The following is a 113,873-nucleotide window of genomic DNA, read 5'->3' as shown; positions in this document are numbered from 1 at the left end:
TTTCCTTCACTTGTCTTTAGTCTAGCAGCTTTACGTAGAGACAATTTCAAGGTGTGTTAGCCTAGAGTGCTATATATTACAAATACTTCAATTGTCAGTTGTACTTTCCGATCCACAGAACAGTCTCAGGGAAAATCATGTCAAGACTGCCAAGGTGATGTAACCAGTTTCTGATGCCAACGGGAACGGTGTGTCTTTCTGTGTAATGACCTTTATCCAGGCATCTTTTTTAGATGTTGATAGAGATCTGAGCTGTTAAAATGATGTACAACAATCTGGTACACACGAATGTGGTAGGACAGTGATGTCAATGGAACATGATGCTTAATGATTGAAACTAGAACACTGCTTTCTTTTCAATGAGTCACATAAAAAGACAGAAATTTGCTATGACTTTACTCCTGTCTGAAATGATGTTGGTGAGAAGCTGTAGAATTTAAGGCAAGGATAAACATTTACATTATTCCTTTTGTTTATCACAGTTTAATCAGGCACAGTATCAGTCACATTGTAACTGATACTGGGAATACAGTCTTTGAGATCTTACCTAACCATAGACCTCAACATAATGGATCTGATAGATGTGGAGCTTTTCTTGATTCAGTGAAAACTGCCCCAAACACTTGTGGCAACTGCCTCCAAACAGTGTGGTAACAGAAGCAGCTGCATTTAAACAGTGTGTCATCAAAGGCATCTGCATTTAAACAGTGTGGCATCATTGGCAGCTGCCTCCAAACAGTGTGGCACCGGAAATGCCTCTACGAGCTACCACTGCCACGATTTGGGCTTGCCCTTACTGGATTTCTGGCAGCATCTCACTTAAAAGATCCACCTTTAAACAAACTCCGAACCAGCCTGTGCACTAGCCCGGCACTGGCACAAAATGTATGCAGGCTTGTGTCTCCCTTACCTGTACTGATTCGGCTTGTGAAGTTAGAGTGAAGTTATTGAATAAGCTGGATGTGTGGCGTGATTTTGGCGAGAATACACAGTATTAGAGTGAAGTTATAGAACTTTTATCCTAAAAAAGAATTCCTGAAAATTATGCAATGAATGTCAAATCATCATGGAGAGCACTCACCACTGTCATAGACTTACTGTTGTAGTCAGATTTTTGAATTGAAACCCTATAAAAAGTGTGAAAGCGATGAAATTACAGCACACTTGTAATAACAGTAACCGTCTATAATACATTTTAAAGCACTTTCTAAATAAAAAGATAGTTCATATTTGAATGATTTTATCAAATAATATTAAAAACTTCCTGTTGCCAGTTGGTGGTGCTATCACTAGAGACAGACTAAGCAAAAAAAAAAGAGACCTGTGTGAACTGTTGATTTTTTAACAATTGTGTGAGTGAAGGTAATAAAATACATTTTGAAGTGAGTCAAAGATGTTGTACTTCATTCACCTTTTTGTTTTAAAACATTTTTTTACATAAATAATTGTGAGAAGTGCCCTTTATCTCACTTGAGCCACTGCCCCCCAAAATGTCTGTGCAGATCCCTGATGGAGAGTATTCTATTGGATGGGTTATGTACAGTTGACGTTGATTGTCTGAGGGGATGGGGGGATGTGGTAGTCCTAAAGGGAAGAGAGATAATCAGTGACGTCCTGCCAGTATTATTTAGATGGTGTGCAGTACCATGTGGTATTCTGTGCAGTCTGAATCGACATCAGACTTTATATAACCCATTGTGAACATTCTTTCCCCCATGTAATGTGTTCCCTGAATAGTTTTGTCATTTACGTGAGATGATGGGTCATTTAGAAATGATTGTGTCATATTTTGTCTCTGATGGAAAAGATTACGTCATGTCCGATTCCTCCTTCTGTCTGAAGGCTTCAACTAAAGAGAAGGAGAAAGTCTGTGTTACTGGAAGAAAACCTGCCAGCATCACGGAGCAGGTCCAGATAGTAACTGACTCAGAGTTTCCATCAAGTCTCAGTCAACTAACTCGGAGTTTTCGCTAAACTTCCTGCTTTCTGAGACCCAGATAGTTTAGTTGGCCAAACTGTCAGTCTACATATGTGTATAGGGACATGATACAAATTATACAGAAGACAAAAAATGACTTATTCATCAATTATTAAATGACTAAAAGGCATAAAACTATATATAAAGAAATGAATATTAAAACCAAAATGAATGCAATTATAAACATATAAATGTATGCTGAAATAAAAGACTAATTATATTTTACCTGGAAATTATTAGATATAAACACTGAATTAAAAATGTAGTATTAGTAGAAATTCCTTTTTTTCTAAACTTATTTCTCAATTAACCACATTTATTAGATTCATCAAAATATTATTTAACATTTGTTTACCTTATTTGCTAAATGTGTTATCTTCTGTAGATTTAAACTCAAAGTGAATGGACAACAACAAAAAATCATGGATCAACTTTCTCAGACTGTCCAGTGACGCCACCTGCTGGTTGATCAGGCTGAAGGCTTATGTGTACGTGGTTTTGTAAAATGTTGTGCAGTTGTTGACTTGATAACGTTTCCTTATAGCACTATATGTTTATAGTGAATACAGTATATTACAGGGGGAAATGTGTACAAGAAAGAAAGCGCATACTGTATACTTTAACAAAACAAAAGGAGAAAAAGTCACAGTTTTCACTTTTGAGATTTATCATCCCTCCTTCAAGAAGATACAGTACAGATTTGAGAGAATATTTATTTTGACCTGCCTGTTTTCTCTAAATTATGAGCCAGGATTCATGGCTCTGAAGGAGCACATCGAGCTGTCAAATATTATAGAGCCATTTATCACACAGATGGAGAGTCCCTAATAACTCCACATGTCATACAAGCAGTTTGACTGATGTATGCTTTTTATTTGAATGACAGACTATTTACCTCTCTGTAAAGTCTGAAATCGGTCTATGACGTCATGAGCTCAAACAACTATTTGGTCTGAAACAGCATGGCTCCTTCCGATGACATGATTCTGTGAGGTGAAAACACAAATACCATAGAGACCTCCCGTACTGTCAGTGTTCCTCTAAGCTAACGATACATTTTGTTCCTATGCGAAGGCCTCAGACTATGATGAAAGATGAGCTGTGAGCTCCCTGAACATGAATCACAAGTAACTGCTAGGCATGTCAACTTCTCGCTCACACCAATACAAAGTATACACACACTCGCACAGAGTGCAGCAAATATAAAATACATGGAAAACAAAACAAAAAGTAATCAAAGTAAAAAGTCATATGAATGGACATAAACTTGCTATGGTGTACTTGCAGTTGATAAAAAGAAAACCAAAAAGGTAAGTGAATGTTGGCAGTTGGGAAGATTCAATCCTCTTTGTCTAGGATGGCTTTCACATCAGCGAACACCTGCAAGAGAAAAACAAGGGGCAGGTCACAAACATGGAACGATATTTCAGCTTCAATTGTTTTCTCAGTTAGTCTGAGAAGTAAACTTTGTAGCAGCCGAATCTGATACAATTGAAATCATCATCGTTTGGTGTCATCCAAGTGTCCGCAATCGTACTGGATGTGGCTAAGCTAGCGGACGTAGTGTGTCCGAGGGTCCATGAATGCACCTCGTTGGATGATATCAGTGGACATTTAGGCTTAAATCTTGGTTTAAATGACCTCGTTTCCAGTCGAATGTGGTTGTCGGGGCTTGCAGACACTTGGGTGACACCACAGGAGCAGTACGGAGGCATTTTATCTTTTTTCTGTTGTTTTATTACATCTGAAGAAGGACTCACCATTGACTTCAATTGTATTGGATTCTGCTGCAACAAAGTTTACCCCTGAGACTCCAGAAGTGTTTTGTGGAATCAAACACTTCACCCACCCCTTCATCAGCATAGTAGTGAGTAGATGATGAGTGCATTTTCATTTGTCAGTGAAATATCCTATCTAAGTATCTTATCTGTAAAGATGCTAAAGATTGTTTCTTTTTTGATAAATTGAATAATTGTTACTCACAATTATGTCTCTCACAATTTCCCAGAGCTCATGGTCATGTTTAAGCAATAGTCAAAGACACAAATGTTTGCAACTACAGGCACTTTTCCATTTTATTTGTAATAAATGTAAATGGGATTTGTTTAAATGCTCCGCCCATAGACACAAAATATTATTTCTCTGATTTGTTTTTTTCCCCTCATTACAAAAGGTTCTTAAAATAATTCTACTCATTTGTCGCTTTTTAACTCGTGGACACAAAATGTTTCTTACTTCACTTTTATGTCCTGTCTCAGTGTATGTTACCATCACACTGGTGTAAGATATACACAGGACCATGACTGGGTTCCAGTTGTAATGTCACGAAATGTGGACAACTTCAATTCACATTCAAACTGAGCACAGAATAACAGACTTCTCGTGTCTCATATGATGAGGTTTAAAAGTCGAAGACAACTTTCCACCACTTCCAGGATTTAATCCTTGTGCCTGAAGTGACGTGTACTGTATGTTGATTATTATCTGTCAGATCATGAAGTCAGAAAATAATCATTTTGAGGTGAAATTGGACCTTAGCTGGAGTCTTTTTCCAGTGAGAATCTACTTTATTTCCAGAGATAGGTTTTTCAGTTGGAGTAAGAGCCTCTAGTGGCCACCGGATGAACTATCTTTCCACTTAGGCTGCATCATGCTGCTAGAGCAGTTTTCTCTTCTGTCACATTTCTCTACTCCTGTTCGCTTTTAAAATCAGACTTCCAAAATTTTGTTCCCTCAGAAATGTTAAAGTTTAAGGAGAGGCATGTTTAAGTTTTGTTGCCCTGACTGACAGATTTATCCTGCAAATACACTCAGCTGTAGTGGAAGTCATTTACTTATTTCCCTCCTTTCATCCACGTCTTTTCAGGAATCCAATGTTGCGGTTCATAGATGCTACAGCCACATTATTTACTCACCTCATCCACGGAACGAGAGGCGTCTACTTTGTGCACCTTGCCTTGTTTCTCATACAGTTCAATGATTGGTCGTGTGGACTGTAGGTAGGTTTGGATTCTGCATCAAAGAAAAATGTTCCTGGTTATTGGGGTCAGATGACACAGGGGACTTTAAGGAGACACAAATTAGGTCAAAAACACACGTGCAGGTAGCGACAGTCAGTTAAGTGGGTCGGAGAAATCCATACTGATCAGATATGCTTGTTGTATTTGATACAGACAAAAATAAATGAGTACATGAGATTGATTCTTGAAAGTAGCAGGAAATTAGTCGTTAAAACCAAAGTATTTATACTCATGTAGGTATTTGTAACTTAAATCTGGGATTCAACAGTGATCAGGTCTTCAGTCATGTGCTTTGCTTGTGTCTCAGGACTGCACCTTTTCTCCAGACTTTCTCTGTTGTCATCTGTGCGTCCACTGTTCTTCCCTCTTTCTAGACATCTGTTGATGCAGACCTGTGCACAAACCAGATCATGTCCTCAGTGTAAATTAGGGATATCAGCTCAACACTTTGTATGCAACTGAAAACAGATGGAGGCGTTTCAGCTTTCCAGTTTTCCACGACCTACCTCGTTACCGCAGTCGAAGAAAAGCACAAATTTGACGTCTGCTTTGCCATCCATGACAGTGTTCCACCCCTGGAGGTTGTCCTCATTGCGGGGGAAACCATCGATGAGGAATCGGAACTTTTTCGAATCTTTCTGCATAGTCTCTTCCATCGCCTTAACAAACAGGGACAAAACGAATTTTAGTCCTAATGTAAAATTCAACCTAGTGTGTGTTGGACAATTTTGCACTAGAAACGGACAGTATCACGGTGCGGACAAATTTTACTAAAACTATGGTTGCGAGCAGCATTGTGCGGGCCCGAGCACTTGCGAACTCGGGACCTGATGTGGCCGCGGGAGAGAGCGGTCGGGGACCGGGTGAGAACGGCTCTGCGTTGCGTGTGTTCTGCGCACCGCGGGAAGGATAAACACTTCACTTCCTGTGTCCGTCACGCAACGGCAAACCACGCCCACTAACCACGCATTACGGTCCACACGGTGACAATTTTTTGTAAATCTAATTTAAGTTGTAAAACGAGGCTTACTTCCTGTTGCCAGTTGGTGGTGCTATCACTAGATACAGGCTAAGATATGTTCAGGTCAAAAACACTATTGTTTCTCTTCAAATCGTATAAATCTTTCACCTTTGCAACATTTAAGACATAAAAGGAATCTATGACCACTGACATTATTTAGATACAACAACCAGGTGTTTTGATGGCGTGTAATCAAACTTTGAAGCCACGCCACGGTCACATCGTGTGACGAAAACTCAAAAATCGATGTAGTTTTAATCTCCATGTTGTTGAGATGACCCTCATCGAATTTGATCTGATGAAAGCTCTAGGAGGAGTTCGTTAAATACACGTGTAAAATGGCCACTAAATCCAAAATTGCCAACTTCCTGTTGCTGTTTTCATGATGCTCCTTGATACTTTTTTGTGCGTCTGGTCATGATACACTTGTTTACCGAATTTCGTGAAGATTGGTGAAAGGGAAGTAAGGGGTCTGTTGAGCCATTTTGCCACGCCCATTTCAAAGTAGTCCAGAATACATACATTTTCACCACTTTTGAATTTTCTGCAAACTTTGGTGATTTTTCGAGTGTGTTAAAGTCCTCTAAAAGGCAATTCATTTGCCTGAAAAATTATAATAATCATAGTCGGGGCTCAGGCCTTAATTAAAAGCTTTTTCAATCAAAGTGGAGTTGCATTTGGTTCTGAGTAAATAGTTGGGCCCCCAGTGGTCTGGTCTGGATTTATCTTGAGTTAAACAAACACAAACTGGATCTGCAGCCAGTATCTGATGCATACCTTCCTGAGTAAATTGATGGTGATCTCCACAGGGACGATTTTACCGTCCTTGATGTAGTTGGCAATGAGCTGTCCAAACTCTGAGCCCTCTCTGGCTCGCTCTGCTCTCAGCAAGTCCCCAGCTGACAAATGAGTGTAGCTGTAGTTCTAAGAGACAATTTTCACATGTTAAAAGTTGATCGCATGTGAAACAAAAGCACATTGACATTATTCATCAAGTGAAAGTAACAGTCATGCTTTTTTTATTCATGTTTGCACAATGTCCATTTCTATTAAGACTAAAACTCCACAGGGAAGAGGAAAGCTTTTTACAACCAGGCTAAATCCTTCCCATTTACAAGCCAGGAAAAGTCCCTCCTTGTGTACAGAATGAAAAGAGCCTGTACCGGAAGCACAGCAGCCAACACCCTTGGACCTACGTGGATCTACGTGCACTGGTAGTCTCTTATAGGAGCTATGACTCACACATACACACACACTTTCAGACAAATATCAGAGCAGGATTCTTACGTGTAACCTTTTTGGATGGCTTAATACAAATATTCTCTCTAAAACATGCTGCTTCTTTAGTATGGTGTGTGATACAGTGGAACAAATGAATGAATGTGAGCAAATTACATCATATTTATACGGTAACACACTGTACACGGACACTTTTTAAACTCTGATCTTGACTTATGTCTCATCATCGGTGAAAACACAGGAGAATAGTGATCAGATCACAATCGCTGATGCTGTGGGTGCACCGCTGCAGAAACTACAACACACACAGCTGAAGTGTTAATCTGAGGTGTATCCTGCTGACGTGTGTTTGGGCTTTTACACCTACAATAAACGTCATATGTAGTGGGGCTGGTGCACTCCACGCTTCCACTGACCATTTTATAATCTCCACAGCGAAGATAAGTCAGTGATAAGGTTACAACGCGAGGCAAATGTCAACAGATCATCTCCTGTTTGCTGTTTGTAGTGGGTGTAGCTAATAGGCACATTTTCATTCAGGCTATTTACACAGTCCCACTGAGCTAACCGGTTTTATTTGTTAGTATTTAATGAATTCAGCTGATGGACATGAACACAGAGAGAGTCTCGATAAGATACATATTTAACATTGCTCTTTTAAAAAAAGGTAACAGCAGCACATAAACTGTCCAGCCTGTGCGGCTAACTAGCTAGCAGGGTAACACTTGTTCATTTTAGAGGACAACCGGAAGTCGGTGAAATTCAGACATTGCCTCGTAAAAGAGCCGCAAAAAACATCAATAACTACCTAGATGTTAACTATATACGACTTCCATCGTGCCTCACTCATTCCTAACAACAACAATCCACTGTTCACGTTGTCCTTTTATCGGCATCTCTCGTACCTCCACGATGTTGGAGCACTGGGTCCCTTTGCCGGCGCCAGGCCCGCCCAGCACGAACACAACCTTCGGCTTCATCACCAGCGACACCAGCGACACCCGGGACAACAAGCTCGGCAGCCTCTGAGACACAGCACCGAACAGACGGCCGATCATACACCAGCGACCACCGGCAGCAGCTGAGGACTCGAACCGGCGGTGCGGGGCTTTGGTAGCTGAGGAGGGGGTGGAGGGAGGGCAGAGACAATAAGGCTGAGCTGACCGGTGAGTGCGTGTCGGGAGGAGGAGGCAGCGGAGCCACATGACACCACTTCCGCTGTTGACTCCGGTGACCAATGGGGATCTCACAGAGGTGTGACGCATCGTGACCACGCCCACACAGGCGCGTTGTGGTTTTTCTTTTTTTTTACGCAGCGGCCGGGTGACGCCCCTCCCCTGCCTCCCTCCAGCATCAGCACCTCCACAGCGAACAGGGCGACCCGCGGCCGGAGGAGGATGCTCTCCGGACTGTGATGCTCACATCTTCCAGGGGGACGACTCACCCGACACACGGCCGGGTGCACGTCAAGGATCGCTGCACGTTTTTGCCGCCTCGCTGCCTCCATTCATCACGCACCATTCATGCTTCCCCAAGAATGGGAGCACACCGCGCGGGCAACATTAAAAGCGGCAGCCTTTTGTATCGCCCCTCCGTCTCTGCTGTAAGAGACCGGCCGCAGCGCGTCTGATGCAGCGACTCTGCTGGAGCGTCTCCTCATGTAGGTCAAAGTGATGGAGAGCCCGCTTTTTGTGTTTTGAGGGCGCCGCGCGGATGTCTGGCTGAGACCACACGAGGAGGAGAGCCGAGCAAACAAAAGGCATCCAGCGGCCCCCACCATCCCCACCCCCCACCCCGCCTCTGACGCACCTGGCTGCCCTGTCGCCACCTGACATGACAGCGCGGAGCCGGGAGCAGAGCAGCAGGATCGAGGGGCACCGACGTGCAGCCGGACGCGTGGACTCGACACGGAGCCGTGGAGCCTCCGGACGCCCCGCGGAGGAGCAGCAGCAGCAGCAGCAGCAGCAGCAGCAGCAGCAGCCCCGGGGAGGCCGGATTGCAGTTTCTGGGGACGAGCGCCAAGGGCAGTGCGGCAGTCAGCAGGCAGACCGGGGGGAGGAGGCTGCGGAGATCTGTGATACTTCCCCCCCAGTCCCCCACTGCGCTCCCACTTCCATACCATCACATCCTGACAATATGATGGTGGATGCCTCTATGTTTGATCAATGGTGACTGTGATACCCCTCCCCATCAGTGTCTCTCCCTCACCCCCCCCACCTCTCCCAACTATCAGTGATGATGGGTATTTAAAATATTAGATCTGCTCTTCAGGCAAGGGTGGAATCCGGAGGGGACTGATGTGCATACTGGCCAGGTACCATTTGCTCCCTTCTCTGGTTTTGCTCATCCTGCTTGTCGCCTGCACCATGGGCTGTATTCAGAGCATTGCATGCAAGCCCCGCATCAGGCGGGAGAACATTGTGGTGTATGAGGTGTCAGCCTCCATAGACCAGTGTCCCACCATCATTGAGGAGAACTCCCCCATTGTGCTCCGTTACAAGACGCCTTACTTCAGGGCCTCAGCGGGAGTTGTGATGCCACCAGTGCCCCGCAATGAAACCTGGGTGGTGGGCTGGATCCAAGCCTGCACCCAGATGGAGTTCTACAACACCTATGGCGATATTGGGATGTAAGTGTTAAAGAAAACACTGACACACTTTAACTTCTCATATGTTCAGTGTGCATGGGTCTAAAGTGTGTTTGGATGAGCTCACCTCTGTTTGTGAGGGTTTGGGTAACATCTTGTCCACAACTCACCCTCTGTCCCCCTCCATCCACTGCCGCAGGTCCAGTTGGGAGTTACCTGAGCTGCGAGAGGGTCGAGTCAAGGCCATCAGCGACTCAGATGGCGTCAGCTACCCCTGGTACGGCAACACCACCGAGACGGTCACCCTCACCGGCCCCACGTCCAAACCGTCCCGTCTGACCGTCGGCATGAATGACAACTTCTACCCGAGTGTGACCTGGGCAGTCCCCATCAGCAACAGCAACACGCCCATGCTGACCCACATCACGAGGGACCAGAGTTTCATCACCTGGCTGGTAGCCATGAACTCCGTCACCAAGGTGGGACAGACACACATCTAAGAGAAAAATAAGAGAAAAAAAAGTTTGTTTTCACATGCATCAAACCAGTATCCTGATCATTTCAGAAATCTCAGTGTCACTTATACATTTTGTCCAGTTTGAATGAAGAACTCTGACTGTAGACTACATCAGAAACAGCTTTCACAGCACTCACAGACCGACTGTGATGTGATCAGCTCCTTCTGCACTTTTCCTTTCTGGTGTCACGTAATACGGCCCTGAATTTGTCCCTCAAAACTCAGTCAAGGATAAAATGTGTATCAAAAGGCTTTTAGTGATTTTTGTACTGTCAAGTGTTATATTCTTTTCAGGCTATGCAGGTAAATTGTGTTTTCTTTGTTGATGCTTAATAAGATAGGAACAGGAAAAGAGCACACTGGTCTTTTTTTGTGTTGGATGAGAAAAATTGCATGAGTTCTTCCTTGAGCTTGATATCATCCTTCCACCAAGTTTTGTGGTAATGCGTTTCAGAGTTTTTGCGTAAACTTGTCTACAAACAAACCAACCAACACACAAACCGACAGGGGTGAAAACAACAAAACACTCTTACCCCTGCTGTGTACTTAGACGAGACTGCATCATGCAAACACATATACGCAACACAGGCCATATCTGTGAAGAGTCTCAGTCATCCAGGTCAAGGAGTTCTGCAAGTGTACACATAAACGCAGGAAACACAGGCCATATTAATCCATTCATTTGACCATTTGTTATCGCTCTTCTCCTCCAGGAGCGTATTGTGTTGCAGACGGTGCGGTGGCGGATGCGTGTGGACATAGCTGTAGATCCAGACATGCCTCTGGGCTCCCGGGCCTCACTGATGGGTCGTTCCTTCCAGGAGCAGCCACACATCCTCAACTACCAGGAGCCCATCCCTCCCAACGCGCTGGGGAGGCCCAACGCCAACGACGCCCAAGTGCTAATGTGGAGGCCACGGAGAGGGGCTCCACTTGTAGTAATACCGCCAAAATAAGAGGGTCAAGAAGCTGCACAGACAAAATAAAGTCTAATTGTTCCCTTTTGCTGAAAAATGAGGGTCGTGAAGTTTGATTAAGTCTGTCAAAGAGGAGAGAACTGATGGTTTCAGTGTGCTCAAGATGCCAGCGGATCATTATACCTGAGAGATTTTAGTGGAACATTGAAGCAAGCTGGAGTGGATATTACTGTTTGGATCTGACACAGAATGGTGTCAGGGGAAAATGGGTCAGCAGTGAACTAGTGTCAGGGGCCTGGAGTTGCGCTGGGGCTTGTTTGGCCCCTGGCAAGTTTTGGACTGCTTTGAGAAGACTGTTTTTAGACGTACCGCGGAGGTAATAGTCCACAACCAGAACTGCATCCTGCATCCTTATGTAGATCTTATTGCATGAGAGATTGAGAGACAAAAAAAACCTGTCGTTGAGAAGTTTAAGAATAGCATTTGTTTTTTTACAACTTGGTACGTGAAGACATTTTGATTGAAAAGTCAGCCAAAAAACCCTGCGGCTGGTTAAACCTCGTCCAATCAAGGCCTTCAGAACTCTCCAGAGTTACAGGATGTATTCAGAAAATTTAAGAGACAAAAGTATTATATTATTATATATGGATCTTTTTAGGTTAAGATTTCAGTCATACATCAATCAGATTGTATTAAGAACACCCACCCCAGGTGATCAAATGTGCTGTAGTTGTCACTGGAGTTTTGCTAACACACCAAACTTATGCACAGACATGTTCCAGCCTCTGTAGTGCAGCTGATTCTGTTGTATTCAGGCGGGTGACAAAGCATCAGAGAGATGAGCTGGACCTGTTACCACTTTAAATAAATAATGTCAGCTATGCTCTAAATAAGTGTGGTGTAAATGACTTGGAATAGTGCCATACAGCAGATTTAAAACAGGACGGTGGCGGCTGCCGCGGCCACATCGTATATATGTCACAGCTGGAACGGGGCCGAGCTGAACTCAGACCAAGGGCAGATTTGATGTGGCGATCGGGTCATGTTGCACTACAAAGTTACACCAATCTTCCTACAATCAGGGAAACTAAATGTACTCTTCAAGTTGATAGCTTCCTTGATGTGGAATTAAACATGACTGAATTTATTAATTTGGATAAGTGCCATTTTCTTTTGCTTGCTACGAGGTCGTCTCACAATATCACCCCGCATCGCTGACGTCACTTATTTTTCAGGTTTGTACAGATAATCATTGCATAATCTGTGACACTGTCCGTCCACTGGCTCATTCCAAGCGTCCACCTGCAACTCCACACACAAATCACATGACCCATCCTCCATCTGTGCCTCTCTCCAGGTTCACGCCTCACCTTCCCATCTGCCCGCTCTTCTCCTCCTCTTCCTGAAATCTGCAACCCTAGAAAGATGACAAAAACTGTATTCTTCTGTCTAAAATCTGTTTTTATCTGTCTGTTACTGCCACGTTAAAATACACAGAGGTTAAAATAGGTGATATTAATTCAGTGGGTCCACATTTATCGCTGCACCGCCGCTCATTCAGCCATCTGTTGCTATAGAGACTGCTTTGGTTTTTCTGAGAGCACTGCAACTGGAAAAAAAACTGTTCAAAATATTCATGGGTGTGACTATGTCTGTGTGTGTACGCATGTGAGCGCACACACACACACACACACACACACACACACACACACACACACACACACACACACACACACACACACACACACACACACACACACACACACACACACACACACACACACACACACACACACACACACACACACACACACACACACACAATCCATCCATTAATTTCACTTTGATGTAAGAAGAAAGGCAGAGCTCATTGTTTCAGCATAAAAGAGACCTTGTAATTTATGCAGTTGTTCTTGCATAAAGACTTTTATTTTTGCATTTAAATAAGGAGTGCGTTTGATATAAATACACAGGCTGTGAGCAGCAAGGTCAAAGCAGTCATATCCCATCTCATCTCATCTCATATAAAAAAGGACATTCAGCATCTTTGAACAGAGGTAACCCCTCCTCTTTGCAGCAAGTTTGCGCTTCACTCCACCACTAGATGGAAGCTCTGTCAAGATTTGTCCCTTTTTCATGGCTGCATCATCAACACCCTTCCCCTTTTGTAAATACATGATCATTTAACTCACATTATGCAACTGAAATATTTCACTAAAACATTCCCAAACATTCATGTGGCCAAGGTTTCATCAGTTTTTTCCTGCTGGTCCCTTCACCCTGCATGGATAACATGTTTTCTGAAATCAGAAAAATACATCTACAAAGCAAATGTATTTGACATCATTGACTAAGAGGTGTGATGGGGCCCATCTATTCGCAACAGTCTCCAGTTGTAGTTGTTGGGAAGTAACAGGTTTGATCACCTCCATGTTTTTACCGCATCCTTCATTTCCAAATACTCTTGGATGTCACATGTCATAGAGTTCCACTCCTTCTATGCTTGGTGGTGATTTTCTTTCAGGTGGCACAGTTCATTCAGGTCTCTATCTTGATGATGCTAACACAGGCAGGTTTGCACTTGTAGCTGTAAAGAATGGTGGAGGCCATAACCAACATGGTCCCCAAGAAAAAGAGTCTAAGAGGACAAAGAACAAAAAGGAGAGAAAAATAAAGACGCATTAAAAATTAATTCAACAAACAAACAAACAGCTGTGCACGCAGTCTACAGCCATGAATGCTAGTGAGGTGGCACCATAGACTGTATGTAAAGATGGACGACATGAATGCTTCCTAAAAGTGAAGCCAAAGGTTGTTGATTGCCACCTGGTGGCTAGCTGCCGGTAGTGCACGGTAGTTCTTATCACACTGGTGTTTGTTTCAGTGTTAAGTTTCCCTTTAAGTCTGGTTTTACTCAGCTATGTCATGTGATAAAAACTGACACGGACATGCGATTGGTCGAGTGTATCTGCAGCACTATCCCCTCATCGCTACTGTGCAGATTTTGGCTCCAAATGCACAAGATGACAGCGTTTGTTTCAAGGATATTTTGGCTTCATTTCTAGATAATGAGAGGAAGTGGAGATTTGTCGTCCAAAATGAAGATGCGCATCTTTCGGTCTGTCGATAACAATCAAAGCCTCGTTGGAACAAATGAGTGGATTCAGAAGGTGAAACTCTGGAGTGCTTTTACTTTGAAACGGGTTCGGAAAGTGTTGTAAATACAATTGTGTCATAGAGATAAACATTGTGGTTCACAGCAGAATAAACAGAGAAAATTATCTTTCACCTGAGCTTTAATGTTTATCTGATGAATTTATGTCACAAACAAATGGTTGCAACACTTTCTGTATGCCATTTCAAAATAAAAGCACTCCAGCGTTTCTGTTGTTGGAATCGATTTCCTTGTTTAAAAAGGTTTTTTTTATTGTTAAATATTTGCAGGGCTTCATACTGTGTAGTACTGGTATTTATTTGAGTACAAGGGACTTCTTTCATACAGGGCAATAATCATATTTGTGGCCATATTCAAATCAAAGCCTGAATGTAAAAACATTGTGCTGCAGTAGCAGTTCCTCTGCAGAACATGATGTGGAACTGAGAAGCTACCTATTGTGCATTGTAAATATGAATGGATATTAATTTGAATATTGTGCATTGAACAGAAAAAGTTGCACAACTGCCCTTCTTTATGTAGATTTATTTCTTGTTCATTCAGCCTTCAACAGAAATTGCAAAAAATAATAAGTGTGACCCTCCTAAGTGTTTTTTTTTAAAGATATCAGGGTGGTAGATCTCAGCTTACGTTTGGAATTAAAAAGTGATCTTGGGCTCGAAAAGGCTGGTGACCACTGGTCTATGGGTTACACTCAGGCAAAACTGTGCTTAGCTAATTGCCAATATTAGCATGCTTACATGCTCATAATGACAATGCTTGCATATATTTAATTGTGTTTAGCAGTTATAACGTTCTAATTAGCTCAAAGCATTAAAGTATAGCTAAGACTCAAGGGAATATCATTATTTTTGAATGTATTTATAGTGAACTAGAATATTGGGCAATTGAAATTTGGACACGAAGATGGTGCTAAAGGAGTCAGTCAGTTACTTATTACAACATATCCTGAAGAAAAACTCAATGTCTGAGCAAAATTAATGGAAATTCTTGGTCAAAATATTTCATTCAAAATCCCACATGTAAACCATGGTGCTGGGGGGAAAGTCAGTAGGATTTATCCTCTGGGCGTCATGAATGTCTGTTGTAAATTTCTAGAGACATTTCAGTCAGGACCAAAGTGGTGGGTTGACCAAATAACCCACTGACAGACATATCTATCCTTAGAGCCGATTAGTAAGTCTGACTAAAAACAGACCAAGAAATTGAACCTGAGCCTTGTGGGAGTTTATGAGAGCATGCTTGTGTTTACCCAGTGGGATTGAAGTCCGTCAACAGGAAATATGAAATGAGAGCGGACACGATGATGGACAGAGATGTGGCGAATCCTTTGAGGATGTTGTCTGCATATTTAATGACCACAGCTACGACCAGCCCGCCCAGAGCCTGCAGACGGAGGATACATTTTTATGCCACATCAGGGAAACGCACTCAACATTAAGACAAACCTGTAAGAGAAGTGTGTGTAAAATTTCAGCAGCAGCTTCTCAAACATGAAAATGTAACAGAAATGATAATGTGAGATTGAGTAGACTCAATGACTGAACCTGTAAGACGACGACGGTGCAGGTTATCGAGTTGTAGCCCTGAAATATTCCTGACTGTCTCACCCTCTGGCCGTCGTATATCATCATTCCTATGAGCCCAAACACAAAGCTGAACAAACCTGGAGGAGACAAGAAGCAGGATAAGTTACATTTCTGTTGCTGAAAAATCTAGCCATCCACTTACCAACCTACTCATTTACCTATCTAAAAACCCACCCATCCATCCATCCATCCACCCACTTACCTACCTAAAAACTCATCCATCCATTCATCTATGAAATCTTAATTTAACTTATCAAACAGGACACAACCAGAGATGACTGCTGTCACTATAAGATGATTGTATTTGATTTGTGAGCAACTCAATAGCAGCCATGCCAAAGCCGTCTCTTCTCTCTTTGTTTTTCAGTGTAAGAGGAAACCCAGTTACATTGACTGACCTCTCCGCCACTTTCAAATCTGTGAAGAATTTGATAAGTCCAGCAGGACTAAAAGCAGCATCTCTTAAAGAAATCTAATTGAGGTCATCTCTGTAACATGGCTCCTCTTATCTCCGCCCGCTAGAGCAAGGGCAGAGTTTTCCTGACCAGAAAACCTGTCAATCTATTATTTAATAAATCATTCCTGTGATTACTGACATGGCTGTTCCATGCAGAATTGGATCCTATTAATTTATCAAGTTATCTGAGTGTTAAAGTACATGTCCCCTTCCTAACCGACCTCTGGAAAATATACTTTGAATAATGTGATAATGTGAATCTATAATAGTTTTTCATGCCTCCAACGATTTCTATTATTGGTGATTTATGAAGGGCTGCCAAGTGTGTGTGTGTGTGTGTGTGTGTTGTGTGTGTGTGTGTGTGTGTGTGTGTCAATATACAAAAGAAATCGCATATTGTCAAATGTCTCAAGAGCTAAACCCTCAGTAATGTGAAAAGTCTCTGTAGTTGTCTTATCCTCTTCTGATATGTTTGAAACATTTATAAATTATGCAGCTTTATCATTATGAAATCTAAATTATCTACTTGGTTTCTGAATGATGTTTATCGAAGAGGATAAAACGGACTCTTACAGATAATGTGTTATACAAAAATTAATGGGAAAACAACGTTATCAAAGCCAAACTGAATGTTTGATTTTTTATAATTCAACAAAAGAGGAAATGCAATACGCTTTCAGCTACAGATAAAAAAGGTTTCTTGAGATCGCTATGGAAATTAGTTAGAATAACACGATTAATTTCTCTCCTCTCACATTTCACATACCTTCACCCACATTAGGTGGGTGATCCATTAGAAACAGAGGGTCCAACTATTGGATGCCACTGTATACAGAAGACACTAGTGTATGCAGAAAGTATTTTTACCATTACTTCAATCATGTTGAAGGCTAGTTAGTTGTTATGAGTTAACTACCAAGCATTAATTCCATCCTTCCAATGACATCCAGATACATTTTCAACAAGTGAAATTATTTTAAATACACTTTGGCAGGAGAGAAGGAGGAGTAACGGATGAATAGAGAAATGAAAGAATGCAATGTTGAAGACAAAGAGAAAAGAGGGGATGAGCGAGGGGGAGGGAGCAGGTTGTGGAAAGTGAAGAGATGCAGAAAAGTAGCTGTCAAAAATAGAACAGGAGACACAAAGGGAAAAGACTCAGAGAAGCTGCTCGACAAATAATTTATGCTTCTGTCCACCGACATGATGTTCTTCAAATGCCCCGTACACACTCCCCAAAGAAATCAAGGTAATCCTCACTCACCCAGCTGTATGTTACGGAGCCACACGCTCTGTTTAGTCTCCTTGAGGATTTTTTCAAAGTAAACTCCAGCAAAGCCACTGGACACACAGGCCGCCAGCACGGCCATCAGTCCCACAAACTGGGATCCTGCCGTCAGGATCTTCTGCTCCGGGTCACCTCCAGACTCTGTGGGCCACTGTGGTGGTTAAAACATCAGGTCAAAACTAATGTGCAGGGACTTTGAATCTGTCTGCTCAGAAGTGTAACTAATGGCCAAAACATCTGATGAGTGAATACAGTCACCTTCACACTACAACACTAGAAAAATCCTACACCTGTGTATTTGTTAGCTGCTCAGGGACTTCAGGTTTTTCAGTGTCTAATCGTACCTGCACTAGAACAATGCCAGCCATGAGTAGGAGCAGCGAGAGCCACTGGTGGAGGCCCAAACTCCTCCCCAGCATGGAGACACAGAACAGTGCCGTGGTGAGGATCTTCAACTGGTACGTCACCTTGGTGTTGCACAAAAACCAATGGTAAGGTAACAAAGTACAAATGATCAGGGAATACCATTTACATCAAATGGGATCTTAAGTTACCATATAAATATACAGATGACTTGATTCTAAAGGAGGGTTTCTTAGTTTCTAAAAAGCGGAAACATGATGCAGGGGTTTTCCATCCAAATACATTGGTTTTATTTACTATCAATCTTAGCTACTGTCAACACAGGGCGCTTCGGCAGTTGAGTATCAAATACAATGTTATTATTTTCCTCACTCCTATCCTATTCAGAAGCAGAAACTAATTTCATTAATAATATGTATAGATAACCTCAGTATATCTACAAAGCCGACTCCACTTTCCCCCACCATCCAAAAATGAAGCCACAATATTCCTGATATGAACTGTGCAGTCTGAGCAGTAGCGATTGAGGGGATGGAGCCACAGTAGCGAGGTCCCTCCAATACACACACTCAACCTATCGTGAGTCAGTCTCAGCTGTCAATTATGTTTTTCCCTAATTTTATAGCATGTAATAACTAATTAAAACCAAAATTGCTGGAAGTTAAACTAACTCAGTGGGATAAGAACGACCTAAATTGACAGGAACCATCTATGTCACCAGTAGTAGCTAGTAGCAGTTTGTTAGCTCAAACTGGACAAGCTGAAAGCTCAAACTGAATTTTCAAGTTTGGAAACCTGATAGGTGGCTCCGTCCAGGTTGGATAAGGCAACATAGAGCAGATTGTTCTGCAGCGTGTAGATTCCTGCAGGAATGGCCAACTTCATGGTCTCCATGGGCTTGTTCACAATCTCCTCCTTCAGCAGCTGGTTCATAGACTGCACATTGAAACCTGGCAGAGACAGAGAGCGTGTTGTCTGTAACGTAACCTGAGGACCACCCATGGAGTGATGAGAAACACACTCACTGCAATCCTTGAAGACAAACAGGGTGCAGGTGAGGACCTTGAGCACCTCGGCCAACACCACAGCGGAGGAGGCCAGGTAGCGGGGGCCATCTTCCTTCAGGGTGCGGGAGTGGCGCATGGTGAGCACCAGCGACGTGGTCTGCAACACCAGGACCCCCAGAGACACATACTTCAGCCTCAAGGAGTGTAACGAGGAAAGGACCATTTCGGGCGACTCTGTTGTACACGTTTGCAGACGACAATGGATCCTATAGGAGAGACAGACAGGGTGAGGTCAGAGAAAGGAAACACACCTGGATTCACTCGATGCATCTCGATCAGGCACAGGAAGAGAAATGCTGCTCGAGTGTGATTGAGCAAGGAACCAACTTCTGCTTTGGCAAGTCTGTGTAGAGACGCAGAAGGACAGCAATAAAGATTCAAAAACGAACTGGGAGGTGAAAGTTCAGAGAGAGGGAGGATAAGGACTCCACTCTGTAATTAAAGGGTTGCAGGTCCAGCCTGAGACAGTACAGAGCATTCCTGTGACCAGCCTGCAGCCCTGGAGCAACACGCACACAGACAAGTTATTTTAGTAATGGGGTGAAAACTGGGATACGGTTAAACCAGGTATTTTACAGATCAACTCAAAGGTCTACCAAGAAGTCGAGCTGTAGGTTTGAGTAGCCTTTGTGCCCATATTTTGATTGCATTCGTCATTGAATACAATGGCTAAACTGCTGTGAAATAGAATGAGCAAGAAATTTGAAACTTGGATCAATGACAACAAATTAAAAGCAAATTCTGCCAAAGAAACAAATAAATAAGTTGCATGTTTAAAGGCCCTTTAATCATTGTTTTTAAACAAATGCTTCCAAAGAAACATGAGCCCAGTGGGACACATGGTGGCGCTGTGATTAAGGCCCAAAGAATCAATTTTGCAACCGACAAAATTTGATACACAAGTCCAGTTCTATATGCTCTAAAAATAATACTGGACCATGAAAGTTCATCATAATGGTTTTTTGGCTAATTTACATATTGTGTCAACACATGAAGTAAACATGCAGAACTGAGTTACAATAAAATACTAGAAATCGATAAGATCAGTGTGATTCAATGTAATGTTCACTTTGATATTAAATCTAACAAAGAGGATCTTGGTGACTGACTAAAGGTCGAGAGGAGTTTTCCTCCATCATCGAGTGAACCAAAGCTACAATATTGAGGTTATACTATATTCATAAAAACAATATGCCTTAGGGATACTCGGGGGTTTAATGATTAAACATTGTGTATTTTACACGCAATACACAATCACTGTTTATGATTGAAAATTTGACAAATTAATAATTAAGTAATGGCATCCCACTGCCCTGTGTTGTAATCTGAGTTTCTGTGTTACTTGTTTCAATAGTTGGTCCAGTCCTACGTTCATGTTAGTGTACGTGTCCTCCGCGCATATATAAAGCTACAGTATACAAATACGCCACCCGGATGAAGATATGAATCACAGAGGCCAACTCAGAACACAAACATTGTGATCACACCAGACAATGGCTCACCACAGTGTTGTAAAACCAGATATAATGCGGCTGCACCCTAGTTGATATTGCAATGAACAGTCTTTTCATAACTTTCTTAATTCAAGTTTTTCTTGACCCCCTGGCCTTTGAATGGTAAATGGTCTACAGCGTTTTTCTAGTCTTGATGAACACTCAAAGCACTTAACAGTACATTTGAATGTAAATTCACTTATTCATTGATACAGAGCATCTATGTGCAGCGCTTTCTCTATGAGAAGGGGCAATTTGGGGTTTCTTGCCCAAGGACACTTCGGCACCCACAGATGACTCCATATTTGGTATCCTCTTGTTCATGTCAGAGAGGATTTCAAATTTATATTTAACTTCCATCTTTATTTATAACCCCAAAGACAGTCAAATGTTGTGAACCTTTTGATGCTTGTATGCAACTACAAAAATACAGTTTGACAAAGATATGTTTTACAGATAATAATACAATTTTACTCATAACCAAGTACATTTAACTTGTGTAGTGACCTTCGCTTATAAAGACGTATTTGCTCATTGTTGTATTAAGCTTTAGCTTCGATAAAGGATTTACGTAAACACTTCTTTGTTACTGCTGTGACAGAGTGCAAAAGATAGAATACAGCAATAGCACACAAGTCTAATGTTTTTAGACCAGACCTTGATCTGTCATTTTCCAGTTTGTAATTACCCTACAGAAACTCTTCTTATTGTCTTATTTTATGGTTAAAATAACAGTGAATATCTGTTTTCACTTCTACCTGCACGTTTAGAGATAAAGTCATAGCAGTGTCACGATAAAAAGTGTTCAATGTACAATTCCTACTATGTTAAGTATCACACTTTGGTAAATAGACGATGTTAAACAAACCACGAAGGCCAAAGGTGTGGTGCGTTCAACACACTGGTCTCCTTATGTAGCTGCACAATCCCTCTCTGTGTATATGCGTGTGTATGTGTGTCCTTGTACACACCCAACACTCTTCCTCTCCCTCTCTCTCTCCTTACATTTGAGCCAGCTATGCACTTGTTTATGAAATCATCTGGTAAAACCTACGGCTGTAGAAGTATTGAGAGTTAAAATTCTTAATAAACTACAGCGTGCTGGAGGTGCAGTCATTACAAACTCAACCTGTGAAACCAAACATTGTTCAAACGTACAGAATGTTAAGTTCTGGTGGAGTAAAGAAAGTTTCCCAAGACACTAAATATGTGAGAGTTCATTTGGTAGATAATCATGTATAAATGATGCACATTACATTTCAGATATTTCCACACAATGCAAAGGGACAGCAGATACACACAATACTGTCAAGGTTGTGGAACCTTCCTATCCAGGGCCATTTCAATTTCTATAACATTCTTTGTGTCCCAAGTTAAATTACTGAACACATATATCACACTTACTTCCTTAATGTGATGACTGACACCGCAACTCTTTGGCACCGTGTTTGATGTCAGATGGTAGTGATGATGATGAAGGTGATGAAGCTGGTCCTCCAGGTTTGGGTCTTGAGCAGAACTCTACTCTCCAGACTTTTGGAGGCTTTGCAAGACTCTATATTAAAGCTAACTGCAGCAGGTTGTCTTAAACAGGGATACAAACATCAGAGGATGTCTCCTCAGAATGGGTAAGTCCTCAAGGCGTACTTACAGTTTTACGATGAGGTCGTTGTGCTGAGCTTTGAGCTCCTCATTGAATTAGTGAATCTTGAATCTTGAGTCTTTATCCATGAGAATTGTCCTTGTAACTTGTCCAGTTCAGGTGTTTCCAGCTGTAGTAAGATCGGCCTTTATCTTCACTGCAAAATGGGCACTGGCTTTTCTTTTATTTCGATAAGAATAATTTTGATCATTTCTATTAGAAAGTGCAACATCTTTTCTTTCTTTGCCAGTGGCCATGATGCTTGTCAGTAATGACACTGACTATAACCTGATCCCAAAAAATGTGGTTGGAACCCAACCTAGATGGCATCTCAGTAACATCTTGTCATTGTGGCTTAGCAACATGACAAAATCCAGCTTATCAAACAGCAAACTACATCAGGGGGCTTTTCAAAACTACCTTATATTTCAGAACCCCAAGGACATATCACAGATTCTACCTGTTTTTGGTTTTTCCAGAGCTAAGGTTATTGGCAACAGCTATTTGCAGGATCTCTGCCCATCACACAAAAAAAGGATTCAAATTATCAACATCCAGGCCATGTTGTCAATAAACAGTGTGCTACTTCTTGCACTACTAAGTATGGACAGACAGTGCAATATAATGAGTAACGAACTACAATAAGTAGGAAATTTGCAACGTGACAGCAGCAAGGGCAGTCAAACATTGACACCAGTAAAAGTAATGATAAGAAATATGAAATTAAAATGTGAAGAAATAAAAAGAAATATGGAAAAATATAAGTGGAATAAAATAACTGAAATACATACAGTGTAAGAATATGTACAAGGAGAAGGACTGCACACAAACCGTTGAATTGCAATGACAGAAAATGAGTATTGCGTTAATTAATGTTAAATTTGAAAGATGTAAAAATGCATGATGTTCCCTCTGCCTGCAAGTGTAAATATAAACATGTCCTAAATGTTGAGCTGTACAGGACAACTCACATCTGCTTCTTGTTCACTCATTCAAACTGTAACTCCCCCCTGTCCACGTTGACAGTCTCACAGAAACTCACCTGTAGGAGTGGATCTGAGCTGCGGACGCGGATGAGGACACTCAGTCGCCGGATCGTCCTCTCTCCGCTGCTCCTCTCTCCATGTACCATCCAACCTCATGGCGTCAGGACACAGAGGAGCAGAAAAGTGGCTTAAATATAAACTACAGAATGAGGCGTCACCCCCCTCTCACTCTCCTACCACACACCCCCCTTGTCCTGACATGTGGACCACGCACTCTAGAGGTCTGGCGCCACCTGCTGGTGGACGAAGGAAGGTGGCTAATTAAAAGAGATAATCCAGAAACTAACTCTTCCTAGTGACCCCGTTGCCAATCAATAGAAGCCACCACGAAGTGTCCAGTTTCCAAAACAAAGGCGGTTTATTGCTTTCAATCGGCAGGGTTTCCACAATAAAAAGAGCAGAGCCACTTTCTCTGTGATAAGTCTATTTCGCCCAAAACATAGACAAAACAAATCAAACATTCCTTTCACAGCCATTACCACACGGTCAAAAACTGTTTGCTTCTTACCCGCAACACCTGTGTCAAGTACCCCCCCTTAAATATCAACCTCTCGCCTCATTGACAGCGGCACGACTCCCCCAAGTGGTGGGAGGTTTAACAAAACAAAAAAATAACAAAATGGCTCTTACACTCTTCATTTTATTTTTCACCTTAATTCATATAATGATTAACTAGATCATGTTAAAACAACCGTTGTCTGTCAATTAGAAACTTGAATGTCACTCGGTAGAGCACACTCCTCCACCGAGGCCCAGTAGTCCCCCAATGAAACCACATTTTATTGACCTGGATCCAAATTTATGTTTGGATCCGCATCAAATTTCACACACTCATATCATGAATATCATTATCAGTAATATCATTACCATACATGTGCCTGATGTTTTTAAAATCAAGAACCATGAATTATTCTCTGAGAAATCTATTAAAATGTAGAACAATGTCCTAACTAGCAGTGTTACAGAAAGTGAATTACTGAATAAATTCCTGCATCTGCCCCCTGATCCATATCTGCACTATAATTGAATGGATCCTTCCTTGGGTCATGTCCCACCTCTACACAAAATTTCATGGATATCTGTACAGTAGTTTATGGGAAATCCTGCTGACATTTAAAAATGACTGAGATCCAAGAATATATTGGGCCTACTTTGTGCCTCTATATGTATTTAATGTGATAATATGTGATGGTGTTCTTTTTATTATTATACTTTATTATATTTTATGTCATATAATTCAGCTGGTGTTTTAATTTAGGGTAAATTTAAAACCCATATAATGTCAAAATAAACGGATCCTGACCCAAAAAACTTTAAGATTATACAATTTTTATATTTTATATTTGGGTTAAATCAACTCACAGTAATTAAACGTATATCCCCTGATTCTCCTTACACTGATTTATGTTAATATACTTTATAATGTTCTCGTATTTTTTTGATATAAAGCTGAGGAGTACTGGAAGTTTGGTTTGTGTGACACGAGATGTTTAACGTTGAAGAGCGCTAGATGGCGCTGTTGCCCGCTTTGACTTGACGTTCGTTCCTCATTTCTAGCCGAAGAAGAAGAACACGTGTTTCCGGTGTTCCTCCAGTGAGCCGCAGAAGAAGTCAGTCCTGTAAATAAATCCTGTTTATCCCGCACAGGAAGTGAAAATGGTTCGTAAGTTAAAGTATCATGAACAGAAGCTGCTGAAGAAAGTTGACTTCATCAACTGGGAGGTGGACAACAACCTGCACGAGGTCAAAGTGCTGCGGAAGTACCACATCGAGAAGAGGGAGGACTACACCAAGTGAGTGTGTGTGTGGGGGGGCAGGGCAGTGTGTGTATGTGAGTGAGTGAGAGTGACCAGAGGAAATTGAACAATTCTTTGTTTAAAGATGAAGAGATTGTGTCTTTGATACAAGAGAAAATAACTGAGTAGTATATAGGGGTTGATTTAAATTCTGCATTTAAATCAACCTGCAGAGACTGGATTATTGGTTATTCCACAGCCAAAATGAAGAATGATGAGGAAGAAAATCAGTGGAAATTTAGAATATTATGAGTAGTAGGAGTATAGTGGCACAGGAGGATTGCATGGTAAGTACTGTTATGCACGGATTTAACTGATATTTATATAGACTGATCTAAAGATATAGGCATGTATAGTATACAATATTATTTGAATGCCAAAATAGTTTTTTACACATAGGTATAATTTCACAGTAATTTTGGTACATATGGAATAATATGTGTGGTAAAAGTTATAAAGATAGCATATACACAGAATAGAGAGAGAGTAACTGACCGTATTTTTTCCCTCTCTCCGTGGTCTAAGGTACAACAAGCTGAGTCGTAACATAAGAGATCTGGCACAGAAGATCAGAGACCTGGACGAGAAGGACGGCTTCAGAGCTCAGAGCACCCATCGACTGCTGGAGAAAATGTGAGGGCGATGAGCCTGTTCGACAAATTGTCAGACTCTTAACAGTTCATTCTAATATCCATCACTTTGGATTGTGCTGCCCGTCTCTCTCTTCAACGCCAGCCTTCACATAGTTTGGAGGTTTATGTCGTGTGCGTTGTGATTTCATGGAGATGGCCCGACCTTGAATATCTTTGGTTGGCGATCTCTGTTCATTCTGACAGAAAGAGCCAAATAACAAAACCCTCTGCTCAGTTGTGTACATAATTTGATCCCCTCTTCTATGAAGAGCAACAGCACAGTGACGTGGGAGACACCTTGTTATAAAGAGGGGTCCTTAAAGGGTACAGAAACTTTCTCAAACGTTCCACATGTTGACCATGTAGTTCTATACATGTTGGGTAATAACTAATTACACAGATGTTGTCTAATTATAACATTACATTTTGCAAATGTACATTGGACTCCTTAACACGTATTACTGCTGTATAATTGCCATTGTAACCCTCAGGTACACTCTTAAAATCACAAGGTTTTGACACAGATTATTGTTTCTTCCCACTAGTTACAGTATCGGCCTCATCCCCACCAAACAGAACCTCTCCCTCACAGAGAAGGTCACCGCTTCCTCATTCTGCAGGTAAATAATCCTGTACTGTTGTGTGTACGACTGTCACAATGTTACTCTCACTCAGTCCACAACACTTTGCCACTTGTCTGTTTCCTTGTCATTCCAATCACGTGTGCGCCCCCTGCAGGAGGAGGCTGCCTAGCATCATGTTGAACCTTCGTATGGCTCAGAATCTGAAGAACGCCGTCACCTTCATCGAACAAGGACGTATCCTTCTTTACTGCAGCTGCTTATACCCATTATATTGTCATGCACTCTCTTTCTTAGGTTGTTTTAGCTTTATTGTTTTTATGTTGAGCTTTTTTTCTTAGAGAGAAATTGCATTTGTCTACATCCAAAGGAAGAATTAGTTTTTTAGTGCAGTAGTGGACCTTGACACAGTCTCAGATGTGCGTGTTGGCCCAGACATCGTCACAGACCCTGCATTTCTGGTCTCAAGGTTGGTGTCCACATTTTGTTAACTACATTTCTTTAGAATTTTTTTTTAAAAACTGTATATTGTCACCAGCGAAAAAATTACAATCAGAATGTTTTTATCTCAAATGACCAAATCTTGAAACATACATTTTTCAGAAATATGGAAGATTTCGTCACTTGGGTCGACTCGTCCAAGATCAAGCAGCACGTCATGAACTATAACGATGAGGTGAGTTCAGTCTTCAGAATCTACTATTGAAAAAATACTACTTTTCAGTTGCTGAAGGAAAAAATCTGCAGTTGTATGTTTTGAAGCAACATACGTAATATTTAATCTGACTAACCAAACACACTTGGTGATAGATTTTATGTGGCCTCAGCATAATTATAATATTATGAAAATGACCTTTGTGGTTCTTTTGCAGAGAGATGACTTTGACCTGGTGGCATAAGTCAGTTTGCTAATTTGTTGCTCTGGAGGAGAAGACCGGGACAAAAACTCTGTGACATGAACACATCTACAACCCAGTATGAATCTCCTATCGGCCGGGATTGTGGAGATAAAACAAGGGCTTGTGTGTCCTCAGGAGTCCTGACTTATTCAAACAAAGACTGAAGGAGTTCACTTCCAGACTCCAAAGTTTTCCAATGAGCATTTTTCTTTTGACGTCACAATTTGCAGCTGAAATCTGATATGATCTATGTTTATACAGGGCGGCTTCTAGAGTTGTGTATCCGGGTTGCTCCCTCTCCTGTAACATGTTGTTTGCTCTGTATTATGTGTTCTTTATGTGAACACGACCAGCCTGAGTTTGTGAGGACCGTCCCCGGCCATCATGTTAACAACCTGTGTCGTACATACAGATGTAAAGTAGAAACTGGTTCTTTGATAAATATTTAATCTTTTCAACAAGACTTTGTTACAATGTAAACTTTATGAACAATAAACTTTCTTCTATCAAAATATTAAGACTTTTCATGAAACCTCTGCAAAATCATGTTTATGGTTTTTCTTTAATTCTGAATCCTACACCAACGTGTAAACATCTATTTGTCATCACCCTCTCTTAATATTCCAGTCAACAGTTGCATGAACTCCCCATGAAGCATTTGCTTACAAACACACACACAGACAGAAAGGTCCCATCACAGACCAATGGCTCAGTTTACACTATATGTGACGACATTCAACTCAGAGCTGAATAAAGCAAAGAGCATTAACCGACCTTTAAGGCACCTGCTACTTATCAAATGTAACAGGATCTGTTTTAATGCTAAGTTTTCTCAGAGAGACACCTCCTTCCTAACATCAGAGTCCTTGTCCGAGTCCCTCAGAGCCACCAGAAACGCACGTAGATGATGAGTGTGAAGAGGAACACTGTCACAGCAGCCACCTTGGCATACGCAGAGCGGGTGTTGAGGTATTTGGCATCGCTGCGGTACTTCTTCGACAGGGTGGTAAGATTGCTGGCCTTTGTGTCCAGAGCTGAGGGAAAATACAAACAGATGAATGAGACAGTGCTTTATCAATAAATGTACACTCAACAAGACAATAAAATCCAAAACATTGACACATTTACTGTAAAGCAGAATCAGAGCCTACTTGACACATGTAGCACAAACATTTTAAATAGCAATTTTCATAAAAGTAAAAGTTATCACAGCAGGGTAAACAAAAAATAGTTTCAAAAAAGAAAAGCTAAAATGTCCAAAGATTTCTCTGCAAATAACAGAGAGACCATAAGAAGGTTATATTTATCAGAAAATGATTCCCCATCGTATGATGCTATAAGTGGCATCATGAAGAAAGAAATCTGAAAATAACCTAATGTATAGTTCAATAATACATTTCCGAGGTATCTCTGCATCCTACAGGACTTAAGACACAAGTTAAAGCTTATATAGAAACTATTTTATGAATATATGGTTGGAATGATGTCAACTTAAGTCAGAAAATTATGTCATATATAGTATAGTATAACGTCGTAAACATTTTTCTGTACTCACCAGACAGAGCTTCTCCTCTTTGCAGAACCTCCTCAATATTGGCCACCATGATTCTCTGCACATCCTGCAGCTCTGTGTTGATGCTGCCCAGGTTCCTCCTGGCTCTGCTGTCAGCGTACATCTTCTTTGTTTTCTGGATGTATGTGTCTGGAACAGCGTATGTATGGGCAGAGTCAAGGTTTATGTTCACCCCGCAGAGACAACGCATTACAACGAGATCGCAAAACCATCTTACCAAACTCGATGAAAGAGTATGGCCTTGTCACTTTGGGCACCTTTTTTCCATACTGGTCATGGAACTCGTTGTTGAGGTCCTCGAGGTAGGCGAAAGCTATCTTTTTGGGGAATGAAGCCTCACAGAGGGTCAAGAAGCACACTCCCTGTGCTATTAAGTAGCTTAGAACAAGAAACAACAAATTTCAGCCACAGTTAGTCGTTATCTATAAGGACTTAAGTACATTAAACTAAACCACACTGAAATAAATAACACAATATATTACAGCAGGAGTACATGGCTTCTGTTTCAAGGTTGATGAATACAAGATGACTTGTATTTTCTTACTGAAAGTTCATATCTCCGGCCTCCAGGGTACAGCGGTCGGGACTCTGGGCATTCAGTTTACGGCACAGCTGCTTGGCCTGGCCCTGGTAATGCTGCAGGTCTCTGCCGGACTGACAAACACACAAACAAACAAACACAACAAACACAAACACAAACAAACACAACAAAAACAAACACAGGACGTAGTTAGACTCAGAGCTGACACTGACATGCAGGACCTTCAGTTGTGGAAGATCATTAACCCTCTGGGTTATGTAACATTGTGTAATAGATAAAAAAGCGCTGTGTGTAGAAGTGCGGTATGAAGGTGTGTGTGAATGGGTGAATATGACCTATACTATAAAGCCCTTTGAATGGAAGCAAAGACTGGAAAAGTGCTCTGTACAAATATTCCATTTACCACTTGATAAGTAATGAAATGAAAACATTTGACAAGCTGATCAATCAGACCTCGAAGAGGTTAAGTTTTCGCCTGCTGCGTTGGTTTGTTAGATAGTTAGCAGGATTACACAAACACTATGCAACCAATTTTCATGACGAGGGGCGGGGCATGACCCAAGACAGAACCAATTCAATTTTGGTGCAGATCTCGGGATTTTTGTATCCACTTTCTTTAACGCTGCGAGATGGGGCATTTTTCAACATATTCATTGATTTTTGTAAATTTTTCTAATTTTAATCAGACATGTTTAGGGGGCTGACGTTTATGATTGTGTGCACTTTGGTGTAGATCCAAATACAAGTACAGACCTAGTGAATTTAAATGTGGTTTCATTAGGGGACTGTTGGGCCTGGGGTTGCACTTTAATGAGTGCCATTGGAGTTTGTTTAGGACTTTTTGAACACAAAGTGCTTGACAGAATAAAAGATATCGATAAAAAACTATGAACAATAAAAACAATACTCCCCAGTCCCATCGGGCACACAAACAAAGGTTAAATGACTGAGTATTAAATGTCTCTATCAATCTTAAACATTTTATAACTGATCTAATTTGCAGTAACAGTACAATAATAAACTGTTCTATAGATTTATTTAAACTTAAATTGTATACCCACAACTCGTAGATGTACACGTAGAGATGGACAACATAACAACATTAAGCCACGTTCTAGTTAACTGACAAGTATATATCTTGTATTTTTATTTGACACATTGCAATTATTCGTATGCCGAACTTGTCAATGTAATTCCACTGATCTGAAACAGTGGATCCGCTTCGTTTTGAGCAGGTCTACTTCACACTCTGAGGATGAGCTAGCCGCCTCGGTGTTTGCGAACGGGGTTCTGCACAGAGACAGTGGCTATGAGGGGAAGCTAACTCTCATTCATACCTGTTCATCCTCCTGCACGGACGCAGACAGCGGGAGTCCGTCCGCCACACGCGCGATGATCGTGAGCACAATCATACCGACGGGGGTCAGCGTTCGGCGGCGTCGCCTGTGGCTTAATGTCCGAGTCAAGTGAACTTCAACAACTTTTCCCCTGTGTTTTTTAACTGTCAACTCTGACGAGCAGGAAGGAATGAGCTGGACGGAAGTGCGCGGTGCGTCGCCGAACTGGGTCCGGGTGGCAACTGATGGGGGGGGAAAAAACGCACATCGCAGTCAAATTTTCCCGTCGCATAAAGAGGAAGGATCTGTTTGTCAAATCCCACAGGGAACAATGTAGAGTATTTCGTGCTTTTCGACTAACAGCGAGGAAAACACAATGTGTTGAGTTGGTGGCGAGCAGATGTCAGAGTTGTGTGTGTTTTGCAGGCAGCGGGCGCAGTTTGGCGGCGGGAGCAGGACAGTGAAGAGGCCATGAGCTCCAGCAGTGAGAGCCGGAGCAGACAGCTGGCAGACGGACTGACTGCGGCTCCTCTGCGGCTGCAGCTGCGGGCTGAGCGCCTCCTCCACCTGGACTGAAACCTCCCTGAAGTCTAACCACAGGAAGGAGATCTCAAATTATGGACAAACCCAAAAGGTAAATGCAGGATTTATTGTTTGCGTTTGATTTAGTTCCCGGCCTATTGTTTGTTTATGTGACTGGTTGTGTCTGAGCGTTAATCGGTCCCCTTGTGTTTCCTGCCGGCGGAGGAATGGCTGCTCTCTTATCGCATCTTTTGTTATTGTTTGTATATGAACCCGCATCGTTGTTATCCTCTCACTGCCCTACTACTAACACAGCAGAGGGTTGATGTTTTGCAGCTTCCAAGTGACGCGTTCCCCTTCTTTCTCATGCTTATTGTTATTATGTATGATGCAGCTGCAGCTTTGCATCTTGATGTGAATGCGCACGTACGAGGTGAGGACAGCGAGGAGCGGAGGGATGTGCGAGCAGCAGATGACTCTGCAGCTGGACTCAGCTGTGCGCCAATGACCAACCACACCATGTGGGGATCGATCCCTCTGCCTCTGCAACATGCAGCACACTCGCGTCTGCAGTCACATCACGTACGTGTGGTGTAACGTGATCCATGTGGGTCATACACCGGTGGAGACGGGAGCAGTTTGCTTCTCACTGAAACCCTCCCATTCACTGGTGAATTAAAACAAGCCCTGGCTCCGCAGCCCAGCAGCGCGTTGAAAGGCCTTATTGTTGCGGTGCAGCTGGCACCGCCGTGCGCACGTTCAGACCGGCCGGTGCATGCGTGACTCACGGCCCGGCAACACCGTCTATTTTATTGTCTTTTCAGGAATCGACGGAGATGCCCGCGCGTTTTAATGCCAGGGTGGGGCAACTCATGACTAATTGATTATGAAAATTAGTGCTTCGCATGCTGCAGTCCAGGGGATTTCTCCCTTCGACTGGTTCACCTCCTCCACATGCGAGAGGCTCGTCCTGTTGTAATGATCACTGGGGCCACGCTCTCTCCACAGATGCTCCTCACATGATTTCCCCAGAGGCCACCAGTCAGTAGGCCTGTCTGATATCTGAGGGGGGGGGTTCAGAATAACTTTGGTGAAGTCCTGGATCTAACCGTGCGCCTCCTCCCTCACCTGTCCCCAGGTGTGCCTGTGATGCTCAGGGCTGAGGAGGAGAGCAGCTGAAGAGGAGGAGATGGGCTGCACCTCAGCCAAGCAGGTGTCAGCCGTGCCCAACGGGGAGGAGAGCCAGAATAAAGCCTACAGCAACGGAGACCTCCTCTCAGGTCAGTGTGTCAACTGGGCGCATCATAGTCTAACACTGCTGGCATGGGCATTTATAACCGTCTGCAAAACATGGACTCTTGTAAATAAGGTCACATGGATAAGATAAAATCAAATAAATCCATCCGCTGTTTAGTTTTATAAATTTCTTCAAGAATTTTGATGCGTCACCAGTGCTGATGTTAAGCTGATGCTGTCAGACAGTGACGGACTTCTTAATGAGTGCTGTCAAACCGTTAGAGCTCAATAAGAGGCAGCCATCAATCTGAGGAGCGTTTTCTCAATTAACTGAGTAATTGTTTGGTCATATTTCAAATTTCCATCACAAATTTCCCCAGAGCCTTTCATTGTTTTGTCTGACCAACAGTCTAAACCCCAGAGGTGTTCCATTTTTTAATTAAAAGAGAGAAAAACAACTAATCATCATTTCAAATGTTAAGCATTTTATCCTTGAAATGTGACTTAAATTGTTGCTGATTCGTTTTTTTATGGATTAGTGCATTATAGGGCTAGGCGAGTTGATTCTGATAATTGTCATGATAAATGTCACGATATTATTTTTTGTTAGTTTAAAGCGTTAGTGAAGGTTGTGGTTTTAAACTCTTCTTTACGGACAATGATGTGTTACACCTCCTCACAGTGCTTTCACAATATCAAAGTACGTCATAAATATGTATTACCCTTTTGTTATATTTCTGTGGAAGAAAATTATACTGCAATAATTACTGTTATTGTCTTATTGCCCACGCCTTGGGGATAATTTACTTCAGCTCTTGTTAGTTTATGTGTATGAATGTATTATATACAAATACTAAAACATAAAGTGAAATAAACATCTATCTCACTAACCCTTGTGAGCAGGTGTACTGTGCTAAAAGCAAAAAAGAGAAACTAAATTCCAAACTCTGTAGAAATCTAAAAACAATATATTTTCACAAGCTGTGAATGAAGAAGTCTGAATGCAATCTTTTTTTATAACATTATTAAGAGCTTAGTAGTAATGAACAAGCCCTGGATTAACTTTGGTCATTGTCCAGTTCTCTGGGTCAGATTGACCCCTTATTAGAGCTTTATTAAAGGTGCTGTATGTACGTTTTTGCTCTTGCTACATAGCCAACATTAGCATTAATAACTGTTTACTTGCCATCTAGCGGGGCCATCATGAGTCAAACCTAATTTCTTTACTGGCCAACAGCTGTCTCTAGGTTTTCTATAGCTTTTGTGCCTCTACTTAAGTTAGCATGCTAAACAGAGAAACTCAGTTCCCTCAATACCTTCACAGACGGCTGTGCTTACAGTTTGTGATTCTATTATCTATAAGACAAGTTTTGCCCATTACACTGGCTTAACAAATGTGGGTCAAACGTTTATGAGTATTATTTTCATAAGAAAAAGTAGTTTTAAATATTAACTGCAATAATCGTAAGCCACCACTGCATTAATGTGATGTGTCCATCAGGCCATCAGCATCATATCTGTATTTTCATTTCCTCTCTAAGTGCGTGGGAGTGGGGGGGGGGGAGGAGGAGGGGGCTGGGCACGGATCAGACGGACAGCTCATGTGCTCGCCGCTTGCCAGCCATTGTTAAGAGGGGCTTTAGTCTGGAGCGTGAGAATTCGAGCACATAATTACTTTGCCAAGTAGTGAACTGTGAGAACTGTTAACTCAGAGGGTTGCGGCAGAGAGTGGGTCGTCCTCTGCCTGCCCGCCGCTCGCCTCTGTGGTCGTGTATTAATAAGAGGAGACGTGCTCCTCTTTGACTCTCTGTCTCCCACTCTGTCACAGATGAGTACAAGATGAGAGGAGTGGAGAAAGTCAAGTACATCAGCGGAGAAGAGGGAGGAGTGGACGGCCAGGACAGCACAGTCTGTGATTCTATTCTACTCTACTCTACTCTAATATAATCTATTCTATTCTTCTCTATTCTATTCTTCTCTATTCTTCTCTACTCTTTTTTTTTTGTCTTCAAAATGACATTTATGGTCCTGAATGATGTCTTCTGTTTTAGGTTCCTGTTTATAGAAAAGTGCATTTGTAAATAAACTAAGTCATGACAAACATATCATAGACTGTATATAAAGAAGGATGACATGACTTCTTCCCAAAAGTGAAGCACAAGTGTCTCGACCGCCCCCTGGTGGATGGCTGCAGTATAGGTCATAAACTAAGCTTCTTCCACGTTAGTTCATGGGACATGGACCTGACTAAAGACAGCGTCTGGGCTTTTATGTCGTTCTTATGACAGTGATGTTTGTTCAAGTGCTCATTTCTCCTGGTTTGATGCTATTAAAACAGGGTGCAATGTCGACACCATGAGAGTGACTCGCAAACGGTGGAGCACGTGTATCGGTGGGACCTCGCCACCACGGCTCCATCCCCTGATCACTACGGCACAGACTTTAGCTTCAAATGTGCAACATGGCGGCGTCCGCATGCAGGATATTTTGGCTTCATTTCTTGATAGTGGGAGGAAGTGTAGTCGTCCATCTTTACATACTGTCTATCATTCATATTCCCCCTTAATCTGATTAGATCGTAGAGCAGTGTGTGTCACACATTTGCATATAAAGAAAACAAGACACAATTATGCTTTAATATAATGGAGTTTCTATTGACATTTGTAAAGTTCAGCACTTTTAAATATATTTTCAAATAACAGGTGTAATTAGTTGATATGGGAAAAACGTTATGCTTTCCATTCTGCTGTATAATGCAATTCAATAAGCCAGTTTGTGTTCTTGTGTGGATTTGTGTGTTGTCCCACAGGAGAAAAGCGCTCTCCTGGGTAAAGGCCAACAAATGGATGAAACAGGATCGAATGGAAATGAAAAGATACTGTAAGTGTCGCCGGCTGATGGAGGAGCTGTTTTTGACCAATTTAAATGTCATTACCATACATTTACATACATATTGTGTATTGACAGAGTGTTTGTCTGTTTGGCTCTAACCTGCTGCCCCGTGTTTCCCTGCAGGAGCTTCCACTCCTCCGAGAGTCAGCAGGAGTTCTTCAGGATGTTGGATGAGAAAATTGAAAAGGTGAATGACAGGAACGACAGAATCTGTCATTGGAGGGCCACTGTTTGATTTTGTGTTTTTGCAGAAAGCCGCGGCTAGAGGACATAATGGAGGTTAATCCTTTCACTGCAGCAAATCTGTAGCAAGTGAGGACACAACAGATGACATAATGATATCACAAAAGAGCCTCAATCTGTCACGTCCCGTGCATTTCGCTAGTGTGCTGGTTTAAAGTGGTGTTGTTGAAAACAAAAACAAAATCTTTACTGGCAGCGCTGCACTGCGACAGGATCTGGTCACAGAGAGGAGTGGTTTAGGTAACTTATGACCTGAGACTCTGCAGAAAGCTACAGCCACTCTCATAGATCTCACAGCCGACAGTGCATATCCCAGCAAAACCCAAACCATCAGGTCGAAGGAGTGGACTGCAGAGCTCAGAGAACAGGGGAAGGCTACAACAAAATAAATCTGCTGCATTTATGGTTCCCAAAAGTAGCGTCCATAACTCTTACATGTAAGAAGTGTGGAACAGCCAGGACTCTGACTAGAGCGGGAGAAGAGATCTGATGTGTGTGTGAGCACAGAGAGGAGGAGAGAAGCCGTATGTAAGGTTTCAACCAGCTTTGTTAATATAGATGTTGAAATGACTAAAGCCCGACAGATTTTTTGGGGTCGACATTTTAACAAAGTAAAAGTACAAATAAATACACACAAATATGCTGCAGTAAAAGCATCACATTTACCTTTCTACTAAAAGTAAGTAAGAACTCGCTTTTAAAATATATAATATATTAAAAGTAAAAGTACTTACAGAGAACATATAACGCTTGTAAAATGTAGTGGAGTACATATTTGCAGATATATGAAGTGGAGTAAAACTGAAAAGTACCTGAAAATAAATCAACTTACGCACAGTAATGAAGTAAATGTACTTAGTTATTTTTCCCACTTTATCTTTTATGTGCCCTGTGTCCTTTTAGTCAACTGCCTTGTCTGGTTTAAAAGTTTTGGTTTTACTTCTTGTCGTTAAGCACTTTATAACATGACTATCCGCTATGTAAATAAGGTGGATTATCAAGAAAGAGACAAGAACACTAACGTTTCTCTGCTGTGTATCCAGGGCCGGGACTACTGCTCAGAGGAGGAGGACATGACATAGCACTGTGGCCGTTCCTCCGTCAGTCCGCAGAATGAAAGGAACTGTCTTTCCAGTGTTAGGGATGGAGCCCACCATGTGACACCACGTCCAGGGCGAATCTGTCCCGTCTCCACTGTCCCTTGTGTGTATGCGCCTGAGAAGAACGGATCACTGACTCGAATCAAGCACCTTTTTGCCGTCCTGCTCGCGACCAGCTCTGTTGATTAACCCTGAAAGAGACTGAAATCCAACATCCGAGACGGTTCAGTATTTGTACGTCTGCAGAGGGAGAGAAGACTGCGCTTTACTCTCCCGATGAAGCCATGGAAATGTTGGGATCCTCAGTAGGAAGCTTCTTTTTCCGCTTTTTTGGAAAACTCTTGAAAGATCAATATACACGGCTGTCATGGAGATATCATGTAGACATTAGAAACACAGACTGTTTTATTTAATTATCCAACAGTGGGAATGATCAGCGCTGTTGTGGACGCTGAGTCAAAGTGAAAATAATGTCTCTGTCTGCATTATTTTAAATATTTCATCCTCCTGAAAAGTGGACAGGTTGGAAACTTACATTCCGAGACACAGTATGTACCTCTTTTCTACAGCTTGTTGGCCAGTGCGGTGTGTTCGTCTGTCCCTGTCTGTTTCTGTATAACGAGTATTTATGTTGAATAAGGCTCAGGGCTGAAGTGTTGTAATATTTGTCCCATATAGTCGAGTCCTTCCTCTCATCGAGACACTGCTGCACCATTCAAATATAAAGAGACACACACACACACATGCACTCTCACGGCGGGGTCACTGACGAGCCCCGCTTCAGTATCTGCTCCATGTTAACCCTGCAGGGCGGTGGACACTGCGACATCACAGATTAGCCTCATTATGTGTTTTAATCACCAGTGTTACATTTTTTTTGTTCTGTTTGTATGTTGAACTTTTGTTTTTCTAGAAAAAATTAAAAGCGTTTTCAGTAACTTCTCCACACAGCTGAGGTGTTGTGTTGTTCTAATAAACAGAGCTGGGAGTGTAAGTAGAGCTGCAGCCGACACAAACAACCTGCAGGGGGAATCGGTTTGTCAACAATATATTCAGTGAAGCTAATATCAGTCAGACTAGGATTGGCTACAATACAAAGCTATAGCAGCAGGTTGGTCAAATCAAAACATAAAAAAAGCACAAAATCCTTACAAAGATATGAATTGACTGACCATCTCTTGTTGCCACTTGTTTAAATTAAACTCAAATCCTACTCTCCCTCTTAGCTGATCTAAAACTAGAATGGCGCTCTGCAAAGGCGCAGCAGTCTCTTAGATCCAATCAAACTAATCAATTTTAGTTCCTGATTGTTTTTCATTAAGATCCATGAATTATTCCCTTGGATTGTTGAAAAACACCCTCATCTCAATGTGAAAGTGGGTTAAGAAAAGAAATCCTGGATCCGATCCACACCAAATTGAATGGGTTCTTCCCTGACCACCCACACTGCATCCTTTCACCAAGTTGTGTGGTAATCCATTTGGTCATTGTTGTGTTATCTTGCTTACAAACAATCACACAGTGGGGAAAAATACACACACATAACCCTCTTTGTATGGGTAACTCCTCCCTGTTTACATAGCCTTTACCTTATGTCATATCTGACAATGATCCTCTCGAAACAGGGTACTTTTGTCTTTAAAGGAAGTAAAATATGATCAAGCAAACTAGAGACAAACTAATCATGTCTGGTAGTTATTAAGACTCAGAAATCCTTCATAACCTCATCCAAATGACTTATTTACTTAATGTGTTGCATCTCTTGATTATCATTTGATATAACTTGCAGATATCAATATGTGCATCAGCCTCAGTTCACCAACAGTTGGACGATGTTGTAATGCAGCCAACTCATGCAGTGAACTCCAGAGATCCTCCGGAGACGTGAATGTGTGAATGCAAATTTCCAAGTGGGAGGCTCCAGAGTTCCTGTGGACCTTCTCTGCCTGGCCCTCTAGTATGAAGTCTGCAGACAGTACGTAAGGACACGATGTGAGAACACAGCAGGAGATACTCTGCTGGATTCACTGCGAGTGAATGGGGGGTTGCGCGACAGACGCAAAAATATAAAACACAAAAAGAAAAGAAAAAACTCATGGTGAAAAAGTGGAGGCATAAACGTAGAAGACCCAGACGATCATGTGATCTCCGCAGGGGAATACGCGACATCCTGCCTGTGCCTGCTGCTCCAGCCATCACCTGAATCCTGCGAAGAATTGGTTGCTGTTGTGAACACGTGTGAGCAGAGAACCTCCTGCTGTGTTGTGCATATGTTTAAGGCAAAGAGTGGAGAAAGTCCAGACCCAGTTTTCTGGGAGATCATCTGCAGGACATGTCTTAGAAAAGGGCTTTATTAAGAGAGAATCACAGGCTGTCGCCTCATATGTCCCATGGAAGAGTCCAGTTGCACCTGTCTTACACAGACTGAGAATGTCTTTCTGTCCTTTCTTTAGTTCATCACCTCCTCCCTCCAGCTTCTCCGTGCGGCTGGCGTCTCTTCCGGTGCTGCCGGCGCCCGGCGTCCTGAAAGGGCCCCACAGGAGGGTCGGGTGTCACCAAACCATCGGTCATCTTCTGGTAGACTAGTGTGGAGTCCGATGCCACCGCACACAGCACCACGGGAAAGCCTCTGTCCAGCACGTGTCGTATGCTGCACAGCAGAGAGGAGGATTACAGTTAGCACATGGGAAGAAGATGAGCTGTGGTGGTAAAAGAAAAAAAAAAGCCTCTTCACCTTCTGTGGCACAGAGATCGGTGAGCAGGTAGAGGAAGGACGGTCTGGATGGGGGCTCCATCCTTCACTCTCCCTTCTAACAACACCAACTGCAGCTCAGGACTCTTGAGGCTAGACACGTCCTTCCACCGACGCACTGAGGAGAACACGACACGAGTGTGAGAGTGTGTGAGAGACAGTGAGAGACAGTGTGAGAGGGGTCTATAGACTGAGCAAAGGTCCTGCAGTGTCAGTAACTTTTATGCTTCATCCCCACACACTCACTTATATCGATTTTGTTATTTCTTATGTCGTTATATTAAAGGGGACATAGCATGCCCATTTTACCACAAGTTGATATGGTTCCTTGGGGTCTTAATGAAATGTCTGTAACATACTTTGGTCAAAATACCACAAGGATCATTTAAAACAGCACCCTTTTTACCCTGTATAAAACAGCCCTCCACAGAGCGACCTGTTTTGACTGCCTGTTCCTTTAAATGCTAATGAGCCAGCTCCCCCCTCCCCCCTCTCCCCCCATGATTTTAAACGATATAAATTACATATTTTATATGATATAAATTATCAAATATGCATCCCATACTTTGTATTCCCCTTGTTGTCCTGGAGTTTTAATTTTCCCAATCACATAATTAAATGTCCCCCTCTGCCCATCCACTACAAGCACACAAGCAGACAGACAGAGAGAGAAAGAGAGGTGGGGGGCTATGAAGACCATCATTTACCCCCGAACCCCGACATTCAACGGGTACAACAACAAGCGGAGAAAGCAGAATCGCGGGCTGACCTTATATGTACAGTCTATGGGGCTGACCAGCCCCATAGACATAGACCAACGGCGCTGCGCTGCCTCGCAGCGGCACTTCCGCGTCCGGTGTACCCCGGAGGAACTACTGTAACCCGGCGGAACTACTGTAACCCGGCATACAGTAGAGCTGAACACTGCGGAAGTCTTCCACACAGCTGGCAGTGTGGAAGACCGCTGCGAGCGCAGCGCTGCTTCAGCGCGCAGCCGCCTGGCTGTTCACACGGACGAGCATTTCTCCGCGCTGGTCAGCCCCATAGACTGTACATATAAGGTCAGCCCGCGATTCTGCTTTCTCCGCTTGTTGTTGTACCCGTTGAATGTCGGGGTTCGGGGTTACAGTAGCGCTGAACACTGCGGAAGTCCTCCACACTGTTGGCTGTGTGGCGCTGACACAAATTCCAGCTCACGCACGGAGAGCGGCTCGGCCCCGAGCAGCTGCTGCAGCCTCCCAGTCCCAACGATCCAGACAAATGCCACATGTGAGTGAATCGCGGGCTGACCAGCGGAGAAATGCTCGTCCCGTGTGAACAGCCCGGCTGCGTGCTTGGGAACGGCGCTGCGCTGCCTCGCAGCCTCTGGTGTAAACCCGAAGTAACGAGTGTGGGGGACGGGGGTGGGCCAAGACCATGTAGGAGACTTCCAGTGTATTGTTACGACACAATACCCAGGAAGCGCAATCGAGTCGCTCAAGCATGACGTTTCTGACTTAGAGGAACTATAACAAAACGCGCGAGTGTTTTTTCCCCAGAGTTTTTGGGTTGGTAGACATGCCAGATACCCACATTAACCTGTAGAAGCACTAACAAAGTGGAATTTGCATGCTATGTCCCCTTTAAGTGAAAGATGCAAGACGTCACTTTTAATCCTCAAACATGAAACTTTATCTCCTGTGAATGTGACATTGACAATATTGTACACAGTTGTAGATTCTATTATGGACCCCATGTTTGTGTCTTCAGTCCACACATTCACATGAACTACACTGGAATAAAAAGGATTATTTTACTAAGTTTGCTATTGTCTTTAGAAATAATCTAAATAAACATTTACTCAGTAGAATTATGTTTTACAAGTTAAAACAGGAGTTAGACCACAGTGTTTGGTGGTAAAAGTATTATTCTTATATTGATTTATTCACCTCAACACCATACATAAATCCATAGAATAAAGAACAGGATTGGCTGGTTGTTAAATGAAACCTCAGGCTCTGACCCAATGAAACAGAGTGACACAGACACTCACCCTCCGTTAGATCCATGTAGACGAGGAAAGCTGCGTGCAGCTGAGCGCTGTCCTCAACCTCCAGGTCCTTCATCTGCTGATACTGAGGACACAGACAGACACTGGTAAGTGCGGGTTTTACCAGCGGGCACCTGAACGCAGCACAGATCTGAACCTCTAACACCTGGACTCACCGCTGGATGCAGCAGGATCCAGTTCTGACGAGGAGGAGCTTCGTCTGACGCCTCAGACATTTGAACTGCTCAGGAGTCCAGTTTACTGGCAGGACACACAACTAATACTACAAATACTACTACTACTACTACTAATACTACTGCTGCTGTACCGACATGTGTGTGCTGTGTTTACTGGTTATACCGGCGTGTTACTCTGAAAGCCGTCCGGGCGGAATGCCTCTATTCTTGTGTTCCGCGTAGCCTGTCAGACAAAAAAGCCCAAAAAACGAATACATAAACTATTTATAGCCTAAATATAATAAATACATTTACTATATTTTAAATTTACCGTATTTGACTATATTTACTTTATTTTACTTTATTTATCATATTTATTTTTCACTTTCATTTACTGTATTTACTATATATATATACATATATATATATATATACATGTAAATTTCAATATACAATATATAACATATATCGTTTTTTGTCGTTTTGAAAAATAAAAATCAAGTCAACTCATTTTACATTTCCACACTCGAAATTTATATGAAATGTTGCAAAGACTTTGAAACAAGATATAGATCACTGGTGAAGCCTGTCAAAAGTTATATTCTATTATTTATGAATTCACTTCAACAGCGTAAGTAAATAGAAGAAAAAACGAAATAATAGAAAAACAGGTTCACCATGTATATCTCTGTTTGATATATACAAGGTTTACATTTTTTGGAGCCAACATGGGAAAGAAGTCCATGAATAGTTTGAAAATCGTCATGACAACTGTGCAAATTGTGGTCACGAAAGATATGAAGATCATGTTAATAAATAGACTTTGAGGTCTGATTAATGAGTCGACACTATAGACATCACTTTCCATTCATCTATGTGAGTCACAGAATGTTACCATGATGTGAAATATTCACTAAATCAAACAGACTGTTTCTCATCATCTGGACACCCACTCTCTCTCTCTCTCTCTCTCTCTCTCTCTCTCTCTCTCTCTCTCTCGTTGACTGTGTGTGTTTGTGTTTTACCATGTGTGTGAGAGTCTCTCCACTCTCAGTTGCACCAGTCTGACTCTACAGGGACATGAAGGTGTCCTGCTTGCTGGAAATATGCCTCCTGAATTAGTGGGATTCCGATTATTGATTGTCCTTCTCTTGCTGCTCACTGGCACAGAGGAGACCCCAGCTGATCACCTCCCTGAGTCCTCCCTACTGAAACCCACAGTGCTGATCACCATCCTCGCTCGCAACACACAGCACAGCCTCCCTCACTTCCTGGGATGCATCGACAGACTGGACTATCCGAAGGAGCGAATCGCCATCTGGTACTGTTAACTTTATTTGGTGCATTTATCACTTCTTTCAAATATGGGGAATGGAATTCAGGAAAAGTGATATTACCACAGATTTTAGGCATTATGTGAATGTCATTGTTGATATTTGATATATATAAGAAAAAAGAAAGTGAGAAAGGAAGAAGGAAGGAAAGACAGGCAGACAGAAAGAAAGAAAGGAAGAAGGGATGGAAGGAAAGACAGGTGGACGTAAGGAAGGAAAGAAAGAAAGAAAGAAAGAAAGAAAGAAAGAAAGAAGGATGGAAGGAAAGACAGGCAGATGGAAAGAATAAAAGAAAGAAAGAAAGACAGGCAAATGAAAAGAAGAAAGAAGGATGGAAGGAAAGAAAGAAAGATGGAAGTAAGGAAAGATGTAAGGAAAGACAGGCAGGTGGAAAAAGAAAAGAAGGAAGGAAGGAAGGAAAGAAAGAAAGACCGAAATAAGGAAGGATAGAAGGAAGGACAGGCAGATAGAAAGAAGAAAAAAAGGAAGGAAAGAAGGAAAGAAGGATGGAAGGAAAGAAAGAAAGAAAGCTGGAAAGAAGGAAAGATGGAAGGAAAGACAGGCATGTGGAAAGAAGAAAAAGAAGGAAGGAAAGAAAGAAACAAAGACAGAAATAAGGAAGGATAGGAGGAAAGACTGGAGGTGGAAAGAACAAACAAGGGAATGAAAGAAAGTTATAAAAAAAGAAAGAGAAAAAGAAGGAAATAATGAAGGATGGAGAGTAATACTGTGGTACTGTGTGTTGTCAGGGCGGCGTGTGACCACAGTGTGGACAACAGCACAGCCATCCTGCAAGAATGGATCAGACGAGTCCAGCACATGTACCACTCAGTGGACTGGAGACCAGCAGGACAACCAAGGTGATTCAATCATCCTACATCCTGATACTGTTTCATCAGGGATCTAATGAAGTGGTAGTGAGGCAGACCTCCTCTGATCGTCTCATGCTGACAGATTCATTTCATTATTCTCTTTCTCCTCTCAGCTCTTATGCAGACGAGCAGGGTCCAAAACACTGGAGCGACTCTCGCTTCATCCATGTAATGAAGCTAAAGCAGGCAGCGCTCGGAGCTGCCAGACGACTGTGGACTGACTACATACTGGTGAGACATTAGAGACCCCAAGACATGAACTCCAGAAAATGTGCAGAAAATTGTCCCTGCACATTTTCCGGACTGGGCCTTTCACATATGAGGAACACAGCAGGAGATTGTGTGGGTCAGACGTGCTCAGCGAAATATGCCGAACAATAGGTGAGGGGTGATGTCTGAGTAGGACACGATGTATAAACTCAGCTTCGAAAATCTCAGTGTTTATCACAAGCGTTGGGCCTTATATCCAAAAGCTCTCGAATCTCGTCTTTCCAAGTTGGCATCTTCGTCTGTTTCTTCTCAGACACCAGAGATATTTGTATTCCTTTTGTTTTTCATTTCAGTTTTGCCTCTGTCGCGTGTTAGAAACTTATTCAACATGCCCATTCTGATATTTAAGTTGGCAGGAAATGTTCGGGAAAATGTCCGGAGCAGCTGATTCACTTTCTACCAAACAGCCCCTCCGGTAAATTTCAGGAAAATGTCCGGAGTTCAGTGCATGTGTGAAAGCAGCTAAAGAAAAATGTATTAGCTTGTTCAGAGAATTGATCCACTGTCACAGGGTCTGGTGTTTCAGGCGTCTACAGTGTGTTATGTCTTTGTCCCTCAGTTTGTGGACAGTGACAACTTGCTGACAAACCGCCACGTGCTGTCTGACATGATGGCGGAGAATCAAACTATTGTTGCTCCCATGTTGGAATCAAGAAGTCTTTACTCCAACTTCTGGTGTGGCATGACTCCTCAGGTACAGTTTGTTAGAGACCTACACACACACACAACATGGCAGATTCCACAACACTCAAAGCAATGACCAAAACTTTAAAACTATAAAAACTATAAAATTCTCGATATACCCACATAGGGATACTACAGGCGAACCCCTGAGTACATTCCCATCTGTAAAGGGGAGCGGCGGGGCTGCTTTGCAGTTCCCATGGTGCACTCCACCTACCTGCTGGACTTGAGGCGCAGAGCCAGTCGAGCACTGACCTTCCACCCTCCTCACCCGGAGTACCACTATCATCTAGACGACATCATGGCCTTCGCTTTCTCTGCCAAGCAAGCAGGTCAGACCTTTGTCTAAATGGTTTTTAATTACCCCCTACCGAGGAGGTTATGTTTTCTTCTATGATTGTTTGGCAGATATTTGGCAGGATTACGAAAAAATCTTCTCAATTTCCATGACATTTTGTGGAGAGGGACATATAATAGGCCCCGCTGTGTAAACTTGGGCCTATTATATGGCCCCCGATATAGAAATCCTAGATCCACCTCTGCTGCCACTGCTTTAGAAATGATAAAGAAGATCTTTTACACTGAGTCCTGATGATGTCTGTTTCTGTCGCAGGCGTCCAGATGCACGTGTGCAACAGGGACCATTATGGATATTTACCAGTGCCCCTCACACAAGATCAGACCCTGGAGGAGGAAGAGGAGAGTTTTACCCACACGCTGACAGAGGCACTGAGTACGTTCTCTCTAACTGAGAATTTGAGGGATCTCAGTCTTTGCTCATCGTTTCTCTGGTCTGTGTGAGCATATTTGGTCTTTTTCGCTCTCACAGTCCTGACACATGTCTCACTCCTCTGTTAAAGGCCACCGCCTCTCATTTCACTCTCTCCTCCTCTTCTTTGAGTTTCACATTAGCTAGGTGTTGAACTCAGAAACTCCCTGAGAAATCCCCTGACAAAGAAATCCCCCCTGAAACAAAATGTAGATAATCATGTAAAGTGGAGATTAAATGTGTGTGTGTGTGTCTTTCCAGTTGACTACACCATGGAGCCTTCCCAGTACGTTCACATCGCACCTAAAGAACCGGGAAAGATGGGGTTTGATGAGGTGCAGATTCAGTTTCAGTTGAGCAGATGTGTCAGAGTTGTTGCTGTGTGAGTGAACGGTCTCTTCACTCTGCTCCTCCACCTCCAGATCTTTCTGATCAATTTGAAACGTCGCTCAGACCGACGGGACAGGATGTGGAGTTCTCTGGCCGTCCTCGGCATCAATGCCACACTGACAGAGGCCGTGGATGGCAAGTATGACCAAACAGTAACTGCTCTCTGTACGCAGTGTGGTGGAAGTGGGATTCACCAATAAGAGTTAAGACCGTGTAGAAATACTCAATGTAACAGTCGCAGGGAGTAAAGAATCGTCATTAAAAAGTATCAAATATAAAAGTTGTACTACTACTTAGAACGGTCTCTCAGAGTGTTACATGTATATGTAACATCTGATTATATTATTATTAATATATATATATATATAATCGATATTGTAGCTTGTTTGGGTGTAGTTTATTGTATAAAAATGCAGCATAGTCTATTTTCTATGCATATTTTTAATCTTCAAAGTAACTAGTGATCAGTGGCAAGCTCTATAATGATGTACAAGTTTGTAGTACTTGCACTTGTACTTTTTATGCATGCTATTTTATGCATCTGTCCACATTCAACAGGGAAATATTTACGGCAATGCATTGAATACACAGTCAGTTACTTTTCACAAGACTCTAAAATCTGATGTTTTCTATGAACAAATTCTCAACAGTATAGAAATTAAATAAAAATACATGTTCCACCTTGACCATCTTCAAAAGTAACATGGTGTTTATACATATGTGATATATATTCAAATAAAAACTACTAATACTTTGGTACTTGACTAAAGTTTCAAATCCAGGGCTGTTGTAATAGATTAAATATATACTGTGGTCTATCAGTATAATTACTCAGAATGGAAAGGAATGGGATGCCTCTCTCGCCACTTAGTAGAAATGTGACTTATAATGTGAGAATTTAATCATAATTTCTGTTTGTAAAGATGCAAGTATCTTTAATAGTGGGATTTTGTGTCTTTAGCATTAAATAAACAAGGCTCCACTGGTCAGGAATCTTTTCCCTGTCTTACACTGATGACATCTATTTGTATATACATATATGTTTTCCACACACAGAGCCTTGAACTCCTCTCAGCTGCAGGCCATGGGCATCGACATGCTGCCTGGGTACAAGGACCCGTACTCAGAGCGTGTGCTGACCAGAGGAGAGATCGGCTGCTTCCTCAGTCACTACAACATCTGGAAGCAGGTACGAATACACACTGTGCACGACACACTCCTCAGCGCAGCTCAGTTCACAGACAATGCCGAGGAGTTGGTACTAATGAGGCAGTATGGACATAATAAGCTGTTGATGATGATGGCTGCTATGTGTCGCCCCCTAGGTGGTGCAGCAGAAACTGCAGCATGTGCTTCTGCTGGAGGATGATGTGAGATTTGAGGCCAGATTTCGAAGCAGGCTGGAGGCCATTATGGACAATGTGATGACAGTGGGACTGGACTGGGACCTGATGTAAGTGAATTCGTATTCTGCATGTTACTATTACAGATAATTGTGCAGATAAGGACTTTTGGAATATCTTTTTATCACTCACTGACCTGTCTCCCTGAAGTTATGTGGGTCGTAAACGGCTACAAGTGAAGGAGCCAGAGAGCTGGGTGAAGGGAGTGAGTAACCTCGTGCACCCTGGTTACTCCTACTGGACTCTGGGTTACGTCCTGTCCCTGCAGGGGGCCCAAAAGCTCCTGCAGGCCAAACCCCTGCACAAAATGCTTCCTGTGGATGAGTTCCTACCCATCATGTTCAACAAACACCCCAAGTGAGTCTCATGTACTGTTTGTACGATCAAATGTTAAACTTTGAATGACAGTAAGAGCCTCTTGTAGTCGAGTCTACAGTGAAGTGAAACGGCCTCGTTCATCATTTTCAAACATGCCCACTTCCTTCTCTCCTCAGAGATGAGTACAAGCAGCATTTTGAGCAGAGGGAGCTGAGAGCGTTTTCCGTGGAGCCTCTCTTGCTCTTCCCCACACACTACACAGGGGAGCCCGGCTACCTCAGCGACACCGAGACGTCCACCATCTGGGACGACGAGGAAGTGGAGACAGACTGGGACAGGGACGGGGCCAAACACAGGCGTGAGCAGGAAGCTGCGGGGCCTGGGTTTCCACATGTGGTTTCTCAACCTGCACGTGGTGGCGGGCCTCCCCTCTCTGATAGTGGAAACAGAGATGAACTCTGAGGGAGACACATGTCATGGCACAAAGCCAGGCCAGTTGAACAACAAGAGGGAACAGGGGGCTGCTGATCTCATCTACCCACCCTCTCTGTGCAAGTGGTTTGTTTAAAGATAAAATACCATCTGGTCCCAATTGGGTCATTTGATAAAACTCAATCCCCCCCAAAAAGTCTAAACATTTCCATTTTAGCTCAAGTATCTTCTTGAGGACTCAACTTGAAGTCGTGATCATTTCAGGTGATATCGGACTAAATTGGTGCAGATTTACAAACTAACCCACAGTCAGGTTTTTCAGCCTAAGGTAGTTGCCTTATACTCACCAAGACAAGCTGTAAAGACCGTGGCAAACATTTCAATAGATTTGGAATATTAAGTCCAGGAATACACCCGTTCATAATATCTACAGGCAGGTACGTCATCATAATGCTACCATCATTGAAAAAAAGATTCACATTTTGACAGGGTATTTGAAATATCGATTAATCCGTCCATCCATCCGGTGAGAGGCAGCGTAGATTCTGGACAAGTCACCAATCAATCACAATTTAGTGCTGCCAAATAACCTGACCTGCATGTATTCGGACTGTGAGAAGAAGTCAGAGAACCGCACCAGTGAAAGCTGCATTAATGTAAAAATGTCTTGTTCCCCTATAAAAAGGATCTTGTTAAAATAGAAACCTTTCACATTATTATAAGAAACCGAGCAATATGCAATTCTAAGGAAAAAGAGCAGAACCAGCATCTTTCAGAGACGAGCCTTAGATAGAGACATAAATCCAAAACTACAGCTCAGCCACTTCTCACTAGTTACAAAGCCTGAGGTGCATCAATGGGTCAGAATGTAATTTTCTGTAACAGTAATGACATTATGCTTCTCAAAAAAACATGTTTTGGACAAGTGAAATCAGCTGAGCTATTATTCCTCAAATATATATTCCTGTCCATATGTTGTTATGGCTGACACGTTTGATGTACCTTCAATGACCAGAGGAAACACAGCAGTCAACTTAAGGATTTTTATTTAAAAAAAAAAAAAAAAAGCACTGGAATTTTCATGTCAAGCAAACAATGGAACCATTTCATATTAGTATTGTTCCATATCACAAAGTGAGTAATGAAAAGAATAATTAAACCACACAAATGATACTTTTTTTGTAATAAATTAATCAGCATAACAAAAGATATAAAACATGCTTGTACTTCGGTGTTGCAAAGGATATTTTTGAAAGTCCAATGCTCAAAATTTTAGACACCTGAGAATATAAATATCAAAACAGCTTGTTGCAGCAATTATTTAGTTCCACAGCTCCTCCTATTCACCTTAACTAAAGCTTTGATAAGAGGATTTCTTTTAAAAATTACATTAATGTAAAAATTAGGCATCAATTTAAAAAAACATCAGTTTCTGTACAATGTGCATATCTGAATTAGTGTGGTGACGAGAGAAATCATCGTGGGTTTTTTTTCTCAGCAAGGCAGCGCAGCAAAAAGTAAAATCCAAAGTGGATAATGCTCGTCTGTCATCAAGCCACTTTCAGTGATATGAACAAATAGATTTGGACTGAGCTCGTTCAATTGATATCTGCAGTGAAGTGACGGTCTACTTTTTACATTTTCAGCCTCTGTCCTGCAGCCAGCAGCGAGTCTTTCCCTTGGCAAACCAAGCAGCTGCTGAGCTTTACAGACAGAGGCTGCGGTGCAGGATTTATCCAGCAGATTCATTTACCACTGTCAACTAACAACAGAATGTCACTGAGGCAGGGAGAAGGAAATTCTGCTGCTACACAGGTAGTAGTAATGTTGCATATACAGACAACAGGAAAGACATGGGCACATTACAGACCATCTAGCTGATAAAAACTCATTTCTGAAACCCAAGGCTCGATGGCTTTATATGAATTTCTGAAAAACAAGTTGGATGGATGCTGCACAGATACCGCAAAGAAAAGAAAAAAGGAAAAATCCGTGAGGTATGTTGTTCTTGTGATATTGTAGCTTTGAGATCTGGACAGAGTCTGAGTGTAGAGACACTTCCATCAATGAGGAGAGATGGAAGGATAGATTTCGTAGAAAACAAGTAGGTATTAGGTGTGTGATTCTTTGTTAAACAGTCCATGTGTTCAAGGTCACTGCCAGCAGCGACCAAAAACCGTCAACAGATTAAACCTCAGAGGAAATGTGCACACAATGTCAAAGCCTTGTATTCACTTGGATGAGTACAGTTTGTATTAAAATGAACAGATCAACAGTGAAATGGTGATATGAGGATGGTTCGAAGTATGAATGAGGAAGACACCTGAAGTTGTTCTTTTTAAGTGTGGAGGAAACAAAGTCAACAGATCTGGGAGTGATGATGAAGTCTGTAGAAACAAAAATAATTTAAAAAAACCTAATCAAAACAAATTCAACATAAGATGGCCTGGATGACTACGCAAACACCAAAAACAAAAAAAACAACAACTCAGTTCTTTTATCACGCTTTCTAAAGCACTTGGACAAGAAGGCAGTTTTACAAACCATTAGTTATTAGAGACATCAGCAAAGTTCCACAGTGCTTGCTTGTAGAAGCATAGTAACAGTGCAAGCCATTACACTATTCAACCGAATACACCTGTAAGGAAAAAGTGCCATATTGCATAATGAGTATCTGATGAGCCCGCAGGAGGGCATATATATACCTATACAATGATCCAACTGTAAACATGGTGCAAAGTAGTTATGACATAGTTTAAGGCTTTCAGAGTTTTCCTGAAGAATTGTTGTTCACTGAGATAAAGGAATACGTCCACGAGTTGGACAAACAGTGTGGAAACATTAAAAAAGAAAATAAAAAAAGATTCAACGTCTCTAGACTCGGACCTGGACAATGCATGTGCTCAAATGGGTTTAAACGTCTACTTTACTTGATGTTTACTTGATTCAGTCAAATGTTACTCCACAAGGAATATTTAATTTAGGTGCCAAGTTTTGTTGGACCCAGTATAGAACTAAACCTTTATTACAGTGGCCATTTTAATGTATCAAACACAAATGCAATAGCCACAGACTGTATATAAAGATGAACGAAACATTTCCACTTCCTCTCACTATCCAGAAATGAAGCCAAAATGCCCAAGATGTGAACGCTGCAGTCTTGCGCACCAGAATCTGCGCAGTAAGGCGGTCAGGGGATGGAGCCGTGCTGGCGAAATATCGTAAACACGCAAAATATCGTAAACACGCGTGCTCGACCAATCATGAGTCAGGCTCAGCTATCCATCGAGATGTTTCACCTCATTTCGATTGCATAAAATAACTAATTAAAACCAAATTAAATGGGAAAACTTGCATGTGAAAACACATCAATGTAATAAGAACTATCTAAAATGTCAGAAACAAACTTTGAGAATGTTTTTTTTGTTTGTTTGTTTGGTCCATGTCTCACTAAGATGGAGGTGGCGTGCTTAATGACCAATACTGCAGCCAGCCACCAGGTGGGGATCGAGGCGCTTTGGCTTCACTTTTGGGGCGCAATCATGTCGTCCATCTTTCTGTGCAGTCTATGGTAATAACATTAACGGCTGCATTCCATTTAGAAGTATTGTACAAGTCTTGTTAACGCTGGTTCAATGGTTCACTGCACAGAGCCATTGTTTAAGTTAGTTACACCTGAGCGACAAGTTAAAATGCCCTTCACAATAAAGCTCTAGTGGTATCATCTTTCCCCGACTTTGTTTAAATTACTTTAATAATTCTAATACCAGATTTGATTCCCGCACACACAGGGTTAGAATGGGAATTATTTTTCCAGCACTTGAAGTTATAAACTTTGTTTTAACTGCTGCTGAAACTTACACTGTGTGAATAAAACCCGGCACACCTGATCCTGAAATGTGCTCCCCGCGCCCCTGTTGAGCACGGGGGTGAACGCCTTTACTTGGAAAGTCGAATATCAAGCTCACCTAATGTCATGTTTTTGTCCCTAAATATTTTCATACAATTGCATACACACATTCTCCAGTTCAGCCACTAACAAAAAATATCTACTAAAAAAAATACACACCAACACTCACAAGCAATCTCATCCTATCAAGCGTATACTGTTACCCCTAATATAAGGACTACAATTCATCACATGTATTAAATCTGCTGCTAGTAGCATTACCATGTCTCTACATTAAAAGCTTAAAGCTTATATACATTTGCATCAGTATTAGAGATAATACTACTGTGTATTATGTGTCAGCGTTTCATGAATAACTCATCTAAACTTGAGGATGGCGTGCATACAGCTTTTCTAGAGTGAAGTCTGACCCACTTTCTGGAAAAAAGTCATATTTGATCTATTAAACTCAATATACACGAGAAAAAAATATATAGACAAATATCACCTCAATGATGGTTATGCGATAAAAAAATTAAGGAATGTGTCACCACTAAAACTCAAAGCTACAAAAAAAGCTAAAAAGCTCCTAGTCACTGCCTCGCTAGCTAACATCACAATATTGTGCTACTCATGGTAAAGAAATGGTACTTAAAAGCACAACAACCAGGAAATAAACCATGAGAAAACAGAAGTTTTGGCTTTTGATGAATGTGTAGATTTGTACAGAAAACGTGAAAAATCCCTGCAATTTGTGAAAGTGTTTGTTTGAGAAATGAGGTTGTATTTAGGGTCGGTGCTTAATGATTCCAAATCTTATCGAATCCTGATTGAGAAGGAAAACCGAAGTATGTTGAAAATAAGGTTTGAACTGCCATAAACCTGTCATGAATGAAGTTATTTTTTTGATTTGTTCTTAGTTAAAAGAAAAAATAATTCTGTTGCACAATGTTAATGGTTTTTATGGCTGCAATTTTCACTTTGAGGCTTTAAAGTCGGGCATTACGAGTCAATGAGCACGACAGCTGGGTGGCACAACTGGTTTTACTGATTTTTTGCATCAATGTGATGAAGTACCTTGACTTTACTGGTGTATAATTCAGGGGATAAACCAAAAACGGACTCTCTCATCTAGTTCTTTTCATATAAAAGGTTTTCACCGTTTAATTTCACTATGTCACAATACAGCATTAGAAACACCCTGCATTTTTACACCTTTCTGTAGTAAATGTGTCATCATATTGGATTAACTTCCCTCCCCTGCATGTATTTATTACTGTGTAGTTTCATGTCACTTCATTTCATTCTTTTGTGATGAGTAGCTACACTTGAAAAACTCGCTCCAGTCTGCCATATTGTAAACATTATACACGTGGTTTGATCCATGTGTAAGCAGCCATGTAAATGAAGTGCAGAAAGTCCAAACTTTGCTCTCAGGAAACGATAAGCGGAATCAAAAAACACATTTCTTAAACAAATCCTTGGTTCTCATAAATTTGGAACATTCGTGAAAACCAACCCTGGTTAAGTTGAGCAGGTGGATAGTGGTCACATGACTCATCTGGGTGGATGGAGAGATGAGGCTACGTGCTCCTCACTTCCAGCTCTGTGTGTTCACTCGTGTACAATGTGTGTATGTGTGCATTTTGGAGTACAACACCGTATTTCTAAATCCTTATCGGTGGATCTGATTGTAGCTGGTTAAGTTGAAACCACCGCAAGCTTCCGTGCTGCTGCTGATCCCAGTGCACAGGAAACCCAGACACGCACCATCCTAATGGTGCAGGGCCGGACTGGAAGCAGAGGATGTACCCTTGTTGCGTCCCAACATGGAGGGCTGGAAGTCGGGATGGCGACGGGCGTGCTTGATCAGATGGTCGCTGCGCATGAAGCGCTTGTCGCACAGTGGGCACAGGAAGCGCTTTTCTCCTGTGTGGGTGCGGGTGTGGCGGGCGAGCTCATCGGAACGGGCAAACTTTTTCTCACAGTCGGGCCAGGTGCAGGGGAAGGGCCTCTCACCTGCAGCACAGAGAAGGAAAAGAGCAGGGACAACCATTTACTGCCATGTCAGTGACAAATAACAATCCACCAAGTCACCATGACTACAAGCATGCAACAGATGTGTTTGACTGAAAGCAGGCCAGTATCAGTTGGGAGAATGCTTGGCAACCCAGTGTAGCACCTATACAGTGCAGAGTTTCATCAATACACAAAAATGTGCAAATATTTTCATTAATGAATTAATATGTCTTTTCTAGGTTGCTTTTATCATTCAGTGCAAGAATAAATGTTACCTAAAAATGTCTGCAGTCTTCAAAACCGTAAAAGACACAACACAACAAAACAAAACTTATCTTCACAACTACAAGTCTGAAACTGGGGAGTGTTTGGCATTTGAGCTTGAAAAATTAAGTTTCCATTTGCCAATTTATCAATTAATCAGCAAAAATACAAGTTCTAAGAAATCCAATTCATGCCTATGTAATAGGTGGGTTGCCCATTTTATTATTTCATCCTTCCTATACGTTAAATATTAGCAGGGCATAGTATTTAACTGTTACTACAAAGCAAGATATGTTTTGTTATATTAATGTGTAAGGCAACATGCAAACAGTTTATAGTCTGTTTTAAGTTGTTCTTCATAGATAATAATAACATTATACTTCATAGGACAGAGTGAGGATTGTTTTTGGTCACTATGAATATTTTAATGAATTAAGTTTAACTGACTACATTTAAGATAGTGACGAGTCTACTGCCTGCATTTCCTTTATGGGGGGAAAAAAAAGTAATCTTGTCATAGTTAAATACGTGTCAAAACATATCTAGGATTTAGATCCTGCAGATTAGTCTTCCTAAACCACTCCTAGCCTTAATCTCTGCCAGGCAACATGAGTCAAGCCACGATGAGCGAGTGGGATGCTGCTCGGTGCCATTTTCAAGATCACAAAGCCGGGGCCACGTTGTTTGTTGCAGGGACACTTTGTGGGCGTTCCCACCACAGTTTCTTTCCTGCCCTTAATCCGTCTGCGCCTGCTCAGTGATCCTGAACACACCGATTCCCCTCGTTTTACAGCAGGGGAGAAAGAAAACCACCCGCACGTTTTACTCAGGGCTGGAGCTTTGATAGCAGTCTGATTTGGTTCCAGCTGAAACCAGGCTTTACAATGGGGGCTATGAGACAAGTTTTCAGTGACACCTCCACAGCTAAACACCAAAAACTGATGAAAAGTAGATGAGCATCTTTTGTACAAGATCCCTTTAAAGAGGTTTGACAACACATACAGTCAGTTGCAGCTCATCGGCAGAGATCATGAAGTTAATGTGCTACACAGCCACACATCGAGCACTTGCTACCGCCATCAACAGGACAGGCTGTGTCCGACAATGAACTCTGTGCCACCGACGTTAAGGTTTCGTCTTACGTTCATTTCATATGCAAATGCGGCCGGGAGGAAGACCTTCGTCACCGGTTTTAACGTCCAGCCCAGTTCTTTTGTTAGTTTACTTCTTTGTCACAGTCTCTGAAGGGGAGTTTTTCTGTCGTTCCCTCTTTGTTTGGCCACGTTACTGAACCAAGTCGACGGTTAATGGGGATTGGGGGAACTGCCGCCGCCGCCACGCTGCTGTTAGCTAATCCCGGGAAGTACAAAAGAGCTTCCACCCATGATCTGATTTAATGGTTAATAACGATGTGGGTGACAAAGCAGAGGCTGGGGACAAAGTTTAGAATCAAGGGTCAGATGTGTGTGTGCGTGTGCGACATGTGGACTGAGCGTGTTGTTGTGGCCGTACCTGTGTGTGTCCGGATGTGCGCCTTCAGGTGGGACGATTTCCCGTAAACTCTGTCGCATCCGTCAAAAGTGCACTGGTGTCGCTTCACCGGGGACCGGGGGGGGCCCACGCCTCCTCCTCCCCTCATCTGCTGCCCGGGCACCGGGGTGGCGGAGGGGGTCATGGTAGGGGTGGTGGGGTCGGACAACGTGGTGTAACCGCTCTCCCCACCACATGACGAGTTGCTGCTCTCCGAGTAGGCCGACATGGGCCGGAACTTGCCGTGCAGGTCGGTGAGGATGCCGGCCACCGCCATCATGTTCGCCCCCTCCAGCCGCAGCGTCTCCCGCACCTCCCTGTCCTCGCTCGTCCCGTCGGTCTCCCCGGGGAGAAGGCCCGCCGTGGTGGGCAGGCTGGCGGGGGCGACCGGGGTGGGTCGGTGCAGGACGGGACCGCTGGATATCGACACCAGACACTCGGCGGCGAAATAATCAGACGAGGCAGTCAGCGACATGGTTCCCTGCCTGGTTTTGTTGACTTTAAGCGGTAAAACAGAACAAAAAAACCAGAAAGATCCACCAGGAGGGGCTAACGGTTGACTGATCCCGACCTCGTTTTTATCAAACTCGACGATCCAACCGTGTCCAGCGGAGCCCTGTTACCGCCATGCAGCGCCTCGGTAGTTAGGAAATGACTCAGTAAGTCAAAGAAAAGGCGCGGATGTAAACGATAACGGGCTAAAACCGGGTCAGTTCCTCCGGGCCAACGCGTGTGCGCCTCGCCGCCTGACGGTTCATTGTGTCTGATGCTCGGAGAAGCCGCTGCCGGTCAAACCTACGCCCCCTGGTCCCGACTGACGATGCGTTCACACGCAGTCAGTAACAAATGAGCAGGAGGTGCTTATGTGTTTACATTTCTGAAACCACCACACCAGTGCGCTTATTCTGTCGATGCAATTACCTCAATGTCGTTTTATTATTCATGAGTTTAACTTAAAGTCCAAAAGAAAGTCACAACTAAAACAGACGTAGAAAAAGAAACTATAAAATAGCTGTCGAACTACTTTCATACGTTGATGCAAAATTCACAAGTATAATCGCCCAGCATTCTTGTACACTGAGCATAGTTTTGCGTAAATGAAACAAGAAGCTACACAACAAATACAATGTGGTGACCTTAAAGTTGGGTTGAAGGCACGCAGCGTTCTTAAATCCGACTTTTCTCTGTCCGTGAACGCACCGTGAGCCGGCAGCGCGCAGTGGCTGACGTCGGCAGCTCGGGCGTGGACCGCGGCGGAGAGTGCGTGGTGGAAAGTAGGTGGCGAGCAACTCGAGTAATGATGGGGGAAGGAGAGGAGCCTGAGATGAAATGAAAGGCGTGTTGGATGATTTCGATGGAGCTGCAGTCAGAGGCTGCACAACATGGCTGTGTTCTGGAGGGAGTTTGTCGTTTCACCCTTCAGACCAACAGAGTCCCACGATAACCCCTCAAATATCCACTTTTTCATTAGAGACACAGACGCTAGATGTCTCTCTTCTCTGAGATGATTCCTTCCTTCAACTGTGGTTGTTTGTTGTCCAAGAAAGTGTGTGAATGAGCTTGGAAGAGAACAGAACCCTCATTGTCTTTCATAGATTATGTTCATATTAACTCTCTGCTTATGTGGGAATTGTCATATAATCTCCAAACAAATGCCAGATTAGCATGAACATAGCATAATCATTTATTACTGCATTTATTCTGTTGTGCTTTTTTGTTTTAAACTAGGCCTGTATTGAAATGTACTGAAATTAAAATCCTCCTCTCTGTCTATCTACCTTTGTATTATTTGTATCTCTCTCTCATTCTATCTGTGTCTCTCTCTGATCTGTATCTGATCGGCATCACTACCTCTAACTTAATATATATTTTTTTCCAGGACTGACATTTTAATATATTTGCTATGAATTGATTTTATTTTTGTTTGTATTTATCTATGTCACCTGAAATTAAAGTTTCCCAAGACCTAGAGCTGTGTTAGCTGTGCTGCTTCAGGGTTTACATTGGAGTTTACATTGGTCTCTCTCTCTCTCTCTCTCTCTCTCTCTCCCTCTCCCTCTATATCTCTCGAATTTAACATATTTTTTATATATATATATAAAATATGTTAAATTATATGTATTATATGTTCAGATCTATTAGCTATGTGACAATCAACAAACAACATCCCTCTCATGCTACTGTAGCAGGAGGCTACTCCCCCTTGTTACACTCATACCTGTCCTACGTAAAACAAAGGCAGGAGGGAACCAGTTACCTCCTTGGCGAGGGAATATACAGCAGCCACTTAAATGTTACACATGAAAATATTAAAATGCAACACTCATTAAAATGCTCTAAATGAAAATGAAACAATTGTGTATTTATTATTTGTTAATTTCTGCAAGTGCACAATAATGCTGTGGAATTGTTCCTATTGAAATATATAATTTCCATTGTAAACTACACAGCTCAATAAGAAACATAAACTTTGCATAATAGCTTTAGTGATTAAAATAACCCAAAACACAATGTGTACAATAAGTTACATGTGTGATTGGACAGATGTCCCTCATAGTGACAAACAAACATTGTTTTGGTTTAAACACTAGATGACGAGATGGTGAACAAAGTGGAGCAACTTGTTCTGAGGCTCTGTGAACTAATACAATCAAAGGTCAAAGGAAATGTGGCTTTAAAGTTGCTATAATGTAACTTCAAAGCCATAAGCCTTTATGAGATCACTTAATCAGTTGTCCTCCCAAAATCAACAGAGCTAAACACACGTTTCGATTATCCAAACATATTAAACATTGCGTTTGGATATTTTTCAACCTACATCTCTGTTGATCTGGATTATTGTACAACATGGAAGATACAACCTTGTCCAATTATCTGAAGAATTGTTCAGGTGGGTTACAGCTACTTCTCCAGATGTGTCAAGTCTTTTTGTGTGGAGCTCAGTGCAAGGCATGCATAATATTTCACCCTATTTCCAACACAAATCATTTTATTAGGGCCAGAGCACTGACGGTGCTGTTTTGCATGTCTTACACTAGTACTTCTCCTCCTCCATTGACCACAACCATGTAAAACTTTGTGAAAAGGGCCTCAAGACATTGATGATGAAGTCTTTTGAAAACTGTGAGCTTTCTTCTAACACCTTGTTCGTTCAACAGACTTGATCACCTGGATTTCATTTGCAGGCTCTTGATAATATGTCTTTACATGAACACTGTGCAGGATAGTAGTCAGAGTCATTGTGAATAAAAAACAGTACTTTCACTAACCTTAACCAAACAGTAGTTGCCATGTTCACATAATGTAATAAAACCTGATGTCGTTTAAAATTACAAAACAATGTTGAATGTGATACAGAACTTTGCGGAGCCATCCAATGTCATCATCCTTATGTGGTCATAGGATTCAGAAGTCACTCATGCAGTCAACAGGTTGATGCTCACTGGTTTTTTTTCTCTTTTGTAGAGATGGTTGGCCGCCCCATCTCACCCATCGCCATCTTGGCGAGTAATTGCTCTGTGAGTAAGGCCACCAAGAGGAAGGCCACCACTGAAGATGAGCCCCCACTGAAGAGGCAGAGGGGTGTTATGTCTGATGCCAACACCAACCCTGCTCAATCAACCCTGGAGTCAGTGATCGTGGTCCACAGCTCCAGTGACGAGAGCACGGTGTTGTCAGGCCACACCAGCAGAGGTGACTTACTTTTAAAGAAAATGTGCTGCTGTTTGCATGGAAGCAATATGATCATGTTAAAATGGGGATTGGTGTTGACTCCAGTTGGGAGGTATTTCAGTTTTCTTTTTGTGATGTTGTTCACTGTGTTTGAAAAACTGGCTTGTCCAACTTAAAGGAAGAATTCTAATTTTGAGAAACATAATTATTTACTTTCTTCCTGAGGATTAGATACAAATATTGACACCACCACTAGACTTGAAATGCAAATACAACATGGTGTTGGGTTTTATTGGCACTTGCGTACCAGACTAATTCTTGACTTCAGCGTATTATTCCTTCAACAAGTTTGAGGCCTGTAAGTCGTTCATAATATTTCAACCTACTTCCAACACAAATCATTTTATTTCAAGTATTTCTTTAAAATGTTGATTATTTTAGTGCATTGACGTGCCTCATTCATTCTTGTGCCATGATACAGACACTTGTTTCAGGACAAATCTTGATACACAGTCAGTTTTATAGAAAAAAGTTGATATTATTCGTGCTTCACTGTCAGTTTATTTTCACTTGCATTAATAAAACATGATATCAAGATTTTAAAAGATCAACAGACTTGATCTCCTGGATTTCATTTGCAGGCTCTTGATAATATTTATTTACTCATACACTGTGCAGGAAAGTAGCCAGAGTCATTGTGAATAATAAAAAGTACTTTCACTAACCTTAACCAAACAGTATTTGCCATGTTCACATAATGCAAGAACTTAGTTTTAAAATGTTGTTGTTCAAAATTACAAAACAATGTTGAATGTGATACAGAACTTTGCAGAGTCATCCAATGTCATCATCCTTATGTGGTCATAGGATTCAGAAGTCACTACATGCAGTCAACAGGTTGATGCTCACTGGTTTTTTTTCTCTTTTGTAGAGATGGTTGGCCGCCCCATCTCACCCATCGCCATCTTGGAGAGTAATTGCTCTGTGAGTAAGGCCACCAAGAGGAAGGCCACCACTGAAGATGAGCCCCCACTGAAGAGGCAGAGGGGTGTTATGTCTGATGCCAACACCAACCCTGCTCAATCAACCCTGGAGTCAGTGATCGTGGTCCACAGCTCCAGTGACGAGAGCACAGTGTTGTCAGGCCACACCAGCAGAGGTGACTTACTTTTAAAGAAAATGTGCTGCTGTTTGCATGGAAGCAATATGATCATGTTAAAATGGGGATTGGTGTTGACTCCAGTTGGGAGGTATTTCAGTTTTCTTTTTGTGATGTTGTTCACTGTGTTTGAAAAACTGGCTTGTCCAACTTAAAGGACGAATTATAATTTTGAGAAACATAATTATTTACTTTCTTCCTGAGGATTAGATACAAATATTGACACCACCACTAGACTTGAAATGCAAATACAACATGGTGTTGGGTTTTATTGGCACTTGCGTACCAGACTAATTCTTGACTTCAGCGTATTATTCCTTCAACAAGTTTGAGGCCTGTAAGGCGTTCATAATATTTCAACCTACTTCCAACACAAATCATTTTATTTCAAGTATTTCTTTAAAATTTGGATTATTTTAGTGCATTGATGTGCCTCATTCATTCTTGTGCCATGATACAGACACTTGTTTCAGGACAAATCTTGATACACAGTCAGTTTTATAGAAAAAAGTTGATATTATTCGTGCTTCACTGTCAGTTTATTTTCACTTGCATTAATAAAACATGATATCAAGATTTTAAAAGATCAACAGACTTGATCTCCTGGATTTCATTTGCAGGCTCTTGATAATATTTATTTACTCATACACTGTGCAGGAAAGTAGCCAGAGTCATTATGAATAATAAACAGTACTTTCACTAACCTGAACCAAACAGTATTTGCCATGTTCACATAATGCAAGAACTTAGTTTTAAAATGTTGTTGTTTAAAATTACAAAACAATGTTGAATGTGGTACAGAACCTTGCAGAGTCATCCAATGTCATCATCCTTATGTGGTCATAGGATTCAGAAGTCACTACATGCAGTCAACAGGTTGATGCTCACTGTTTTTTTTCCTCTTTTGTAGAGATGGTTGGCCGCCCCATCTCACCCATCGCCATCTTGGCAAGTAATTGCTCTGTGAGTAAGGCCACCAAGAGGAAGGCCACCACTGAAGATGAGCCCCCACTGAAGAGGCAGAGGGGTGTTATGTCTGATGCCAACACCAACCCTGCTCAATCAACCCTGGAGTCAGTGATCGTGGTCCACAGCTCCAGTGACGAGAGCACGGTGTTGTCAGGCCACACCAGCAGAGGTGACTTACTTTTAAAGAAAATGTGCTGCTGTTTGCATGGAAGCAATATGATCATGTTAAAATGGGGATTGGTGTTGACTCCAGTTGGGAGGTATTTCAGTTTTCTTTTTGTGATGTTGTTCACGGTGTTTGAAAAACTGGCTTGTCCAACTTAAAGGAATAATTCTACATTTTGAGAAATATAATTATTTACTTTCTTCCTGAGGATTAGATGTAAATATTGACACAGATTAAACAAACCAGATATGATATGTAAATGAAATGATTCAAACAAATACTTATCTTTCAGAGCTTTCAGCCGACTGTCAGGCAGATTGATTTTACTTAGTTGTCATGAAGCTATCTGATGGTTTCGCTCCACTGAGCTATTTCCACAACATCTGAAAAGACTCCATATGTTGAAATGTGGTGGTTGAAAGCCTTAGAAATATGAAAAAGTGGATCATGAGTTAATATATCAAAATGTCAGTCCTGGAAAAAAAATATTAAGTTAGAGGTAGTGATGCCATCTTTTTTTCACAACTATATTAAACCATGTGTCTGTGTCTGTGTTCATTGGTGCAGCTGACTTGAGGCCAAGTACTTGGAGCGTAAAAAACTTGGTCAAGGAGGCTTTGGCTCAGTTTATGCCGGCCACAGAAGGTCTGATGATTTACCAGTAAGTACATAATATGATGTGATTAAATAATTGAATGTAATATTCTCACATCAAACATAAATACTGTGACTTCATCCCTTGGAATAACCAAAGTGCTCATGATCTGTCCTGTAGGTGGCGATAAAACACATCCCCATCTGTGACGTGCCCTGTCAAAAAGTGGTGAGTGATCTGTTGTCTCAGCACCAACTGTTGAAATCATTCTTTAACTTTTATGTTTTTGTTGTTTCCTTGTTGTTGATGAGATACACACACATATTTTTCCTTTAGATGTTAAATGGGAGGGCATGCAGGATTCCAAAGGAGGTGCTGCTCATGCACAAAGCCGCAGGTGAACCAGTGACTGTGGGAAAATCTGCGGCCGTGTCGATACTGGACTGGTACGATCTGGACCAAGAGGTTATTCTGGTCATGGAGAGGCCAGTCCCCTCTATGGATCTGCTGCGCTTCATGGATGAGAACTATGGTCCGATGGCCGAGGACGTTGCAAAGGTACTGGAGCTTTATTCTTTTTGTGAGCTGTTTCCCAGACTACTACTGAAAAGGTCATTCATTTGAATATCATCAGTTTCAGTGGAGAGTGTTTGGCTGCTATCACACCCATATTTCATTTGGGTCCAATCACAACTAACATTTTAAATTTCAAAATTAAATTATTTGAGATTCAGTCTTTAGAAACCTTCCCTTTATCGAGGGCTCTTGAGTTTTAATTAATGGGTATATTATTGGCTGAAACATTGAGAAAACTATTTCAGCACAAATTCCTTTTTGAAGTTGTCAGCAGATCACATACTACGATTAAAAGCTACACAACAGCCATTAAATAGACCTTGTGTTAGGTCGTTTTTACAATTGCTTGTCCCAGAAATAAGAAAGGCCTTTGGACCTCAGCTTAGTCCTCAAACTGCTCAGGAGAACAACATAGACTGTGTTTTTCAGTCCCATCCAGAGTCCCTTCTTCACCACTCTAACTCATTTGTGACTCTTTATCTCTTTCTCAGATCATCATGAAGCAGCTGGTGGATGCTGCCATCGATTTGCAAGCCAAAGGCGTCTTCCACAGAGATATAAAAGCAGAGAACATCCTCATCGAGTTCAGCTCCGATGGCCATCGAGTTCGGCTCATTGATTTTGGATGTGGCTGCATTTGCAAGAAAAAACGCATTTACATCCAGTTCTCTGGTACGGCCAACCTGTCTTGTTATCCTGCTTTTCATTCATCTGACTGTAAAATCTCTGCCTGTAAATCATCCATTGCTTTTTTTTCTGTCTCCTTCTATTTTACATATTGTAGGAACACTAGCATACGCTCCTCCAGAGTTTCACATCAACTGGCAATACATGGCCGGCCCCACGACAGTCTGGCAGTTGGCAGCATTGCTCTTTGAAATGCTGGATGGATTCAGCCGGTTCCGCACCACAGGGTTCCTCAGGAATGAACTCCGAATCAGCTCTGTGTGGTCCAAAGGTGAGACAACGCTGGTTTCAATGTGCAGTTATTATGTTCCTTCCATGTTACAGTTGATCACTGTAGATTCAAGCTTCATCATTTCTTTGTCGTCTGTCCTCTCTCTTCACAGACTGCCAAGACTTCTTGGCAAAGTGTTTGGCTTTAGAGCCTGAGGACCGTGCCACTCTGGAGGAAAGCAGCACTCCTGGTTTAAGTTCCTCTGTTGAGGAACTTAAACCTGTGTATATATGTATGTACATCATGTTATTGTTTTTTCATTAAATATTTAAATCTCCTCCTTGTCTCCACTTCCTGGTTTCATATGGTATCCTCTGTCTGAGGCTGTATCCTCCAAAGGAGGTAAGTTCACCGTGAATCAGAGAATTTGCATCAGGATCCAAGTCTCTCAAAAAGTTTAGGTTAAACACAGATGTCATAAATTCAGAGTGTTGCTGACCTGCTCCTGACAGAGTCCCTGGCTGGGCTCGGAGCAGAAGGAGCACGGACACTGTTTGGGTCTTCACAAACCCTGCCGCCCTGGACCATGTTGCGATGGAAATAGCTTCTGTACAGTTAAACTCCTCCATCACTGTAGATCCATGGCGCTGAGCACAGTGCAGTTCTGACTGCACTGACTGGTGAAAAATGAAATCCAATATTTTTGTTTTTAAAGTGAGTCTTGACACAAATTATTCATGTTGGTGTAAAAAATAACCACTTATTCAGTGGTACAGTTGTCAAACTGCATCATCACCCTTTGTCAAATTCCACTTTTCTTGACCTCAGATAGCAACAGGAGAAAAGAACATCTACAGGCAAACTCTATAAGGGGAAAACTAGAATTCTTGAATTGATGAGGTTATGGGTCAAAGCTCTGCAAACTTTCAATTTTTCTTTCCAAAAGTAAAGACTATATGTATGTTTCTGTTTTGAATCATCGATACATTTATTTATTTAAATATGCAGTGTCTAAAAACACTGCAGAGAACAAAATCCAGGGTTTCTGCAGGTTTCAACAAGTTAAATATAAAACTTGTCAGGACCATAATGAATGAAATTTAACACGAATGTCAAGTACAACAGATAAGCAGGAATATCAGAGTCCCACAATCACTTTCATTTCCCCATAATTGAAGATAGGGTGAAGTGGCCGAGTAGAGAATAACCATGGAAACACCACGCTATCTCTCAAACTACAGGCAGAGATTGTATGTATTCATAGCTGTTCCCACAGCCAAGCTGAGTGTACTGACCAGGGTGTTTGTACTTATCAGGTATTAGTTCCACATTGGTCTTGTTTGTAGTTTTACTACAGTGTACTGCCATTGAGAAAGAACTATAACTATGATTGAAAATGTATTTAAAGAACTGAAGCTTGATGTCAGTAGCATTAAATTAGCATTAACATAATTTGTACCCACTTGAACATATTTAAGACTTTTAAAGACCTGGAATTCAAATGATTGTATTTTAGACACCAACCCTATCAGCACCATGTGTGTGTTTTAACTGTTAAATTGCTGCTAATACTATGGGGCCATTATTGTGCAAAAGTATTCTCAATCCGTCTGTGTTGTGTGAATGTGTATACAAATCTACATGGCGATTAATGGCCTAAAAGTATTTGGCTTCAAGAGCTGAAAAAACAGACAAGTCATCAGTTTCTGGTCAGAACAGAAAAGAAACATAACAAGCCTCCATCCGGCTCCTGTGGTGTCGTCCAAGTGTAGAGCCCCGACATTCGAACTCAACTCGAAACTGCGTCATTTACACCATGTTGTAGCATGCTAGCTACCGAGACATCGGCAGGTGTAACAATGGGCGTGGACCGAGGCGGCGGGTGCGTGGTGGAAAGTATGTGGAATAAGTTTCATTATCAGAAAGTCATATCAAGCAGTATAACAACGTTTTGAGGGCCTGTAGTCTGTATTATTCACATTCTGATATTTTAGTATTTTCAAGCAGTATATGTGACTGTCATCAGGGTTCAGAGTCACTTCCAGCTGATCTAGCATTTTGTGTTTTATGTGTAAAAAGTCAGACTAAGACTAACACCACTATGAGTTGTAGTTACCAGAGTGTGCCAGCAGAGGGAGTAGAGTGTTGCTGTAGGGCAGGGGTTCCCAAACTTTTCAGACCACACACCAATACAGCTTTCCGAAGATAGTCCCTCTTCTATGAGCATGAACATAGCATAATCATTTATTACTGCATTTATTCTGTTGTGCTTTTTTGTTTTAAACTAGGCCTGTATTGAAATGTACTGAAATTAAAATCCTCCTCTCTGTCTATCTACCTTTGTATTATTTGTATCTCTCTCTCATTCTATCTGTGTCTCTCTCTGATCTGTTGCTTTCAGGGACCTGATAGAGACCAACATGGAGTTCCTTGGTTAGATCATCATGCAGAACTAAATAAAGCAACAGACTGCCAGGGTTTTATGTGAATCACGACAAGCCAATATCTGCACCTTGATGGTCTGTGGAAGTAAATCAGTCTCATTAGATTTTGAAATTGAAATTATTCATTTGTATTTTTGCTGCTGAAATTCAGTCTGAAAATGTTCAAAGTATAATATTCAACTGCTAAAATTCAGTTGCAAGAATTCAGATGCAAAAACTCAGATATATATATATATACAATATGTTAAATTATATGTATTATATGTTCAGATCTATTAGCTATGTGACAATCTATACATACAACATCCCTCAAATGCTACTGTAGCAGGAGGCTACTCCCCCTTGTTACATTCATACCTGTCCTACGTAAAACAAAGGCAGGAGGGAACCAGTTACCTCCTTGGCGAGGGAATATACAGCAGCCACTTAAATGTTACACATGAAAATATTAAAATGCAACACTCATTAAAATGCTCTAAATGAAAATGAAACAATTGTGTATTTATTATTTGTTAATTTCTGCAAGTGCACAATAATGCTGTGGAATTGTTCCTATTGAAATATATAATTTCCATTGTAAACGACACAGCTCAATAAGAAACTGAAGTGATTAAAATAACCCAAAACACAATGTGTACAATAAGTTACATGTGTGATTGGACAGATGTCCCTCATAGTGACAAACAAACATTGTTTTGGTTTAAACACTAGATGACGAGATGGTGAACAAAGTGGAGCAACTTGTTCTGAGGCTCTGTGAACTAATACAATCAAAGGTCAAAGGAAATGTGGCTTTAAATTTGCTATAATGTAACTTCAAAGCCATAAGCCTTTATGAGATCACTTAATCAGTTGTCCTCCTAATATCAACAGAGCTAAACACACGTTTCGATTATTCAAACACATTAAATATTGCGTTTGGATATTTTTCAACCTACATCTCTGTTGATCTGGATTATTGTACGACATGGAAGATACAACCTTGTCCAATTATCTGAAGAATTGTTCAGGTGGGTTACAGCTACTTCTCCAGATGTGTCAAGTCTTTTTGTGTGGAGCTCAGTGCAAGGCATGCATAATATTTCACCCTATTTCCAATACAAATCATTTTATTAGGGCCCGAGCACTGACGGTGCTGTTTTGCATGTCTTACACTAGTACTTCTCCTCCTCCATTGACCACAACCATGTAAAACTTTGCAGGCTCTTGATAATATGTCTTTACATGAACACCCGTGCAGGATAGTAGCCAGAGTCATTGTGAATAAAAAACAGTACTTTCACTAACCTTAACCAAACAGTAGTTGCCATGTTCACATAATGTAATAAAACCTGATGTCGTTTAAAATTACAAAACAATGTTGAATGTGATACAGAACTTTGCAGAGCCATCCAATGTCATCATCCTTATGTGGTCATAGGATTCAGAAGTCACTACATGCAGTCAACAGGTTGATGCTCACTGGTTTTTTTCCTCTTTTGTAGAGATGGTTGGCCGCCCCATCTCACCCATCGCCATCTTGGCGAGTAATTGCTCTGTGAGTAAGGCCACCAAGAGGAAGGCCACCACTGGAGATGAGCCCCCACTGAAGAGGCAGAGGGGTGTTATGTCTGATGCCAACACCAAACCTGCTCAATCAACCCTGGAGTCAGTGATCGTGGTCAACAGCTCCAGTGACGAGAGCACAGTGTTGTCAGGCCACACCAGCAGAGGTGACTTACTTTTAAAGAAAATGTGCTGCTGTTTGCATGGAAGCAATATGATCATGTTAAAATGGGGATTGGTGTTGACTCCAGTTGGGAGGTATTTCAGTTTTCTTTTTGTGATGTTATTCACTGTTTGAAAAACTGGCTTGTCCAATTTAAAGGAAGAATTATAATTTTGAGAAACATAATTATTTACTTTCTTCCTGAGGATTAGATACAAATATTGACACCACCACTAGACTTGAAATGCAAATACAACATGGTGTTGGGTTTTATTGGCACTTGCGTACCAGACTAATTCTTGACTTCAGCGTATTATTCCTTCAACAAGTTTGAGGCCTCGCAAGGCGTTCATAATATTTCAACCTACTTCCAACACAAATCATTTTATTTCAAGTATTTCTTTAAAATGTTGATTATTTTAGTGCATTGATGTGCCTCATTCATTCTTGTGCCATGATACAGACACTTGTTTCAGGACAAATCTTGATACACAGTCAGTTTTATAGAAAAAAGTTGATATTATTCATGCTTCACTGTCAGTTTATTTTCACTTGCATTAATAAAACATGATATCAAGATTTTAAAAGATCAACAGACTTGATCTCCTGGATTTCATTTGCAGGCTCTTGATAATATTTATTTACTCATACACTGTGCAGGAAAGTAGCCAGAGTCATTGTGAATAATAAACAGTACTTTCACTAACCTGAACCAAACAGTATTTGCCATGTTCACATAATGCAAGAACTTAGTTTTAAAATGTTGTTGTTCAAAATTACAAAACAATGTTGAATGTGAACAGAACTTTGCAGAGCCATCCAATGTCATCATCCTTATGTGGTCATAGGATTCAGAACTCACTACATGCAGTCAACAGGTTGATGCTCACTGGTTTTTTTCCTCTTTTGTAGAGATGGTTGGCCGCCCCATCTCACCCATCGCCATCTTGGAGAGTAATTGCTCTGTGAGTAAGGCCACCAAGAGGAAGGCCACCAAGAGGAAGGCCACCACTGGAGATGAGCCCCCACTGAAGAGGCAGAGGGGTGTTATGTCTGATGCCAACACCAACCCTGCTCAATCAACCCTGGAGTCAGTGATCGTGGTCCACAGCTCCAGTGAAGAGAGCACGGTGTTGTCAGGCCACACCAGCAGAGGTGACTTACTTTTAAAGAAAATGTGCTGCTGTTTGCATGGAAGCAATATGATCATGTTAAAATGGGGATTGGTGTTGACTCCAGTTGGGAGGTATTTCAGTTTTCTTTTGTGATGTTGTTCACTGTGTTTGAAAAACTGGCTTGTCCAACTTAAAGGAAGAATTCTAATTTTGAGAAACATAATTATTTACTTTCTTCCTGAGGATTAGATACAAATATTGACACCACCACTAGACTTGAAATGCAAATACAACATGGTGTTGGGTTTTATTGGCACTTGCGTACCAGACTAATTCTTGACTTCAGCGTATTATTCCTTCAACAAGTTTGAGGCCTCGCAAGGCGTTCATAATATTTCAACCTACTTCCAACACAAATCATTTTATTTCAAGTATTTCTTTAAAATTTGGATTATTTTAGTGCATTGACGTGCCTCATTCATTCTTGTGCCATGATACAGACACTTGTTTCAGGACAAATCTTGATACACAGTCAGTTTTATAGAAAAAAGTTGATATTATTCGTGCTTCACTGTCAGTTTATTTTCACTTGCATTAATAAAACATGATATCAAGATTTTAAAAGATCAACAGACTTGATCTCCTGGATTTCATTTGCAGGCTCTTGATAATATTTATTTACTCATACACTGTGCAGGAAAGTAGCCAGAGTCATTGTGAATAATAAACAGTACTTTCACTAACCTTAACCAAACAGTATTTGCCATGTTCACATAATGCAAGAACTTAGTTTTAAAATGTTGTTGTTTAAAATTACAAAACAATGTTGAATGTGGTACAGAACTTTGCAGAGTCATCCAATGTCATCATCCTTATGTGGTCATAGGATTCAGAAGTCACTACATGCAGTCAACAGGTTGATGCTCACTGTTTTTTTTCCTCTTTTGTAGAGATGGTTGGCCGCCCCATCTCGCCCATCGCCATCTTGGCAAGTAATTGCTCTGTGAGTAAGGCCACCAAGAGGAAGGCCACCACTGAAGATGAGCCCCACTGAAGAGGCAGAGGGGTGTTATGTCTGATGCCAACACCAAACCTGCTCAATCAACCCTGGAGTCAGTGATCGTGGTCCACAGCTCCAGTGACGAGCACAGTGTTGTCAGGCCACACCAGCAGAGGTGACTTACTTTTAAAGAAAATGTGCTGCTGTTTGCATGGAAGCAATATGATCATGTTAAAATGGGGATTGGTGTTGACTCCAGTTGGGAGGTATTTCAGTTTTCTTTTTGTGATGTTGTTCACGGTGTTTGAAAAACTGGCTTGTCCAACTTAAAGGAATAATTCTACATTTTGAGAAATATAATTATTTACTTTTTTCCTGAGGATTAGATGTAAATATTGACACAGATTAAACAAACCAGATATGATATGTAAATGAAATGATTCAAACAAATACTTATCTTTCAGAGCTTTCAGCCGACTGTCAGGCAGATTGATTTTACTTAGTTGTCATGAAGCTATCTGATGGTTTCGCTCCACTGAGCTATTTCCACAACATCTGAAAAGACTCCATATGTTGAAATGTGGTGGTTGAAAGCCTTAGAAATATGAAAAAGTGGATCATGAGTTAATATATCAAAATGTCAGTCCTGGAAAAAAAATATTAAGTTAGAGGTAGTGATGCCATCTTTTTTTCACAACTATATTAAACCATGTGTCTGTGTCTGTGTTCATTGGTGCAGCTGACTTCGAGGCCAAGTACTTGGAGCGTAAAAAACTTGGTCAAGGAGGCTTTGGCTCAGTTTATGCCGGCCACAGAAGGTCTGATGATTTACCAGTAAGTACATAATATGATGTGATTAAATAATTTAATGTAATATTCTCACATCAAACATAAATACTGTGACTTCATCCCTTGGAATAACCAAAGTGCTCATGATCTGTCCTGTAGGTGGCGATAAAACACATCCCCATCTGTGACGTGCCCTGTCAAAAAGTGGTGAGTGATCTGTTGTCTCAGCACCAACTGTTGAAATCATTCTTTAACTTTTATGTTTTTGTTGTTTCCTTGTTGTTGATGAGATACACACACATATTTTTCCTTTAGATGTTAAATGGGAGGGCATGCAGGATTCCAAAGGAGGTGCTGCTCATGCACAAAGCCGCAGGTGAACCAGTGACTGTGGGAAAATCTGCGGCCGTGTCGATACTGGACTGGTACGATCTGGACCAAGAGGTTATTCTGGTCATGGAGAGGCCAGTCCCCTCTATGGATCTGCTGCGCTTCATGGATGAGAACTATGGTCCGATGGCCGAGGACGTTGCAAAGGTACTGGAGCTTTATTCTTTTTGTGAGCTGTTTCCCAGACTACTACTGAAAAGGTCATTCATTTGAATATCATCAGTTTCACTGGAGAGTGTTTGGCTGCTATCACACCCATATTTCATTTGGGTCCAATCACAACTAACATTTTAAATTTCAAAATTAAATTATTTGAGATTCAGTCTTTAGAAACCTTCCCTTTATCAAGGGCTCTTGAGTTTTAATTAATGGGTATATTATTGGCTGAAACATTGAGAAAACTATTTCAGCACAAATTCCTTTTTGAAGTTGTCAGCAGATCACATACTACGATTAAAAGCTACACAACAGCCATTAAATAGCCCTTGTGTTCGGTCGTTTTTACAATTGCTCGTCCCAGAAATAAGAAAGGCCATTGCACCTCAGCTTAGTCCTCAAACTGCTCAGGAGAACAACATAGACTGTGTTTTTCAGTCCCATCCAGAGTCCCTTCTTCACCACTCTAACTCATTTGTGACTCTTTATCTCTTTCTCAGATCATCATGAAGCAGCTGGTGGATGCTGCCATCGATTTGAAAGCCAAAGGCGTCTTCCACAGAGATATAAAAGCAGAGAACATCCTCATCGAGTTCAGCTCCGATGGCCATCGAGTTCGGCTCATTGATTTTGGATGTGGCTGCATTTGCAAGAAAAACCGCATTTACATCCAGTTCTCTGGTACGGCCAACCTGTCTTGTTATCCTGCTTTTCATTCATCTGACTGTAAAATCTCTGCCTGTAAATCATCCATTGCTTTTTTTTCTGTCTCCTTCTATTTTACATATTGTAGGAACACTAGCATACGCTCCTCCAGAGTTTCACATCAACTGGCAATACATGGCCGGCCCCACGACAGTCTGGCAGTTGGCAGCATTGCTCTTTGAAATGCTGGATGGATTCAGCCGGTTCCGCACCACAGGGTTCCTCAGGAATGAACTCCGAATCAGCTCTGTGTGGTCCAAAGGTGAGACAACGCTGGTTTCAATGTGCAGTTATTATGTTCCTTCCATGTTACAGTTGATCACTGTAGATTCAAGCTTCATCATTTCTTTGTCGTCTGTCCTCTCTCTTCACAGACTGCCAAGACTTCTTGGCAAAGTGTTTGGCTTTAGAGCCTGAGGACCGTGCCACTCTGGAGGAAATGCAGCAGCACCCCTGGTTTAAGTTCCTCTGTTGAGGAACTTAAACCTGTGTATATATGTATGTACATCATGTTATTGTTTTTTTTCATTAAATATTTAAATCTCCTCCTTGTCTCCACTTCCTGGTTTCATATGGTATCCTCTGTCTGAGGCTGTATCCTCCAAAGGAGGTAAGTTCACCGTGAATCAGAGAATTTGCATCAGGATCCAAGTCTCTCAAAAAGTTTAGGTTAAACACAGATGTCATAAATTCAGAGTGTTGCTGACCTGCTCCTGACAGAGTCCCTGGCTGGGCTCGGAGCAGAAGGAGCACGGACACTGTTTGGGTCTTCACAAACCCTGCCGCCCTGGACCATGTTGCGATGGAAATAGCTTCTGTACAGTTAAACTCCTCCATCACTGTAGATCCATGGCGCTGAGCACAGTGCAGTTCTGACTGCACTGACTGGTGAAAAAATGAAATCCAATATTTTTGTTTTTAAAGTGAGTCTTGAAACAAATTATTCATGTTGGTGTAAAAAAATAACCACTTATTCAGTGGTACAGTTGTCAAACTGCATCATCACCCTTTGTCAAATTCCACTTTTCTTGACCTCAGATAGCAACAGGAGAAAAGAACATCTACAGGCAAACTCTATAAGGGGGAAAACTAGAATTCTTGAATTGATGAGGTTATGGGTCAAAGCTCTGCAAACTTTCAATTTTTCTCTTTCCAAAAAGGAAAGACTATATGTATGTTTCTGTTTTGAATCATCGATACATTTATTTATTTAAATATGCAGTGTCTAAAAACACTGCAGAGAACAAAATCCAGGGTTTCTGCAGGTTTCAACAAGTTAAATATAAAACTTGTCAGGACCATAATGAATGAAATTTAACACGAATGTCAAATACAACAGATAAGCAGGAATATCAGAGTCCCACAATCACTTTCATTTCCCCATAATTGAAGATAGGGTGAAGTGGCCGAGTAGAGAATAACCATGGAAACACCACGCTATCTCTCAAACTACAGGCAGAGATTGTATGTATTCATAGCTGTTCCCACAGCCAAGCTGAGTGTACTGACCAGGGTGTTTGTACTTATCAGGTATTAGTTCCACATTGGTCTTGTTTGTAGTTTTACTACAGTGTGCCATTGAGAAAGAACTATAACTATGGTTGAAAATGTATTTAAAGAACTGAAGCTTGATGTCAGTAGCATTAAATTAGCATTAACATAATTTGTACCCACTTGAACATATTTAAGACTTTTAAAGACCTGGAATTCAAATGATTGTATTTTAGACACCAACCCTATCAGCACCATGTGTGTGTTTTAACTGTTAAATTGCTGCTAATACTATGGCGGGTGCGTGGTGGAAAGTATGTGGAATAAGTTTCATTATCAGAAAGTCATATCAAGCAGTAGAACAACGTTTTGAGGGCCTGTAGTCTGTATTATTCACATTCTGATATTTGAGTATTTTCAAGCAGTATATGTGACTGTCATCAGGGTTCAGAGTCACTTCCAGCTGATCTAGCATTTTGTGTTTTATGTGTAAAAAGTCAGACTAAGACTAACACCACTATGAGTTGTAGTTACCAGAGTGTGCCAGCAGAGGGAGTAGAGTGTTGCTGTAGGGCAGGGGTTCCCAAACTTTTCAGCCCGCGACCCCCAAAATAACGGTTCCAGAGACTGGCGACCCCCACCGACCCTGGATGTGGTATATAATGTTGCGCACAGCCACGCACACGCACGATTAGGCCTATGCAAACACGGGCATTAATACAACACAAGAACAACAGGTTTACAGCCATGATATTATTTTATAGCAATTTAAGAAATACAATATAACCAGAATACAGGGAAACTCCCTGTATAAACAGCAGGGCTGAGTGAGCATATACTGTAAGTATAAAAAAGTGCGCAGGTGATGTCTGTGCGCGTCTGTATGCATAACGAGGGTTATTTATTTTAGCCTAAACATTACTTTCATTTCTTAAACTCACTAATGAGATAGGTGGGCAATATGCATGGAGCAGAGCAAGTCCATTCTCGGCTTTATTTTGGAGACGGCGACTCGGAGATCATTCTCCACGTTTAGCTGCGCTCTGTATTCATTCTTTATGTATGTCAGGGCTGAGAAAGTCTTTTCGCACAAGTACGCCAGCCTTGTTAACCAGTCAGGGTCAGTGAGGTGGTCAGCGAGCTGGGATCCATGCTCCTTCAGAGATATGCGCACCTCGTCCCGCAGCTCATGCAGGCGGCTCAGCACATCTCCCCGCAAGAGCAAGTCTGATATTGAGTGGACGTGTTTTTATGTAGTTGACCATTTTTATCGCAATGTCAAGAATATGTTTAAGCTTTGGTTCAAGTGTTTTGCTTGCAAGAGATTCTCTGTGAATAATACAGTGTGTGGAATTTACATGTGACTGTCCCTTGTAAGACCCTCGCTTTCAGTCCTGCCTTTCCCCCAGCATCGCTCCAGCCCTGTCCCGACACACACCAATACAGCTTTCAGAAGATAGTCCCTCTTCTTTAAGTTTTGTAAAAATGTCCACACCTGTGCACGTCCACTCCAGCGCGGAGCAAAACAGCATTACGTTTTCCGTCAAAACTGTATCTGATGAAAACAAGCAGCTGGGCAGAGTTTAATATATCTGTGGATTCATCTAACTGTAAAGCATATTTCCCTTTCTCAACTCTATCCACTAGCTGCCCTCTCTCTCTCTTTCGTTCTCTCAGTGTCTCTCTCTGATCTGTTGCTTTCAGGGACCTGATACACTCTAAAAAGTGGGACTGGGGTTAATTCATATTTAATAAATAAATAATAGTAACCTTTATATAATAAAAAAGACTTTGTGCAGTTTTGAATAAAAGTGAGCTGAATTCAACAAATTAGATGTTTTTATTAATTGCATTTTACTAATTTGTGTGAGAATAAAATCAGCTCTGAATCACTTAGTAGAATTTAATTGTAATTTTTAGGAAAGTCAAAAGTTCAAGAAAATGTATACATTTTACTCATTGGGAGGCCTTAGGTTTTAATAATGTTACACTTCCGCCAAAGGCGGGAAGACAGGATGGATCTGATTCGACACCTTCGACAGGAGAACTCTGATTGGCTGTTGTCTTTTTGACTGTGCATGAAATACTCGGCTTCAACTCTGCTCCGCCTCTCTGACCTTCATCTGAGGTAAGTGATGTATCCTCTATGGAAGTTTAGCCAGCATGCTAACTTATACACTGCAGGCTCATAATTTAAGTGTAAAATTAAAATACTGTAACATGATAAGTTACCTGCTGTTACTAAATGTTGATTATGTGCTGGTTTGTGTGCTGTTTGTGTGACGTTGATTTCATGACAAATGTGGGAATACTGTTGCTGGCTTGTCTTGTGTTTTCTGCTGCTTATCTTTGATCCCGGTGGTATTCTTGTCATTATATATTGGCATTTGAATGAATGAGTGAGAAGCTAGCGTGATGCTAAGTAGCGTTAGCTCGCCTCGGTCGGCCGGCCAGTGTGGAAAAAACGCCTTTAGCCAAAGACTCTTTTCACATCTAAGTCGGTGAATTAAGGGTTTATGTCGACCCGACGTCAGTGTGAGTGGTTTATGAAACAGTACGGGCGGGTTTGGTGAGTTTTATTTAGTTTCTGTGGAGTTTGAGGAATAGTTGATGGGTAAGCTAAGCTAAGCTAACGCTAGGTGCGCAGGTGTTACATTTGCCGCGTTCACAGATTATGTTGCCAGTCGTGGTTTACCATTATATTGCTCTTTGTTCCCCTGTGCATTACAAAGGAACAAAACCACAGAAAGCATTGTTTCCAATGCAAACGACATTTACCCCATACGTTTCGTTGTTTGGTGCTGCCTTCAGGGGCTTTCGAAAAACCGAAACACTTAAAAGAGTAAAACGAAGCTGAAATCTCCCTGTGTACACAGTTTGACTAGACTTTGACTTTCTAAATTATAATTTGTTTATTGATTACACCTGTATAATTAATAATAATCGTCCGCGTTTATCTGATTTTATTCTGTGAGAGCTATTTATGCACTGTGACGGTATCTGATTAACTCCCCAAGTAATATTAACTTATAGTTCTGTGTGTGCACAAGTCTGTGGGAAGTGAATTCATTTTTTTGGCTAACTATTTGTTGCAATGTGTGTTACTGAGAGCATCTTGTAGAGAGTATTTTGTTGGTTTCTGCCGTGTGTTTGGATTCATGTTGTAAAAATGTGTGTGCGTGGAAAGTGGGACCTTGATGCTGGCTGGTTGCTAAAAAAAAAAGTAGTTTTTCCTTACTCTCGAGGGTTATGGACAGGATGTGTAAACTTTTAGTTTACACTTGCTTGTCTTTCCACACCATTCTTACCATTTATGTGAATTTGATTGCGTTGACAGTTATCAATCTAACTTTCTTCTTGTAATATTGTAACAGTGAAAAAGTTTAGTTTGAAAATTATTTTGATGTCAGAAATGTCTAGAGATAAAATTTGAACTTAATTTGGACAACATCAAAAACAAAAAAAATGTGCCAAATCTCAGACAAAGTCAACAGCCCTCATACTATCCCTCAGAGCTACATTAAACGCAGAACTATAGGTGGAAATGCCCATGAAAATTGGGCCCTAATAAGGTTGCTGCCACTCGTTGTTGGTTCGCGGGTACCTGAGGGTGATTCTGCCTGGCAGGTTCTTATGACATTAAAAGACATAGTTGAATTGGTGGTTGCACCTGTTCACACAGTTGAATCTATTGCGTACCTTGACTTTAAAATATCTGAACATCGTGACAGATTCTTTACAGTTTTTCCTGAAGGAACGTTGACACCCAAACACCATTTTTTGGAACATTATCCTGCATTGATTGAAGAATATGGGCCTCTGGTTGGTGTATGGACAATGCGCTTTGAAGCTAAACACAGCTTTTTTTAAGCAAGTTGTGAGGCACTCTAAGATGATTTACAATAATATAAGCCACCTATTGTTAAAAATAGCAGCTTTAACAAGTTTTAGGTCAGTGGATGATTTTTACACCATGAACTTGAATGTTTATTTTTGTCATTTCAGGCTCCAAGCAATCCTAGCATCAACATGACCAGAGATGTTGTCATTCGTTGTTTGATGGTTTACCTTGGGGAATCGACAGATCAACTCTTAAAAGAGTATGATGTAAGTTCAAAATACAATCACAAGTAACTCCCAGTAATTCTTGGCAAGCTACTAAGGTTTGTGAAGTCATGTAAGTAATCATTGTACATTTGTTTTCCATTAGGGAATTTTAAAGTACTAAATCCTCCCCATCTCAATCTGATTCACCAACTGGCAGAATTCAAAAGTTATCAGTAGTTTACTTATTGTCTTTATAATGTAGCCCTAAAAGTTCCTAGCTAAGAGTTTCTTCCTAAGAACTATTCACAAAGCAGTTGAGAGAGACCTTTTATTGAGATACTGAGGCAACTTCTAAAATAAGCGAAGGAGCAGAGTTGATTCAGTTGCTGTGGTCGACTTCAAGAATCAATAATGAGCTAACAGTGCTTTATAAAGATTGGTTGACAGGTGACCAAGCTTTGTAAGTCAATGTAAAATAAGATATGTATCAATACATACGTGTCAGGAAGAAAATAATTTATGTAGGAATCCATTGATTTCATTTTAAAATTTAATTTACAAATATCTACAACAGTCAGTTCAGACCATCATCTCTGGTGTCATTGAATCGTTATCATTTGTTGGTGAGCTGGTTTGATCCTTTTTAAGTTATCTGGGATGGCAATATGCTTTTGCAATTACATGATCTCAGATTTTTTTTAATAGTTATAAATGGTGAAATGGGCTGTCACAGCCCATTTCAATAGATTTTATTGTCCAAAGGGTTTGAAGCTCTTAGGGAGATGTTCAATTAGGACATTCACATTTGGCTGTACAGTCTGAGAAACGCAATGTTTTTGCTCTTTCAGGATGCTGATGAAGACAGTGTGTCGCAGGAGCTTGCTGAACAAAAGATGAACATCTTCAAGATTAATACGTCAGAGGGTCCCGACAACATTGGTATTGTGGTGGAAAGTGTAAAAGTTCTGACTGCACTGACTAACTTTCCAAGGGCTTGCTCCATGCTCGTTGGGTTGAGGTATGCAGTGAATCTTGCCTATCCTAAGGAGCTCAGGTATACATTCGAAGCCTTCAGAAACTCTTCCTGGAACTGGATTGTTCAAAGCTGTCCCCAAATGTGAACAAGCTACTAGCGTAAGAAGAGGGACCCTTTCAAAATTAAAGGAAATTTGTTAAGTCAATGTCAAAACATTGTTAAGTCAATGTCAAAACTGTTATGTTAACTGTTAAGGCTTTGTTAAATCCTAGAGTTTCAGTGTTGAGGGATTGTCCTTACTCAACCATACTCATTTGAGGGGAGTGGCAAGTTTTTTACTATGCAGCTGTTCTTAAACTTTGTCCACTGTGAACACTAGTGATGCAAATTTGAAATTTTTTACCGCGGAATTTTAAGTGAGTCCAATTTTAGCAGTGAAAAAGTAATCCAAGACCTTATCCCAGACTGTCTATCAACATGTGATATTTATTTTCTCTAAATTTTAGCTGTTTAAAAAAGATATTGGCCATGAATGACAAATAGATTAGCAGTATAAATTGTATCCCTATTGTACACGTTTTTTTATTTATTATTTTTATAACTCTAGTTTGTATTGTATTGCATTTGCATTCAAAAATGTTGAATAAACATGTTTAAGCAAAGTTGCACAAATAAATGTTTACCTGCTGTTCTTGTTATGCATGGTGATCTGTTGATCCTACTGAAGTAAATTGTGCCACCAAAAGTCATGGTATTGAATGGATTAGACATAGCAAAATTATGGCAACAAAGTGACATCCAATATTATTGAATAGATTTAAAGTATTGTGAAGCAATTTAATATTTGAATTAAAACATTTAATTTAGGTAGAGATAAATAAGAATAGCAGTGTAATTGTGTAGAATTAAGCAACAATATGCTAAAATATGAGTTGATATAATTTATATTAAGTGAATCCAAATCATTTATATCCAGATATTTAGTAAGCTTATATCAATTTAACCCAGATAATCAGTAAATATAAATACATTTTTCACCAAATATTCAGTAAATATAAATCAATTTACACCGAATATTCAGTAAATATAAATAAATTTACACCGAATATTTAGTAAAAATAAATCAATTTCCACTATATATTCAACCAATATAAATCAATTTCCACTGGATATTCAGTAAATATAAATAATTTTTGCTCAGATACTTAGTAAATATAAATCTTTTTTTATGTTTAAATGTAGTTAAATTATTCAATACTTTTTAATCAAAGTTGTAGTAATTAAAATCTACTCAATTATATCACGTGTCACTTTGTTGCCATAATTTTTTTGAGTAACCATTGGTCACATTTTTTAGGGTGTAGAGACCAACATGGAGTTCCTTTGTTAGATCATCATGCAGAACAAAATAAAGCAACAGACTGCCAGGGCTTTATGCGATTCATGACAAGCCAACATCCGCACCTTGATGGTCACAGGTAACCCAGCTCAGTGAATGTGTTGACTTATCTGTGGCTGAAATCATGAGCATCCATGTCACTATGGTCTCGTTTTCCCTCTCCCTCTGGTATCACCTGTAAGGTGACAACATGCTGACAGCCTGACGGTGGCTGGAGACTGAGGGATGGTCTGTGCACATGAGAAAGTCATGATAGCAGATGCTGTGCCTCCTAACGATATCCAGCCTGCTAGTACCACATGGCATTATCCTGAAAACCCTGCTCAGGACAACCAGGTAAGACTGAAGCTGCTCTCAGACATGCACTGAACTCCAGGTAATCTCCTGACATTCTCTTGAGTGGCTGTATGTGAGAACGCAGACGCCCAAGTCAGAGGTCAGCCCATGTGTAAATACAGCAGGAGATCACAATGATGTCAGTTATATATCTGCATCAATCAACACTCTGGCCATTTAAATGAACGCAAAAGCCCAGAGTTTCACACAGTGTGGTGGGATGAAGATGTGATAGAAGTCATTTTTTTTTAAAAAGAAAAAAGATGAATGCGCTGTTTGACTGCAAGTATTCCAGTGTGTATGAAAGTGAATGAAAACAAACTGATCACTCAGGAGAGTCCAAATGATCCTCCATCAGTATCAGTGTCCCTTGAGTCAAAGTAAGTGTGTAAAGGAGTTATGGCTGTGTCTCAATTCATGGGCCAAATCCTTTGGAGGATACAGCCTCAGACAGAGGATACCATATGAAACCAGGAAGTGGAGACAAGGAGGAGATTACAAAATGTAATGAAAATAAATAGATAACATGATTTATATACATACACAGGTTTAAGTTCCTCAACAGAGGAAAGCATTATCAGAGGCACGAAGGCAGGGAACAAAAGTCCAACGGGATGGTGGTGGGAGGAGATGGGGGGTTATGGGGCTAAGTACAGCCTCAGACAGAGGTCACCTAAGAAACCTGGAAGTGGAGACATTGAGGAGATTTAAATACTTAATGAAAATAAAATGGGTAATATGATGTGGAATAACATGGTGTATAAACATAGACAGGTTCCTCAACATAGGAAAGCATTAACAGAGGCTGGAAGGCAGGGACCCAAACAATTTGGGAGGGTGGTGGGTGGGGATGTAGGAATTGGGGATGTGGGGTTTTGGTTGGGATAACAGTGGGTGCTTGGGTATGGGGGGGTTGGGGATGGAGGAATTGGGTATGGCGGGCTTGGGTTGGGATTGCGCTTATTCTGTCGATGCAATTACCTCAATGTCGTTTTATTAGTCATGAGTTTAACTTAAAGTCCAAAAGAAAGTCACAACTAAAACAGACGTAAAAAAAACCTATAAGATAGATGTCGAACTACTTTCATACGTTGATGCAAAATTCACAAGTATAATCGCCCAGCATTCTTGTACACTGAGCATAGTTTTGCATAAATGAAACAAGAAGCTACACAACAAATACAATGTGGTGACCTTAAAGTTGGGTTTAAGGCACGCAGCGTTCTTAAATCCGACTTTTCTCCGTGCGTGAACGCACCGTGAGCCGGCAGCTCGGGCGTGGACCGCGGCGGAGGGTGCGTGGTGGAAAGTAGGTGGCGAGCAACTCGAGTAATGATGGGGGAAGGAGAGGAGCCTGAGATGAAATGAAGCTATGTGACAATCTATACATACAACATCCCTCAAATGCTACTGTAGCAGGAGGCTACTCCCCCTTGTTACACTCATACCTGTCCTACGTAAAACAAAGGCAGGAGGGAACCAGTTACCTCCTTGGCGAGGGAATATACAGCAGCCACTTAAATGTTACACATGAAAATATTAAAATGCTCTAAATGAAAATGAAACAATTGTGTATTTATTATTTGTTAATTTCTGCAAGTGCACAATAATGCTGTGGAATTGTTCCTATTGAAATATATAATTTCCATTGTAAACGACACAGCTCATTAAGAAACTGAAGTGATTAAAATAACCCAAAACACAATGTGTACAATAAGTTACATGTGTGATTGGACAGATGTCCCTCATAGTGACAAACAAACATTGTTTTGGTTTAAACACTAGATGACGAGATGGTGAACAAAGTGGAGCAACTTGTTCTGAGGCTCTGTGAACTAATACAATCAAAGGTCAAAGGAAATGTGGCTTTAAAGTTGCTATAATGTAACTTCAAAGCCATAAGCCTTTATGAGATCACTTAATCAGTTGTCCTCCCAATATCAACAGAGCTAAACACACGTTTCGATTATTCAAACACATTAAATATTGCGTTTGGATATTTTTCAACCTACATCTCTTGATCTGGATTATTGTACGACATGGAAGATACAACCTTGTCCAATTATCTGAAGAATTGTTCAGGTGGGTTACAGCTACTTCTCCAGATGTGTCAAGTCTTTTTGTGTGGAGCTCAGTGCAAGGCATGCATAATATTTCACCCTATTTCCAACACAAATCATTTTATTAGGGCCCGAGCACTGACGGTGCTGTTTTGCATGTCTTACACTAGTACTTCTCCTCCTCCATTGACCACAACCATGTAAAACTTTGTGAAAAGGGCCTCAAGACATTGATGATGAAGTCTTTTGAAAACTGTGAGCTTTCTTCTAACACCTTGTTCGTTCAACAGACTTGATCACCTGGATTTCATTTGCAGGCTCTTGATAATATGTCTTTACATGAACACTGTGCAGGATAGTAGCCAGAGTCATTGTGAATAAAAAACAGTACTTTCACTAACCTTAACCAAACAGTAGTTGCCATGTTCACATAATGTAATAAAACCTGATGTCGTTTAAAATTACAAAACAATGTTGAATGTGATACAGAACTTTGCAGAGCCATCCAATGTCATCATCCTTATGTGGTCATAGGATTCAGAACTCACTACATGCAGTCAACAGGTTGATGCTCACTGTTTTTTTTTCTCTTTTGTAGAGATGGTTGGCCGCCCCATCTCGCCCATCGCCCTCTTGGCGAGTAATTGGTCTGTGACTAAGGCCACCAAGAGGAAGGCCACCACTGAAGATGAGCCCCCACTGAAGAGGCAGAGGGGTGTTATGTCTGATGCCAACACCAACCCTGCTCAATCAACCCTGGAGTCAGTGATCGTGGTCAACAGCTCCAGTGACGAGAGCACGGTGTTGTCAGGCCACACCAGCAGAGGTGACTTACTTTTAAAGAAAATGTGCTGCTGTTTGCATGGAAGCAATATGATCATGTTAAAATGGGGATTGGTGTTGACTCCAGTTGGGAGGTATTTCAGTTTTCTTTTTGTGATGTTGTTCACTGTGTTTGAAAAACTGGCTTGTCCAACTTAAAGGAAGAATTCTAATTTTGAGAAACATAATTATTTACTTTCTTCCTGAGGATTAGATACAAATATTGACACCACCACTAGACTTGAAATGCAAATACAACATGGTGTTGGGTTTTATTGGCACTTGCGTACCAGACTAATTCTTGACTTCAGCGTATTATTCCTTCAACAAGTTTGAGGCCTCGCAAGGCGTTCATAATATTTCAACCTACTTCCAACACAAATCATTTTATTTCAAGTATTTCTTTAAAATTTGGATTATTTTAGTGCATTGACGTGCCTCATTCATTCTTGTGCCATGATACAGACACTTGTTTCAGGACAAATCTTGATACACAGTCAGTTTTATAGAAAAAAGTTGATATTATTCGTGCTTCACTGTCAGTTTATTTTCACTTGCATTAATAAAACATGATATCAAGATTTTAAAAGATCAACAGACTTGATCTCCTGGATTTCATTTGCAGGCTCTTGATAATATTTCTTTACTCATACACTGTGCAGGAAAGTAGCCAGAGTCATTGTGAATAATAAACAGTACTTTCACTAACCTGAACAAACAGTTTTGCCATGTTCACATAATGCAAAAACTTAGTTTTAAAATGTTGTTGTTTAAAATTACAAAACAATGTTGAATGTGATACAGAACTTTGCAGAGTCATCCAATGTCATCATCCTTATGTGGTCATAGGATTCAGAAGTCACTACATGCAGTCAACAGGTTGATGCTCACTTTTTTTTTCCTCTTTGTAGAGATGGTTGGCCGCCCATCTCGCCCCATCTTGGCGAGTAATTGGTCTGTGACTAAGGCCACCAAGAGGAAGGCCACCACTGGAGATGAGCCCCACTGAAGAGGCAGAGGGGTGTTATGTCTGATGCCAACACCAACCCTCCTAATCAACCCTGGAGTCAGTGATCGTGGTCCACAGCTCCAGTGACGAGAGCACAGTGGTGTCGGGCCACACCAGCAGAGGTGACTTACTTTTAAAGAAAATGTGCTGCTGTTTGCATGGAAGCAATATGATCATGTTAAAATGGGGATTGGTGTTGACTCCAGTTGGGAGGTATTTCAGTTTTCTTTTGTGATGTTGTTCACTGTGTTTGAAAAATGGCTTGTCCAACTTAAAGGAAGAATTCTAATTTTGAGAAACATAATTATTTACTTTCTTCCTGAGGATTAGATACAAATATTGACACCACCACTAGACTTGAAATGCAAATACAACATGGTGTTGGGTTTTATTGGCACTTGCGTACCAGACTAATTCTTGACTTCAGCGTATTATTCCTTCAACAAGTTTGAGGCCTCGCAAGGCGTTCATAATATTTCAACCTACTTCCAACACAAATCATTTTATTTCAAGTATTTCTTTAAAATTAGGATTATTTTAGTGCATTGACGTGCCTCACTCATTCTTGTGTCATGATACAGACACTTGTTTCAGGACAAATCTTGATACACAGTCAGTTTTACAGAAAAAAGTTGATATTATTCGTGCTTCACTGTCAGTTTATTTTCACTTGCATTAATAAAACATGATATCAAGATTTTAAAAGATCAACAGACTTGATCTCCTGGATTTCATTTGCAGGCTCTTGATAATATTTCTTTACTCATACACTGTGCAGGAAAGTAACCAGAGTCATTGTGAATAATAAACAGTACTTTCACTAACCTGAACCAAACAGTATTTGCCATGTTCACATAATGCAAGAACTTAGTTTTAAAATGTTGTTTAAAATTACAAAACAATGTTGAATGTGGTACAGAACTTTGCAGAGTCATCCAATTTCATCATCCTTATGTGGTCATAGGATTCAGAAGTCACTACATGCAGTCAACAGGTTGATGCTCACTGTTTTTTTTCCTCTTTTGTAGAGATGGTTGGCCGCCCCATCTCACCCATCGCCATCTTGGAGAGTAATTGGTCTGTGACTAAGGCCACCAAGAGGAAGGCCACCACTGAAGATGAGCCCCCACTGAAGAGGCAGAGGGGTGTTATGTCTGATGCCAACACCAACCCTGCTCAATCAACCCTGGAGTCAGTGATCGTGGTCCACAGCTCCAGTGACGAGAGCACAGTGTTGTCAGGCCACACCAGCAGAGGTGACTTACTTTAAAGAAAATGTGCTGCTGTTTGCATGGAAGCAATATGATCATGTTAAAATGGGGATTGGTGTTGACTGTGGGAGGTATTTCAATTTTCTTTTGTGATGTTGTTCACGGTGTTTGAAAAACTGGCTTGTCCAACTTAAAGGAATAATTCTACATTTTGAGAAATATAATTATTTACTTTCTTCCTGAGGATTAGATGTAAATATTGACACAGATTAAACAAACCAGATATGATATGTAAATGAAATGATTCAAACAAATACTTATCTTTCAGAGCTTTCAGCCGACTGTCAGGCAGATTGATTTTACTTAGTTGTCATGAAGCTATCTGATGGTTTCGCTCCACTGAGCTATTTCCACAACATCTGAAAAGACTCCATATGTTGAAATGTGGTGGTTGAAAGCCTTAGAAATATGAAAAGTGGATCATGAGTTAATATATCAAAATGTCAGTCCTGGAAAAAAAATATTAAGTTAGAGGTAGTGATGCCATCTTTTTTTCACAACTATATTAAACCATGTGTCTGTGTCTGTGTTCATTGGTGCAGCTGACTTCGAGGCCAAGTACTTGGAGCGTAAAAAACTTGGTCAAGGAGGCTTTGGCTCAGTTTATGCCGGCCACAGAAGGTCTGATGATTTACCAGTAAGTACATAATATGATGTGATTAAATAATTTAATGTAATATTCTCACATCAAACATAAATACTGTGACTTCATCCCTTGGAATAACCAAAGTGCTCATGATCTGTCCTGTAGGTGGCGATAAAACACATCCCCATCTGTGATGTGCCCTGTCAAAAAGTGGTGAGTGATCTGTTGTCTCAGCACCAACTGTTGAAATCATTCTTTAACTTGTATGTTTTTGTTGTTTCCTTGTTGTTGATGAGATACACACACATATTTTCCCTTTAGATGTTAAATGGGAGGGCATGCAGGATTCCAAAGGAGGTGCTGCTCATGCACAAAGCCGCAGGTGAACCAGTGACTGTGGGAAAATCTGCGGCTGTGTCGATACTGGACTGGTACGATCTGGACCAAGAGGTTATTCTGGTCATGGAGAGGCCAGTCCCCTCTATGGATCTGCTGCGCTTCATGGATGAGAACTATGGTCCGATGGCCGAGGACGTTGCAAAGGTACTGGAGCTTTATTCTTTTTGTGAGCTGTTTCCCAGACTACTACTGAAAAGGTCATTCATTTGAATATCATCAGTTTCAGTGGAGAGTGTTTGGCTGCTATCACACCCATATTTCATTTGGGTCCAATCACAACTAACATTTTAAATTTCAAAATTAAATTATTTGAGATTCAGTCTTTAGAAACCTTCCCTTTATCGAGGGCTCTTGAGTTTTAATTAATGGGTATATTATTGGCTGAAACATTGAGAAAACTATTTCAGCACAAATTCCTTTTTGAAGATGTCAGCAGATCACATACTACGATTAAAAGCTACACAACAGCCATTAAATAGACCTTGTGTTAGGTCGTTTTTACAATTGCTCGTCCCAGAAATAAGAAAGGCCTTTGGATCTCAGCTAAGTCCTCAAACTGCTCAGGAGAACAACATAGACTGTGTTTTTCAGTCCCATCCAGAGTCCCTTCTTCACCACTCTAACTCATTTGTGACTCTTTATCTCTTTCTCAGATCATCATGAAGCAGCTGGTGGATGCTGCCATCGATTTGCAAGCCAAAGGCGTCTTCCACAGAGATATAAAAGCAGAGAACATCCTCATCGAGTTCAGCTCCGATGGCCATCGAGTTCGGCTCATTGATTTTGGATGTGGCTGCATTTGCAAGAAAAAACGCATTTACATCCAGTTCTCTGGTACGGCCAACCTGTCTTGTTATCCTGCTTTTCATTCATCTGACTGTAAAATCTCTGCCTGTAAATCATCCATTGCTTTTTTTTCTGTCTCCTTCTATTTTACATATTGTAGGAACACTAGCATACGCCTCCAGAGTTTCACATCAACTGGCAATACATGGCCGCCCCACGACAGTCTGGCAGTTGGCAGCATTGCTCTTTGAAATGCTGGATGGATTCAGCCGGTTCCGCACCACAGGGTTCCTCAGGAATGAACTCCGAATCAGCTCTGTGTGGTCCAAAGGTGAGACAACGCTGGTTTCAATGTGCAGTTATTATGTTCCTTCCATGTTACAGTTGATCACTGTAGATTCAAGCCTCATCGTTTCTTTGTCGTCTGTCCTCTCTCTTCACAGACTGCCAAGACTTCTTGGCAAAGTGTTTGGCTTTAGAGCCTGAGGACCGTGCCACTCTGGAGGAAATGCAGCAGCACCCCTGGTTTAAGTTCCTCTGTTGAGGTTTAATGTGTATATATGTATGTACATCATGTTATCGTTTTTTTTCATTAAATATTTAAATCTCCTCCTTGTCTCCACTTCCTGGTTTCATATGGTATCCTCTGTCTGAGGCTGTATCCTCCAAAGGAGGTAAGTTCACCGTGAATCAGAGAATTTGCATCAGGATCCAAGTCTCTCAAAAAGTTTAGGTTAAACACAGATGTCATAAATTCAGAGTGTTCCTGACCTGCTCCTGACAGAGTCCCTGGCTGGGCTCGGAGCAGAAGGAGCACGGACACTGTTTGGGTCTTCACAAACCCTGCCGCCCTGGACCATGTTGCGATGGAAATAGCTTCTGTACCGTTAAACTCCTCCATCACTGTAGATCCATGGCGCTGAGCACAGTGCAGTTCTGACTGCACTGACTGGTGAAAAAATGAAATCCAATATTTTTGTTTTTAAAGTGAGTCTTGACACAAATTATTCATGTTGGTGTAAAAAAATAATCACTTATTCAGTGGTACAGTTGTCAAACTGCATCATCACCCTTTGTCAAATTCCACTTTTCTTGACCTCAGATAGCAACAGGAGAAAAGAACATCTACAGGCAAACTCTATAAGGGGGAAAACTAGAATTCTTGAATTGATGAGGTTATGGGTCAAAGCTCTGCAAACTTTCAATTTTTCTCTTTCCAAAAAGTAAAGACTATATGTATGTTTCTGTTTTGAATCATCGATACATTTATTTATTTAAATATGCAGTGTCTAAAAACACTGCAGAGAACAAAATCCAGGGTTTCTGCAGGTTTCAACAAGTTAAATATAAAACTTGTCAGGACCATAATGAATGAAATTTAACACGAATGTCAAGTACAACAGATAAGCAGGAATATCAGAGTCCCACAATCACTTTCATTTCCCCATAATTGAAGATAGGGTGAAGTGGCCGAGTAGAGAATAACCATGGAAACACCACGCTATCTCTCAAACTACAGGCAGAGATTGTATGTATTCATAGCTGTTCCCACAGCCAAGCTGAGTGTACTGACCAGGGTGTTTGTACTTATCAGGTATTAGTTCCACATTGGTCTTGTTTGTAGTTTTACTACAGTGTACTGCCATTGAGACAGAACTATAACACACAGAGACATCAAAAACTGTGCATGCCACCAAAATAAAATTTGATTGAAAATGTATTTAAAGAACTGAAGCTTGATGTCAGTAGCATTAAATTAACATTAACATAATTTGTACCCACTTGAACATGTTTAAGACTTTTAAAGACCTGGAATTCAAATGATTGTATTTTAGACACCAACCCTATCAGCACCATGTGTGTGTTTTAACTGTTAAATTGCTGCTAATACTATGGGGCCATTATTGGGCAACAGTATTCTCAATCCGTCTGTGCTGTGTGAATGTGTATACATACACACAACACACCCCCTTTTCATTCTTGTGTGGGAAAAGGACCCCCTTTTCCCTTTAAAAAAGTAATTAATGACAATTCAATCAGGAGAGACTTCGATTCAACAACAAACATTTATTGACATGTGCACAGAGAAAGTGATGTGAATGTTCTTTTGGCGTTTTAGACCCCTTCGTAATGTCATCAGGATTTGAAGGGGTGGAGCAGAACGTAGGATAGGAGCAGCAGCCGCATTATTGGCTGGAACAGCCTGTGGCAGGATCTGATTGGCCATTTAGAAACGCCCGCGATCCGCTGATTAGAGTGAGAGAATTGAGATCGATTGAATGAGGGAAAGTCTTTCTGATCGAACCTAAGCTGAGTTACCTAGTAATTTAAATTTTGCATTTCCCTTTAGAGTTGTGTTTTAGTAATGGTTCGCTGGCCATGTTGATTTTATATTCATAGGTAGGAGGCCTGCTGGTCTTTCTAGACCTGATTGTTAACTTATCAGTGTTTCCTGCTAAACAAACAATATCTACATACTTTTGAACTGTAGTCAGCAATCAAGCCCTTTTTGTGGTAGGCTTTCCTGGAAGCACTGTACACTATCCAAAACATCTAATAATTCTAGCTACATGGATGTCTTTCATTTTCTTTAGGACAATATGTACGTTACTTCCTGGTCGTCGTTTTACCAGACTCCACAAGCCAGACAGAATTGCCTCCATGTGTGTCTACATCGAAATGGCATAGTCATTCTTGAAAACCAAAGTTGCAAACTCCAGACTGTGTCAGGTTTATTCTATCTTATGACTTACTTGACTGTTCCTGCTCTCTCTCTCTTTCTTCCGCCTCCCCCTTAATCACTCCCTCCTTTCCATCTACCTTTTCTGTCTAACTCTTGTATGTCAGTTTTCTCCTCTCACCTGGTCGAGGCAGATGGATTCCTACACTGAATCTAGTTCTGTTAAAGGTTTCCTCCCTGTTAAAAGTAGAGTTTGTAATTTGCTTCGTAAGCACTTTCTATGTTATTTTTTGAAATCCTTTTCATGTCCCGATATCAATAAATACAGTTGTCTGAAAAAGAAAAAAGGTGGTGCCTGTGGCCCCTCACAGGACTGTAATAAACAGGACCAATAATTTCATTTGGACTGAATGAAATGACCTCAAGCAGTTCTTAGGCAGCGGACTTTCATGTGTTTTGGGGGCGTAGCTTTGACGAGAAGGCCGATGGGAGGGGGTTGGGCGTATAGGTTGCATTTTGCAAATGATAATCAAACTTACCTTTAAAATTTAGTTTTTGTTTTCTCTTTGTGGGAAACATTGGGTTTCTCTATAATATTGTAAGGTCCCAAAACCTTACTATCTAAATTGCCTTGAGATAATTTATGTTGTGATTTGGTGCCATGTAAAAAAAACAGTTTAACTTTCCTGAAATAAACTTTTCTTACCATATGTGGCTCACATCTTATGTCTGTCCAAGTCAGTGGGGGTTTAAGAAAACCTTGTGAGAAGTTGATTGGCCCGGTGGATGTTTGTAGCTCCAGCTTGGAAGGTATTTCCTGATTGGTTGCCGTGAGCAGGATGGGTCACGGTGGAAGCCCACGTACAAGTGTGGTCATTCAGTGGCTGTGAACAGTGCTCCGTTTTCATCTCACATACATGCGGTGGCTCGGAGGCAGCCAGACCTGCAGTGACTTGGGATTGCTATGGCCGTGTACTTATTATGGCTTCATTGGCTGCATTTCACACTGATTTTTGTCACACTGCAAGGTGAGTTTTATGGCTTAAAATGTCTATTTAATTGTTTATTTATCTCCACTTTATCATGTGAAATAGTTAGTTGTTTTAATTGTTTCTTTAAATTGTGCTTGTTGTTTTTAAAATCTTATCTCTGTGTTATTATCATATTGTCAATCATACGTGAAGCACTTTGAACTGCACCAACCATCATGAAAGGTGCTATATATACAAAAAGTTTGATTGATTTATCAATTGACTATGTGATAGAAGTATATTTGACAAGCTGTCTTTAAAAACGTTTTACATTTTTGTCAGTGGGAGATTTTCATACCTGAGTTTCTCTGCAGGAGGTGAATGCTTCCAGGAGGAACCAAATCTCTGTGATTCAAGTTGTGCTGGTGAGGTTTTTTTTGTAGTGCACATCAAATCTGATGCATGCTCATTGACAAATACATCCACAATAATCTTTTTTTCCCCCCATGTAGATTAGTAAAATTTTGTTATTCGATTTTTTTATCCTATTATTTCACATCCACAGGAATTCCTTCCCCTGATTTGTCCTTTCAGAGAGGGGTGAGGTACACTTACAGGTATAGCACGACCATTACCACCACCCTTCATGGCTCTAATGCTGGCAGAAATGGACTGGCTTTGGACTGTGTGATTGATATCGATGTGGTCTCCAAGTGTCACCTAATGATGCAGGTCAGCTTTATCAAAATTGTCAATAAACACTGCAAAGGGTCGAAGATCCTGTGGTTTCATGCTCATGTTTGTCCAACAGATCAGGAATCCACAGATAAAGCGGCTTTCCCCTCAGAAGGAGCACTCTGTGCAGCGCCTAAAAAGCCTGAGGTAACACGCAGACTATTTCGTGCAATTTGGTGTTTTTATAACAAGAGCAAATAAATGCATGATTAATCTTTTATCTGCTCCACACATTTTTGCAGAAGTGCATGTGGTCTCTGCACTGCTCACAGTGAAAGTCCAGATCATCTTGGAATGCTACAACTGTTTTTCTTGTGAATGTGATACTCCGTTCAGATGCTCCACTTGTCTGTGTTCTCGGTTCTCGGGGGGGGGCTCATCTGGTGTTTTTGTTTCCCAGGGAGTCACTGGAGAGGACGCGCCTCAAGTTCTCCCTCCAGGGGGGAAAGGTCACAGCCCTCTGTGTCCAGGAAGGGGAGCAGGTGTGGGCCCTCAACATTAAAAGAGCTCTACTGAGCATGCTCCAGACCTCCCGCATGGGCGCCAAACAGGAATTAGAAAAGGAGGTGAGGGGCTGATGTGGGTCTACATGCCCAATTTACACGGCAGTATAGAGATTTAACATAAATTTGTACAGAAACAAACTAAAATACAAGAGTAAAAGTGCTTCCTCAGGTCAGACAAATGCAGTCTCCACACTAACACTAATAATAACTGTCATTAACAGTCTTATGCCATAATATAGTGGATTATCTAGGATCATTTTTCGGCCTCTTTCTCAGACGGATGTGTACGGGACTTGCAGCAGCGTGTATGAGAGGCGAGGACCCCTCCTGCTGAAGACCAGGGATTTAAAACAGTGCCAAGAGTCCAGGCTGGCAAACTTCTGGCCTCATTCGGTGGCTCTGAGTGAAGATACGGTGAGTTTACATTTTGTTCTCTGCAGTGTTTCGAGACACTGCATATTTAAATGAATAAATGTATAGATGATTCAAAACAGAAACATTCATATAGTTTATACTTTTGGAAACAGAAAAATTTAAAGTTTGCAGAGCTTTGACCCATAACCTCATCAATTCAAGAATTCTAGTTTTCCCACTTATTATAGATTTTGCCTGTAGATGTTCTTTTCTCTTGTTGCTATCTGAGTTCAAGAAAAGTGGAATTTGACAAAGGGTGATGATGCAGTTTGACAACTGTACCCTGAATAATTGGTTATGTTTTTTACACCAACATGAATAATTTGTTTCAAGACTCACTTTAAAAACAAAAATATTGGATTTCATTTTTTCACCAGTCAGTGCAGTCAGAACTGCACTGTGCTCAGCGCCATGGATCTACAGTGATGGAGGAGGTTAACTGTACAGAAGCTATTTCCATCGCAACATGGTCCAGGGCGGCAGGGTTTGTGAAGACCCAAACAGTGTCCGTGCTCCTTCTGCTCCGAGCCCAGCCAGGGACTCTGTCAGGAGCAGGTCAGGAACACTCTGAATTTATGACATCTGTGTTTAACCTAAACTGTTTGAGCGACATGGACCCTGATGCCTGCTCCTCTCCAGCAGATTCTCGGAGTCACGGTAAATTTACCGACCTGCAGTTCGAGGAGGAGGGAGCTGCATGGCCGGGAAAATCCAGGGTGTCAACACCAGAGCAAGCCAGTCAGACTGTCAGGATTTTATGTAGCCTCACCTCAAAGCCACAACTGGTAGGCCTCAATGACACCGGCTCAAGTCAGCCTTTAACTGTATTTATTTGTAAGGAATACTTCACTTGATGAATACTCTCTATACCACTGTTCCTACAGCGATGAATACGAATCACTTTTAGGTAGCTGGCACCACTGTCAGCTTGTTTATGTTTGTAAGGCCTGGTTTCACTTCCCCTGAGGCTTTGCTGCGTATGAGCCAATTATTTTCCCCCATACACAGAAGGTTAGTCAAACCCAATCCGGTGCCCTTCATCACAGTCTATTTACCTGGGATATGTTTAAAAGAGTACCTCAGAGCCAGAGGCTGACACAGTCTGATTAAATGACTTTGTGGGGATCGGCTGAATGATGGGATACAACCGTATGTTCACAGTTCTGTAGGAGGTAATTGGTTCTTGGTGAGAAGAAATAGTTTTGAAAGAGTGTAGTGGAAATTACATCTGTTTTATACTTGCAAAACAGTGTGGTGTGTGTGTGTGTGTGTGTGTGTGTGTGTGTGTGTGTGTGTGTGTGTGTGTGTGTGTGTGTGTGTGTGTGTGTGTGTGTGTGTGTGTGTTTTTCCTGCTCCTAGGTGTCACAACAGTTCCTTCAACTGGCTTTTCAGCTGAGAGATCTCACTCTCCCTCAGCTCAGGACGCTCTGGCAAGAGGCATCTTTCAAGTGCCGCAATGACTGGTCAGTATTCCCCTGGTGTTTTATGATTGAGCATATTTTGACTAGTCCTTCATCGATAACATATAACAAATATGAAATGTAGCTGTTTGTTTTTCATATTTACACACCACTCAATAATGTTCTGCTTAGCTACCAGATTCATGTTAAAAGGACTGCTGCTTATAGATTATTATGAGAAAACTACACAGTGCCTATGACCGAACATGCCGGAGCATTACAGTGTCCTCACTTTAGTCCTGAGTATAATCTTCCACTGAATAAACAAATGATTAAAGGTGACATTTTAAACAAAGGTACTACACCTTTGTTTAAAATTTCGTCCAGATTCCAATTAGCTGTGACAGTCCCTCATATTGTGCTGTCTGGTTCTGTGGGTGGATTCACTGGCACTTAACTAAATGGAATAGAGGTTGTGATTTGAAAGAGTTAGAATTAGAAAGCTTTATTGTCATTGCACAAATCTGTACAACGAAATTTGTAATGCACCAAAAATATACACACATTCCTGCACACATATGTCGTAATTCATAATGATTAAATAAGTAATAGAAGAAAGATAAAAGCATCCTATCATACACATGGGCACGGTAAAAACAACAAAAATTGCACACTTGTAAAAAAGTGGATTGAAACGGGTTGTATCCACACAGCAGAGACTGATACTGATGTTGATTAACTGCTTGGACAGGCAGCCGTTGTTAGATGCATTACCAGCATGTGGGTCTGAAAACTGCATCGTGCTACTGACTGACCTGATGAGGAACAAGGAGCTGGAGGAGGAGCAGGCTCAATCTTTCCTCTCCACCATAGCCCTCATCCCTCATCCATCCCCACAGATCATCGACTCCATCAACGTAGGAACCTCTGGGTGACATTAATAATGACCTCAGTCTCTCATCAAGGCCATATCCTGTATGCACTCATCTCATGTTGCTGTCAGTGGAGCTCTCCCATAGAAATCTGTATGATCAACGCTGCAGTGTGTGCTGAGTGTACTGCTTTGCTCCTGTTGGTGTAGGCCTTACTGGAGGTCCCAGAGGTGCGGTCCAAAGCCTTGTTGGCTGGATCATCTTTGGTCTACCAGCTGTGCCAGAGGTCCCCCACCTCCTGCAGCGAACTTCCCCACGTGCAGACACTAATGCAGACGCTAGAGGAAACACTCAGGGACGGCTGCGAGGCAGATGAACCCACCCGAGTGAAAGATGTAAAGAGCTGACACAGCATCAGGCTACACCATTAATGATTTATAGTAAAACAGAAGTGTTACTCAGTCTGTTTATTATGTTACCTGGCAGGTTTTTTATGCTCTGAAGTCAGTGGGAAACACTGGTCTGTCAGCTCCAGCCTTCACTCCTCTGCTAAATCACTGTGCGCTCAGCCACTCAACAAGGCTCCAGCTGAGACTTGCCGCCATTCAGGCCTTCAGACGCTTCCCCTGCTCAGCTGATGTAAGTTAATGATGGCACCGCTATTTTAGACAGAAGTGAAATAATAATGTCCATCAATAAAACCGGGAATGTCAAGTAAATTACCAGAATATAATCAAATCTAAATGTTTGAAGGACATGGTCATTGATCCATGATGAGTTGAGGTGGAGGTGAAAAGGTGAGCGGGGGTCTGACATCAGTGACTGACAGCAGTTTCCGTCCCTCAGAGGTCTGTGCTGTTGCAGCTGTACCGCTCCTCCCATGAGGATCCCGAGGTCAGAATCGCTGCATACCAGCAGCTCATGCGCTGCCCCGACCAGAACGTGTGCGAGGCGGTGAAGACGACGCTGAGGAACGAGACCTCCAGCCAAGGTTTGATTGAAACTGTGGTTTGTAGAGAGGGTTGTCCATACCTCCCCTCAGCAGCAATTGAAGGAAACTGTTCTGGGACCCTGAGATAATGTAAACACTTCATGAAAACAGAAAACTTAATACATCTCAGATCATTTAGGTTTATGTCTCATCCCGCTCTATAATGTAAATGTCATATTCTGAGTAACAAGCTGACGAAGTGTTTTGTTTTGTTTATCACCTGCTTATCTCTCGGAGCCATGTTTGATTCGGTCATTTCAGGCAAAAACACACGATATTACAGACCCTTGATTTGAATTGGCTGATGCAGTTTGTAGAGTTACTGATAGTGACTATTAATAAAGATTGCTTTCTAGTTGTATCTCTTTTAAGTGTTATGAAACTGTAGTATTGTATATTGAAAGTCTTATGAGTGTAATGTTTGACCGTTTCCACCATTTTGATTGTCAAGTGTTTTTTAACTTTATTAGCTTTTGCTTTTCTGTTGTTTCTAGTGGGCTCATTTGTGTGGAGTCACCTGACGAACGTCCTGTGGAGCGAGGACCCCACGAAGCAGACCCTGATCGAGTCACTTCCTGACGACATCATCAGCAGAGAGTTTGAATCAGAATTGTTAAAATACTCTTCATATTCGGATTACACTGTTGCCTCAGGTACTGAAAGACTCGAATGAAGCAAAATAGCAATATTTCAATAATTATAAAAACTGGATATTAAAATGCATATACATAAATGCATTTTTTTGGTTGCAGGCATGGGAATCACAAATTTGGAAACAACTTTGATTTTCTCCCCCAAATCGTTTCTGCCAAGATCCGCCTCCACCAACCTCACTGTGTATTTTCACGGTCGAGCCCACAACCTTATGGAAGTGAGTTTTACGTCCTTTCAGTTTTTTTTTAAAATGATCAATGAGAGAAGAGCCTTCCTGTAAATATGACAAAATTATGTTGAATGCATGCATTGTGTTTCCGGAATTTAGGTGGACCTTCATGTTGAAAATGTAGAACCACTTTTGAAGAACATTTTCGGTCACCACTCACACAACTCTGAAGATGGAGGGTCCACTGCTCACAATCAAAAACGTGAGACGACAAGAAGAAAAACAGACGATGGCCAAAGAGAAGGAAAAGAAAAGTGTTTATCCAGCACCAGCAGTTATCTGAACCAGGCCAGGGCCATGGTGAGTCGTAAGACAGTCTTCTGGTCTGGGCTGTTAGCTCATGGCTCATTTCTTAATTTATTTATTTGTCGACTTATAGAAAATCAGAAAATGGTAAAAAAAAAAAGAATTCCCTGTGATGTCTTCAAAATGCTTTTTTGTCTGAATAAACCCAAAGATATTAAGTTTACCATGATGTAAGAAATAGCAACAAATTGTCACATTTGAGAAGCTGGAGCCAAAATAAAGCTGCAGATGAATTTTCTGTCAATGGACAAACTGATTAATTGATTAATTGGTCTAACTCTATCTTGGATAACCTGCATTATAAGCAACAAAAACACTTATACCGGGAACGAAGCAGTCTTCACTAAAGCACATTTGCAGTTCATGTGCCATGTTCAACCAATTCATTATCATCATTCATCATCAAGTAAATCAAGGCCTAAGAAATTAGGCACAATGAGAGGACTGATTTTTATGAATGTTCGCAATGTGGTGCAGCTTGATGGAATTGAAGGGGAGTGTTGGGCCGAGATCTCTTGTCTCTTCTTAGTGCTATTCTATTTGTTTGTATTTATTATGCTGTCAACTTGTTTTGTTGTGGTCATATGGCTCCACTTGTCGGTTCCAGTTGTTTGGGAGAAGGAGAACTGAGGAGAACAGGCCAAAGTGTTCGGTCGGTGTGAAGGTGTTTGGGAACGAGATCAGCGTCTTCACATGTGACGATCTCTACGATCGAATCAACCAGCTGTCACTGAGCGTGGCGGGACTGGCTGTCAAGCTGCTCAAGGTATTTGTCTCAGTCTCTGAACCAGGGGTTCCCAAACTGTTCAGCCTCCGACCCTCAAAATAATTGTGACATATACTGTTGCGACCCACATTATCCCCGGTTGAAGCAAACAAAAGAAATTTATTTGAGAAACTTTACAAAAAAAAGTAAAAAATCACCAACATACACGTCTAAATTGCCTTGCTACAACTGATGCACTTACGCAACATTTTTGTATTTTAAATGTATCTACTAGTTTTGCTTTTATTATGCCTAAAATACATTATTTGTAATCGCTTTTAGATTTTATTTGAGTTTTGGAAATCCCATTGTGACCCCCTCTCAATGGGTTCCGACTCCTAGTTTGGGAACCACTGCTCTGTCTTATCGCTTTCATAACTTCTCTTATTAATCTCTTATTATTTCTTTCTGATCCACTCTCCCTCTCTTTATCCTCCAGGGTCAGGAGGTTCAGTTGAACCACAGAGCTGTGCTGATGACAGAGGAGCTGCTGTTACCGTCACTGTCTGGTCTGCCCGTCAAACTGGGCATCAACATGACCTCCCTTGTTTCACTGCGTCTGAAGGGCAACGTCAACTACAGAGACACGTCTCACTTCTCCCTGACCGGATACATCAAACCTAAGTATTTCCCACATCACCTCATGTAACAGTGGCTTCAACATTTTGTTGGTAAAAACTGTGTGTGACTGGTCTATGTCTCCTCAGTGCCTATGTGGGACTGTCAGCCAGAATGGGTGTAGACAGTGCCCTTGGTCAGGCTGCAGTGGACTGGGTCGCCGAGCTGACCAGCTCCACCAGTCTGGATGGCAGTGTTCAGCTGCAGGAGGGCAGGGATGTCAGGGTCATGATGAACACTCCTGAGGACGTCATGGACATCTTCTCTTTCAGGTTAGTGTGGGCATTAAAATATAAACCCCTGACGTGAATGTGTAGACTATAATATTCATCCATCCATTATCTAAACAGGTTATTTTTTTAAGAGTTGTGGAGGGAGCTAGAGCCAATCCCAGCTGACACAGGGCGAAAGGTGGTGCATCACAGGGCCAACATACAAAGACAAACAATCATTCACACTCACATTCACACCAACGGCCAATTTAGTGTCTCCAATAAACCTAACTCCAATCTGCATGTCTTTGGACTGTGGGAGGAAGTTAGAGTACCTGGAGAAAACCCACACAGACACGGGGAGAACATGCAAACTCCAAACAGAATGACCCTGGCATAGTGCCGCCCCCATAGTGTAATATGCAACATCGTAAAGGGTATGTGTGTTTAATTGTTGTGTGCACCAGCTCCAGAGTGTTTCAGCTCAGTGGAGACCACAGAGAGGAGCTGAAGGGGCCAAAGAGTCGAATCCAGAAGACCACCTGCACTCCAAAGACTTGTAAGTCCTCATTCACTGTCTACATCTATATGAAAGAGAAATATTTAAGAATGTCCCCTTTTACATTGACTTCATATTTTACAGCGTATTATTTAACATACCATAATTTGTCAGAAAAATAACTTTTTAGTTTTTGGGGTTGTCCGTCTGTCCGTCCATCCCATTCTTGTGAACATACAAGAAGGCTTTGAGGGAATTTCTTCAAATTTGGTACATATGTTAACTTGGATTCATGGATGAATTTGTTAGATTCAGCGGTCAAAGTTCAAGGTCACTGTGACCTTAGAAAACCTTTTTCTGCCTCATGGACCAGTTATCTTTAGAACTCCTCAAGATAATCCTTTCAAATTTGGTACGAATGTTGAATTAGACTTACATACTAACCAAGTTTATCTGGGTGGTTAAAGGTCAAAGGTTTAGGTCATGGTAATCTCTAAAAAATAGAGATAGAAACTGCAGTGGTTAGTGCAGGCATACAACTGCAGGGTGGTAATTCCAGATTAAATTCCTAATTTGTATCTGTCTGAATATCTGTTCTATCTCTGCTGCTTAGCCGTTATTATAATATAGTTCTGTCCTGACTCTCCAAATGTGGACTGAACCACTTTTCTTAACCTTAGACCTGCAGCTTATTTCGGTATTTCCAAATCGCATTTGGCCACAGTGTCATTGTTAACTATATTACAGAGATAATTGCAGGCTTTTACCAAACACTGATTTCTTCCTTTGCAGGGTCCAAGATGGTCGGCTGGCAGTTGTGCTCCAATGCGTCTTATCCCTTACCTGCTGCAGGGATTTCACTCCCTGCTGCTGGACCCATCCACCTTTCCCTCAGGCTGCTGAAGCTGGACAGAGGACTCCATTACTACCTTCTGGAGGCCGCCTACTCACTGCTCGCTCAGGTGCAAAGGAAATTGAAGATTTTCCAAATTCATTTCCAAAAAGCTTTAAAAAATACAATGAACTTGAGACTTGCTCCTGAAATTATACAGAGGGGCTGTATGTGAGAATGCATAATCTCTATGTCAGTTGCTCCAGACATTCTCCTATGTTGTTCCTGGGCTTTAAAAAACACGATGGCGATCTCTTTATCTTCGTTCACAGTGGCTGACACCTAAACCTGTCACACCTTGTGTTACAGAGGGGCACCTGGTTCCCCAGAGAGGCCTCCATCCACCTTCTCCTGGCCACTCCTCAGTCCTCCATCCCCAGAGACATGTCTGTGGACTTGGCCTTCAACCCTCACAGACTGCTGCTGAGGATCACTCATCCTCTGAAAACCATCCACATACAGGGTTTGTCCCACACGAACACCTTCACACAAATAACAACCTCTGTAAGAGTTTCTTGGTGAAGATGTTGTTGTTTCCTCAGGGCAACTTGAACAAGAGAGGAGTGTGAAGTCAGGAAAGCTGGAGCTGATAATTGATGGTGTTCATTATTATATTATGGTATGTACAGGCTGGAGATTTTCTGCTATGTGATTTTGTGAGTTTTCTATTTCTTGTTAGATAATTATATTGCTCATGAGGCAGTGGTAATAAGGGGCTAGAGGAGGCTTGGCTCCGAGCTGCTCCGAGCTGCTCCACACCAACTGAACCACAAAAATATGCGTTTATGACCCACCTGAACCTTACCAGACCCAAAACCTGCACACAACCTAACATTTCTATCTTATACTCATAGGGCTACTCACATACACACACACACACACACACACACACACACACACACACACACACACACACACACACACACACACACACACACACACACACACACACACACACACACACACACACACACACACAAAATGCATCCTTTAGATCTTAACGGGGAACTTTAACAATGTAACAACTTACATGTGTAGGTCCATACTGTCTTTTGCCTGGCCAGCCTCTAACAACAATTGTAGATTATCTTGGCACAGTGAGATGTGAGTTAGATGTTAGTTACTTCAAAGTGTAGTAATTCAGACTAATGACACAAGATCCTCTAGTGCTTGTGTGTGTGTGTGTGTGTGAGAGAGTGAGAGAGAGACCTGTAGCTTCTCCAAACATAACACCTTGCATCGGCTGCTTTGTCCACAGGGTTTGATCGACACTCAGTCCCTCCTGTCAGAGCAGAGGACACGCTACCACCTTGAGGCCAAGATGGCCGCCGATGGACATCCCATGATCCTCTCTGCTAACGTTACTCGTGGACTGGGTAGGAAGACCAGCCTCTCTGCTACGTTGAAGAATGTGCTGAGAGAAACAGCATCACTGTCAGGTATCTTATTATAATTTACTTTTTGAATCATCTCTAAAACATTTAAATATTACTTTTAACTTTTTTGCCATAATCATCACAGCCATATTACATTTTTAAGCACAAACACTGCTGACATTGTTTGTGGCAGTAGATGTGGTTCAAGTGATGTCTGTGTTCAGTGGCCCTGGAGCGCAGGCGTGACAGCAGCAGCAGGCAGTACTCGCTGGAGGCGGAGCTCCTGTTACCTGGTGTGGTCGGCAGCAGGATGCTGGGACTGATGGAGCAGAAGGGCTCACTGTGGAGCTCTGCCCTACGGCTCAAGTATGGTCTGGGAGGTGAGTGAAGGCACACTGCAGATGAGGTCTCTGATGGTGGGAGTAAAGAAGCAGTCCACCAAAAAACAGACTGACTTCATAGAGCTGCTCTGTTCATTCAGGTTGTTTCAGTGTAAGACATGTTTGCAATGGTTCACTCTGTAATGATGCATTTAGAGAAAGGAATCAACAACATGTGAACTTTCTATCAAGATATGTCCAACAACTGTCGATATCAGAGACTATATAAAACATAATCTGAGTAACACAGTCACAAGATTACTGTGAATAACCAATTTACTTTTATAGGGAGAGATTTTGCTGTTAAGCGTTTAAAATGCACCAGTGTTCTGCCCATTGAGCACCATAAAAATGCATTTCAGCCCAACTGTATTGGAACACTGCAGTAAGCTCCAACTGACATCAAATTACAGCATAATTAATTGAAAACTTTCTTTTCAGATGAGAGGAAAAAACTGTTGGTTGAACTGTCTCTCTAGGTATCTGTTAGGAGGTGTTTCCTCTGTCATACAGTAGCACAGAGGAACAATGAAAAATGGTAGAGGTTTGGTTGAAGACAAGAACATATAAAAGTGTATATGATAGACCTGGGATGGTGCTGAAGGTTTTGCACTTACCCACAAAAGGCTGCCCACATTATTGTCCGATGTTTTGCTTCTCTGGTCCCTTTGGTGTTGCTCAGTTTGAGGTTTTTAATGATCGGGTTTATAAATGTCCAGTCAATGCCTCACCTACCAGGAGATATGTATTTCAGATCACCATCATATCTCCACATCATCAGATTGTGTTGACTGTCCTTCAGGTGATGCCCGACACCTTCGTCAGGAGTGCTACACATCTCAGAGACTGAGGAGTGAGAGGGACTCGAACTTCACCTACGTCATGAGAGCGGATCATGAATTCTACTGCTCCAACACTGCTCCCATCAACCACAAGGTAAGTACACACGTGGAAACACAGTATGACACAGAAGTTTGTGTTGTATCAGATATGAAGCATAATATAATAGTTATGCTTATCCTGCTGATTTTCAGAGGGTGTTAACTGGTAACTGAGCTGTAACAGAGGGTCCGATTACTCTGACTGTAAGCTTGATATTTTCTCTTTACTTTACGCCTCTCGCAGATTCACCTCCGGCATGCAGAAAGCCCGAGCCACGTTAATTCAGCTCTGCACATGAGCTACGGCAAACACTGGGATGAGATTAACAACAAACGCACGGTCCTTTTGAGCCAGTCCTTCAAAAACCAGTCTACACAAAACCACACCAGCTACACTCTGGAGGTAAATAGAAACGCACTGTGATCCACGATGCTATATTTCCTCCGGCCCAAATGATTCATGTTATTTAATAAATGTAAGTTTTTGTGTCTTCACGATGGCGACAACCACCGGCACCAGAGGCATCATGTGTCTGGGTTGTTCGTCCGTCTGTCCAATTGTTGTGAACACGACCTTGAAGGAGTTTCTTTAAATTTGGTACAGATGTTCAGGCATTTTTTGCCTTTTAAACGCATTACCTTAAGAATACCTCGAAAAGATAGTTTTAAATTTGGCACAAATGTTCATTAAGACTCACGGATTAACTGATTCAATTTGGGTGGTCAAAAGTTAAAGGTCGAGGTCACAGTGATCTCACAAAACATGTTTTTGGCCTTTTATAAATGATATCATAAGTCACTTACATTAAAAGATTAACTGATTACATTTCAGTGGTCAAAGGTCATGATCTTTACCACAGACACTAAAAATTCATTGTGAGATGATCGTTGTATTTACATTTCTAAATGTTTTATGAACTTAATGAATAAATCTCTCACATTATTCCAGTTCAGTCTCAAGGTGCCAGAGAAAAATCTTAACTACAGGACCCAGCTTCTGCACTCTCACCTGAGACACGTTGGATCTGAGAGCAGCACTCACTTAAAGATCAACTACAACAACCTGATGCCACTGGTGGCTAGCTTACACTGGAAAAGCCCTTCTCAAGATGATGTGCAGAAGAAGTGGGAAGGTAAGTTTCCCTGACGTTTAAAAAATAGATTTAATTTACATAATATGAGGGGCCTACACCTGCAGTGAGACACTGACCAGCGTTGTGTCTTTCTTTTTTGATATAGGCACATTTAACATGGACTCACCCTGGCTGTACATCTATACTGCCCACAAGCTGAGTCACCTCCAGCGTCACACACTCCAGCTCACATCTGAGCTGACAGCCAGTAAGTGGCTGACGATCCCTAACCTCATCCTGGAAGGTTTCTACAGAGACAGAGGCAGAGAGAGGGAAGCCCGTCTGGAGCTGTACACATCATCTGTCACTTACCTTCACGTAAGAAGAGAAGAGGCCGCGCCTTCTTTTAGTATTTGACTCAGGGAAATTATAGTTTTTTTGCATGATGGGAATTGTATTTGTTGTTACTGATGCACAAAATCATTATTATCATCATGATTAACTGTCAACAAATTGTCATGGTCTTAAGAGAAATGCACTACAACCAAATTTACAGTCCATTCCTATTATCTAACCAACTCTTCCTCCGCCCCTCCCCAGGCAGAAGGATGGGGTGTGGTGGGGAAGCGAAGTGTGAAGGCCTCCTGCTCATTGAGCTCATTGTGGACTCCTCCCCTGAGAGGAGATGTCTCTCTGGAGGCCTCTAAATTCAGCCATACCCTGCAAATGGCCTCCACCTACGACAAAAACAACATCAGCCTCTCTGCTGGGCTGAACACTATAGACAAGGTGGGCGGAGGCACGAATGGTTGTGACCTGTGAAGTCTTGTTCTTTTTGCTATGTGTTAAATTTGTGATGTTCTGAAAAATGTATGATTTTTTTTACCTGAATTGTTTAAGAACTTGAAAAAGAGGCAAGCGACGCTGAAGATGACGTTCTCAAGGCCTAAGAGTCCGTCCACAGAGCTGGAGTTTGAGGGGGTTGTGGAGGAGCTGAGGAAGGACAAAAGGATGTATCAGAAAACTGCAGTGCTCCATCTCAGGTCTCCGCCTCAATCTGATTCTCTGATAATGAATCTGTTGATGTGTTTTGGGATATTGATTACTTCATGTTTTATTTGGATCTGCACCAAATTGCACACACTCAGATTGAAATATCATTCCCCTAAACTTTTTAAATCAAGATCCATGAATTATTCTCAGAGAAATCAAGTTAAAAGTTGAAAAACATCATATTGAAAAAAGTAAAAAATTGTTCCTGGATCTGATTCCCCCTGATCTGAATTTGCACCAAATTGTGGTAATCCATCCAGTATATTTTATATACTTGTGCTAACAAACAAACAAATGCAGATTAAAAACATTACCTCTTTAGTGGAGGTAAAAACAATTCCTGACTTTTAAACCAAACCTTCTCTCACAGACAGCCCTTCCAGACCTTTCCTCAGACTCTCCTGCTCAGAGAGACGTTCACCGTTGACCTCCTCAAAGGCCTCTACATCCTGGAATCTAAAGCTGGTTTCCATGGCGACCGAGAGGTCATCCACACCCTTACTATGGGCTATCAACCGCCGAGCCCTTTTGTGCGTTGAACACAGGTTGATTTATTGACTCAACACATAATGCTCAAAGTGAAATTGCAGGGGGCAGTGTTTTATTGCTGTATTCAGTGATTTTCATTTGTGTCTCTCTTTATATTCAGGTTTGTTCTGCACTGATCCATCCTTTCAGTTCGGACACTATTCCGTCCAACTCAGAGATCTGTGTGACCGTCACAAGCAACCAGGTGAACTGCTGACCTGCATAACGCGCAACACTGACCCCGAAGATCTGAAAAGAATCTGAAAGAATCAGCAACATTCTGTTTATTTTAAAGATGGATTGTGGGATTTTTACATATTAATGCTGGAAACATTTAGAGCCATTACCAAAAAAAAGTTCACAGGTTATTAAGCCTCTCAGCTGCAGCTAAATCTCTCTGTATTTTGACTTAGTATGAAGATGGATGACATGACAGCGCTCCAAAAATGAAGCCAAATCATCTTGATACAAATCTACAAAACTACAAATCATCCAAGAACAGTGTTTGACACTTCGGATAAATGAGAAATGATTCACTCAGAAGAAGGATTACAGTCATTGGAGACCGCTGTTTGTGTAGTTACTCTCGCTGTCAGAAGGGGGAGACAACAATTTTGCATAAAAAATGACTCCTCTACTTATAACTACTTAAGTGGATATTCAGCAGAAATGTTTAAAACATTCATAACACTTTCTTTCACAGACCCAGAAGAATGTGCAGGGGAGGTTTCGGGTCGGCAGCAAAGAGCGACTGACTTTCTTTGGACAAGTTCTGCTGAGTCCTTTGCATTCAAGCCATCAAGTTATAAAGATCAGAGCCAACTTTACGCACCAGCTGCAGGTAAACCAGCCTCTCCACTTATTTATAACACAAGTATTCCACACTGTACTGCACTCCACTGTACACGGGGCAGCTTTGTATGTTGAATGCTTGGGTCAGCAGTGCAAGGAGTGTTAGAAGTTCACCTCCAGCAGTGTACAGTATAGTTTACAGTAAAAGAGGCCAAACTTATGACCGGTAAAACTGTTATTGCTGTCACAGCTGCAGCTCCCCTCCTCTGCTTTAATGGAGGGAGACGTAAGTTGGAACCCCAAAAACAACACAGACTTTGACTATCAGGCCAGAGGGAAACTGAGAATCGAGCGACAAGAGTGCAAAGTGAGTAAAGATGAATTTGTATTTTAAATAGGGCGTGTTTAATCAGCAGTGTTTCTGATTTATTTGTGGTACCCTGGTGTTTTTCTTGCCAGCTCTCTGTGCAGCTCAATGGAACATCAGACAGAGTGGGACTGTACTCGTCTCTCAGTCATCCGTTCAAATCAAAGCTTCCCAAAACCCTAGAGGTAGGCTGCTTCTTAGATCCGTCAGAATATTTTATTATGAAGTTCTAAGCAGTGATTTCTGATAAATATGGGGGTCTTTTATTATTTTGCTGTTTTTTTCATGTGAAGGTAAAGGCCACCGCAGACATGTCCACACTGGCTGGTAAAGGAAGCAGCTTAGTACATGTGAGGGCTGATGGGAAGGAAAGGGTGAAGCTGGACGTCCTCATCTCCCACTCCCTCCAGGGGGAACACAGAGCCGTTGGATTGAGGATGAACTTATCCCAAAGTCTGCTGCCCACGGCCATTGAGCTGCTCTTAAGCATGGCTGCCAACATGTCCTCAGACAGGTGTGTGCATGTATTTTAACACCTAACAAACAATGCTGACTGCCTCTTTATGGACTTTGGATCTGACTTGTGTGTTTTCTGCTTGTCTTGCACTCTGCTAGTGGGTCTTTACATGGCTCCTATACTCAGGGGAATGAGCATCTGCTGCTTCAGGTTAAAGGCTCTGTAGGAAACACTCATGGTCGACAGCTGGCTGTGTCCGGGGACCTGAGGCACTCCATGGCCAACCTCGCTCTTCTTCCTCCAGCCCTGGGGTTGGATGGGACCCTGGGACAGTCTGACACCCTGATCGAAGGTGGAAATTGAAAATTGAGTCATATCAATCTTCTAATCTTATTTTTGGCAATATAACAATTTTTTTAAATGTCCAACACTCAGTTTTCCATATTGTTTTAAATGTATTTAGTTCATGATACTGGGAATCAATTGAATTTAATATCATGAGTTGTCTTTGTGACATAAATAAAGAGTATAGGTTTATTGATTTGCCAAGAATCTCATGTGTGTGTGTCTGATTTGCAGGACAGCTGAGAGTTAGAGTAATGGAGACGTTGTACAGTGTAGAGCTGAGACATCAGGAGGACCCTGGAGAAGCTTTGGACAGTGAAGATGAAGAAGGCATGATGGGAAAAATGTCCAGCAGGGCCCGTGATTGGCTGTGTGTTCGTTCAGGGGAGGAGAATCTGTTTTTGAACGTGAGCCGCCAAGTGGGGAATGAAGGAAGGGGTGAGGTCTACACCCAGCTCTCTCACTCTTTCCACCTGCTTAATCTCACAGGTAACCATTACGTGAACGTACGTTACATTGTTATTGCTATAGTTTTGTTCCTCCCTGTCTCAAAGTCTCTTGGTCTTCTGGATACAGGTGTACCTGCCAACAGTAGTGCCCAGGTGAAGTGGGCCCAGGGTGGTGGTCACATGTCGCTTCTGGCAGAGCTGCAGACTGGACCTGAATATCTAAAGGCTGAATTTAATGGTGGAAAAACAGACCATGTCCTCCCACGATGGGAATACTTCGCTGAGCTTCGGCATCAAGTCAAAGCTCTGCTGAAAAGAGGCTTATCAAGCTCCATACAAGCCAAAGCGCACTACCAGGTGAAGCTCAATCATCACAATATACTATACTTCAACTACTGTTTATTAGGAATCTCAATTTTCTTTATGAATTTTAATATTTCCAATGTTTTCCCCTTCTTAGCTGGAAACCGAGGGGCTAGATACAGGTTTGACCTTACACACAGAAGAGCAGAGAATGGCTGACATCGTTTTAAATGTTGGATCAAAAAACAGCACAGCTATATTGGCAGTGTCTCTATGGCAACAGATGAAACTTCTGCAGGGACTCTTACCTGCCTCTTTACAGGTGAATATGACCTAATTTACTCATGTTCATTAACATATTTCTGTCTATGAATAACAATGTGAAGTCTTTATTTATCTTTATCCATTATCTTATTTTGCTGTGGCACATTCAAATCAGTGTTTGAGTGATAAGTGCTGAATGACTCTACATCATGAAGATCTGTTATGTGCAGAATTAAAGCACATAGAAAGTCTAGAAAATATGCTTGTTCACTTTTTTGCAAATTATATCTTTTTTTAATCTGTAGAAAGAAGCTTTTTAGAAGCTGGTGATTTTTTTTTGTTGTAACTTTTGGATGAAAGTTTAGCTAACCAGCTGCTTAGTATAAGTTCAGACAAGAGAGCGTATTAATCCTTTTAAGTCTCAATCTTTTCCAACATGTTTTCAGTATGAAATACAGTTTCATCTTAACATTTGCTGTTTTATAATAAGGGCCTAGATTAGCATGTTGGTGCACCACGATATTGTATGGGGTCGGTTTAAAGTTCAGGGTTTCCTTAGAGATTCTTCCATCTCCTCCCTCTGCTTCTCCTTTGAAAAACAAACGTTACCAGCAGGGGGTTCTGTTTTCACAGATGAACTGCTCAGGGGACGCCGCCGCAGACCGAATCTCTGCCCAGTGCTATGGAAATGTGGAGGGTCGCCCTGTGGAGGTACAAGCCTTTCGCTCCTATAGACCACACAACAGGCTGTGTTATGGTCTGATGCTCGCTCACTATAGCCTCAGTGCTCAAGCTAAAGGCTGCTACAGTTCCAATGGTCAGAGGGAGCTCAGAGCTAACCTCACTCATTCTTCAATGCTACTCATGACATATTTGGGCATACCCACCAAATTTGGACTCAGGATCCTGGTCCGCCCGGGGCCTCAGAGGTGGGCCTTGGGGATCGGGTTGTTGGTTGGCCCCTGGAGAACAGACTTGAATGTGGCGCTGAGGTTGGAGAGGCCTGGGCTGTATGGCTGCCATGGGCTGCTTGAGTATGGGAGCAGCAGCGTTACACACAAAGCTGAGGTGACAGGTCGGATGAGGTTGGAAAGCTGGTGTCACATCTGGGCAGATGTCACTGTAGCGTGGAACTCAATCAGCTCCAGTCTGTTGGTGTCTCTGAGATGTAAAGGGGTGGGGAGGCTGGTGTGGGTGCTGGTTAGGGATATTGAGGGGGATGCACCTCATAAAACCTCTTTAACCATACATGGACAAGCAGAGAGAGATGGATTCAAAGGTTCTCTGGGTTTAGAAAACCAACAAGACTCCCTCCAGTGCCTCATGTCTGCACTGCTAAAGGACCAAAAGGCTGAAGTCAGCTGGACCATGCAGCACTACTGGACCTCTCTTGTGTCTATCATCCCAAACAGAGTGCATTTCCAGGGGTCAGGTCAGCTCCATGATACGTCCCTCTCTGGAAGCGCTCGATACTCTTTCAACACCCGCTCTGCTCAGATGGACATGACTGCTGCCTGGAAGCCCTCCCCGTCTTTTAGGGTCATACTGCAGCAAAACATGGCCTCTGCTGGTTTACCAGGGGGGCTCACTGTTAGCATGTCGACCACGGCTAGTCAAGCTCAGTTTGAGGTGGAAAGTGATGCGTGCTCAGTGCTTCTCCTGGCAAGTCAACACAGGGGAGGAGAGGACAGGAGGACCAGCTGGAATGTTTTTGTCCAGCAGCAATGTGGCCCACTGAAGGTTAGAGAGGAAACAAGAAAACAAGAGGAAACTTGTTTCCCAGCAGAGGGAAAGCAAAAGAAACATCTTCATCCTGGAGATGACTCTTATCTTTCCATTATAGCAAACACATTTCATTGATAATAACAACACTATCTGTAAACAGTAATAAGACCATGGTTGAAATGATCGCTAGCCTCAGAGTTTGATTCCTGTGGTGTGCCAGTCCGTCTGTTGTTACATCTAATATTTTAGTCCAGACTGAGGTACATCAATATATATTTGGTGGATTTCAGTGGAATGTTATGCAGCTGTTCAAGCAGCTCTTATGCAGCTGTTCCTGGTCCCCACAGGATGAACTGCAATAACTTTGCTGATTCCTAAACATTACTGCTAACATTCCATAAAACAATCCAGATTTATCCTGGATATAAATCTGCTAAATCCACATATCCAAAGCAAATATCTAAAATCTCCACTGAATCTCAGGAAAACCTCCACGATAACAACCTCTATGGTACATTATGTAAAGGGTATTCGAGTAGAGGCTACCAATCCTGTCAGTCATGTCATTTAATTGATACCAGATGGCTTAATAAGGTGAAAAAGCTGTATACTTTAATATTCAGAAGATTTAACATCTTTCTGACGTTACAATTTATACAGTTAATTTGTTTAAAGGAGTAAAAATAATCCAATAAAAATAAAAAATAAAATCTTTTTTTTTCTTTCTTTTTTCTCTGTATAGGCTTTCCTGCCCCCACAGGCCTCAGTCAATGTCTCCATCACTCGTTCTGGCTGTTCCACAAATCTCAGTACTGTTCTCCACTTTGTGCAGGCTGAGGGCAAACAGGAAGGAAGTCTTGATCTAAACCTAACTTGTCTCCCCCGCTTTAGTCTAAAAGCATCTGTCCAGCACTCTATAGAAACAATACAGACACTGGGATTTCCTTCCCTCGGGACACTAGTTCTGAATGTCTCACCTGCACGTCTGCCTGGTGTGGAGGTTGGCCTGGAGCTGGGCCGCTGTCATTTCAGGGGTAAATTAGAGAAGAGCAAAGAAACAGAAGGGGACCAGGCTTCTTACACTGTCAATGTCACCAACTACTGTCCTGCTCTACAGGTAAGCACACACATATTTTACTGCCTATGAAAACCTGAATAACATGTTTTAGATGTAAATATTGCTGTTATTTCTAACCACACAGTACCATATCAGTGCTTTCATCACAGTTAGAAGCAATGGGATTTCCTACATGATTCACCCCTGTTCATTTCAGCAAAGGTCTCTTTGAACTACAGTTTGTGTGATACCATATGATGAAAAGTGTGACAAGGAGATATAATACGACGTAATGCTATACGATAAGATACGATATGATACAATGTGATAAAATGTGATACGATATTCTAAAATTTGCCACATTAAAGCAACAAGGGGGTTAATAAAATAAGAAACACAAAAAAGTAATATATAAGTAAACATAGGACATATGACAAAATGAAATGTAAAAAGTAATATATACTATCTAAACAGAATATATACAGCTGGTTATTATGAGAAATGGGATCTATGTATGTGCATACATTTTTCTTTCATAGGGAACGGTCTTCCCAGTGTCCCTGGATCTCCATGGTCTCCTGTCAGTCTCCTCCTGCCAGCTGAGGGTGACCTCTTCTCTGAACGTAGACAACCAAGACCTCACCCTGGACCTGGCACAGTCCTGCAGGCCTCATCGTCTCTCTGGGACGCTGGCTCACTCCTTTCCTGAGCTGAGGAGTCGAGGTTTGCCTTGGATGATCTCCATAGAGGCCTCTGCTCCTGGAGGCGCCGGACAGAGTGGAACTATGTTCATTAAAGCCGGGACATGTCACATTAGAGCCAGTAGAGTCTCAGAGGCCAAAGGACAAGCACAGTGGCTCTGGGCTCTGGAGTCAAAGTGCCCGATGTTAGCGGTAGGGTCTGGATGATTACTGTAAAACTTGACATGGATGAATGTTGAAAGATAAAACTGTTACTCAGTTAATCCATCACTCATTCAATCAGAACATGTTTTTACAAGATCATTAAGCCTGATTTTAAGCATCCTTCACCCTACAGGAAGAAACATTATTCAATTCAATGTTTTCTTTGCTTTTTCTCTGGGAAATCAATACAAATAATGCAAAACACCCTATCTCGCAATAGGGTAATAATAAATGAGGTTAAAGTGAAAGTAATCAAATCCACTCCAAAATTAAATAGTTTCTTCCTTGGCCTCTACTGCATTCTTCCACAAATGTTGAATAAAATCGGTGTTGTAATACCTGCTTCATCTTAATAATTGTGTAACATTAAATGGTCCATTATATGTAGAGTGTATGGATATACACATTTTTATATATCTCTCCATACTTTACTCTGGCATAGAGTATCAATTAAATCTTCTAACGTTCTCTCCTAGAATCTACTGATACGTCAGAAGATGTTCAGTGTCTGTGTATGTTTTTGCCAACATCAGTCAAATTGATCACAGTCTTTTCATCCTCTCCAGACCCACTTGAACGGGTCAGTGTGGCAGGGCCCTGAGGGTATCTGGACAGCCACAGTGGACACTGACCTGGAGGGCAGAAGGGGTTTCTTGAGGATTAAAGTGAGGCCGTGGCCGGAGCTGAGTATAGAGGGTGAGCTCAGTCACAACCTTCCTACTCTGGCAGGTTTACCTGAACACAGCAGACTGAGAGTAACCAGCAGGGCTGGGAAACAGAGATATGACACAGAAGGCTTCATTCAGATGGATGAGTGTGCCGTTAGTGCCAGTGGAGCTGTGATGTCACAGTCAGGCCTGCAGGGGTCAGTGGTTTATCACAACAACTGCACAGTGATTCAGGTACAGAAATGACTGATTGAATTATTTAATCATACACACAAAGTATCAATGATCAAGAGTGATTGGAAATATCAATACCTGGTTCTGTTTCCAGGCTTGGGGCAGTCCGGACAGGATTTATGCTTCTGGGATGTTGATTATCTCACCAGCTCTTACTGAGTCCCAGGTCTCCATGGCGATAGATGATGCAGCGTTACAGGCTAAACTGGCTCTTCAGAAAACAAAGGTGAAGTATATTTTAATATATTCTTTACATTTAAGGGATGTTAATAAATTGTCTTTATAGTGCAATAAATATATATATTACACCTACTATATATCTACTACAAGAACAAGACAATAATGTGTCGGATTACAAACTTGGTGGATGTGCTGGACTTAGTGCCACTCTAGTGTTACATGTGGCATAAATATGCTGCCTTAATTTTTTCCAGTTTTAAATCTGTTGTTGCTTTAATGCTGTTGTTGTTGTTGCAGGATAAAAAAGAAGCATCACTGTATCTAAATCACACTGTGCCTGTGTTGAAGAAACTCGGTCTCCCTGCAAATGCTGCATTGACAATTCATTCTGGGAGTCACGGAAATGGCTCGTTCTTTTACATATTCAACAGCAGCGCAGGAAATCAAAAGGTAAGAGCAGTAATTGGCAAAAACACACATTCAAACCACAAAAGTCCAAAGATTAGGACCATAATAATATACTGTATATATAATTCGATATCCACACCCCAGCTGACATTTCACCTTTGCTGGCTTAAACAGCCAGACAGATGCAAAATGCAAAGACATCTACTTCCATTTGTGTGGTGCACGTTGCAAATTCACTATAACAGCTGCTGCATTGGATGTATGTCTTACAGCTAAG

General features: G+C 41.5%; 11 protein-coding genes across 14 annotated transcripts; 6 read left to right on the top strand and 5 right to left on the bottom strand.

The window, feature by feature from the left end:
* Positions 1-2,621: 2,621 nt before the first annotated feature.
* On the bottom strand, positions 2,622-8,451 carry cmpk (cytidylate kinase). Its single transcript, XM_035170637.2, has 6 exons — positions 8,164-8,451; positions 6,797-6,943; positions 5,505-5,657; positions 5,314-5,390; positions 4,894-4,990; positions 2,622-3,358 (listed from the first exon to the last, which is right to left on the bottom strand). The coding sequence occupies exons 1-6, from the start codon at positions 8,314-8,316 to the stop codon at positions 3,317-3,319; spliced, it is 669 nt and encodes a 222-aa protein (XP_035026528.2). The 5' UTR covers positions 8,317-8,451; the 3' UTR covers positions 2,622-3,316.
* Positions 8,452-8,577: 126 nt separating this feature from the next.
* On the top strand, positions 8,578-12,426 carry fam78ba (family with sequence similarity 78 member Ba). The gene is made up of 3 exons (XM_035170638.2): positions 8,578-9,887; positions 10,045-10,324; positions 11,076-12,426. Exons 1-3 carry the CDS (start codon positions 9,556-9,558, stop codon positions 11,316-11,318), a joined length of 855 nt encoding a protein of 284 aa, XP_035026529.1. The 5' UTR covers positions 8,578-9,555; the 3' UTR covers positions 11,319-12,426.
* Positions 12,427-13,177: 751 nt separating this feature from the next.
* On the bottom strand, positions 13,178-23,922 carry slc35a3b (solute carrier family 35 member A3b). The gene is made up of 8 exons (XM_035170634.2): positions 23,396-23,922; positions 19,177-19,424; positions 18,947-19,101; positions 18,133-18,255; positions 17,765-17,939; positions 16,002-16,120; positions 15,707-15,840; positions 13,178-13,917 (listed from the first exon to the last, which is right to left on the bottom strand). Exons 2-8 carry the CDS (start codon positions 19,379-19,381, stop codon positions 13,818-13,820), a joined length of 1,011 nt encoding a protein of 336 aa, XP_035026525.1. The 5' UTR covers positions 19,382-19,424; positions 23,396-23,922; the 3' UTR covers positions 13,178-13,817.
* A 1,024-nt stretch (positions 23,923-24,946) lies between these two features.
* On the top strand, positions 24,947-27,819 carry imp3 (IMP U3 small nucleolar ribonucleoprotein 3). The gene is made up of 7 exons (XM_035170321.2): positions 24,947-25,192; positions 25,721-25,828; positions 26,373-26,447; positions 26,566-26,645; positions 26,826-26,877; positions 27,012-27,084; positions 27,281-27,819. Exons 1-7 carry the CDS (start codon positions 25,056-25,058, stop codon positions 27,305-27,307), a joined length of 552 nt encoding a protein of 183 aa, XP_035026212.1. The 5' UTR covers positions 24,947-25,055; the 3' UTR covers positions 27,308-27,819.
* sec22ba (SEC22 homolog B, vesicle trafficking protein a) lies at positions 27,738-30,967 on the bottom strand. Its single transcript, XM_035170320.2, has 5 exons — positions 30,759-30,967; positions 29,425-29,534; positions 29,098-29,258; positions 28,863-29,009; positions 27,738-28,341 (listed from the first exon to the last, which is right to left on the bottom strand). The coding sequence occupies exons 1-5, from the start codon at positions 30,831-30,833 to the stop codon at positions 28,187-28,189; spliced, it is 648 nt and encodes a 215-aa protein (XP_035026211.1). The 5' UTR covers positions 30,834-30,967; the 3' UTR covers positions 27,738-28,186.
* Positions 30,951-37,701, top strand: zgc:55943 (uncharacterized protein LOC406337 homolog). 3 transcript variants are annotated; one of them, XM_035170325.2, is made up of 7 exons: positions 30,951-31,091; positions 31,185-31,392; positions 32,419-32,560; positions 34,345-34,424; positions 35,326-35,396; positions 35,532-35,595; positions 36,695-37,701. In XM_035170325.2, exons 3-7 carry the CDS (start codon positions 32,470-32,472, stop codon positions 36,731-36,733), a joined length of 345 nt encoding a protein of 114 aa, XP_035026216.1. In that variant the 5' UTR covers positions 30,951-31,091; positions 31,185-31,392; positions 32,419-32,469; the 3' UTR covers positions 36,734-37,701. The 3 variants fall into 3 exon arrangements, with proteins under 3 accessions (XP_035026216.1, XP_035026217.1, XP_047197940.1); XM_035170326.2 differs by having other exon boundaries at positions 31,005-31,091; positions 31,189-31,392; XM_047341984.1 differs by lacking the exon at positions 30,951-31,091 and having other exon boundaries at positions 31,105-31,392.
* A 795-nt stretch (positions 37,702-38,496) lies between these two features.
* On the bottom strand, positions 38,497-41,909 carry tsen15 (TSEN15 tRNA splicing endonuclease subunit). Of its 2 annotated transcripts, none has more exons than XM_035170322.2 (4): positions 41,709-41,909; positions 41,530-41,617; positions 39,486-39,621; positions 38,497-39,401 (listed from the first exon to the last, which is right to left on the bottom strand). In XM_035170322.2, the coding sequence occupies exons 1-4, from the start codon at positions 41,766-41,768 to the stop codon at positions 39,209-39,211; spliced, it is 477 nt and encodes a 158-aa protein (XP_035026213.2). In that variant the 5' UTR covers positions 41,769-41,909; the 3' UTR covers positions 38,497-39,208. The 2 variants fall into 2 exon arrangements, with proteins under 2 accessions (XP_035026213.2, XP_035026214.2); XM_035170323.2 differs by having other exon boundaries at positions 41,536-41,617.
* Positions 41,910-42,776: 867 nt separating this feature from the next.
* Positions 42,777-48,606, top strand: LOC118118133 (procollagen galactosyltransferase 2-like). Its single transcript, XM_035171047.2, has 12 exons — positions 42,777-43,029; positions 43,792-43,902; positions 44,028-44,145; positions 44,744-44,878; positions 44,996-45,200; positions 45,482-45,601; positions 45,899-45,972; positions 46,060-46,166; positions 47,084-47,216; positions 47,353-47,480; positions 47,581-47,787; positions 47,925-48,606. Exons 1-12 carry the CDS (start codon positions 42,815-42,817, stop codon positions 48,208-48,210), a joined length of 1,839 nt encoding a protein of 612 aa, XP_035026938.1. The 5' UTR covers positions 42,777-42,814; the 3' UTR covers positions 48,211-48,606.
* A 745-nt stretch (positions 48,607-49,351) lies between these two features.
* On the bottom strand, positions 49,352-56,699 carry zgc:153115 (uncharacterized protein LOC768186 homolog). Its single transcript, XM_035171046.2, has 2 exons — positions 55,865-56,699; positions 49,352-54,088 (listed from the first exon to the last, which is right to left on the bottom strand). The coding sequence occupies exons 1-2, from the start codon at positions 56,355-56,357 to the stop codon at positions 53,844-53,846; spliced, it is 738 nt and encodes a 245-aa protein (XP_035026937.1). The 5' UTR covers positions 56,358-56,699; the 3' UTR covers positions 49,352-53,843.
* Positions 56,700-65,776: 9,077 nt separating this feature from the next.
* On the top strand, positions 65,777-72,699 carry LOC118117279 (serine/threonine-protein kinase pim-2-like). The gene is made up of 8 exons (XM_047341845.1): positions 65,777-65,813; positions 67,846-68,073; positions 70,924-71,018; positions 71,133-71,180; positions 71,289-71,510; positions 72,020-72,200; positions 72,313-72,486; positions 72,599-72,699. The coding sequence occupies exons 1-8, from the start codon at positions 65,777-65,779 to the stop codon at positions 72,697-72,699; spliced, it is 1,086 nt and encodes a 361-aa protein (XP_047197801.1).
* Positions 72,700-85,394: 12,695 nt separating this feature from the next.
* On the top strand, positions 85,395-87,575 carry LOC118117353 (serine/threonine-protein kinase pim-1). Its single transcript, XM_047341844.1, has 6 exons — positions 85,395-85,620; positions 86,178-86,272; positions 86,387-86,434; positions 86,543-86,764; positions 87,274-87,459; positions 87,567-87,575. The coding sequence occupies exons 1-6, from the start codon at positions 85,395-85,397 to the stop codon at positions 87,573-87,575; spliced, it is 786 nt and encodes a 261-aa protein (XP_047197800.1).
* Positions 87,576-113,873: the final 26,298 nt, after the last annotated feature.

The sequence above is a fragment of the Hippoglossus stenolepis genome, chromosome 11, assembly GCF_022539355.2.
Source record: "Hippoglossus stenolepis isolate QCI-W04-F060 chromosome 11, HSTE1.2, whole genome shotgun sequence".
In the NCBI taxonomy this organism is placed as follows: domain Eukaryota; kingdom Metazoa; phylum Chordata; class Actinopteri; order Pleuronectiformes; family Pleuronectidae; genus Hippoglossus; species Hippoglossus stenolepis.
This window is presented reverse-complemented; position numbering and strand designations above follow the sequence as displayed.

Bases quoted from the DNA above. Each gene is read 5' to 3' on its own strand.
- cmpk (XM_035170637.2), bottom strand. From the start codon at position 8,316: ATGATCGGCCGTCTGTTCGGTGCTGTGTCTCAGAGGCTGCCGAGCTTG. The intron at 6,944-8,163 runs GTACGAGAGATG...ATTGTCTCTTAG, and splicing joins AGTGCTCCAACATCGTGGAG to AACTACAGCTACACTCATTT. The intron at 3,359-4,893 runs GTGAGTAAATAA...TTTCTCTTGCAG, and splicing joins CCTCTCGTTCCGTGGATGAG to GTGTTCGCTGATGTGAAAGC.
- fam78ba (XM_035170638.2), top strand. From the start codon at position 9,556: ATGTGCATACTGGCCAGGTACCATTTGCTCCCTTCTCTGGTTTTGCTC. The intron at 9,888-10,044 runs GTAAGTGTTAAA...CCACTGCCGCAG, and splicing joins ACCTATGGCGATATTGGGAT to GTCCAGTTGGGAGTTACCTG. The intron at 10,325-11,075 runs GTGGGACAGACA...CTTCTCCTCCAG, and splicing joins CCATGAACTCCGTCACCAAG to GAGCGTATTGTGTTGCAGAC.
- slc35a3b (XM_035170634.2), bottom strand. From the start codon at position 19,381: ATGGTCCTTTCCTCGTTACACTCCTTGAGGCTGAAGTATGTGTCTCTG. The intron at 19,102-19,176 runs GTGAGTGTGTTT...TGTCTCTGCCAG, and splicing joins GTTTGTCTTCAAGGATTGCA to GTTTCAATGTGCAGTCTATG. The intron at 13,918-15,706 runs GTAAACACAAGC...TTGTCCTCTTAG, and splicing joins ACGGACTTCAATCCCACTGG to ACTCTTTTTCTTGGGGACCA.
- imp3 (XM_035170321.2), top strand. From the start codon at position 25,056: ATGGTTCGTAAGTTAAAGTATCATGAACAGAAGCTGCTGAAGAAAGTT. The intron at 25,829-26,372 runs GTGAGGGCGATG...TCTTCCCACTAG, and splicing joins CATCGACTGCTGGAGAAAAT to TTACAGTATCGGCCTCATCC. The intron at 26,878-27,011 runs GTTGGTGTCCAC...TACATTTTTCAG, and splicing joins CCTGCATTTCTGGTCTCAAG to AAATATGGAAGATTTCGTCA.
- sec22ba (XM_035170320.2), bottom strand. From the start codon at position 30,833: ATGATTGTGCTCACGATCATCGCGCGTGTGGCGGACGGACTCCCGCTG. The intron at 29,259-29,424 runs GTAAGAAAATAC...TCTTGTTCTAAG, and splicing joins GCCGGAGATATGAACTTTCA to CTACTTAATAGCACAGGGAG. The intron at 28,342-28,862 runs GTGAGTACAGAA...ATTTTCCCTCAG, and splicing joins AAGAGGAGAAGCTCTGTCTG to CTCTGGACACAAAGGCCAGC.
- zgc:55943 (XM_035170325.2), top strand. From the start codon at position 32,470: ATGGGCTGCACCTCAGCCAAGCAGGTGTCAGCCGTGCCCAACGGGGAG. The intron at 32,561-34,344 runs GTCAGTGTGTCA...ACTCTGTCACAG, and splicing joins CAACGGAGACCTCCTCTCAG to ATGAGTACAAGATGAGAGGA. The intron at 35,596-36,694 runs GTGAATGACAGG...CTGTGTATCCAG, and splicing joins TGGATGAGAAAATTGAAAAG to GGCCGGGACTACTGCTCAGA.
- tsen15 (XM_035170322.2), bottom strand. From the start codon at position 41,768: ATGTCTGAGGCGTCAGACGAAGCTCCTCCTCGTCAGAACTGGATCCTG. The intron at 41,618-41,708 runs GTGAGTCCAGGT...CTGTGTCCTCAG, and splicing joins GGATCCTGCTGCATCCAGCG to TATCAGCAGATGAAGGACCT. The intron at 39,622-41,529 runs GTCTGTGTCACT...TGTTCTCCTCAG, and splicing joins GGATCTAACGGAGGGTGAGT to TGCGTCGGTGGAAGGACGTG.
- LOC118118133 (XM_035171047.2), top strand. From the start codon at position 42,815: ATGCCTCCTGAATTAGTGGGATTCCGATTATTGATTGTCCTTCTCTTG. The intron at 45,973-46,059 runs GTGCAGATTCAG...CTCCACCTCCAG, and splicing joins GAAAGATGGGGTTTGATGAG to ATCTTTCTGATCAATTTGAA. The intron at 47,481-47,580 runs GTAAGTGAATTC...GTCTCCCTGAAG, and splicing joins GGACTGGACTGGGACCTGAT to TTATGTGGGTCGTAAACGGC.
- zgc:153115 (XM_035171046.2), bottom strand. From the start codon at position 56,357: ATGTCGCTGACTGCCTCGTCTGATTATTTCGCCGCCGAGTGTCTGGTG. The intron at 54,089-55,864 runs GTACGGCCACAA...TCTGTGCTGCAG, and splicing joins GCACATCCGGACACACACAG to GTGAGAGGCCCTTCCCCTGC.
- LOC118117279 (XM_047341845.1), top strand. From the start codon at position 65,777: ATGGGCGTGGACCGAGGCGGCGGGTGCGTGGTGGAAA. The intron at 65,814-67,845 runs GTATGTGGAATA...CCTCTTTTGTAG, and splicing joins CGGCGGGTGCGTGGTGGAAA to AGATGGTTGGCCGCCCCATC. The intron at 71,511-72,019 runs GTACTGGAGCTT...TCTCTTTCTCAG, and splicing joins TGGCCGAGGACGTTGCAAAG to ATCATCATGAAGCAGCTGGT.
- LOC118117353 (XM_047341844.1), top strand. From the start codon at position 85,395: ATGGTTGGCCGCCCCATCTCACCCATCGCCATCTTGGAGAGTAATTGG. The intron at 86,435-86,542 runs GTGAGTGATCTG...TTTTCCCTTTAG, and splicing joins ATGTGCCCTGTCAAAAAGTG to ATGTTAAATGGGAGGGCATG. The intron at 86,765-87,273 runs GTACTGGAGCTT...TCTCTTTCTCAG, and splicing joins TGGCCGAGGACGTTGCAAAG to ATCATCATGAAGCAGCTGGT.